Below are 121,896 nucleotides of genomic sequence, written 5' to 3' on the forward strand. Positions count from 1 at the left end.
AATCAATTCCATCAAATGCTTCTTGATGCTGTAGTTAGACTGGTATATTTAGAAATCTAGAAATCTAGAACTCAACCTGATTCATTTCACTGCATTGGATCCTGGCAGACATCCTGTCCAGTCTGAACTCGACAGCGCTGTTTGGGGACCAGGATGCAGTGATGAAAGCCATCCAGGAGGCGAGGAAGATGAGGGAGAGGATGCAGAGGGAGCAGCTGCAGCAGCAACATGGTCTGGATGCAAAGTTCTCCAGCCTCAGCAGCATGAACCTCCATAATGGCAGCCAGGTAGGACATACTCTTTTATATTAGCAGACGCATGAACCTCCATAATGGCAGCCAGGTAGGACATACTCTTTTATAGAAGCAGACGCATGAACCTCCATAATGGCAGCCAGGTAGGACATACTCTTTTATAGAAGCAGACGCATCCCACGTATTCACAAGAGGCTCTGGTTTGAAAGTATAAGAAAGTATAAGTATAAACAATGGAACTTCTTACACAGCCCTAGATGCAAGAGTACTATATCAGTGTAATGGTGTGGTAATGAAATCTTCTTATGAAGTCTTTTCACCTTGTGATAAACATGATAATCATAAAATGTGCTACATGGAATGACAAATGTAGCATTTCAGGAGACTGATGCTGATGTGACAGAAAAGTAAAGTAATATGTTTTGTTAAGGTTTGAGATTGGATTAATAAGAGCCATCGTGTCCAAACAAACATGGAGGCAATACATTTATTATTTTAATTTCATATTTTATGCGCAATGAAAATTAAATATGTATTTTATGCACAAGGAAAATTAATCCATTGTTACAATAGTTATTTTTTTATGATTGAAAAAAAAAATTGCCAGATTATATAGTGTGTGGACCTTGTTTAGCACAAGAACACCATTTGGTGGAAAGTTATGATTAGGCTTTTGTCTTTTGTCTGCAGGGTTGTATCAATTTCTCACACAGTGATTTTAGCTCATATTCAGGTTAACCTTTCTAGGTCTGTGTGGTCTAGTCTTAGCAAACTTACAATTTCCAAAGAAAACTTGTGTCCGTGATTTGGCTCAATGAGAAAAATGCCATTCATAATCCATATGTTATTTTAAATTGAAATGAAATTGGCAGCTGGGATATGAAACTAAATCTATATAGAGACCATTAAAGAGTTCTTCTAACTAGGTCAGCCTGTACATACAAGAGCATATAAATAACCTCCAAATATCAGGTTGAGGTAGGAGCTTGATGTAACGTTAGGAAAGGAAGCCACATTGTTATAAACTTTTCACAATGATACAAACTATGGATTTCATATGGCTTACAGAGCCAGGTCCCTCATTTCCTTAAATAATTGTTCTCCACTGAATGTGACAGGCTGTGTATTTGGTTGTTGGTTGTTAAATGTAACTTCACCACTGGGTCGTGAAAAGAGCTCTTTGCCTTGTGAAGGATTTCATAGATCGTCTGAGAATTTCTAGACAACGAGGAGAGCTGGCAAGTGAAGGGCCTTTTATTTCCACACAAAATCCCATTCAGGACATTGTAGGACATATACGTAATAGAACATTTTCCTAAAGTCTTGTTGAGGAGGACTAGATATAGTCAGTGTTTTAGTATAACACTGGTATCTTAGTCTTGTTGAGGAGGACTAGATATTGTCAGTGTTTTAGTATAACACTGGTATCTTAGTCTTGTTGAGGAGGACTAGATATTGTCAGTGTTTTAGTATAACACTGGTATCTTAGTCTTGTTGAGGAGGACTAGATATAGTCAGTGTTTTAGTATAACACTGGTATCTTAGTCTTGTTGAGGAGGACTAGATATAGTCAGTGTTTTAGTATAACACTGGTATCTTAGTCTTGTTGAGGAGGACTAGATATAGTCAGTGTTTTAGTATAACACTGGTATCTTAGTCTTGTTGAGGAGGACTAGATATTGTCAGTGTTTTAGTATAACACTGGTATCTTAGTCTTGTTGAGGAGGACTAGATATAGTCAGTGTTTTAGTATAACACTGGTATCTTAGTCTTGTTGAGGAGGACTAGATATAGTCAGTGTTTTAGTATAACACTGGTATCTTAGTCTTGTTGAGGAGGACTAGATATAGTCAGTGTTTTAGTATAACACTGGTATCTTAGTCTTGTTGAGGAGGACTAGATATAGTCAGTGTTTTAGTATAACACTGGTATCTTAGTCTTGTTGAGGAGGACTAGATATAGTCAGTGTTTTAGTATAACACTGGTATCTTAGTCTTGTTGAGGAGGACTAGATATAGTCAGTGTTTTAGTATAACACTGGTATCTTTTATTGCAAAGGAAATGGAAATGGTAAGCAACTCTTTCAGAAAGCGTGGTATATAACTGGAATTTCTTTTAGCTGAAACCCCTTTTTGAAATATTGTAATTATCTTAAATAGTTAGTCATACCCCATCCTACTGAGATGAGCAATGGAAATCCTTAGTCTGACTCATCTGTAAGTTTATGTGTATGAGTTCTTTCTTCAGAGAGGGCCATTTTACTATTCTCCAGTTCATCTGATGTAAAAAATTCAGTTTGTGACCTTTCCTTGGTGTTCTCTAATTCTTCCACATCTTATTCTTTCTGCTCTTCTGTAATGCCCTCCCATGTGAGTGATGGCAACATTGGGGGGCCCCTGGAAGCAATTTTCTGCTTCTTTTCCCGCCGCTGTCTAGTAAATTACCAGCTTGGGCCGTTCTCCGGCTGCAGTGTGGATGCTGGCAGGCTGTGGCTGCCTGGCTTCGCTCGTGTCGTCAGAGCCCCCCCAGCACAGATGCTGCCGGCACTCACTGAGCCTGCGAGTGGTATTGTGGAGTATCACTTTACCCTGACTTCCCCTTTCAGAACATCCACTGTTGCCATCTGCCAAAAGGCACAGGAATAGCATCTGTGTGGTGCCTCTCTGGGTTTGGGCTTCGGTGGCCTCTTGTTGGCCCAGAGCCTGTTTTTTGTTGTTGTTGTTGTTGTTTTTTTTCACTTTGTGGTGTTGCGTTGTGATTCAGACTACGCACTTACCATTTCTTCCCTACTTGTGACAATGCTATGGGGAGAATCATGTTTGATCACGTCAGTTTCATTCAGAAAAGGTTATGATCAAGTTTAGTTAAGTAGGCTGGTTATTTCTATATGGTGCCAGGTTTTGGCAGTCCTGTAAAGATTTTCTAGTCAGGTGCTTTATTGAACTCAATATGCCAGTCAAGGGTAATGTGAGAAGTGTATTTGGTCTGTAAATGGTGGTACATTTGAGTCGAGTGTACACTTTTCTTTTTTATTCTTATTCTTATCTTATTCTTTTTTATTCTTTTATTCTTCTTTTATTCTATTTTCTCTTGCCTTTTGGAGTCTGCTCTGGACTGTGACTACTCAGGACTATATGTGTAGTGTGTGTGTGAGGTGTGTTAGACGTCCCTTTGACCAAATAGGAGAGAGATTGAAGTCGCTGCTCATTGTCCTTACAGAAGTAAAGTTGCTCTTGGATAGGGCAGATCAAGCTGTAAAGCACTGGCTCTGGCTGTGGTGTTTATGTGCCATGGCAGTTGATGAGTCAGGCTTAAGAGGAACCCCTGCTTTAGAGGAGGCGATCATCATCATGGCTTTCCAGAAATGGAATACTGCAGATGTAACCAAATACTCTGTCGGCAAGCTCAGTAACTTGTTTTATTGACATATTTTTTACAGCATGTGATGTCTATTATTCCATGCCAATAAAAACCCTACTGAAGTGGCATAGTGCCCACAGTGGCCACCCCCACCCTCTTTCTCTGTCTGTCTGTCTCTCTCTCTCTGTCTATCTCTCTCTTTCTCTCTCTCTCTTTCTATCTCTCCCTCTCTCTCTCTCTCTCCCTCTCGTTGGGTGGGTATGTGTTTGAAATAACAGGTCAAACAACTAGATGTTCTGGATGGAACAATTATTATTCCTTAGAAATGGCATTGGTAGCTTTGGCATTGGTAATGTCAGTAGCTTCTAGACCAACTTGTCTCTGATGGAAACCCTCCTGTTTTACACCCAAGTAAAGGAACTCAGGATTTGGTGCTCACTTTTAATTTTATGAATAATGGAAATACTGGAAACATTTGAAAACATAAATATCATTACCATAGGAAAGAAAGACCCGTATTTACAGTATTAAAAGTCATAACAGTACCAGTGCCCTTTAACTTGGTTTCAATGGCACTGGAAAGGTATCCCTTACATGTATGTTTTATAATGGATTTCTGGGGCTCCTCACACTGACCTGTGTGTTCTGTTGTCGGAGCCGCAGCGCAGCCTTGCTGCTGGCCCTGCAGTGAGCTGCGCTGCGGGCCCTGAGGCGCATGCTGGGCCCTGCTCTGCGGTCGGCCTGATTAAAGCCTGCTCTGCGGCGCTGACATGGGCCCTCAATAAAAACGTCTGCAGGTTCCATGTGCCCTGCCAGCGGCTACCACGCCAATGACTTCACACTGCAACCATTCCCCTGTCAAACAAAATTCCTCTTGCCACCAAATCATAGAGAGAGAGAGACAGAGAGAGAGAGAGAGAGAGAAAGAGAGAGAGAGAGAGAAAGGAAGAAAGAGAGGGAGAGAGATAGAGAGAGAGCGAGACAGAGAGAGAGAGAGGACGTGCGCGAGAGAGAGAGGAGGGAGTGGACCTTTTTGTTGGGCCCTGTTTTTTTCCACTGCTGCCTGGAGTGTGCCATTTATACATTTAGTTGTGGCTTGGTGGAGTACATGTTGAACTCGTTTGAAGCATCAGGCCTTCAGCTAATCAGAGACAGTGGCTGGTACTGGGAGCAGAGCCTCAGAGTTAAACAAGATCCTGCACATTGTCCTCCAGGAGTCTTTTTCCTGCTCTCTTTCAGCTTTCCTTTGGGTTCCTCTGTCCTACTGTCCAGGTTTTATGTCTTTTGTTTTTCATTAATTTCTCCTTAATAATCATTTTATGTTTTTTGCACTTAAGTGAGGTTTTAACCCTTCAGCAGTTGAAAACATATTTTTTTGTAATTTTTGTATTACACTCATGAAAGGTTGTGAGTTGAAGGTAGAGATTATATTTTAGTCATTATGTGAAACAGTTTCCTGGTGGCAGTTGTTTTAGCAAACTGCACTGGAGTTTCCTTTAAATAATACTCAGTGTGGTGTCTGTGAAAAGTATTATTGATGCATTTCTGACAAGCTCAGAGTTCCCCTCTACATATCATCCACACCCCGAACCATATCAAAGAACTAGCGCTGACGAAGGCCGACTGTCGCGTCACCCGTGTCTGGGCCAAGAAGCTGTACTTGAACACGCCGCAAAGACTACAGCTAACGTCCAACTAGCACGTACACTCTGCGCCTGTGAGGAAACCAACCTTAAATAAAGCAGCGTTTTGCTTACCATTTTCACACCACTCGCTCACCACAGACGCTTTCGTCATATAGCTCCTTCTAATCGTGAATATGTCTGATAAGAAGTTACAAACGGCACTGGCGTTGTCAGCCCTTGGTCTTTTGGTTGTGGAAGAAGAAAAGAAACTGCACTAAATTGGGATCCTACAGCGACGGGTTCAAGGGGCTTTCCCGTGTCCAGAGCTGGAGATAAAGGAAAACTCCGATTTGGTGTGTCATGGGCTTTAGTCACAGTGCACTCATTTGGGCTATCATTGTGCTGTGGTCAATGATGCATCTCAGGCAAACAATTAAACTACACTTTGCGAAACCGCTTAAGGGTTACAACCTCGATAAAACATTATGACAGACAAGATGGATCCCGAAGAATTCCCCTAGAAGATGAATACCTCCTGAGCAGGATGGATCCACCCTGACTGGTCAGTCTGTAGCTAACCTCTGACTCATTGTCTTTCAGGCGCGCGCCCACTTTGAGAGTCTGGGGCAGCATCTTGGAAAGCTTGGTGATGATATGAAGATGGGTCACAGGGTCATCGACCTGACCAGACCTGAGGATATGGAGGGTGAGTCGTTAGATTCTTTTTACACTATTTTATCAAGTATCCCCCATACATGACACGAAATTGTATGGGCATTTGCCTGAGCCTCTAAAACGGTTTGACTTTCCTCTCTCTGAACTTTATAAAAGACTTGCTATAAAGTAGGCAGTTTAAAGTATCTCAGATATTTCCATTTGTTGTCCTGCAGTCTCATTTTGAACTGATCAAGCTTAAACAATCTTCTGGTCTTCTTCTTGGTCAATTTACATTGTGCCAAACAGAATACATCAGCAGCTCAAGGCAAACAGACTTAACATTCTTCCCCACCACCTCAAGCACCTGCTTCCCATAAACACCCATGTTTACAGGGGCCCGCTGAATCCATCATGCCTTAGTTTGAAATAGTATCCGTAAACAAGGAGGGCTCAGACACAGATATGTATCTGCCTCTGCACTGTCCACTGGATGTTTCCTCACCACTGAGGAGTCCTCCCCCCCCCCCCCCCCCCCCCCCCCCCCCCCGGCCCCATAACTGTTCCCTCCTCCTCTGCGCTCATCCCTTGCCCCACTCTCAACCCTTCCTCCACTCCACTTTAAGGTTGCATACGCACATTATGAAGCCATTTGTGATGAAGCTTATATATGTTATTAGTTCAATGACTCAGATTTCAAATGCAGATCTAAGTGATAAATGACATGTAATGCATGGCCATCCTGTCACACCATGTTACCCACCTCTACCCATGAAAAGTTTCTTATCTAAACTGTATTATTAAAACCAGGAGTTTTCTTCAGGTGACCACAATGAGGTTGTTTTTTTGTCCAGCAGGGGGCGGTGGCACTGTCGAGGCGCGGGTGTTCCGGGAGGCTCGTGGGAGGCACACTAACGAGCCCCACATCAAGCGGCCCATGAACGCCTTCATGGTCTGGGCCAAGGATGAGCGGCGGAAAATCCTACAGGCCTTCCCTGACATGCACAATTCCAACATCAGCAAGATCCTGGGTAAGATAGAACTCTCAAACAAGCCGCTGTCCTGCTCTCTGTTGTGCGATGGGAGAACACATCTATTATTTACACCCTCTTGTGTTCTGAAGATGTAAATACAATGCATATGTATTGAAGGAAGTACAAGCAAAGATACATATAATCAAACTAAGAATGCAGGCAATAGGCTGAAGAATTGTCTCTACACATTGTTCTATAAAGCTGTGGTCATTTCTGTAATTTCTGTGTCCATTCCCTCTTTTTGATGGTTCTGGACATCAATTTAAACTATATAACACTAGTGTGGAACACTTTCTGTAGCCTTCCCGGTCTTCGGAGCCCACTCAGAGTCCGGCGTTTTATTTGTGTGTGGAGGTGGTGTTGGGTGGGGGAGGGTGGGTGTGTGTGAAAACACATGAAAGCTGGGGCACTGTTTGCTCCGTCCTAAGTGACTGGTGATGTTGGTGTCCAGCCGTGAGGCCTCCAGCCTCCCTTCATGTACAGACCAACTGCTGTGCAGGTCTGTGGCGGGAGTGATGGATGCGTGGAGTTTTAAAAGCTCTCTGTTAATAGGTTCCAGAAACAGGCATTTCATTCATGAAACAGGGAGTTAGGTGGCAGTCTTGGCTAAATCACCATACTGTCTCACCGATTGCAAAGGCAGACCACTGTGCTCGGGCAGTATGGCCCTGAGAGTCAGCAAGGCATGGAGCTGAGGTGGAAAATAACATAAATGTAACAGCGTTTGAACACTTATGCCAACAAAACAACAACACGCATCGGTAATGCGCACACTAACCAACTGCGTCAGGTCCAGTGACCGCTTGTGAACAACGCACGATGTGCCGCAACACCGGTACAGAAGAGATCAACAGAAGACGCTCTGAACAAGAATGAGATAAACTGAGGCTGTGGGCGTTTGACTTGTCTGTATGTTTGAGTGCTTACTGCCCACTACAATAACACAGCTGGAGAGGAGGTTAGTGTGTCAGGCTGTGAAAAATGGGCTCATCATGTCTTGCTTCCTGAAGAGGGCCTTGAGATAAACCTTTGTAAACACCGCCTGGGAGCTCTGGAATCCTCGGTGTGTTCTGTGTGGCCATGTGCAATTCAGTAGACGGACAGCCATTTCATTCCTGGGTTTACTTAGTCTGGGTTAATTGTTGTACATATTGGGGTTGTTACTGCAGATCCACTGTGATGCCTGTAGTGTGCAGCATTATTACAAGCGTTCATTTATTATAAAGATTCTGTAGATTTTTACAGGCTTTATTTTGCCATATGAAATTTGGAAATGGAAAGGAACTATTTTGATAATAATATATTGTTACATATTAATGGAAAACAAAAAAGAAAATATGGTGTTGATGAACATGATGATTGGCCATACCATGAAAACATTGTTACAGATCATGCACACAAAATTGAAACAAAATGACACGCTGACAAAGAAACAATCCGTTCCTGTTCAATCTCCGCTAACTGGAGCTGGTTTGGCTAAGTAGTGAAGAATGAGAAGCAGTCTTTGCTTGAAGCAGTGTCTCGAAAGAAAAACTGATAGATGACATTTACGTAACTGAGAGAAGTGGTGAATGGCTGGCCTACATCAGATAATAGGCACTGCTCCAATGTGTCATAGCCAATCACATTTGAATGATCCAGAACAATCCATCTGATGAAGGACAGTGTGAACGCTGCAGGCATAGTTACTATCCCTCTCTGGCTTATTTTCAGGTTCCCGCTGGAAAGGGATGACCAATCAAGAGAAGCAGCCATTCTACGAGGAGCAGGCTCGACTCAGTAAGATCCACCTGGAAAAATACCCCAATTATAAGTACAAGCCGAGGCCCAAGCGAACCTGTATCATCGACGGGAAGAAGCTGCGCATCAGCGAGTACAAGCAGATGATGCGCTCAAGACGGCAGGAGATGAGGCAGTTCTTCAACATGGGGTAAGAAGAGAGAAAGAAAGAAGTTCTTGAAAGAGTTTTGAACGCTTGACTCTTTTTTTTGCACTAGCTGTTTTTGTTAGTCTAGCTAACTTCAGTGAACAGGCATTTAAATCATAAAATCTTGACCTCTTGTACAGCCTTACATCGCACATCATGTAGTTGTCTTAAGATTTGTGTGCATGTAAAGGTTCCTGTGTGTATACACTGTGGTTATTGATATGATACATATGATATGAATACGTTTTTCAGAAGTAGTTCTGATTTGATTCAGTTCTCTGTTTAAATGCTAGATAAAAACCCTGATCCCAAAAATGGAAGAAACAACTGAATCATGAAAACATTGCTTGTATTAATTTGGTCTATTCCAGCCGTCACAAAGTATTATGAAAGCATTGTTGGGCGTGCTGGATGTTGCTTCCTTCCACTCTGTGCATAAGAGTAAATGATCCATAGTCCATAAAGTACAGGTCAGATGCTGTCCTACCCCATAAAGAATCCTTTCACATTTAAGGAGCAGTAGGAGACGACACGTCCACAACATCTCTGTGGTGATGAATAGAGGCCAGTGGGAGCACAATGCTAATTGGAATAGCATGTTCATTTTGGCTCTTTCTCTGTTTTTCTTTCTTGTCAGGCCACAAACCCATGAGTTACCTGTGAACTCAAGTACAGGTACGATATATCCAGGTAATATCACCATACCAAACACCCCGCCCCCACCTCACATACCGTCAGACTGCTCCAGTGTCTCTGGCAGCCCAGAGCCTGCCATTCCTGTCATCCAGAGTACCTTCGCCGTCAAGATGGAGCCCAGCACCTTGGCACCCAGTGAAACCACCAACGGTGAGGACGACATAGACATGTATGAGGATTTTGAGAACGAGCCCAAATCAGACTACAGCAGTGACACCGAGACACGCCAGCGGGCGAGCGCTAAAAGAGCGTCCTCACACCTCCCTCTGTAAAAGTCTCGCATCAACGATGAGCTTGTTTGGAAAGAGTCCCACAAACAGGTCTGACTGTTCTGGACGGAGCATGGGAGCGGAGCGGAGCGGAGTGGAGTGGAGTGGAAGCGCGCTGGACTCTCCACGATTTTCCAATCGACCGGAGCAGGCAATGAAGCGGCCGCTCCATGTCCCTCAAGTCAGTGGCACGCACCACGCCCAAACCCCTTTGTGCATACGTCACCGTCTAGGCATCAAGTCGTCGCCTAGCCACGGTGTTCAGCTGTATTTCATACAACTGTGGGCTAATACACACCAATGCCAAATAGAGATTTAAAGATGACCAAAACATTGATCTGGAAAGGGAGCATGCCTCCACAAGCAGAGGGAGTATGCTTCCATATAAGCATAGATGTCAGATGTCATGGAAACTCAGTGTTTTGCATGTATGGGCTAAAATAAAGTGCCACGGTGGGTATCAGCAATAATAATTAAAACAATAATAATATCTAACATTGAAAACATTAGAAGTCACTATAACACATTATTCGACCCAAACTGATAACACTTCCATTTCCCCAACTGAAAATCACAGTGTGGGCTGACTACATTTTACTCGTTGTCAAATTATTTATGAACACAAACCGTACACGGATCCATTTTGGTCCTGGTGTTTATTGTTTGGCGCCATGTTTTGTTCTGAGGGAAAAGGATGTTAAGCACTGGAGCTGGAGGACAAACTCCCACTGCATGTGTGTGTGTGTGTGTGTGTGTGTGCGTGCGTGTGTGTGTGTGTGTGTGTGTGTGTGTGTGTGTGTGTGTGTGTGTGTGGTGAGCCTTCCACCCACTCTGCTCTGCTCCGCTCACATGCTCTGGCTCGGACTGTCACCAAACCAACCGATCAAGCTCGTAGTCTTTCTGCCTGTCCTTTTTTTGATTGATTGAGCCAGAATCAGGGACAGGAGACGGTGACACTTTTCAGCTAAATATGTTTTTTTTTTTAAAAGATTGCATGCGTCTAAGGCTATTAGTCTTACTCTGTTTGTTGGTCTTAAGACATTTCTTAATGTGTGAAGTTAGGTTGTTTTTATTTTTATTTAATCGTTTTCATGTATATATTTTCTTTTTCTTGCCTCATGGACACTTTTTATAGTCAAGTCGTAGCCTGTTTAAACATTGTACTGTCAGGACTTGAAACTTAAAATGATAGTATTTAAAATAAATGTATTGCTTTTTCAGTCTAAAATTTGACTCATACTCCCCATTGATACTCATATTAATGTTTGCAATGGGAGTTCCTTTGCTCACTCAGGAATGTTGTGCCAGCTTGTGAATGTGTTTTGAATGAACTATTTAAAGACCCGGGGGAGGGGGGGGAAATTAGGTACTATATTGTTGACATTCAATCCCATTGTTTTCAGTATGTTTGAGATCTACTGGTGCCAAACAGTAAAGTAGTAGTAGTCGTAGTAGTAGTAAATCATTCATTATTTATAATGGCATTGAACAGCACAATCGCATTATGAAATTCCAACCTAATTACTCAGGATGTTGCCAGTCTGTGATCCCCCAGTTGGTAGAGGCCAATGCCTTACAATCCATGGGGTCTTCATGGTGAACATAAGAAGACACTCAAGCCTCTGGAGCTTTGGGTTAGAGGCGCCCACACAGGGGAACAGATCTGAAGACAGATAGGCAGAGGTCTTACAATATCTTGAGCTGACACCATAATGTTTTAAAAATGAGTCTTAAATCTGAATGCCACCATTTAAGAGGAATTCATGTATGTAATGTATCAATACAACATATAGATGTGTGCATTACCAGAACTCCCTTGATATTGCAGGTAAAATCACAGTTGATTTCACCATCACACTTAAACTATACGGTTTACAAAAGTGGGACATATACAAGTGTTACCTCTACTTTCAAAGTGATTGCATTTTTTCCAAAGGTATCATCAGTGATTAGGCAGAATTGAATATGATTTCATCCATACTTATTCATTAAGTAATAGTGATTACAAAGACTGGGTTTTAATCAGGCTAGTCTGCTGCCAAATGTCATAGTGTTGTTATGGCATCAGGTAGCGATATGGAAGAATTCATTTCTGGCCATAGTTTTCATAGTCTTAATTTTTTCTACTTTTTTTGGAGGTGGGGGCGGGGGGGGTATTTTAAATTAAAGTTTGCAGTTTCTTTTTTATTTCAAGTTGAATAATGGTAAGTTATTTGAAATTCTTTACATTTTTCATAGGGCAATGTTTGTAGGCTGGTTTTGTTTGGAATTTGTACATTTTTCTGTGCCAAATAATGTTAAGCTGATTCAAGCTCAAAGGCAAGTCACAAGATGATGTATTGTCATTGGTGTATTGGAAAACAGATAAAACCGAGAAATATACTGAACCTTTGTAGCGATTCTGTTGAATATTTTAAGTGTTATAAGCACTGGATATAAAGTGTATTTTTAACTAATTCTGATGTGAAGATTATACAAAACAACACATAGGTTGTGACTAAGATGCACACAAGTTTGAATTTCTTTCAATTTCTGGCAATTTATCTCATTTTATGTCATTGACACTTTTCATTTCAAAAGAGAATGAATGAATATTGACGCTCCTGCACAGTGCTGCCTGTGGTTGTGACTAGTCAGCCTCCCTCAACTGTAACACACACACACACACGCACACATATACACATATCCCAGACATACACACAGAACACAGATTTGTGTTAAATATTGTATTTTAAGCTATTTAGTGTATAATATAATTTTGTTGTATTTATTAGCCTCTACTGGCTCTAAAACAATGAGATCAAGTGACAATCAGGAAAATAAAGACTTTGCAATTTGAACTTACATTGTCGTTGTTGGTGGTGCTGGTTTTGCATTTGACATTCAGTTAAGATAGTAAAATTGTGCTTATGTGATGGCAACTGATTCTGACTTCCATAACTATGAGTGCCTTTGTTTTCACTCTTATAGATGCTGCCATAATAATTTAATTTATAATTATATTAATGTTTACGCTGCCTTAATAATTGCCATAATTTTGAGCCAGATTTTAAAAAGCAAATCATAACAGACAAAGCACATATTTGTAGCATCAAACCATTAGTGGCATTTAGTGTTTAGCAAAATAAATTGTGTGTTGTGTGTAAATGCTTACAGGTACAGGAAACAGAAGCTGCAGTCTCTCCCAGCAGCCTTACAACAGAGACACTGCTGGGACACAGAGACACTGGTGGGACACAGAGATCTGGTGGGACACAGAGACACTGGTGGGACACAGAGACACTGGTGGGACACAGAGACACTGGTGGGACACAGAGATCTGGTGGGACACAGAGACACTGGTGGGACACAGAGACACTGGTGGGACACAGAGATCTGGTGGGACACAGAGACACTGGTGGGACACAGAGACACTGGTGGGACACAGAGACACTGGTGGGACACAGAGACACTGGTGGGACACAGAGATCTGGTGGGACACAGAGACACTGGTGGGACACAGAGACACTGGTGGGACACAGAGATCTGGTGGGACACAGAGACACTGGTGGGACACAGAGACACTGGTGGGACACAGAGACACTGGTGGGACACAGAGATCTGGTGGGACACAGAGACACTGGTGGGACACAGAGACACTGGTGGGACACAGAGATCTGGTGGGACACAGAGACACTGGTGGGACACAGAGACACTGGTGGGACACAGAGACACTGGTGGGACACAGAGACACTGGTGGGACACAGAGACACTGGTGGGACACAGAGATCTGGTGGGACCATGGCAGACGCCTCACCTCGCAGTTTCTGTGTCTATTTTTCAAGTTTCACGCTCAGACAAACATAAGCAAGAATGGCACTTTAACAAACTGATAACAACTAGATATTCTTTAAGCTTTTGCTTACACTCGCTCACAACTCTCCTGTCCTTTTGAAACTGATGAATCTGATCTGCAGAATTCAGATGTCTAACCTTCTGGGCACAATTAATTTATTTTGTACCAAAAATCAATTTCTAGTTGAAGGGAATTACATATAATTACCATCAATTTAGATACTTCAAACATTTCTGAAATACTGTGCGTTAAAAGCATCAAAGGTAGTGCTCTCTTTGATACTGAGGATGAGTACAGTAGTGATCTGCTGAGTTGTTTGGAGTTTTAAAGGCACCTTGGGCAAAAGATTCAACATTTAAATATAATTATGTTTTTTACAAAGGAGTTCTTGTGATAAGGTTTGTACAGTGTTGCTAAAGTACAGTCCAAATCAACGCAATAACCCCCTCCCCCAATTCTCCATTAGAAATGATGCAGTGAGACCTTGTGGGATTGAAATTTTATTGCACACCCACTTTTTTTTCTCTTACTGACTCAAAGTCCATAGGTAAAAGAAGAACAAATAATACACACATAAACGGGATGTGTTCCATTATCTCTGATAGCTGATTGCTTACTAACTTGGCTCAGTAAAACCTTGGGATGCAGTAGTAAGAAGAGGGCTTTAGTATCACGTTTGCACGTTGGTGTTTTACATTCCAAAGTACTCTTCCTTTTTTTCAAAGTAATGCTTAAATCTGGCACGGGCATATCTGAAAAGAAAAGACAAGACAAAGTACATTGGGTCATGGATGAAGGCATTCATTCATGCTCATAGATAATCATTGTGATAATGTTCATACTACCACTACAGAGAACAGACCAAGCTAAAGACATAACATTAACAAGATAGTAAACCGCATCTTGCATGAAATATATTACAATTTTTAAATAAATATTCGAGGCATACGACAAGAGTTAAATGACTGTAGCAGTGGTTGAAAACAGTGTCTGCGCATTACTCCTTGTGAGCTGCACAGGCTGAGGGAGAATCTCCGAAATCTCATCTTTGGCCTCATCTTGGGTTTCATGTTTCAGAGAGAGTCTGAAAGATTCTACAAGTTAAAGGCAATTCATAAGCTGAAATAATATTGATAGATAAATGACTTACTTGATGAAGTCAAAATCGATAGTTGAATATCTGGCCTGAATAATTGCCCATAAACCCCAGAAGAAGTGTGAAGCCTGGAATCACAAGATGAGATGATAAACTGATGGCTTGCAGAATAAGCTAGTTGTATTACTACAAAAAATACCAGGAACACTTTTCTGCTACATGAAGGCCATGTTGCCATTTCCATGACTCATAATGAAGCTCCAGCTACACAGATTCATTCAATTATAATCCATTAATGTGATGGTGCCACAGAACATGTCCATCCTTCACACTCTGTAGTGAAAGCATAAGGTGATACTGCTTTTATGACACGTCATCTGATGGATACAGATACGATTGGGTGGTGCCAAAAATACGTAAAAATGAACAAGGGAATAAAGTACAGTACAGTACAGTAAGGAAGAAGAGTAATGTTGCACTTTCTGTTTTCAGTTATAAAGAGGAAATTTGATACGGGAATGTTTATTTTGACACGCGCAGCAGTTAATGTTTAAGACACTATAAGTTCAAGGCCTAGATGTCAAACCATTCAGCTGTATGTCCTGTATTCAACACATGTTCTTGGGTTTTATGAAGGAGGCCTCTGCTGGAGTCTGGTTATCACCGTTATTCACTGTTATGCAAGCTGACCTCCAGTCTGGCAAACTGATATATTTTACTTTAATTAGGTAATGAAATAAACGATGGAATGAAATACTCCCAACACTTTTTTTCTTTTCCTTTACTAATCTAAAACATTGCATTGAGTGCATTTCTATGTGATTAATGGCTTTGAGCATCAGTGGTGCCATTAGGCTGATGCTAAGCAGAACCAGTCAACACTGGGAGTCATTGAGATAACTGAAGAAGAAGAAGAAAAAAAAAAACCATACGATACAAAAATATGACAGTCAACAGAGCCCGAGGTGACATCACACAACCCCAGAGTCCTGGCTCCGAGGGCCCCGGCGCAGCCTCGGGAGGCTCCGGGGTCCACGCGTGGGCCCCCGTGTCCTCTGGCTCACTCTCGCTAAACTCTGGGGATGAGGGAAGCTGCCGCTCGTCCTCACCACAGCTATGGCAGCGGTCCACATCACACAGGACAGGCCCAGGGTCCTTCCCCTCCCAGACAGCCACACCACCAGCCCCAGGAAACACTGCCATTGGAATCATGAATATGACCATATGCTGCTCAAAGCTGAAAAGCCAAAAGCTGCGAGTCCATTACAGATGATCCAAAAACTCTACTAAATAAAACTAAACTAAATGGTCCCAAAAGTTCTATTTGCATCCCAACATTTTTTTAATTTTTTTTTTAAAGAATTCAAGGAAGTTGTGACTTGTGTTGAGGAGGGGTCTGTTTGAGTTGGTCAAGTTGTATTTTCTGACAAGCCTCAAATGAAAAACAGCTCCCCCATGTATCAGTTTCAATTGTTTTGATAAACAGGCAAAGCCACGGAGCTGCTTGCCAGGTTAGTAAATAACAGGGGCTGTGTTTGGTGTCAGTGGGAGGGACACTGATGAGGTGATTCATTCCTGATGTGACTTCTCCCAATTTACTCAAGTCAACATTCTAAGTGTCACTACAATCTGATTTCAATTATAGAGATGTTCTCAGCATCTTATTAGTTTTATGTGTGTGGGTGGTTTTTTTATCTTATGGCTTTGGCCAGGCTCAGTTATTCTATCAGCCAAATGCTTTCCCACCATATCGCGTGTGTGGTTGTGCATGTGTGTGTCCGCACGCATGTGGTATGAAGACAATGTCATGCCAATTTTTTAATTGGTTTAGACAATGAAATCTTTTATGTTGATGTTATGTTGATGAAGCAAGCTGTAGGTGAGTCCAGCAGCCCTCAGAATGAGGGCTACCTTGAAATATTAACATCATTTGGAATATTGCATTATGCTATTTATACTTTAGGATAATTCCAGAGATTACGGCTAAAAAGGAGAAGTGAGCCAAGCATAAAGAAGGGAGTAAACTATGTTTTATGTTCTCCACTGACAAGCCAAACAGAACAACAAGTACTTTTACAGAAAGTCTTTTTGAAGAGACTGGTTTGTAGGTTTTCTTAAAATATCCTGGAATTACTATTTCCACAATTTCAGTTTTGATCCTTCTACCTGGAGTTATTTCCTTTGCACAGTTTTCACTCCAATAAATCTCTAAAAGTATGTTTGTTTATTAGTAACCGTTTGATATTTCCATGCTTCCATACATAATGAGTAATGTGAGATATAGGAGGCTACCATCACACATAAATCCTGCAGGTTTAAGGAGAGAAATATTCAACTATGGAGAACATACAGGCTGGTGTAATAATGTCCTTAAAGTAACAATTCAGACGCTTGCTTCTTGATGTGCTTGTATATGTCCAAACTGATGTAAAGAGTAACTGCCTCAATCTTTTGCAACAATCTTTTTTATATTTCATGACTGTTTGCACAAGAAATAGGTGTCTGTTTAAAATGACTGAATACAACTGTTCATCTTAATAAGAGGTTCATTTGGCTTCAGAAATGAGATGTTTGGTTTAGTAACGGAAGTAAACTATTTATACTGGGAAAATAAATACAAATAAACTAATCCCCTGCCTGCATTTTTAGTGTTCTTTATTCCACTGCTGACTGCATCTGAGGGCCAAGCCAAAGACACACAGACAAGGGCTTCATGTGACATACTCATGGCTTAGACGAGGACAGAGTGGTAGCACACAGTGTACTTGGCAGTCTTTTTTGGCTCTAGGTGAACAACGAATCTGTGTTGACCCGTTTTATGTGAGTTTCACACATTTTGTGACTGAATAGTGGGTTAGCCTAGGTTGGAAAGATGAAGGAGTAGTGGGCAGGTTTTGAGCAGTCCCTCACACCGTTCATATCAATGTTGAATTAGCTTTTTGTACATGCGGTTTATTCCACATTTCTTTGGAGCATTTGAAGCTAAGCACTCCCGGTCTTGTTTGTGAATTGTGTGTGAAGCTGAGTGTGGTCTGGATGGTCTGGTTCTGGACTAGGGGACTCACCAGAGAATACTTGCAGACTGTGGTGTACAGGTTCTCCACGTCACGTTCTGAGCCTGAGGTAGCCGTGCCTGTCCTGCTCTTATGGTGCTCCAGGTAAGTGGTCAGCCAGTCCTGCTGAAGCTCCAAACTGGGGTATAGACTGTAATCAATGTCGCCCAGACCTGAAATGTTCATTAAACACCAAATGAATGACCAATTCCAAAAGGACAACATATTTAAATATATAAAGGGTTTGTTTATTTATTCATTCATTTATTTATTTGCCTACCTGCAAATTCATTGAAATGGTTGGCAATATCGAACGCCTGATAGTTAAAATCAGCATATTCATAATCAATGAATTTCACAGAGCCTGAGAAACAGAGGTTGAAACCAGTGAACACATCATGCCTAGTATCATATGGCAAGCCTACCGCAGACTATTATCTACAAAATGTTTCTCCATCTCCTTGTTTCTGTTATTTTGATCTGAATGAAATCTGCCTGAAAATCTCATTTCGAAGGCAGATCATTTTGACAGAAAACACAGAAACACCCATGAAAATATTGAAAACTCCCATGTTCTTAAATTTGGTTTCAAACTGAAATCTGAACTTCATGTTCCATTGAACTCAATCTCATAATCATTCAAATAGTACATCATGGCAATAACTTTACAAGTGCCCGACAGGAAGTGTTCTATTTTGTCAGAAATGTGCTTTTGCCGATTGAGTACACGACAGCCTTTTGTACATCGCATCACAGATGAAAGCTCGCCCTTAGCTGCTCTCACAGGGAAGATTTCCTCATACATCCTCACTCATAGCAATTGCTTTGGCCTGACACTTCAACCCACCTTTTGTGTCATTATAGACGATGTTCTTTGTTAGAAGGTCGTTGTGACACAGCACCGTTGGAGAATATACGTGACCAAGTCGTCTTTTCAGCTCGTTCATTTCACTTTTCAGAGCTTCCACACTGGCAGCCTCTGGCAGACACAAAGAACTGGGGGAGTGGGTAGAGAGTCAGTTTGAACAGGTGCCTGGTGCCATTTTACACAGGAGGCAGTGTCACAGGCTACAAGAGTCATGAGGTTAATATGCTTTAGCTTGTGTGTGTGTGTGATTTCAAACCATGTTATTGCACTTGTGTGTTGAACTCCAATATTCCAAATGGTCTTGTGCCAGTTAAGGATTCATAACAGAACATTGATTATTCAGAGATTGATACAGAAGCAAAACATAACATACCTGTTAAAGAACACTAGTCGATGGAGTAATTACACACAATCATCATTCATCAATCTTTCTGAGGGTTAAAGAACATTAAAAACGAACCCTACACATACTTCAGTTCATGTATCCATTTATTTGTCCCAAAGGAAGAATATTCTATATCAACCGTCAATCTCACGTGCACTTAACACTGTCCTAATTGCTGTTTTGTGTGTATGTTTTATATGTACATATTATTCAAGTCCAGGTGGGGTTATCAAAGGAGCCACAGATTCCGCACCTGATTCCCAGATCAGGCTGAGGAACTACTTGCGTCAGGAAAAAAACACCTTTAAGTGCTTCACAAATATTGTGGCCATTTTAATGATTTTTATGCATCTCTTTCAGTCAAGGGGGGAAGTACAGTCATTTAAACACTACTACCTATTTATGCTTCTGAACAAACAGTTGTCATAGTTTTATACACAGTTGTCTGTGTAATTTAGAGTGTTTTGTGAAAGAGAGCACAATAAAATGAAAACCAAACAGGTTTCCTGTTTATAGAAGACTACGGCTTTCTCACATACTCTACATGTATAGACAAACATTCCTGCAATGTGTTTTCCCTTTAAGACTATGAAGATTTATTTAAGATGTCTGACACTTCTTTGTCTACAATCATACTTGAAACAGGATTATAAGATAGACTGACAGACACGCATACACACACACACACACACACACACACACGCGCGGGCAAAAAAAACACACACACACAAACACACACACACACACACAGAGAGAGAGAGAGAGACATTTAGTAACTGCTGTATGGACTTCTTTTCTACAGGTCTACATCGACCCTCACGACTGAGCACACTCCCCAGCATACATTTCTTCCTCCTCCTTTCCAAAGTGAGTCGGTTCTGAATAATGCTGTTCTTGTTCTTGTTCTCTAATGCAAACAGAAGTTCTCCATCTTGTGAACCACCACTTTTCCACGGACTGCTTGGAGAGCAGAAAACACAGCCCCCTCTATCTCGCTGCACTTTATCTCCCTCACATCATGTTTTGAACATTACTTCATTTAACAGTGAACCTCTAAAAAGAACATTCAGAGGAATATACAGCGTTAAGCCAATGAAACAGACAAGTTGTTAAATTCAAATGAGATTTTGGTCTGTCATTTGATGAATTTCAAACCTAAAATCGACAATGGTAGGTACGTCATTTCATAAACCCCATCTGAACCTAAAGGAAGTCATTTCTGATGTCTGTGTAATATTGAATCAGCCATTGTGTAAACTGATCTCATGCAACTGGGTCATTATAAGGTTTTGTATGAGCATGACTGCAATTGTCAGGGCATTCTTTACAATATAAACCCCTTTCATATCATATCCTTGGTTGAAACATTGAATGAATGAAAAATGTTCTTTATATCCTCCAAAAGTGATACTTTCATCACTGTTTTCAGCGCTGACACCATTTATCTTAGTACATCCTTCTGTCTAAAGAATCCATTCATATTGAGGCGACAACCTTGAGATGAATGTATGTTTCGTTGCCTTTAGATGATCAAATGAAAGCGGAGAGAGCATTTCTCGTGCAGCTCTGCAGCTGTGCTACACACTGTGGCGATCAGCAGGGAGTCGTTTTTATATTCTTTCTGCAGGTGCTGCCTTGTACAGATGCACAAGTTCAGCCAATCACAAAGTTGTTGTTTTTCAAGTCATCAAAGAACTCAGACATTGATAAATATTGCTTTGTGTCGCTGATGACGACATACAAACAGTTTTCGGCACAAATTATGATGCATTGCAGCCCATTGCCATCTATTGGAAAAGCCAATGCACTGCACCTGTAACTCTGCCAGAGACATGCAATGGCTTGGGCAGGGTGGACAATTTACACTCAAAATTTAGGCATTGAAGGTTAAGCGTTTGGTCCTCTCAGAACTGAGCTGAGGGAGAGGAACTGTCTCTAAATCTTTGACTGGTGAGGCCAAGTTATTGACTTTACAGGGAAGAGGTCATTTGGTGTTTGTATGCTGCTAAACAGGGTGGATGTGCTGGGTGTCTGTGTGTTCATCACACGAGATCAAGTTCGCAATTTGTAAAACTGAGCTTTCGACTTCTTACAGTCGGTTTTCAAAGTCTTAAACCTATGTCAATCATATTCAGTTAATTATTCCAGCAGGTGTCAACAAAGTGCATCCTTTAGGTGTTTAAATTACACTACACTACACTACATCATGACAGTATGATAAGTATGATGTAGTATGTATGATGACAGTCAGAGTTGTAGATGCTAAAAAGGCCAAGGACTTGTCAACACTGTCAATATATTTAGAGAGTGTGGAAATGTACAACTGCCTTTGGAACGGGTATTTGTCTGTCCCAGCTGTTTAAATATGAGATGTACCTGCTGCGTCACTGACAAACATCATTCTCCTCTTCAGTCAGTGTCAATGAACTCACTGTCTTCAGGGACTGTGTGTTCACTCCCTTGCCAGAAAGGAACACCAAGTGAGTCCTCTCCATCCGAGAGAGGGAGCAAAAGCAGATGTTGCACTTTACTCCTCCAGTTTGTCTGAACTTCCGCCTCAAAGCTGCTAAAGTAAACAGTTGTAAATGTTTGACCGATAAGCCGATGCGACCCAGGAAGTTGGTTAATGCCTGCCCCTTTGTAGAGTCTAATAGTACACCATCATCTCTGACACAGTAACATCTCTTTGTGACAGTGGACATTGTCCTCACCAAATCCACTGCCCACTGCTTCCAGATGACATTCAATACAATTGTAAGACAGAACACATCTGCATTAGACTGTGTCTCTGCAGAAGCTGAACACACATAATCTCTGATAAATAAATAAATAAATGTTTTGTCATTGTAGAATAATGAGTTTTGATGAGACTTGACTCACCTCAGCATTGGCGTCTTATTCTCAGAATCCCGAACAAGCTGGAGGAACTGAGACATTTTAGTCCAAAGGACAGCCTGAGGGGGAGAGCTGGTCCATGGCTGGATGGTGTGGATCTTTGCCATTTCTTCTGCAATAAGCCTGCATATTAACACAAAGATTGAAAGAAACTTTGTTTCGTGCCCTGAATGACGAAATCTGCAGAGAAACCCAGAGATTCTAAACAGAGCACAGGCCACATACATTATGTCTGCCCTCTGAGAAATGAAGTGTACAGCTTGAGAGCCAGTTTCATTTAGGATATCACTGACCTCTGCTGAAACCTCAAAAGTGAACATCTCTCTCTCTCTCTCTCTGATCAGATTGGTGTGATAAATGCAAAAAGGCCTGTGTCTGATTCTTAACATGAACACTTCCTCTTCACATGGGCCCAAAGAAAGCCTGCAGGGTGACCTCTCTCTCATTTGTTATGTGACCTTAGCTTGAGAACAAGTTCTTCCTGAGAACTAAGTCTTGATATGGCTCTGTTCTCTATCAGGCCCCTGTTGTTCTTAGTGTCTACAAATAGACAAAAAAAAAGGCACAAAGTGCAGCCATGACTCTTTGCACAGAGATGGCTGGCAGTTCCCATGATCCAGAGTCCTCCTTCATTTGGACGTCTGCTTCATTTTTTGGGTAGGAACCAATAGTCGGCCTAAAGTTGGCCTAGTACTTCTGAGTATGACACCACTTTTATGGAGTTTATCTTTGGCAACACAAATGGATGCCCAGAAGATTATCAGATTTACCATGCGATACAGAGTTCTGCTCTGCTCTTAGTCAGTGAGACGTTTACGAGACGTTAGAGTTTAATTACCCCAGTGCTACATCCTACAAACTACAAACTTAGTATTAGGACCAAACCAGCACTGAACCCCCTCATAATTCAACCATAATGCACACATAATATGTGAAAAGACTCTGAACACCTAAGAGAATTCAGGTGAGCATAATGCTGCTCTTAATAACACAACCAATTCAACTGTACCTGTAAATGATAGGCTCTCTCAGTAGTGTGTCATCCAGCACCATGCCCTGCAAAAACTCATAACAGATACCATTTTCAAAGCTGCAGTACAATTTGGGGCCACAGCCATGTTCATGAAGTATCTGAAACATCTCCATCTCTTTGCGCCGGTCGAGATAAAGGTCTGTCATGTTGCCATACACTCGCACCAGCACCACATCCGAGGACCACAGGCACCCCGTGTAACAGCCCATTAACTGGTTGGTGATGCCTTCTGTGAAGACCTACACAAATATGAGTAGACCACAAATTAGAAATGTTTGATAATAAATAAAAATTAAGCAAGACTTGATATTTGAAGCAAATCTATTTTGCAGTACTTTTGCCTGGAGCCTGTCGGGTGTAGATGTTTTTGGATATGCAAACTACAATATACAGACATAAAGAAATAAAATGTAACACCTTATGAGACATTTATTAGACACATGTGTAAATTATAGTCCTAAGAATGTTATCTGAGGTGTTACATTTTTTTATTTCTCATTTTAAGCTCAAGGCAAACTGTTTCCTGAGCTTCTTAGCTGCGTGTGCTGAATTTGTGTGTCTGAGGTTCTTGGCAATATTGGTGTATGGTATCTGATTCATTTGGCTGCTGCCTTATTTTTCACCCCTGCTCTGTCCATCCTGTTGTGAGAGCACCAAAAACAATGTCATACACTTCTGCAAACATGGCCATTTGACCTTTGATTAAGTATTTATGAATGAATTTCTTGAGCCTCATGAAAACAAATACATTGCACTCAGCCCAAGAATTTGTGATCAAGCTGGACAACCCTTTGTAATCAGAGTCAGACCAACAGTGTCAAGAGTTGGAGCAAATCAAGCCCAGAACATGAGGAAAGAAAAAGCTTGCACACGCAGCCAGTAGAGCCTATTACTTTTCAGTGATGTACAGAAAATGTCTATTGGTTTTGTCTGTGAGGATTCCCAAGCTTTGTGTTCACACAAAATGTATTTTTAACTAAGTCTATTTGATCAGCACCACACAGAGTGATAAACCCTGAGTTCATAGAGGTCCATGCCCAGGTCCTTGTACACCACTGATCCCATGTATAAACATTAAGGCTCAGAATCAGCCATGTTTTGATCTTTTTTAAGTAATAATAATAAAAAACGGTTGACCCTACAGTAATATCCACTTTTCATTCTTTCGACATTAATAGGAAAAAACACAGAAACTCTGCACATCTTCACATCTCCAGAATGTCCCCAAAATGTGTGAAAATTATCAATGTTGTGTGTAAAAGGTTTGATAAGTGTCTTTGTCTTTTAGTGCTAATAGCAGTATGAGCAGATCACACTGACCTAAATTGACCTGGTTATGCAACAGCTGAAGCCTCCTGTGTGAATTACCTATATTCCAGTTCATACAGAGGTCTCACTGCTATAATTCAATCTATTATGTGGTCCAATTTATTATTTTCTCATGATTTCAAAGAGATGCTCCCTCAAGCTTATCTTGAATGGAGGGTGTCTAGCACCAGTCAAGTTTATTGTGGTCTCTTACATCTCCCATTTGCCTTAAAGGTATCGCCTAAATACATAACTAAATACATAACTAAATACATTACTTAATGTATTCACATATCAAAAACAGCTGCGCACAAAAGTAATTACATTTATCATTAAAGGAAAAAAATCTGTTTTCTCATCAAAAGACCTATTGCCTAAAACTGACCTTATCTGTGCATTTAACCATACATGGACACGTTCTCTCACCATTTTTATATATAAGTTATGGGTGCCACTGAACGATAAACTTTTGCCATTGTCATGCATTGTGGCCATGGCCTTTCATTGAAGAAAACCCCAAATCTGTGCCCTTCAAATCTGCAGGGGGCATTAAACCATCCAACTTGCCTTCATCTTAATGTCCTCTGTCCTCCACTGAGGCCTAAGAATCTTCAGCAGCTCCATGACACCATTGTGGGGAGCCTCCTCCTTAATGGTTATCTTCAGGTGAAGAAGCCTCTTCGTCTCACTCGTACAGGTGCTCTCCATTCTTTAAAATGACTCTTTAAAGTGACTACAGTGGCTTTTCACCCTATATAGCTATAATACTAGCTGAACTGGTCTGTCCAGTCAAGGTTGACAGCTTATCTAAGTGCAATGTTCCTCTGGGCATCTCCAGTGCTTAACTTGTGACCAAAGATTACATATTAACTTTACGTAAAAAAAAAAGGGGACATAATACCCATTATGGGAGGAGGACCCTACACTCTTCTGTAAGTTTTGTTAGACACAAAACACAACCTTCTTCTTCAAGATGCTTGAAGTACGTATAGAAGATGTACAGGAACGAAGAACCTGCTGAAGAACCTGCTGGACCGGCTGCCTGGATTACATCATTTTACTTTCCTTACTTTCTAAACAGAATATGCAGACCTTTCAGTTCAGGTCAGTTCTGTTCAGTTCACGGCACCTCAGTTCGTGTGTGTGTGTGCGGGGGGGGGGGGGCATGTATAAGTAACATGTATTCCTACCCTGTAAAGTGTAGTGAAGAAAGGTAAACATTGTAAACTATATAAAATTCTAAAACAGAACTTTTGAAATATGACAATTTATCTTTACTACGTTTCAGTCGGTCAACTTTAGTTTTCATCGTTTTATCATTGTTCCTCATCTCACCCCATTTATAAATGAAAAAATACTAGCAGAGGGATTTTGTCTGACATGCTGTGTGTGCCAACCTCTTTCACAAAAACGCCTCGCTAGGTTCCATTATGGAGATCCAGTACACCTAGCCCCGTATCCAGTCTCACAAAATTCAGTGTAATTCCTGGGCATTTTTTTTTGTCCGAAAATGATGCCTTCCCTCTATAATTTTCCATGGGCATTTTGTGTGTAAATGTAGCACTAGACATATTTCTAAAATCACAAGGGATTCCATTTTCATTTCAATCCTGCCACCGTTTGAATGGGCCCTTTCTCCTCTGATGCCAACAACGAGTCGTCTTACCACACAGTGAGTGGTTGGCTTTTTTCCTCAAGTCAGTCAAATTTTTTTCTGTGGCCAATGACTGCCCAAGACAAACAGGGGTGTCAAACAGGGTTGATGCCCAATTTTTCTGTCAGGCAAACATCACTCCCTAATAGAGCTAGGTAAAGTAATTAAACCAGAAGCAAAGTATTTAAACATTGATTAAATGTGTTGTCGTTGCTGCTGCTGCTATTGTTCAAATAAGGGCCATGAATGTGTTAAAATGTTACCAGTCTCGCTTTCTTGGTTGATGCGAAGGTATGGTCTCTTAGTTGTTTTACAATGTATTGGGGTGTTTGCATCATCAAATACATCATTAACTACGTTCACAAGATGTTCACAAGATGGTATGTTGAAGGACATAGTCTATAAGCACAACCTCACTAATACTATACTACCATGTTGTTGAGAGGCATCTTGCTGTCAGTACCATATCTATTGTTTGTTGTAGTGAAAGTATTATTCTAAAGAGAAAATACTGCAGGCCTTCACGGGTATTGATTCCAAAGAATGTGGCTCACTGGTCAGACAGATCACTAGACAGTGAATTCAGTAGGATATGCCTGAACAGTACCAGATGCAAGGTCTATCTGTGTCTGCTCTTCAATGCGGACTGTACCTCCTTTAGTATAATTCAGATAGCCATTTACTGACCTTCAGTTCAGAGAATGATTCACTGGTTTGGCAGGCTCAAGCTTTTTAGTTTATCTGAGGGCAGAAAAATACTTTTTAACTCAAACAATTATGACATCCATGGACCTTGGATGGCAATGCTCATACAGCCAACTATTAGGCATTAAACTCTTTGGTCGATTATCACAATGCACGACAGTAAACTGTCCAGGACAAGAATGCAACCATCTTTTGCATCTTTTGCATGTCCTTTAGAGCTACAGGAGTTCTAATTGGGCAACTTTGAGATAAAGACTGCGTTGAGATAAAGGCTGGTCTAAAAACAGTGATCATATTACTTTAACCCAACATCAAAGCGATACAAGTTCTTTGCGCTGAAAATAAGAGGTTGAATCAGAAAAGTTAACGATTTAGACTGTGAGGGAAAATAGACATTTATCATTTTACTTGCTGTTTTGATACATCATATTTGTCAACACTAATCTTAGTAACCTGTTGTGCTCCCACCAGACTGATAAGAGCCAAGTGAACTACAGTTCAAGGCCAAGACTTTCTTTTGTTTGGTTTATTTTTGCAGGATTCCAGGGTGTTTGCAAAGCCTTGTTGCATGATCCCTTTCTGTGCAGCAATTCTTGCATGGATCGATATAGTGTGAAATTTGCACATTTTGACAACTGGAGCACACTTTCACAATCTACAGAGAGATTTGTGTTAGTGATTTTTTTGTGGTAAAATGTTAGTTGTAATAAATGTGTTTTTTTTTCCTGAGAAATGAAGAAATTCTGTCATGTAATTAAAGTTGCACGGTGTGCAGCTTTTCCACTCTGTGTAAACTCGTTTTTTAAACTTGTTTTTCTTATAATCTGGAAATAGGAGTTTTCATTGAGCCCGTGCCCCATTCAGAGTGTTACTGCTCCTCTTCTTCTTGCCCAAACCCAATCAAGCCCCAGGGAAGAAACACAGAAAGAAAGGGACACAGTCCTCTAATTGAGCTGCTTTTCAGACATTTCATTAAATATGTAGGCATCCGACCTTCGGATTCTAATCATTTCATCTTCAAATAAAAAGAATGTCTGCAAGCGATTCCAGTCAGAGTCTTAATTAGGCATTCACTTTTATTACTGCACTCATAGGGCGGGCAAGGGCAGAGGTGTTTGTCTGACTCACATTGCACATTTGTAAAATCATGAGGAAATATTAACAGGAGGTGTGTTTTCTTTATGTATCTTTAGATCTGCAGTAGATGCAGCTGAAGCAGTTCAACCTTGTAATTCAAGACTTGTCAAAGACTCCCTCCACTGAAAATCAAGTGTGTCCATATGGTGTTTTGCAAACACGTTCACATGGTGTTTTTTATATGATACACGACATATCATGAGTGAAATAAGCAGTCAACGCCATGGTTGAGGATTTCTACCTTGGAACTGCTGTGTACCAAGGACAGTCTGAAAAACATGGAATTAGACAGCCTGGCTTTCAGATGTCAGATACCTAAGGAACCAGTCCCGTCACCCTGCAGTGTGATACTTTACATATTATTAGCATAAGGCTATTTCAAAATGTGAGCCATAAGAAGAGAAACCAGGTGTGGCTCATTTGAATATTCATAGGTTTTCCACATACCATGAAAGGGGGAACAACTTTGAGATGAACAAAAGTGTAAGAAGAGTTTAGAATAACGGCCTATGACATACTAGAAGTAAGTTTGTGGTGACCATGTTAATAAAGACTTTGAACTTCATCATGATTAATGTTCCTGTTACCATGTTTTTGTTTTAACTCCTAAATGTTCTTTTAAACTTGGAGCTCAGTATTAGTAGGATTCTGCGTTGACCATAAGCAGACATCTCACAGGACGATATCAATGCTGTCATCGTAAGGGCATGAAGCCATTATTCAAAAGACAGATGACCCAGTGTCTGGTGGAGAGTCAAGTGACTGTGTTGCAAAAGAACAGCAAGTAGCTCATCACTCATCTAATGGAACTACATCCCATTTAAGTGCAAAGCATAACTTTTAAACTAGAGCTTTTAAATCAAAACAAAACAATATTTTTCCTACTGGCTTTCCTACTTATTGGGCCACTCTGTGATCACACTGATTTTAGGCTATTGATTGTTTGATTGATTTATTCAATAATCTGGGCAACTAATAAGAAGGACAGTGCATCTCTTCACATTCACATCATTTATCATCAAGGTGATTTTTGAAGCAGGCTACTTTTGAGTAAATGCATCTGATGTGCATATACACTTCATTTTAGCTACAGCAAGCTAATGGTAGCCAATAATCTTGATATGGCCAAAGCTACGGTAACAGAAGTTGTGGAGAAACATAATGCTGACTGTGGGTATAACGTGACCTGTGTGTGTAGCTCAGTCACAGTCAGTGGTAGTTTTACATTAGCTCCTACAACCAGCCACCTACCTGACAGCAGCCATTAGCAAAGATAGAAATGTTTGGTCGCTAGATAACTCTGAGGTTGAATTAGTTATTAATTATGAATAAAAGGACAGCCCTTTTCTTATAATCCATTACATTTTTCAAAGAATTCAGTGAAATTCTGCTGGTAGTAAGAAAGTCACAACAATGTGCTCAACAATATGTAAATAAAATGACGTGACTAATTCCGTACACTGTAATAGCTCTTCTATGTGCAATAGATATCAAATGACGAAGGCTGTTATTATATGATCACCACTACTGATGAAGCACGGCCAGACCACTGGGCCTATTCATGACATGAATGTGACTCTAGTCATACCAGGCTAAGTGTTAATATTAATAACAGTAGCCTAACAGACACTCAAAAGATTGTTCTCACAAAATTCCTCGCAAAATTCCAGAGGGGCGCTGCAGAGGAGTATTTTAGTACCTCCACCTAGGAGTTTATGTTTTCGGTTGGGTTTGTCCACTGTTTGTCTGAACTGCCATAGAATTCATATACTGTCTAATATTTAAGAGAACCAAACATGTTTAATCAGACCTCCACATGTTAGTGGAACAATCCACTCATCAATGACTTGTGTATTTCATTTGTATTTGGAAGTTTGACTTGAGTTTGTGTTAGGCAGAATGAAACTGGGTCATGCTACGTTAGCTTTGGTACATGGGGGAATAAATGGAGAGGACATGCTGTGAGTAGGCAGTTAGTCAGTTCTTAGACAGCTGCAAGTACACACATGGAGAACACAGGAGTCCACTCAACATGGAGGAACTCCCAGTAGAATGAATGCATGAGCACAAGGGAGACCAAGGGGAGGTTAGGATGGGCCTATTGACTGTATTGCTTAACTGTCAATCACCACCATGTAGGATATGTGACATACAGTCATCCTGAAAAAAGATGAAATCAAACATTCAAAATAGTTTCATTTAATTAAGTGAACTTAGATCCTAGTTTTGTTTTGTATTTTAGTGGGTCTGTATTTTGACTTTTTCCATTAGTAAAATCAAAAATGTGCTAATTACAATCCTTGCACTGGAAGTTAAGTTGCAGCGAGTGGTTAATCATTTTTTACTGAATTCTCTAAATTCAACTTGAGCAAAGAACTCTTTTCGAATATACAGACTACCAGGAGCTATCTGCAGATTCACTTCTTCCTCCATCCCCTTCCCCCTCTAAGTGCCTGAGTTTCCACTTCTTGTTTCCACTGAATAGACTCAATGAGACTGGTGGTGGCAGCCCACTCAATGATGATCATAATTAGCCATGTGAACGCTAGGCCAAGGTTCACAAACTAATTAGTCGTCATTGCCTTTTACCCCTTCCTCTAATTTTCTCTCCTTTCTGCCAAACTAACCACTGTGACCACTGAAATATTTGTATCATTAGAACCTCAACAGTGTTTGGTTGTATCTTCACAATTAAAATAGCACAGGGCTTGCACACAGATATTACCAGAGTCCAAGATGACAATTTTTAAATAAATGTTTAATTCCTTAATTGGTTGTCAAATAAGAGACGCCACAGTGCAGCGTCCCCACAGAAGTGGCCTAAATAAGTAATCCTGTGATGTTTGTGTATGTGGTAATTAAACAATATATACTTTATCTCTTGAAAACCTTAAAACTAAAGACTGCATTACTAAAACTACAGTTCTCAAGACATACAAACCTGTTGATTTGAGGTATATTCCACGCATGCAGAAAGTGGCTGCGTCAGGGGTGAATTGAAGACTCTAGAATATAACAGATACAACCATAGCAGATAATACATGACCATTTTGTTAGGATCCTCTCTGCTAGCCAAGAGACTCTGGCTGCCATGTGCTTCCTTAGTTTGTTTGTTAATGCCATGTGCTTCCTTGATTATCCTGAGCTCTGCCCCCACCTGCAGTCTACCACACCTGCTCTGTTAATGACCCTGTTTGTTAGCCTGATTAGTTTCTCCTGCCTCTTGATTGTTCCCCTCCAATGATCTGTTTCTCCTCTACTATTTAAGTTCAGTCTGCCAGTCTGTCTGTTGATCTCTGTTGGACAACATTAAGTCTGGTTAGTAACTCTGAGTCCTGTCCAAGCCTGTGAATTTCTGTATCGGTTCTCTGCTTCACTTCTGTGGATACTCTGCCCGTGTGGGATAAGTTTTGGATTTTTGTGCTTTATCTTTTACTCTGCCTGCCAATTTTTTAGATCTTTGTGTTTTACCCTTTTTGGAATCCTTAGACCACATTTACACATAGCCGGGTATTTACAGAAACGAATATTTCTGCCCCTCCGTTTTCAAAAATAACGTCGTACACACAACATCGTTTTCAAAAAAGTTTCTGTTTACATGAACCTGCATAAATACGCTCTTCTATGGAGGGATGCAGTAACTCCGAAAGAGACAGTAGTGATGAGCGCGCCATTCGGAAGTTCTCATGGCATTCGTCCAGGAGGACGACTTCTTTCTCGAAGTTTTCCCACCAGACAGCAGTTCGCCCTGGTCAGATCCAAAACCGTCGGCAGCGACGTTGGCAGGCAATGTAGCCTACATCTTGGGAGTGAAAGCAGTAGAAAGACTGCTGACCTCCGTTCAGTTCTTCGCCTCTGCTCCTCCATATAGAAAAGCAGTTGTGTTTGTAAATACAAACAGGCGTTTGCATTAACATTTAAATGAACACTACCTTAACAGCATCCATGATCAGTAAGCAAACTAACTGTAAACATAGGACGCTCACATGATGTGATGCATTTTTTGTCGCATACTGTGACGTTTGAGAACCTAAAACGCCGTTTGACCTAGTTCACACGCAAACACAAAAACGGAGTTTTCAGAAATCTCCACTTTGGCCGGAGTTTTTAGAAATAATCGTTTTCGGTGATAAAACCTCCGTTTTCGTGTAAATGAAAGGCCAAAACGCATGAAAATATATGCGTTTTCCCATCGTGTAAACGGGGTATTAGTTACCTGGATCTTTTGTGTATTGAATTTTGGACTTAAGTTTAACCTTTTTGTAAAATAAATTCGCATTTGATCTGCACTTGGGTCTTTTACTGTGAAACCTCTCACACTTTTTCACATTGTTACCAAAGGTGTTGAGATATTGTGCCCCATTTCTGATTTTAGCATCAGATTAAATAGCACAAGATAGATGAACCTTAGGCTTTTAAACCCCAGCTGTTCATACATCAGTAAAGGCAATAGTACAAAAAGTACTGTTCAATTTGTATTGGTGGTTAGTAGCCTTTCAAACAACTGACCTGGGTTCAATTGCAGGTTGCTTTGTAAAGGCGCTTCGTGCCCAATTATAATTGATTATGGTCAGTTACTTTTAAGCAATTCATGATATCACAAAGTTACTGACAAAGATACACCCTACAATGACTCAGCCCCATCCTGGAGGCGTGTCAGTAGGGTGAGGTGCCCTGTGAGGTGAGCCCCATGACGAGCGCTAGCCACTGAAGATGCCCGTGCCGAGCAGTGCCCTATTGCCTCCGCCTCAACTGAGTGCCCCTGGGTGGGGCCAGTCCAGTAAAAGGAGCCGTCTAAACTGTACTGACAGCTAGCATTATATATTGAACTGCCAACATTTGTACAATCGGTCCATCCAGTATGCAACATTTCAGTAGCATTCTCTATATTTCAGAACATCCGGGAACACCTTTCACACAATTTCCTGCAGATTGTCAGAAGAAAGTAAACATAGACAAACATAGTGAGGATGGCACTGTATGTATTTCTTGGACGGTATAAGGTATGTATAAATGGTCATTTTTCATCCCATCATAGACTTTAGTAGGCATACTGTGAGACGACCATACTTGTTGTTGGTATTGGGGCGGAAGATGAAGCTAGAGGTAAATTACACAATCATGTCAGGAATTCTCAGGTCGAGTATTACCTGTCCTACCAGTGTCTTTGTAACAACTAAATTGTTTAGACAAAAATATTTTTCATTCTTTTTAAATATTGGCAAAATATTTTGTGGTAACAGAGAGTAAAATTAAAAACACATAATATATCCTTTTTTTTTCTCCATTCTACTATTTTGTGTTCCAGTATTTCATCATTATGATTTAGGTTGGTAATTAAGGTTAAAGTGGTCATGCACATGCAGTATATATAGTCATGCACACACACACATATAGCTGTCATGTAGATTTGCAAGTGTAAAGGCAAAAAGTTGCATTCGAAGAAAGCCCAGGAAAGATCAATAAGCTGAGAAAGCCATGTGAGTTGTGGATAAGGCTATGAGAGCGAGGGAAAGACAAGAAAGAAGGGGGGTTTAGTGGAGGTTTAAATGGCCATAGGCTACATGGTGGAGGACATGCACAACCAGAGAGAGGTTCCAATTGAAGAAACCTCCTTCCCTGCACTCATCTCTGCATATTGCATGAGGGGGTCTGGAGGTGCAAGTCTTCCTTGGTTGCATCCAGTACTGCCTCAGAGCAATGAGCAAAGCGCACATGGCCTCTGCCCTGGACCCTCCACACACACACAAACACACACACAGAGCCTCAACTGTCCTGACGGAGTAGAGTGGCAGAGTAACGAGATCCGGGATTCACCTCTGGTGGAATGAGGGGAGAAGAAAAGAGAGGAGCAGCCCCATGGAGGACGAGAGTGGAGGGGGAGAAACCTGAGAGATCCCTTGCATCAAACTGAAGGCAACATAAAGGATGAATCTGCCACAGCTTCTCCCACCGTGGGGACAAGGAGCAGGACTGCAGAGCATCCCAGTGGTCCTGGGGAATGATTCCTGACCTGCCAGTTCAAAGCCACTGGTGGACTTCTGCACCAGTGTTTCTGTGTTTTTATATCTGGCTTTCTCTTTAAGTCTGTCGTCTTCCTCTCTTCTTCTCTCTGCCCCAGACAAAAGCTTTGTTCATCCACTTGATGCATAAATAAAAGGGAAAGAAATGTAACAATGTTCCTTAGAGATACACAGAGACAGAGACAGACAGTACCACAAGATGCCCTCATGTGAGTTTGCTACCAGGACTACAAATGTCACATTTGTAATCGCTGACGATGATTTATGTCATTAGTAATACTTCAGAAATGCTTTTAGGATTAAAATGCTCAGCGTGTGTTTCTGTAAGTGTTGAATGACTTTGGTGTAGTTGGTTCCTTCTGTTGGAGCTGCAGCCCCTTCCTCTAGAGATCAGATATGTGTTTGAACATGTGTGCTGTTAGTGGCCCCCTTTTCTGTGGCGGTTTCTTATGTGGATAAATTGCATTGAAGAGGAGGGGATCAAAAGCATACCCGAACACAAAAAAGACTGGCATATCAGAGATTACGATGCTGCATAAAATATTGCTTTATTCTGTGCATGCCACGTTGATAATAATCTTTTTAAATAAAAATGACAAATGAACAGCTTATACCACATGTTAAAGCGTGGTTATAATACATTATCATAATATAATAATTTAGTAGCACGTTTCCTTTTGATCAGAGAGCCACTACACCGATAGCAGATATGAGGGGTATGTGAAGTCCGCTGAGGTGGCCCCTCACACAAAGCTTTCCTCCATGTTGGAGCAGAGCAGAAAGGAGTCCACCAGTCTGGGCTTGATGAGCTGCTGGTGGTCTGATGGCTCGATACTGTCAGGGCAGCCAGCTGCTAAACGCCTCAGTGCCGCCTGGGAACACATATTCAACTCATGAACAAAGACACACACACTTAATGTTCACTTTGGTGCAGCGACACACACACACTTAATGTTCACTTTGGTGCAGCGACACACACACACTTAATGTTCACTTTGGTGCAGCGACACACACACACTTAATGTTCACTTTGGTGCAGCGACACACACACACTTAATGTTCACTTTGGTGCAGCGACACACACACACTTAATGTTCACTTTGGTGCAGCGACACACACACACTTAATGTTCACTTTGGTGCAGCGACACACACACACTTAATGTTCACTTTGGTGCAGCGACACACACACACTTAATGTTCATTTTGGTGGAGCGACACACACACACTCATGGAAATTTCACTTCAATTTAGGACACACTTTAGGTCATTCGTGTACTGTGTGTTTATAGGTGTCACAGGCAGGATTGCCTTTAGGGGGGAAATAGTAGGCAGAAATTTGTGACTGAATTGTAAAATGGTTGAAAGCATATGGTCAGTCACCATAAAACACAACGGACATGTCTTTCAGTAGCAACATCTTCACAAGTTGTCATTTAATGTACCAATGTATGCTTTTCATTCACTGCCAGAAACACTGCTTATGTTGTGGATTTCCACATTCTGCCTTTTGCACTTTTAATGAGAACAGAAATACAGATACAATACAGAAGATGAGGGGATTCCTTTGGATAAACGTTTCTATTCCTCCACACGCCTTACACGATCCTGTGCACTCGTTTATTGATCAAAAAAACACATTTTGTTCAGTTCTACAATACGAGAGTTAAGGAACAACCCTACAGGGTGAACCACTAGTTTCTAGTATCTGTCAAAGCCACAGTCCTTATTTCAGCACAGTGTATGTTATACGGCGTACGGTAGGAAGGTGTCTCTCTATATCAAACACAAGCCTACCCTCGCTGTGGTAATCAAGAGTACAGAAAATAGAATATGTATGATGTGTGCCCATTTAATGCAAACCACTTTGAATTTCAAAGCATATATCAAATACATATATAAGTATATATACATTTATGTAGGGGCTGCGATGGAGAAACGGCCCATTGAAGTATCGCCCTGAGGACGTATACTCTAATTAATGAGATTAGGGTCGATCTCATGCACTTTGGGGAGGCTTATATCCACAGGGAGACATGGGTGAATCAAAGGCTAGTTATTATAAAAGAGAACCAGGAGGCTGCACAGTGGCATGCAAGTGGACATGCGGGTGGACACTGATGACCTACCAGACAGGCCACGAGCACTGAGTCGCTGTTGTTCCTCTCAGCCGGGGAGCGGCACAGCTCGATAAGACGGGGGACGGCTGGGGGCACAGAGGGAAAGAATAGTGGCCTCGGCTGTTTTCAAATGGGCACTTCTGCATTTTTATTTAATTACATGACTTAAATCATTTTGAGATATTATAGCTAACTTTCAAAGTTTCCATTGTTCAAGTATCTAGATACAGATCACACATTACGGCTTTGTTAAAGCTAAGCCAAACAGACTAGTGTTGTATTAAATGGTTACTAATGAGCTGCATGCTTTATTGCTAAGCCTGTCTCCGCAACTGTGACAGACAGGAAATAAAGATGCTCGCGCAAATCTCCTGAATGCTCTGTAAGCAAATGAAAGTTTCCATGGCAGAGCCAGAGTCTTCTATTCCCTCTTTTCAAATGCAAATCTCAGATAGGATCATTGTCTCATGACTATCTGTAAAAGTACACGTCTTTTTCAAATGTGCTTGTGGAATGTGTGGCTGTCTCCCGATTCAAGCCACTCAGATCCAGAAGTGGGCTCAGATCACATCTGTTTTTGCCATGCAAAGCAACAAATGGAGTTCACTCCGCTTATGCCAATAGTTCCATTTCTAATAAAGAAGTTATTTCTTGTCTGTGGCTTACTTATATGACAAGCCTATCACAGCATCTTCAAATAGGAGTACCTCTGAATTTTGTACCAAGTACCGTGCAAACTGTAGAGTTTAAGCTGTCTCTACCTCACCTGTGTGGCCTGTGTCTCTGCAAGAGGAGACTTTATAAGAAGGTTGCACTTAACAACTATCCAGTGAAAGGGTGGTGACTGGTGTGCTTGTGACAGTAGCAGCTCCTACCACCCTTATAGTTGTAGGGCCATACGGGGACATTGGGACCTCGTCTCTGACAACACAAGCATGTCCGTGCGAGGAGGGTTGTTGTGGCCAGCCCTGTGACCTTTTAAGCACAGAGGGATATCAGCACTAATTGAGTGCACCCCTTCCACTTCATGTTCGGCTGCCATCCGGAATGCAGAGACTGCTGCTGGGACGGTGCTCCAGCCGGCGGTGCATTTGGCCGTGCTCATCCTTTCCCCGCTCTCGTCTTCGGGGGATGATGCTGCTCATGTGCACAGTACCTGCCATATATACTGCTCCATTGCAACTGCGTGATTTACTTCTGTCACAGTACCTGCCATATACTGCTCCACTGCAACTGTGTGATTCACTTCTGTTGTCAGAAAGGAATCACGTGACCAAATGCCACTAAATCCAACTATGACAACCGTCATACCTCTCAATTACTACAAAGCCATATATAGCCAAGCACCACAATCCCTTTCACATTCCTATGAGCAGACATACCTTGAACGGACACCCTATATGACTACTGTGACTTCAGTGAGAGTGCAAGTTCATACCTTAAGATTGGATTCTGCAAGTAGGGGTTGAGGGGACTGCGTCTAGCCGTATTTCAATTCTAAAAAGGGACCCTGCACTTTTGAGAACCTCAAAAGTTCAACTTTTAGTTTCACCCGAAGCCAGAGTTTGTCAAGGCTGCTCGTGTGCCAAGGTCAACTCGTCTGGGTCACCCCAACCATCCAGCTCAGAGCCAAGTTAGGATACTTCATCATGACAGGACAAAGACACTGGCTCAAAGACAGTAATGCGTGCACTTAATTTCTCAATCTCATTTCTCAGTTGAAGTTAAATGGCTTCCTCTTCAATTTGAAGTGGAATTCAAGATTTGTTTTATTTGTAAACTATTTGTTTTTGAGGTTTTACACAAATTATGTAAAACCTTAAATAGTATGTTGACTACTCTCACTATCTGCAACATTCCACCTTGAGATCTCTTTAATCCTATGTTCCACTGTCTCATTTAAAAGGCAAAGTTTTGGAAGTTTACCATATTTCATACTTCCCTACCAATTGGTTTATTTAAATCCTATGTGAAACCCCATCACTTCTTACTTGCATGGGTTGTCTGTAAGGATCATGGTGTAATGTTCTATCTTGTGCCTTACCTCATTCATGTTTGATTTCATCATTTGTGCAACACTTTGGTCAACTTCTATTGTCTTTCAAAATATTTTACAGCTAAACTTAATTTTAAACGTAATCAGTGATTTTGAATGTGTGTGTCTATTAGTCCCACCCTGTAACTGGATGTGTGTGTCTATTAGTCCTACCCTGTAACTGGATGTGTGTGTCTATTAGTCCTACCCTGTAACTGGATGGCAGTCTGAGCCACCTCCGGGTCCCTGCTGAGTCGGGCGAGTGTCACGGCCGCCTTCTGCTGCACGCGCTCACATGCAGCGCCCTCGGACGGGCTGGACGAGCTGGGCTTCTCCCCCAGCAGCAGCAGCAGACGCTCGATTCCTGCAACAGTGTACACGCAAACACACATCAAACGCTGTAATCACGGATTACACACACACAAGAACATACAGGAGAACGCTCTGATGTTCAGTTGAGTGATTTATATTGTATTGCCCCTATACCTCTGTAATGATGATGTTTTTTTTATTTGAATCAGAAGACTGAATACGTACAAGTTTTTTTTTTTTTAAATACACAGAGCCATGCAATCTTTTCAAACAAACAATTGAAAATGTTTGACACTATTAAAAAAAAAACAGCTTATTGTTGCCATCTTGAGGTGAAAACCAGAACTGCAGACTGCTTACTGTTCGATTCCTTGTAAACATAAGCCGCGGCAGAAAGAAACAGGTGGCTGACAGAGTGGAGTGTGTGGGGGGAGTAGAGTATGCATGAGAGGAGGAAAACAGCTGTGAGTGTGACCTATCAGATGAAACACGGGTAATATACATGTCCTCAATCATGTAATGAATTAGGGTGCAACCAACTAAATGTCAATGTTAAAGCTCATGTGTGTAAGAAATTTACCAAAAAAGTAAACAACTTGTATTGCTACTTGTTAGTGTTTTGTCTAGGTCAGAGAGTGTTCATAGTGGTATATTTTGTCGTTTTGGTGGTTTTCTGTGCTTTTTGCACATCGGTTGGAGAAAATGTATATTGAGACGAGTATGGAACCAATAATACAATGAAAAATAAAAACAGGTATAAGATAAGCAGGGTTCTGTTTATTCAAAAGGAAAAGCTAGTTTGGCTGGTGTTCACACACACTTGCTAACACATACCTTTCTCCTGCAAGACCTCTGTAGCACACTGCTCCAGCACAGACAGATTGGCCAGTATGGTCACAACCTTGACAGACAAACACCAAAGCAATGGTTATTACACTAATGAAGCTTTGCATGTGGAGGCAAGGTCATAGCCAAATTAAAGCACAAAAACTGCTGTAAATGACTTTTTGTTAACCTTAGTAGCATTCACAGTGAAGGGCCTCAAATTAATTGTATTGTACATTTTTTTTTCTATTTTGGAAATTGGAACATAGAGCATCTAGCGTTTGATTCTTTAGCAAACTGAATTTGTAAGAGTGTGTGCGTGTGTGTACGGGAGAGAGAGAGAGAGAGAGACCTGGTCTTTAGAGTAGGGTGTGTGTGTGTGTGTGTGTGTGTGTGTGTATGGGAGAGAGAGAGTGAGACCTGGTCTTTAGAGTAGGGTGTGTGTGTGTGTGTATGGGAGAGAGAGAGAGTGAGACCTGGTCTTTAGAGTAGGGTGTGTGTGTGTGTGTGTGTGTGTGTGTATGGGAGAGAGAGGGAGTGAGACCTGGTCTTTAGAGTAGGGCGTGTCCACCCTCTGGCGGTCGCAGCACGCCTGCAGGAGGATCTGAATGGCATTGAGCTGCAGGAGGATCTCACAGGCCATGCTGTCAAAGAAGGTGATGTTAGCGAGCGCCGCTGAGGCCAGCAGAAACACCTCCCCACAGGAGGCAGTCTCACACAGCTCTGGAGGAGAACACAGAGAAACACACCAGTGCACCAGTCAACACACACATAGAGAGGGACAACAAAACAACACAATAAACAAGCTAACACACAAGACTGTCTACACACAAACTCAACCTACATTACCTAAATCTCTCCCACGAATACTGAGAAATTGAATTTGTAATACAAAGCATGTATTAAAGTATATGCTCTTGCAAAAATAAATGCTCAGATTGGTGTGTAGGTATCATGGTGTGTAGGTATCATTGACTGCGTGTACCCCAGCCTGCCACCCCTCCTGACACACACACACACACTGCTGGGCAGTACTCACTGATGAGGGCCGTGACGATGTCCTGCATGCTCTCCAGGAAGCTGGCCAGGTGCTGAGTGGAGGTGTGGTGGGGGGAGGTGATCTGGGCCACCACTGCTGCCGCCTCAGCCCGCGCCGCCTCGGCACACGACTCGTCTGTCAGGATGTCTGCCAGGCACAGGATCCCGTCCACCTGCTCTCTCACACACACACACACACACACACACACACACACACACACACACACACACACACACACACACACACCAAAGGCTAATTTGAACCAATAGAGAAAGAACATCTACCATATTAAGCTGTGTTTGCCACCCCACCCCTCTCTCTCTCTCTCTCTCTCCGATCTCCCAGCAGGCATTTTGGGTGCAGCTGAAAGGGTTGTGCATCACCTCATGGGCAAACATCCAGTGTCTTTAATTGCCTTGTAATATATTTAAGGAAGACACAAGCCTTCCAATAAAAGCCAATTTTATTGCAGCATTTGCTGTAGGAGGTGCTTTTAAAATGCATTTCTAAACCATTTTTAAAGTCTGACTTTTCTCAGTCCAGCCCTGTAGAACATCATCTTGAAAAAAAACAAAATGTGTGTGTGTGCGTAATTTGCAAGTGTGAATATTTGCAAACTCATCACTTTTAACACTGCCATAGTCTTGGGGTTTCTGCCCCATATCCAGCAGAGGGCATTAACTGTCCACATGAGGGCAATGTAACATAAAATATGAACACCGCAGGCTTGCGCTCCTGCTGTAATTGCAGGTATTCATTGTGTATGATCACGATCTCTGTGGCAATGGTTTGAGAGCTTGTATGTAATTAATCTTACATACATTGTTTATTAACAAAATAGTAGTAGAGTGACTACATTGGGCAAGTGAAAAGATCTACTTGGAATTCACTACCTTCCTTTGATGGTTCTGTATAAACTACAACTGCTATATCACAGGAACATGTTGTAATATGTCACCATTTGTTTCTTAATATTGTAAGCACTACTCCTGTTAGCACCTACTCCTGTTAGCACCTACTCCTGTTAGCATTTCTTACTTCAAAACTGCACCAGGCTCAGGAGAAAGGGTGAGAAGTGTTACTAACACAAGTTGGTAGCCTCTGTGAGGAGGATACTCTGTCTTGTGTGCATTAGATAAATGATCGGTGCTGCAGTTTAATCATAAAAATAAATGACGCAATCATGTAAAACCTTGTTGTCTAACTGAACTATAACTGAACTAAATAACGGCTATCATGGCTATAGAAGTTGAAGAAGAACGTTATTAAGCAAGTCTAAATGATTGTTTTGTCATATCTGCATTCACACATTCCATAACCGCACCTTCATGAGTTTATTTAAAAACGAGTAATGTTCTTTGTGTTACTGAAGGGTATAGTATTCTGAAATGATAAATAACGGTCACACTTGAATGCCTGCGCAAGATGAGTCTCGATAAAGAAGTGGACAGGTCTGGCCTACTCACTGAATTAAATTTGTCAGTGGCTTTCAGTACGTCAGCTGGCTGGCAGATCTGCAAAGATGGAGTTGATCGGTAGTGACGCATGTGAGAGTTTCCACCTCACCCGCCCTCCCTCCCTCTCTCTCCTTTTCTTATGGAAATACACTGAACTTAGATGAACTCCCTGGACATCTTCTTCTAAACTTGTCCACTCTGTGTCCGCTTTTACATTCATTCAGTTTCTATTGCTGATGGCATATACGCATACCACGCCATCAAGCATCACCCTGTGTATTCTTAGGCAGATATGGTGGCAAAAGATGAGAGACAGGCTGAGCTAGCGCCAACATATGAAACCCATACACATCACCTTATAGATAATACAGAATATATAGAATTTATAGGAGAGCTGGTGTCATTTTTGATGACAGTGACGAGTAACTGAAGCTTAGAGCGTGTCTCACTGAAGCTCAGAAGTTTCTGTGCCAGTCCCTCTTGAGGCTCCGTCTCCAAACCGGCACAGATCATTATCCAGCTCTCGTATGTTACACCTGGCTGCTCCTCTCCTGGCACTTGCAGCTGTTGTGCAACAACAACCACTAGTGAGTTGGGAAGAGCTCGTAGTGGTGCGTTGCTTTCTTATGGAATTATTTGTGTGTGAATTGTGGTAAATCTGTTGCTTACCTAGCAAACCTCTGTAAACCATTTCACACATCAGTAATTATCCAATCACTGGAACTATTCTGAGTCATAACAAGTATGATTCAGAATAGTAGTAAGAGAGAGAGAGAGAGAGAGAGAGAGAGAGAGAGAATATGTGTGTGAGTGTGTGTGTGTGTGTGTGTGTGTGTGTGTGTGTGTGTGTGTGCGTGTGCGTGTGCGTGTGTGTGTGTGTGTGTGCGTGTGTGTGTGTGTGTGTGTGTGTGTGTGTGTGTGTGTGTGTGTGCGTGTGTGTGTGTGTGTGTGTGTGTGTGTGTGTGTGTGTGTGTGCGTGTGTGACTGAGAGGACTGAGGAACAATCTTCCTTTGTCCATCAGATCTTTCAGCCCCTAATCCAGTAGTATTTCTCAAACACTGACATTCCAGCCCTTTCCCACCGTTAGCATGTGTTCAGCTGTGAAAATAAACCCCACTGTTGTGTGAGGACCACAGAGGGAGCGCCTTAGTCTGGCTTCACCTGCATCATGGCAGTCCAAACATCTCCCAACAGCAGTGTAAACACTGCTGTCTGGACCAAACAATGGCAGTCTGACCTGTTGTAATTGTGTGTGTGTGTGTGTGTGTGTGTGTGTGTGTGTGTGTGTGTGTGTGTGTGTGTGTGTGTGTGTGTGTGTGTGTGTGTTATACTGCACCTTCTCCAGCTGGTTGATGCCTTCTTCCACACAGCAGATGGAGGCCACTGTGCGGAGCGCTTGAGCATAGAGGCTACTGAAACAGTCCTGCCTGCAGATCTTAAAAAGGACCACCACAGCTCCTTCCTGTCAACACACACACACACACAAACACATTCACACACACACACATACACACACAAACACACACATTCAATACTGTCTTCTGTATTTATGTGAGACAACGGCCTCTGTTTTGCTGTCTAATTTAGTGTAATCTAATCTGATCCAATTCTTGCAAGAAAATATTATTGGATTATTTCAAAGACACAATTATTAGTCATGCCCACGTCATGGATTTATTTGGGTGATCACTTGAGGAAAAACATCAAAACATCAAAACATCAGCGGACAACAAAACACACTGTGGTAGTGCGGGGGAAAAAATGTTTACCAAGATCCTCCGCTCCACATTTGCTGAGCAAATTACGCACGCAAAATAGAGATAAAAATGACCTATGAGACCAGGTAACTATGGCCATTATCCCAATCAGCCCCATTATCCGGGGTGACACTGGTTTCTTTCCTGATAAGGCCACGCACCGCCGCCACGCACCGCCACTCTGGAGAGGCTCATCCGGAGACACTACACCTGACTGCTGCCTACTCTCCACTCCATGAGCATACACACACATCCAGCCCCCTCCTCCCCACACAAACACTCCATGAGCAAACACACACATCCAGCCCCCTCCTCCCCACACAAACACTCCATGAGCAAACACACACATCCAGGCCCCCTCCTCCCCACACACCAGTGCATCCTCCCACCCACACCCTCAGCCTCATTCACTCAGCTTCACACACCAGTTCAATCACTGCTCAAAATGGATTCTTCCCTCTCTCCCTCTCTCTCTCTCTCTCTCTCTCTCTCTCTCTCTCTCTCTCTCTCTCTGTATGTGTTTGTGGGGTTATAGACGGGTTCCCCTCCTTGTGTTGCGCAGTGTGTTATAAATGGAGAGCGTGGCGGGGACCAAGACACATCCACGAGGTAATGAGGTAATGTTTCCCACCCCAGAGAAGGGTCAGAGAAAGGACTCCATTCAGAGGGAAACAAACAGACTGTTCAAACATGAAATAGACACGCAGAATAGGACTGCTCAATCTCTTGTTCCAACAGCCAAAACAAAGAAAACTACAAAAGACAGATTTAGGACGTGCGTGCATGCGTGTTGAAACCGATGTGCTATGTGTAACACTTATAAAACACAAATAGAGAAAGGTGCTGAAGGAAAGAAAGCAAATTAGGAAGAACGAACAAAAGAAAGATAGAAAAGAAAGAAATAATGAGATTCCCAGCTGGTTACAATGCCTCCTTGGACAGAGTTTCAATATGCCAAATAGATGTGGCAGCACCGCCCTCGCTCTCTGCTATATAAAGAATTTTATGAGTCACAAAGACTTCAATTTATTTAACTGAAAAATATTTAGTTTCTTTCAACAAAATTAACTTTTTTGGATACACTACGTCAACGACAATTACCTTGAAAAGAGGCCTGCAGAGCAGATTTACTGTTGGTCATCACGCAAAAATGTGTTTGATTATTTTCTGCATTCAAAAGCAAAGGGGGTCATGTCAGCTGTAGGATTACATACAACACAATATATTTATTTGTTGTGTTCTTCATATGATTAAACAACAGGTCATTTAAAGTGTAGGTTGTAGACTAAAATTTCCACTCAGTTTTTAATTGCATTCATTTAAAAAAAAGTCCAGAGTATACTATCCCCAGTGCCTTTTGGACCCGTTGGAAAACTAAGGCTCTGTACATGCATGATAATGAAACCGTCTGTCAACTATAATCTGGTGCCACACTGCTGTAGCTAGTTTCATGCTAAATCCCTCTTTTCCTTGGTTGAATGATGCATATCCAGAGTGTTCAATTTTCATCTCAACAAATCAATCAAATGAAAAGCTGCTATACCAGAGGGATTACCATAAGGGATCCCCTCAACCTGTCTAGATGCAGTGTTTATGGAAGGGCCTTTTATTTATTGTGTAAATCTGACCAGAGCATAGCCTCTGTGGCAGTGTCATGTAATCTAATTAATGGAGGTGTCAACTTCAAACTTGGTATAAGCTCACCATCTTGGTTGAGCTCTCCATCATGACCTCTACCTGAACTTGGTCCAGCTGAAAGCAGCAGGACAAACTTATCTTTTAAGGCCAGTGGAGAACTTCCTCATTTTGCAGATCTTACAGATAGTTCCACAAAAACATGTATAACTAAACCCACACACAAACATTTGAGACCTTTTAAAGAGGTACAGTATAGAAGTATACCAGCTACTTGTCCATTTTGATGTGAAATCATTAGAGAGAAAATGGCTCCAGATCATTGCATTTAATTCAATTTAAATTGAACCACCTCATTTAAAAGCAGTCATTGTGAGTAAGGTGTATGGATGGATAAGGGAACCAGAGGGGGAAAATGCCTCTGCAACATCCTTTATTATGAGTCAGTATGTGTATAGGATCGCAACCATTTAAAACACATGTGATTACGCAATTCCCAGAGGGACAAAAAGAAAGTGAGAGAGACAGAGGGAGAGAGAGAGCGAGAGAGAGAGAGAGAGAGAGAGAGAGAGAGAGAGAGAGAGAGAGAGAGAGATAGTCCGATAGCGAGAGAGAGAGAGAGAGAAGGGAGAGGGGTAAACCTCAGGAGCTAAATGAATGCAGATGTCAACAGATGTCCACAGCTGTGGAGGCATTCACAGCGGCAGGCACTCCAATGTCTGTCATTCCTTGAGCGGTCAAGACCGCAGGCCGGCCACTGACTGAGCGCAGGCATGCCTGTCACAGTGATCAATACTGCACTCTAATGGGACCGGACAGTATTGATCTGTTCCATTCAGGGGGAAGGGGGAAGGGGAGGAGGAGGGAATAATCGTATACCCAGGAAGAGTCTTATCAAGCCGGCTCCTGGCTGCACGCAGGTCTGCTAATGGCCAGAGGGACATGGAGCCCAGTGCTGGGGTCTCTCTTATCTCCTACGCAGCTAAGAGAAGGGCTATTTATAGCCCGGGTCAGGTAGTTGGGCGGGGGAGCAGTAAAACGTCAGTGGGGAGAGGACTGATGCCAAGAGTGAGAGTGTTAGTCTAGGAATGCGACAAAGGAAGACACTTATGCGGAAGAGTCTGAAGTGCACACGAGTGCCGTTGTATGTGTGTGCATCCGTCCATGTGTGTGTGTGTGTGTGTGTGTGTGTGTGTGTGTGTGCGTGCATGTGTGAGTGTGTGTGGTGTGTGGTGTGTGGCTGGGTTGGCTGGAAACTTCTAATGTATAATCCACAGATTGTGCTGAGTGTAAAGGATCTGGGAGAGGAGTTCTTGGACAGGTCAGTGTGTCTGACAGTGCTACAGCTCCCTTCTTTAACTGGTTGGATTTATCTTTCTCTGAGAGTAAACAGAACATTTCTGGCCTTTGAGATCACACTACACAAATGAAGCACGAGACAAGGATCAGACTAATCACTCACCTTGGCAATGATGCTGCAGAGCTGTGGGCCATCCTGCGTGAGAGACAGCAGGTTGCTGATGGCACTGCCAATGGTGTAAACATTATCTGAAGCCTCGATCTGCCTGATCAGAATCTGACACAAAATAAAACCCAAGGACACTTGCTCAGTGGGAAGTTCAGACATCACAATCTCTGCTTAGTGCTACTGATGGTGTGTACGATTGAGTTTGTTTGTGTTTGTGTCTGTCTGGGGGTGCACATGCCTGGGCCTGCGTAAACAGAGGATTCAGTGGTTGCTTTACTGTCTGGGTCTCTTCACAGTTGAGTAGCAAGTGGCCAACTGACAAATGTAAACACTCGTCAACAGTCCATAGACATATATTCACCTGAATCTCATTGGCCAGGGCCATGTCAATCATTTGGCTGAATGAATCGCTGACATCAGTGAGGATCTCATGAATGGCTTCCTTCATGGACTTGAGAAAGTATTCATCTTCAGTGTGGAGGCACCTAACAGTGTGATTTCACATGGGATGAACACACAACACATATAAACACATTTACCCTGCAAAGAGTACAATTGTTCCTTAATATTATATCAATTTCAATCATTATAAGATCAAATACAAATTGTAATTCTAATTGTTTCTATAGCAAAAATTTTCAATAAACTAATTTGAGACATCATGATGTGCACTGACATTTTGACCTACTAAGTATGAATGTACCTCTCTGTAATGGTGGTCAGCTCCATGCACTTCTCCAGCAAAGACTTCTCATACTGTGAAAAAAGTAAAATATAAGATCAAAGAAAACCCCCCGAACAGCTACATGATTTGTGTTTGTTTTGTTTTTGGATATTCGTGGGGTAAGCCAGGCAATCCTATTGCTCACGTAATACCTTCACTGACGGCACCTCTGGCCCATAACCGCATGAGATCACGCAATTCAGTGACACACACGCCGACACACTTATGTTGACGCACATGAAACACACGCACACAGGAAATCAAATGGATGAAATGCATTATTCCTCTGGTGTCAGTGTAAATGGCCCTTATGAATCCTGACAGGCCTGCACTGCTGTGCTTCTTGGGCATTATGCAGCAGCGGCGGCGGCAGCGACAGCGGCGGTGGATCCTGACCAACTCATTTGGGGTGAAGTAACACACGTTTCCTCTCATCTCGCTGCCACCCTGAGATGGCCCCGAGGCAGAGTCCTCGTGCTTGGACACGATTAGACTCCTCTTCAAAGCTAGGTCATGGGCATTCAGGGCTACAAAATACTGAAAGACATTTATTTCTGTTCCATAGAACATTATGTGGCTATTTCCATAATACAAAATGATCATATTTTTCCCCTCACAAGACTGTCCGGTTAAGACAGGACAAAAAAAAGGAACAGACGTCATCAATTAATCATACATACTGAATTAAAATAAATTTCATTCAATTCATTAATTTATATTGCCTAGCTTTTGCAACAGTGTAACAGCACTATAACATATGAATGCATCAACACTCTCATTGCTTTGGAAATACATAAGGGATATATTCTAGGGTTAAGATTGAAAGTGTCAAGTTATCAGAGTAGCAACATGTTATTTGACACACGGAATCTTTAGGTAGGTTAGGTCTACACGCAAAGATGAACTATCTGCCAATGATCTGCAGATGATGTTTTCATCAGTGTTGACTATGTAACATATAGGAATATATAGGATAAAATAACTAAATAAAGTAAATATTAAAAGTTTCTGTTCTTTAATGCAACGCCCTATTAAGGTGTATTCTAACTACTGCATCGTCAGCAGCTGCTTCACTAGCAAACATAACCCACTACTGTTCGCAACCTTGGCTGTCGCCAGAGACATTCCTACAACTACAGCTACCTAACACCACTACAAGAAGATATGCTTGTTGTAGATCCCTTATTGGGGAGATAGACATTCTACCTCCTGCTCATGTGACCCTTTATTCTCTGTGGTCGGATGGTTGGTCAGATTCAGACTGCTGTTCCATAGAATGCTTTGACAGAATGCTTTCATATGATGACCCCTCATTTTGACCCCCAAATGTGTTTTTTGTTCATCTAGTCAAAAGGGTGCTATATGCTGATATATACATATTGTTGTTGTTGTTGTTACTTTTGTAATTAAGCTTCAGTAGGCTACATGAGCCAATATTTAAGAAGACTATTTGTTTTAAAAATGAAGCATTATTTAAAGCAACAGAGAAGAAAAAAAGAACAAAAGTGATGATTTGACCACTGGTGACAAGTGGTCACTCACCAAGTGTAGGCAGAAGAAAAGAGGTGTTTGTTTCTGCTGCCTATCATGTTTGGGTGTCTAGACAAAGGCACGGAGAATTGAATGGCCGCAACAGCCCCATGCCCTCCCTGCCTTCGGGATCTCTCACCTTCTGCATCTCGGGCGGGGTGGTGCGCGTGGCGCCGTACTCGTGCACGAGCGAGCGCACGTGGCAGTTGGTGCGGACCGCAGTGCTGTGCACGCGCTGCCACCTGCCCTTCTCCAGCCGCTGGAACATCTTGCCCAGCTCCGTGCTCACCACCAGCGCCCGCTTCAGGAGCGTCTGCAGGTTGTTGCGGGTGACGTGGTCTCCTCCGGCGCCCGTGGCCCCGGAGACGATGAGCTCCCCCTGTCCGCCATCCTCCTCTACGCCGATAGGCTTGGACTGGAGCACACACATGCACTCCACCTCGGTCATGTGCCGCAGGTCTTCCATCCAGCGCTGCACGGAGTCCACCTGAATGGCATGCATCCTGCTGTAGGCACACACACACACACACACACACACACACACACACACCCACACAAACACAAGTGTTAGCAAGTGTCTTCCCAAAAAGACAGTGTTTCCAGTGCTTCTGCAAACAATGACATACTATTGACCAAGGTTAATAGCTAAAGTAAAGTAAAAGTTCCTGAGCATATCTCACATTTCTGCTGTGAGAGAAACATTACACAGCGATGCAAAAAGCCATAAGAAAGCCCATCTCCAGATAAATGTCCTAGTATCGCTAATGTGAGGCATGAGAAAGGAGTAAAGATCTTATTATTAAAGAGGAGCCCTCTCAATAAAGGCTCAGGCCAATCGATGAAGCCTTGATCGAAGCCATGGCTGTACATCATGAGAGAGGCATTAGCCACCGATGGAAGGCAGCAAATAAAATTCCTCTGCAATGCCGGAGCTTAATAAGTGGGACTTAAAGGGGGGATTCCCACACCCCCCTGGGAGATCAGAGGGACTAACACACCATTACAGACGCAGGGGAGGAAGATCTATTGCCTCTGAGAACACCCCTAACCCTGAGCAAACGGAAGGACACTCCTCCAATAACGCAGGCTCCCTCTCCTCTCGTCAACTAATAGCCATATGTCATCTTTGCTAACCACCCACACACTGCATCAAATGGGTGCACTTGTCTGACAGTGCCGCTTCACTGATAAGTATGGAGCTTGGCCAGCTTGGTCTCTGTCTGCTAGCATAGTGCAATAACCGGCCGTGGAATTTAAATAGACCTTCATTCTAATTTTCAGAGGTTTAACAGCTTGTTCAGTGTGACACAATAATCGTAATGGTAATAGACAACATCCATGTTATTCTCTTCTGCTCTGCTAAAGTGCAATGTGGCCTTTGAATACATTAATATGACCTTTTGAGGGCATACACCTGACATATACTATTACAGCATGTCGTATATTTCCTGGAAACGTTGAGTCAGAGGGGATATTAAGGCACTTTGGTGTAATATCTTAGAAGTATAATAAAATAAATAAAAAATACATATTTCAACCTACAAATGTAATTACTCTCTTGCAGGTTTGCAAACAAAACTTTAGAAAGATTGTTATTGTGACATTCAGTAGGGTAGTAAATCAGTGGGAAACAAATGTTTTCCCTGGTAACAAATGCGGCATCTCCTTTATGGGGAAACAAGTCCAATATATGTAACCTACCATGTTTACCAATGTACCTAGCATCTCTAATGTCACAACATAATAAAACATGACAAAATAAAATAGAGAACATGAACTGGTAGAACCACACATAACATCATTTGGAGTTAGGCCGCCGGGCTGAGAGGAAGCCACCCAGGTCTGGTGAAAGTGTGAGCCGTGAGAGCGTCAGAAGAACAGAACTGATATTCCTCACAAGTGTGGGGCCCAATTAGCTGTGGAGAGCTCGTCGATCCCTTTAGCGACGTCATTCTAATGGCCTGTCCCCCACAGGTCAGGGACACACACCACGCACTGCAGCAGTGCTGGAGGAGGGGAGGGGGGGGGGCGGGGGAACCACTGGGTTGCCTTTTCCAGCAGCAATCAGAGGGGACCGCCGCCCGCCCGCCCACCCACCCCTCGCTGGATGACGAGTAATGACTGCCGCAGCCCAGCTAAGAGAGAGTGGCAGAGGTCGCATGCCTTAATTGGTCGTCATTTGTTTCCCAAGCCCAGCTGTTGCACCCCCATGGCTTTTTAGCAGGGGAGCCAAATTAAAATGATAAAAACATGTACATTTGTGTCCTCTATTTGTTTTGGTTCTGATGACAGGAAGGGCAATTGACGTAGGTGATAAAGGCTGACCAGTCCAACATTTTTTGGTCTTGCCTGATATATAAATATTATTTCTTCTTCTTTTGTGTTTGCATTTGTCAGTAGTGTGGAAATGTAACTATTTTTAATACCCTTTAATATCTTTGAAAAAGAAGTGTTTATTTGGTGACCCTCTAAACACACAATGATAAACTCTTTTGGAGTTAGTTCTGAAATACTCTCCTGCTCCATATACGCGTGGAAAGAATAACAGCGCTTCAGAAAAACAACATGATAATTGGTTTGTTTCATGGCTGGGTGAAATGGCCTACACTTCATTGCAGGAAATGCTAAATATTTACATATCTGACTGTGGATGGGGTCAGTCTGCATTGGCCTAGTTATTGCAGTGTTGTGAGGACGTGGCCTCCGCACCTCCCTGTGCCACTAAAAACCCTCTAGACCCACGGAGGACAGCAGACACTCCTCCACTCACTGCTGGAGTGGCCATGAGTTCCATTCACACACTGGACTGGTCCGGGGAGAACACAACGGATGGGAGGAGAGAAAGAGGCCCAGGGCATCCAGCTCGCTGCCTCTCACACACACACAAGCATCCTTCATCTGGGAGGTAAGAGCCAACCCAAATTGAGATCATTAACCTTTCACAGAGCCAGGCCCCCAGTCCAATGATTGGCAACGCAATCAGCAGTGGCCACTAACCTCTAAAGATATGTCTACCTCTACCTTTTATCTGGTTATGAGGCTCCTGCTTTAAACTGACCTCACTCGTCAATCTTCCCTTCACACCCTTGACCTTTGCAGCTACCTCACTCATACAGTAGATGAGTGCCCACTTGCTGAAGAAGTGCGGACTGAATGAGCAAAAATGCAGGTTAAGGTTTTAATACGAGAGCTAACTGAAGACTCCAGGTCAGTCGAGTCACTGCCTCGTGGCAAACTAAGAGGGGCTGTAATTACAAAACGGAATGCTCTTCAAGGTGGCGCTTCACAGGTCTTCCATATAAAGACTGAATGGCTTCGCTTTTTGTATTGACATGCAGTGAGAATAAATGGCAAGAATTCCTTTTTGTGTTCCAAGCTCCCAACTCTTTTTCATCCCCTAGGTATCATGGCGACAGTACTGCATCTGCTGGCCAGTGACCTGTTGACTGTGAACCTGGATAGTCTTGTGTTCAGCTCCATCATCCAGCGTGGTCTGAGAGAAGCCCTCCTATCAAAGCTGCCCCCATGACTCACACTTCCCTGGGCTGGCACGGGCAATCTTCATCAGGGGGGCTCACTGTTAATGGGGTATGATGGTGTGGCTGTAAATAAGCACCACGTCTGTGCCCTGCTTCCATTTGCCATGTAATTGATGTTAATGTGTGGAGTATGACATGGTGTGGGCTTCCAAACAGAGAATAGAGTGGCACAATGGAGCCACACTGCCAGGGGTAGAAGCAAAAAGTGTGCGCTGCTCTGAGGGAGTCATCATGTGTAAGCATCAATGGTGTTGGAGGTAGGAGCAGACCTCATCTGAAGAGACAATGCTATCCTATATCTGTAAATAATTCAGGCAAATATATCTAGGTTAAATCAGTTTTAAAAATATCATGAGACGCTTATTATTGAGGTGGTATTCCTGCCTACTCTAAATGTTAGATTTGAAATTAATTCGTTTTAATTCTTGATATGTAGTGCAATGATTATTGATAAAATCAATAAATGAATTGTTGAAAAAACAAATACTGATAGTAATTTTACTCTCTAAATTTGGAATCAGCAGAATGTTGTATTGCTGTTTAAATATATTTTCATTTTAGTAATAGTCCTAAACTATGGCACTACCAACTGTGGGGATTTTTCCACAGTGGTTTTGAACTAGGTGTGTCAGAAAATACGGACTGTAAAGGGAAAAAAGCTCTTGGAATATGAGAAGAATGTATCGTGGTGAAAAACTATATTAATAATTCAGCTGTACTTGTCACTGACTGGCAGTGCACAATATAACATTCTACACCACTTAGATCTTGATGTCAGATCCTTGTGATGTGGAATGTTCCTAGAACAGCTTTTAACACACTTTTTGGGCTGCTCTCTGTGAGAATAGTTTCCTTTAAACTATCTTCGACAAGTTAGAAATAGTTACATATAGACAGTAATTGTGTTTTGTTTTTTCAAAATGACAAGCCAACACAACAAAAAGAAAGAGAATATGGTAAAACATGAAAACTAAACCCAGAGTGATGACATCATCCTCATCTTTATTCTTATTCAAGAAGGAGGAAGCAAACAGCCACGGTTCACTTTTCTCCATACCATTAACATATCACAATGACTACCATTATCACAATGACTACCATTAACATATCACAATGACTGCCATTAACATATCACAATGACTACCATTAACATATCACAATGACTACCATTAACATATCACAATGACTACCATTAACATATCACAATGACTGCCATTAACATATCACAATGACTGCCATTAACATATCACAATGACTACCATCCACATCCACATTCTGCTCCCTGGACTCGTTTTACTGCATGTGGACTGTGGGTCACGGTCACGCCACCCAGATGAGGTAAATATGTAGAATGTGGAAAATAGAGCCTGAAACTGGAAAAGCTATCAGTGGTTCACCACTAATGGCACTAGCAGCAGAAAGTTGTGCAGACGTCACATTGAGCGAGTTAGGCAGCGTGACGGAAAGAAAAGGAAGGTAAACAGATGGAATCGGTGACAGAGCAGGAAGAGGAACACCTGTCGGGACTGAAGTGTGCCACTGAGATGCCTGGGTGGAGAACACTAATTGTTCTTTAGGGGTGTGTGTGTGTGTGTGTGTGTGTGTGTGTGTGTGTGTGTGTGTGTGTGTGTGTGTCTCTGTGTGTGAGATATTGTGTGTCTGTGTGTCTGTGTGTGTATATACATATGCCGTTGTGGGTGGGGTGGGGTGTACTACAGCAAGCGCAGTACCCCCCTGAAGGTGTCTAAGCGTGACTCATCTGAACATTAAAATGAATGAGTGAACGCCGAGCCCATGAGCACATCAGGGCCAGGCTACACACAGGATACAGTGCTTCCACCTGACGCCCAATGGTGCAGTGAGCCGTGCCATCCGCATCTGAGCGCTGGCTTACGTAACATTCAAAAGAAACAATAATGGGTAGTGCACAAAACAGTCTAGAATTACTCTTGTTCTGTGATCAAATTAATATTAACCGTCATTATTCCAGTATTCAAAACTTCAAATCTTCAGGTCTCATCTAATGCGTTTTATATTTTAACCTTTGCCACGTGGCTATATGAAAATATGATTATTCCCAGAACTTATCAAGAAAGTTAAATAAGAAGCTTTTCTGTATAAAAATCTAAAAGTGCACCTTTCCTTTGTGGGTACTGATACTTTCAAAGATACTGACCGAGGAAAGAACTCTGTCATTTTTAACTACTACCAACCAGGTGGTCGGCTTCAAAGCACAAAAAAGCGACTAGTTCTCAGAATGAAGTTACTGTTGACATAGTGGGAGCATTCATGATGAAGGGTGTGGTCCCATCCCTGGCTTTTTAATAAATGGGAGGAGGATATGATTATGGCTGTCACACCCCTAACAGATCAACTTAAAGCAGGATTACACACTGCAGACCGACACTGCTTCAAGGTCCCTCGAAAAAAGAGTAATGTGACCGGGGTCTTATGGAACCAATCAACATCTGACTTCCAGATGTTCGCTATGCCGAGAGCAGACATAATTGGTCTTCTGTGCTTCTACAAAACCCACTCCATACAGATGCATATATATATTTGAACCTCCTTTGCCCCAGTACACACAATGAGAAAGCACACACTGTTCTGTGAATAGTACTAAACCACGACCACAGAGAGCTAATACTGCTCACCAGCCTTATAAAACACAGACTACAAAAACAGACGAGATACATGTCCAAACATTAAGGATGTATAGAGCGCAAATACAGCACTCAGCCAGACACCCACCAACCCCCACATCAACGCTTCACGCTGAAAACGAAAGAAAACAGCAAGCCAGATAAACAAGTGAAGTGAATATCTGGAGTAATTTTCTTTAAGTAGAGCACATTTGCAGTGTGTGTGTGTGTGTATGTGTGTGTGTGTGTGTGTGTGTGTGTGTGTGTGTGTGTGTGTGTGTGTGTGTGTGTGTGTTTGTGTGTGTGTGTGTGTGTGTGTGTGTGTGTGTGTGTGCGCGTGTGCGTGTGCGCGTGTGCGTGTGTGTGTGTGTGTGTGTGTTTGTGTGTTTACACCATCATTACAGTGAAAGCGGCGTTAGGCGTGCTGACACCATATGGCCACCAAAGTGTGGTGCTGGCGTATGATGTGTGACCTCTTCAACACACAGGGACAGACATGGATTTACGTCACAGGACACTGAGCCTCACAACCTCCCCCAACAGCATACTGCTCCATGGCTAAGCTTTACGTCTAAGAAAGAAATGTAGGGCTGGCATGTTTTTTCTACACCCTAACAAAAGAATTAGAGAATTCACATGTACAGTTATTAATTTAGCAGACATTTTCATACAAAGTTGTTTAGTCTAAAGTCCTAATTTGTTTTGTGCTCCTTGGGAGACCATGGTCTTAGTGGTGTTAGGACCTTCCTCTACCAGTTTTGCCACAAGAATACAAATACTAGTCCATCTACAGGTCAAGCATATACCATAACATGAGTCCACAGACATATGCCCCCAAAGCAAAACCGTGGAGAGAAGTAGAGCGAAAGGATGGGAGGATGTCTCTCTGCTTACCTCTTTGGAGTAGAAGAGGACAGACTGCTATGTCTGGAACTCTGAGGCGTTGCCATTCTGTCCAAGCTCAGTCCCCTTCAGCATAGCACCTGGAAGCAAATGTGCTCATTTAATATTTACAGACAGATTTATTTAACTTATTTCGCATTTTACATGACCATTATGACAGCCACCCTTTGCCGGTTTAACAGTGGAGTTCATTTTGGGGCATACAGCACAATGTAATCCACTCTCCTTGCATTGCCATCTTACATTTTCCACTGCTGTCACTGGGGTTTGGAAACTGTCCACTGTTTTCAGTTTGCTGAGATCTTTGCAAATGGGCACAGACTTAAACTCCTGCTCAAAGCTTGCAGATTCTCAGCAGGACCAAGCTTCTTAACCAATGTTGAGATATTTAGACTGCTAAAGTCACAAGTTACCACAAAGGTAGGTCAAGACGAAGATGATACGATTGTCGCCGCTTTCCCCCTCAAATCCAATGAGTATGTAGTTTATGATACACTTCAGAGGCTATTGTATGACAGGAAAAGGTACCACTAAAACCGTACCAATATTCACTGTATCTTCTGTTGACATTAAACAAGCAACACCATTCTATTTATTGCAACCATAGGTTGAGTTGTACAGCACAGGATCCATGAGTTATTTCTCATTATTGATCTGCATCCAAGCCTTCTATTCTTGTCTTGTCTTTTTCTCCAAAGCAATTCAATTATCAATAACCCCCTATTTAAAATAGCTGCAGCTGGAGTGTGCCAATAGAATATTTCTTATCTCTTAATTTATTGGCTTGCTGCCATCCAGTGACTCTACACTTTGAACACAAGCAAGGTCTGCTGCTCTTAAGTGCTCACAACTTTATTCTGCATTCTTTATTGATGTATCCCATTTAGATTTTTCCATTTTTAAACCTGCGAGGCACGAGGGCAGGGCCTTATTCTAATCCATTTAGTTAATGACATCCTGCCGCTGCAGAATGATTTCATGTTTGATGTTTACTGTGGGGCACAATTAGCTAACACATAAGACTCAGTAATCTCTGTGGAGCAGCTTCATGTAACAGGTAGATTACATTAAATGCCTGGAAAGCTTTACAGACCAAATGGATAAAGAAAGAAGGTTCGGTGCAGAGGGACTGACAGGAGTTTTGTGCTGTGGATAGTGTCCATTTTTGAGGGTCACTACATATACATATATTCTCCACATTAATTGATTAATTGTAAGAATGGGTTTAGCAGCCAATACTTACTGATCTCAAAAGGGGCAAACATTCTGTTTCCATTGGGCTAAAACAGGTCAAACCAGATTGCATATTGTCATACTTGTTTTTGCTATGATTATACACTGAAATAAGCATATATGGGAAGTGGTTTAATGGCAATTGGAAGTGGTTTAGATGAGGGCAAAGACGATGCAAAAATGTCAATGTCGTTGTTTCAGTTATGTAGAGAAATTCATGGAAAATGAAATTGAACGTCACACAAGCCTCTACTGATATTCTGGCTCGTCTCGCTATTGGGTTTGGGAAGTTTGATTTACTATCTCGGTTTGCCATGATTCCAATTTTCGTGATCCTGTTCATCCACCCACTTTCAGTGCAATTTTAATTGATGCTCATAACATACGCCCATACGCCCGGTTTGAATCCAATGGAACACTTCCACACCACAATGAGTGAGTGAGTGTGGGCTGGCCAAACCAAAAATCACTGAATGCAAAACCTCATATCTCACATTACAAATTTTGTACAAAGTAAAACTTCTCAGTTTAGCACAAATGAACCAAGCAAAAGAAATAGTTAACATTAGAGGATATAGAGTATTTAGGTCAGCTATAGAATGGTCTACATAAAGTTTTACAATGTCAGCTGTTCTCATGATGTGACATACATGCTGTTGTCATCACTGCTGGGCGCAGTCCTAAATTCCAGAGGAACTAAACCATCAGCTGGACGGAGTGGCCTCCTCAATACACAGATGTGGATACAAAATGAAATGCTGATAATGTCAACAATTTTAAGTAGAAGTAATGTTGGCATACAATATGTGCTGCTATGGATCCATGGACTCATCCATCTGCACTGTGCATTCATTTGGTATGCAGTTTCAATATCCCTGTATGGAAGTACTATACTTGCCTACCAAATGAGGTTCACATATCCTACTATGTTGAAAGTAAATAAATGTCAATTATGTCATTATTTTGTAAACATTTACTTAGTAGATTTAAATTTGCTTTAACTAAAACTATGAAAACATGTAAGGTAACTTCCCTTGATTGATTTCACTCTGTTCCATCTTTGGCCGATACATACACAGAATATAGCCATGACTTGAGTGTGGCCTTGACAATATACTTCACACGTATAAGGGGTCTATCATACTATTTTATCTGTGAAGATGAACACCACTATTAAAAGGAAAGATAAATAATGTTAAAAGATGATAGTAATTATATGATTGAGGCTCAGCATAATATGCAGCGGTGGGGAGGTCAGTTCATCTATGAGGCCAGTATTAACCTTGGTATCACCAGAGAAACCTTGTGGAAAGGAGAGGGGAGGCAGATAAAGGGCATCTATTATTGAGGTATGGCATTACCACACAAATAAAGGTGAGGGAAACTAATGAGCCAAGTCTAGCAAACCTGTTAAGCCCAAGCACACTGTTTGTTTAAAAGGCAAATCAAGTGAAATTAAAACTCAAAATCTGAATTATCATTGATCAATGACCATCCAACATTACTGATTTTGTCTGGAATTATAGTGTTTGGGTATTAGATATTGTACTTGTATTGTATTATAATTGGTTAGTAAATATTGAAGTCTCCACTATGTGGTGAAAGGATGCTAAAAGAGCAGTTCTATACAAAACTGTACTTTTGCAGTTGAGCTGTGAAGTGAGGTCGGCTTTTTTTCAGTGTCTAGCAGAAAAGTATATCACTCCCCTGGCTTCCTGGCTATGTCCCCAAGTGTGGGGTGGGCTAGCCTAGGTGCACGAACAAAGAACACCTCTGTTTTATCCATGTCATTCTCAGGGTAGAATAACAACTTGGCAGTGGTGCATGTGTGTTTTAATTTAAGACCCTGCGAGCAGTTGAGAAGTGCACTGGGCATTGGAAACACCTATGTGCTCATGCGAGTGAGAGAGAGTGTACAAGAGAATTCCACACCATTACACCAGCAAGACACAGAGAACCAGAACCAGAATTCAACCCACACTGCAAACTCATAGTCAAACCCACTCAGCAACAAGTTTTGCATGCAAGAATATGGTTACTCTGCAACAATGAATGCACTGTGGACAGAAGAAAAAGTTGAATTGTTACACATAACACATTTGCATTTTCCTTCTACATCAACATTTTAGGCACATTAGCTTTTACCACACAATGCTGTCATTCAGAGGCAAACAATTTGTTGTCTATGGACTTCATTTTCTGTGGTTTTACAAAAGTGCATTTTTGAGAGAACCTCAACCATGTTTCAGGCTAAAACCACTAACAACACAAGATCTGTCACTTGAGACCAAAACACAAAATGTACTGTACTTCAGCAAAAACTCTTTATCACAAACATACCAAAAGCAATAAAACAATAGCTGTTGAAAATTAAGGAAAGAAAAAGGAAAGGAAAAAGATCCCATACTACTCACCATGGCTTTGAGAATACAGACTTACTCTTATGGCCAAGGATAAGAGAAGTTTCCTTAATAGACAAGAGGAATAAAAGGTTTCCCAGGAATCTGCTGGGCAGGCATCACAGAATAAGGTGAAGTGGTAATAATAATGATGCCTTGATGCTGGCCATGATATTGTTGTATTCCAACCCGAAAGACAGGTCCATCCTTTGGGATGAGACAGTTGAGGATGATAAGGCTGTCCCTATCACAGGCACTGGACCAGTATAAGACACGACTCTGCGTCTGGGAAACTGGCTGCCCTGCTCCCAGTCCCAGTTTGGAGCATTCCTGTCTGGCGCTGAGTGGGCAGGCTCAACGTTGGCCTGGTCTACACATGGGGCAGCCTGACTCCTGGTACATGCATATACAGTATGCTTCAACGTTGACTATTAACCACCACGTCAAAGAGTCTGAGTTTGAGTTTGAGACAGACAAGTAAACCTAAGCCACAGCCCCAGGCCTCTCTAACAAAGATCATCACTCCAGTTTTGAATGCATTCAAAACACAAGACAGCCCCTACATAGTATAGCTCCCTAGATTCAGTATCTGATGTCTCCCAATGTAGACAAACAACGTGACTCCAAAAGCAGCCACATTCCTCTGATAATACTGCTAGAGTTATTTTGGGTTGGCTTTGCCTGCTGGTGACACAGGACAAACCAATTCCAGAGGGGGATTTTCCATAGTATATATTTATCTTTGAATAGCAAATGCAGAAAACAGGGGTTCATTAGGGTCTCATGAAAGTAACTGTGGAGCTTTCCAAAGTCTTACTGGTTGGGAGAACTTAATCAGGCGTTCAAGGGTGTTGCCACAACCATTGCAAGGGACTAGTGGTTATGACTTCTCCAGACACAGATCTGAGACACGTCCCTGTTTTTTTTTTTCATCATGACATATAACAAGCTAAAGAATTTCTTTCCAAAGTTATGAGCTATGTGACAGAAAAATACATTGTATGAAACATTATTCACATTTTAAATAATAACAACAACTAGTTTGGCTAGTTTGTTCATACCTTTCCCATTCCTAAAGCTACCTTATACTTTAATACTTCAAGCCACAGTCACCAAGAGCAGGAAGTGGGTGTGACTTTCCTTAAACCTCCTGTATCTTTCTAGTAGTTGTAGAACTCGAGGAATGAATCATTCTCTGATTCATACACTTGACTTAATCCCACTGAAATTACAGACCCATTTTTTAAAGTTTGTGTTGAAATGTACAAAACTTTTTCCATAGTATATCATGACACTGTAAATTAGTATCCTTGCCTGAGAAAGCGCCGGATGTGTTATATTTTGGTTTGCACGTAAAATGGCATGTCATGATGTAGATATCCATTGGTCTAAATTTGGGTTGAAACTGAAATGGCACCAATGCCATGGTTTATTAACTCCTCTACCACCCACACAAGGGCTCAAACTCGGGCTGTCAGAAAGATGTTTTTCTGAAGAAGGTGGAGCTCAATCATTTCCGACAGTGCAGTAAAAATACCAGGAGCCCATCAGTGGAAGTGACAGCCTCTGCTGTCAGCTCAGGCTTACACAATCAACCTGCATCCACGCTCACACACTCACTCACAATGGCAATCACAAACACACACACAAACACACACACACAAATATTCAGATAGGGAAGAATTTAACAACATTATGTTAAGCTGGCCAACACACACTCATACACACATGTTGTTTTGGTTAATCACCTCTCACAGAGATGGGGGGGGGGGAGTGTTAAGGATACTAGGAATTGAGATGCACCACAGAACATTTTTTAGAAAGAAAGCAAGAGAGAAAAACAAAAACAAACAAAGAGCACAAAAGCTTTGGTGTTACAGAAATACATAAAGAGACAGACATGGTGCAGTGAGATATGGCAGATAAGACAGCTTACAACACTAATACAGTAATGTCCAGCAGTACACAAGTACTTAAGTTTCAGATTAGCCTACTGTAAACAATGAAACTTCCACTTCCAGCCTGTTAGATTTATTAGTGGAGGCCAACCATCAATATTCACAGGTGATGTCCATTAATCATTACTGAAAATTATACCACAATGTATGGTGAGGTATGGAACAGTGCACAGTTTTTATATAAAAAACACAATATTTTATAAATGGGTGTTTTTTTCCATAGTTACAGTACTTAGTTCTTAGTTTCATATCTACTTCTTATTTGGGGGCATTCTATTCCATAACAGCGAACAGGCTTTGTCTCTGTTGATACTGTGTGATGTCATTTACACATTGCAGCCTGTATTCAGTGTGATGCTCCAACCCAGTGCAAAGATTGCCTAGTAGGGGCTCCCCCTGCACAGCTCTGCAGGACACAGCTAGATGGCTGCAGGCCGGGAGTTTTGGGGCTGTTTTCCAGGTAGGCTACCTGTCACACCAAGACAGCATGTTTGGGTGTTGTGGAGAGTTTGGCACTTTAAAGAAGCTTCAATCCTCATTTGCATTTAGCACTAGAGCCTATCAGTGAGGCTTCTCCTCTTGCTGTCAACTGTCATGTGTCATTCTAGCCAGTCTGTTGAAACTCAATCCTAGGTCAGCAGGTTCAGGGTAGGCTGCCTGTCACACTTGGACAGAGCACCTACCGTTGGCTGCACTGGCAGATGCAGAACAAGTGAGACTTCCACCCGTTCCCTCACCTCTTGGTGCTAATCCTAACTGAGCAACCACCAGACAAGTCACTATGAAACATCGTTCAGACCCTATCAATGTATGCCTTATTGAACAGAAACATCGTACAGACCCTATCAATGTATGCCTTATTGAACAGAAACATCGTACAGACCCTATCAATGTGTGCCTTATTGAACAGAAACATCGTACAGATCCTATCAATGTGTGCCTTATTGAACAGAAACATTACTTCCATGTCAGATGTGACAGGTGGATGCTTCTCAGTTTATTTTTCTTTGTATCACTAAACCAATTAAAGTTTTCCTTGGCTGGCAGCGCACATTCCCTGAACATTTTCAGTGTTACAATGTAGCCCAGTGTCTGGAATGCACACACAGACATAACAACAACATAGCAGTGCTTCTGTAAGATTAGTACTATAACGTGCAAGGGGTAGTGACACTTCCATGTGCGTAAGAGACTGTGGGAACTCCCAACATGCTGTGCGTAAAATGGTGTGGATAACTGTTCTGTGTTCTAGGAATTCTGTGTGTATTGCCCTCCTTTTGTGTCCTGCGTAGTATGACTTATTTATTTGTTTGTGTGCTCTTTTGTAATGCTGTTTGTGTTAGGCCCTGTGTTAGTCATCTGTGAGCCTTCAGTAACTTGTTCATGAATAGATTGGACCTCTCTGCCATTCCTGCCCTTCTGTATGTGTGTGTCCTGCCTGGTTTGTGTGTTCAAGTCACCAATAAAGTGGCACTCCTGGGGTCATGCAGTGTACATACAGGGCGCAGAGGCTGCATTCTCTGTCTCGCTAAGCATTCTTCCAGGCTACCTACCATACTGTAGCGAGCAAAGGGGATTGTGCTTCTGTGTGTGTGGCATGTTGTGCATGTGTGCCTGTTAGAATAATTGATGTTTTATTTCTGTGCTTTTTTTCGAATGTTTTTTTTTTTAATGTGTTGCCATGTATTTCTGTTGTCCTTTTTGAGTGTGTGCATTTTGCATAATCGAATGTATGTGATTCTCTGTTGTTACCATTTGCCCACCCCTACCTAGTTGTGTCTGCTTTCCCTTCACCCAATGTCAGTCCTGTAAATGCTCATGTGTGCGTTAATAAACGCCAAAGACCAGCCTGGTTATCCATTCCCTACAGTAGGCCTACTTGGGTGTAGCATTTTTGTAGCAATGCGTTGAAAGGTAGCCTACCCAAACCAGTGGAGAAGTCATGTTGCTTGCTCTGTCTGATTCTTTAGGCTATCTGGGTTTAGTTTTGTATATGTTCATTTAGCCTCTTAAGTGAAACAATGTGACATGAGTTTGAAATGTATTATCTCAGATATTAACTCACCTAGCTGAGTCGGATAATGTCCCAAGCCATTAGGAGCAGCATTCACTCAAATGTATCCATGGGGTGACAATGTAGTTGCCCTATATGGTGTTTTATTTTAGTCATGAAACCTACTTAGATAACAAAATGTCTACAGCAAATGAAATTGCCTAGACCATTTGGCTACCTGTTTCATGATTCTCATGATTATTTACTGTCTGAGATTTCACCACAATGTATGTTACAATGTATAGCAATCAAGAAGGTCGCGCCTGTCCTGGGAAAAGGTGAACGTCAACCTCTGGTGTGAATATGTGGGTAAGTAGCCTTCTTGTCTCGAGCACCAGCTAGTTAGCCATCAATTGCAAGCTAGGTAGGCTAAAACCATAGACAAAAATGTATGACTTGCCTATGGGCTAAGCTATTAACTAAGGATGTTATAGTTAGCTACACCCGATAGCAAAACACAATGTTTCATAATACATGTATAATTTGTATTCATGTAACAAAGGCCTACGTAAAGCATTGTAACATTTCAAACTTGAGGAATACGGACAAAAATGACTAAGGTGATGCTGGCCTATGGTAGATTTTCATCTATTTGAGATGGACACAAACCTATGAGACACTTTTAGGAATGGAACAGGAGCCCGCTAAACAACGACACATTCATGGTGTTTTTGTCATAACCTCCGTAACTGACGAAGTTGATTTTCAGATGAAGCAATTAGGGCGGAGTAGCCCATACCAGGAATCGTTAAAAAAAAGGGCATGTGGACAGTGAAGATCTGGGTCCTAAAAGTGGCGGTGGCCATAGCTGGCCGGGGCTTTTATGATTATTAGTGTAACAACAGGTGTGAGATAACAAACCTCACGTCATAGGTAGACTAATGCATTGCACTTTCATGTCCAAATCATGTACGTTATGTTTTGATTCAATTTTAGATCCATTCCAGTGATGCCAAGTTAACAGTATCAGCTAGAGCAGCTTGTTTTGGTCCATCTTAAAAGAGGTAAAGAGTTGATGTTTTTGCTCAAAACCAGGTAAGGTATGCTTTCATTATTTCATATAAGACACATATTTGGCAAATGCTTATACATTTTAGAGATGAAGGCCTCTAGTGGCAGCATGTTCAAAGGATCACTCCTGATTGATGCCGAAGGTCAAAAAAGGGTCCTCATCTCATCTGAGGAGAGCCTGCTTGACAGGCTTGTTGAGAGCATTGGAGACTGGTTCAAGGATGTGAGCACAGGTGTTCTAATAGCTTCAAAGCAGGGTTCTTCAATAATTGGCCACAGTCAGGAGATGGGGAAAATTCAAATCAAGCTCTCTAAAAGTTGTCGGCAGATATAATCAGTCATTGTTCCACATTCTTAAACGTAAACATTTGATCACATTTGGATTTGGTTATTTTACCGATAATTTTATCCCCTTCCTGAATCCAGACTACTAAACTGAGTCATAAACTAGTTTGATACCATGTCAGTGGACATAATATTTGTGATGTGTTTGTGACATTCTAAGCAGCCTCTGCTATCATGGATGAAATATTGGATGTCCCTTCAACCTTTTATCGTCAGAATGAAATGTAATTTATCAGGTTAGGTCCCTAAATTAATAACTTATTTTGCCCTTTGTTAAAGAAAAAAGTGTAATCACTTGTTTGGTTGCATTTGTGGGTTCAATGCATCGTGTACATATCTGCTGGTTATTCCAACCAGATGGCAGAAACCGAGGACTCAAATCAAGCCGCCCAGTAGATTGACCTCTTTCTCGCTTATTCATCCACATATCATACTGAGGTCCATGCAATGTACAGTAGGGCCTAAAACCATGTTTTAAACCTGTTAACACCGAGAAGCACCAGAGTTCCCTGCCTTGTAACACTGCCTTGTCAATGCTTATCCTAATTGGAGAGATATTCTGAACTGAAACGCAGCCAGCAACAGCAAGCACACTTGTGTGCAAGCTAGCTGAGTAGCATGGGCACCGACGTGAAAAAAGAGGAGTTTGGCATGGCTGGCACATACAGTTCTGAGGTGTTCAGTGTGTTTCTGCCCGTAGACCTTTCACAGCTCTCATCTTTTGGACATATCACACAATGCTGTTGTTGGGGCACAACTTACAAATGTTGTGGACATTAAAAATGGATGGGGGTTAGATTACGGCTTTAGACAGTCCAAGAACAAGGTGTAGGGGTGCAAGCTAAAGGTAGTGTGTGTGTGTGTGTGTGTGTTACATGTAATACGTGATGATATGTTATATTTAAAAGGAAGCACTGTGAATGAGCTTTTAAGTTAATGGTAGAGAGTAAAAGAAATACACAGTGCTGTTTAGTTCATTTTTTCTTATATAAAGTGATAGTAACATGAACTGGAACTTTGGCAGAAAAGCCAGATGGTTAATATTGGATCTTGGTACATTAACACTTCCAGAAGAGGCACATGAGGGGGAAGTAGTTTAAGGATGAGTAATATTTAGCCAGCGCACACTGGAAAAACACACAGCAGCAATATAGCCTGCTTTTACAGCGAGAGGAGAGAATAAGATGCAGAAGAATGCCAGTCAGACAGGCAGGGGAAGATGGCTCTATGACATTTTAAGTGCATTTTTCCTTTGTCTGTGAGCATCCGGTGGATGCTGGGAATGTCTCAAAAAAGCTAATGATGCACTTTTCCCCTCATTCTGCTTCATCACCCCCTTCTCTCTCTATATCTCTTTTACTCTCTCTTTCTGTCTGGGTATGTGTGTCTGTTTCTTTCCTTTCACCCAGTTATAAAGTAATAGTGTAGAAATAGATCGCCTCCACATTACAGTTAGATTTGAACATAACTGAACAAAACTAAACTAAAAAACTGTTCACTGGCAAAAAGGATGCAAAGAGGATGATAGGACATGCTTTCTATTGTAAGTGGATATTGTAATGCTGTTGTAATTGGATAGATAAATGGTGAGCATCTATAATATTTACATCAGAGCTAAGCTGTTATTCTTCCACATGTATGAATACATTCATGTTATTCATTGTGCCTATATGCACTAGCTTTGACATAAATCTTTATATGCATGGCTAAATGTTTAGGCAGTCTGCCGTCTCCTGCTCATTCCTTATGTAACACTCAGTGAATGAGATCATAGCAGGTCATATTACAGAGGGGGGTTAGATGGTCAGATGCTGTGGCCCCACCCAGTACATAGACCTGACCGTGCAGACAAACCACACACACACACACACACACACACACACACACACACACACACACACACACACATTTGTGTACATGTTATTGGCTTATTTGACAAGACCAATCGTATATAAGCCAGGTAAACGGTGACAGGGTTGCTATGTAAACGGCATACCTTTTCTTTGGGTGAGCTGTGATCCCTGGCCCATAAACAGCCAGCTGAGAGCCTGTAGTAGATACTCTAACTTAATGTAAGGATACACATTAGAGATATATAAACTGACTCACCAAATCTGTTCAAAAGTAACATGGCACAATTTAAATCCTTTTGGCAGGGTAACAAAACCATATATCCCCGGATACTGTCATGTTGTTGAATGAAATTAGTGTGTCATGCTCTTGTTGCCATACCTTCATATAAGGTGAACAGCCAAATGAAAAATCCCCATGCATTAGTAGGCCAGAGGAGCTGTCTCTTTGTGCCACAGAGGAGGATTACACAGAGAGTAGTCACAGACTAGTAAAGTCCCTTCAGGAGCCTGTTGTACTGTGAGGATGTGGTTACAACTTTGTCTACTTAGGGCTTGAGATGGGCCCTGAAGTTCTCCTGTCCAATAGGAGTGTATGTGTTGTACCCTTGAGGTTCTCCTGTCCAATGGGAGTGTATGTGTTGTACCCCTGAGGTTCTCCTGTCCAATGGGAGTGTATGTGTTGTACCCAGCACGCCTCAACTTGTGGAGCTCCAGCCCTCTGACACCCAGAGACAGTGTTAATAATGAATGAGCCAGAAAGAGACACCCCATAACACACATGGCCAGGTAAGATGAGCGCTTGGCCTCATATGTGTTGGTGGACCTTCTCAGAGGAGAATAGAACACGGCTCTTGCTAAAGCGTATAAATGACACCATTCTAAACGGTATGTGTAAAGCTGCTCAGAGAGATCTTGATAAATACAAAGGGCCCCAATTTCATTGGGCTATGAGCACCACGAACGGGATTCGCACATCAGCAACCATGCAGGGAGAATAGGCGGGAATACCTATATTTGCTCATTTCATTGTCACAAAGCAGGGTGCAATCAAGCCTAGATGGGTTGGGTTGAGTTATTAGTTGATGTGGCAATGAAGTTATTCATATATCAGCCATCACAATGATTCGACCGTACCGTATTAGATTCACACGGAGCTCGGTAATTGTTCTGTTGTTGTACAGTCTCAAAATTAAATTGCCATCCTGTTGGCCAGGCCTATCGTTTGGGGAACAGGGACAGAAGGTGCATTTGTTTGCCATTGCAATTGATTAGATACCACACAGACCAGCCTCTAGCCTTGTTGACTGTGTCAAGTGTCCCCGTGTCTTATTAAAGCAACATCAGGCAGGTTTTTACCTTTTTCAAGTTGTTTTTAGGTGCCTAGATTTCATAATGCCTTTGATTCATTTGGATTGTATACAGTCATATGAAGGGCAAATGAGTGGTGGTAGTGTTGGCAGTGGCTCAGGAGGCAGAGCAGATGTTCCTGTTTGGGCGCAGCTCCTTTGGGTTGTGTGCTGAAGAACCTTCAGCAAGGCACGTGCCATGTCTGCCCTTTTATATTGGCAACTGTGGGTACAATGGCACAAGGTGTTCTCAACATTGGCATGTTGTTTAGATTTCGGCATATGGTTTTAAAATTTCCGGATAGACACATTTATCATACTAGAATATCTGATAGAAAATTGACCAGTGATCTTAAGACTTCGTTCTCTTTTGTGAAATTCTGTTCACCAAACAGTTCTCGTATTGAGTCAACGTTTGCGACGACCCCCATATGTTTACTACCTACAATTAATCTCTCATACCTGCCATGCAAACAGGTGCTTCTCTCATCATATAAATCTGTTCCACAAGACGGGTAGAGAGCCGGCCCCAGTGAAGTGAAGTGAGTGAAGACCCAGGGTTGGAGCAGAGGCCAATCCTGTTTGAAGGCATGGATGTGAAGAAGGGGGTTTGGAGAATAGGGTAGAGGGAGTTGGAAGCAGTGACTCATGTGCATTCAAAGTCCACAGCTGGTTGGTATTAAAAGGGAGTGTTTGGGGTCTAGATCTTAGATCAGCGTCCAGACCTGGACCCTCACTGCTTGCCAGGGAACCCAGACACTTCAGCTGTGCTGAAGAATGTGCTAGGTGTTTCCATTTAAATATTTTTCTTAGTCTGGGTTAAGATGTAGACTGTAAGGTAAGTCCATGTGTCCCTCAAAATTGCTGGGTTTGTGTGATTTAACGGTGCCTGAGGGTTGAACACACACACTCTTTCAACATTGTTTTCTTGTTGTCCTTTTTTGAGGGTATGCTCAATTGTAATGGGTCTGTAGCCTATTAGTTCATAACTGCATGTGTGAGCCATTTGGATAGATATAAATAGAATCATTACAGCTGTACGACAGGGTAGAGGAGATTTTTTTGCAAACAATTCTCAAGAGAAAGACGGCTTATGAAGGAGGTGGAGATGTGGAGTGAGAGTGAGGGCTTGAGGGTCAAGCAAACAAGGGGCTAGAAGAGTGGGTATGGAGGACTTGGGAGAGTGCGAAGGCTCCCTGAGGAACAGTTCACACTCCACAGCCACGTTTGTATCTGATAATATCACTAGGTAACACGTCTACATCCTGAGTAAGAGACTCCTGATGAGATCATCCTGATTCCCCACTCTATTCAGAAACCCGCGATATTTACTTTCTAATATAGAATACATGCTTTCAGAGACAGCTTTTGGAAAGGGGATCAAAGTCTTCAATATAAATCATTAAAGTTTTGGGTACTTCAATGGAATGTGGAAGCAAAACTCCTATCACTCCTATTTTTAGGACTCAACAATAAATCGCAGAGCATTGTCGGACTAAATTTAGTTCCTAAACAAACAATGAGGTCACTAATCTGTAACACCCGTAGTTTCAAAAATACTCTGCTGTTAGTTGTACATGTTGTACTATAAATCTTTTGATTTAATGATCTCAAGCTCTTTTGGAAGCATTGACACAAACAAAAGGTTATTTGTATGACCAATTGGAACATTGTCATGACATTCATCAAGACAGGCTCACCGGTTAGCTATTGTCCAATCACGCTGGGTAAAGAAAACAACAGGACACATTGTCATATTTAGCAAGAAAGCCTTCCTTTACTCTTGTCAGAAGTCCTTAATAAAGGTTTCAGTAGTTTTGTTTCAGTTAGAATTATTAAGATTAAGATGAGCAGTGCTCATTGGTGGAAGCCAATGGTGACAAATTATGTGATTGTTAACTGTCATTCTAAGAGCTCTGGAACATTTGGGTAATAGGGGAGATCCTGGCCTGGATTATGCCCATTGAACTAGGATATTTGGGTACCCTAATGGGAAGACCCTTAGGCTAATCAGGATGACTTCCTGGTGGAACTCTCTTGAAATTGATACCATGAATGCAGACTGCACAGGCTGATGGCTGTAGTTATTTACTGACTACCAACTTCTAAATGGATTACCAGCCTTCTCCACTTCACTATAATAGTTTAACTTTGTTATCTGAAATAACCCTAACCAACTATTGGAGTCCCCAAGTGGGTAGCCCTAACAAAACAAAGTGAGGGAGCTCCTTCTTTAAACATTAAATCACAAATGTACTTGTCACATCAGAAGCATTATAGTTAACATAAAGTCAAATCAAAGCAAAACATTTACTGGAAAGGTCAGTTGGTTACATGGGCATAAGATCATACAGCCCTTAGTTCTAAACTGCTACAACATCTCTTCACTTCAAATGTCAACAGCTGGAAGTTAGAGGGATGTTGACTGGTGTCTGTTGTCTTGACAAGTCTCTGTTGTCATAACAATAGAGAAAAATATGCCCAGAAAAAAAATTCATCTGCATTTGTTGATGTTGCCATTTTTACTTTGGACTAAAAATCCAAAATGGACTGTTCTCAAGTGCTGCAGCATTGGCAGCAAGCTATCTAAAGTGTCCAAAGACAAAGTTTTTACATGTCTGTTTACTTAAAATAGAACAGTGCGTGCTGGGTCAACACTTGTTTTTTTTTTAAATATTTAGTTTAAAACCATGTTCCTCTGCAATTTGCTGATTCTTAGATGAGCCTCCTTTGTCAGATGGAGGAATTAGTGGTTGCAAAGGACCCCACGACTCGACTTATAATCACAAATGGTTGGATTGGAAGTTAGATTTAGAAGTTGGATAATGAGAGGAAACTCAGCTGACTCTTTTGGTTTCTCCTAGCAGTCATTCTGAGAACTCTTGGTAAATGGTCATAATTTTTATGTATGGTTGTACAGTGGCAGGTAGCAATTAAGTTTATGAACACCACATTTGTCTTTCAAGTCATGTGCATCCAGCACCTTCGGTTAGGTGTGACATTTACTTGTTCTTTAGACTTATCAATAAACAAATCCTAATGTCACCACAGAGGCTGATTATAGAACACAGCTGGAAGGGCCTTGAACATAAGTGTAGGGATGTATTAACATAAATGTAAAATACAAATGACTAGAGATGTATTTAATGGAAGGTTAAAGCTATAGGAGCCTGTTTACTCAAATAAAAAAAACTACTGAATGTGTACAATAGGGCTTAATTTAGCAAACATCTGTGTAGTAGACTACACATTCTTTTCAATTTGTCACACACATTGATCTCTCACAAATCAGAATGCCAGTAACTGCTACACTTAGCTTCAACTCTGTTTCACTATCATGAACTACTGAATAGATTTCCAAAAACATGATGTTGGCCCTTAAGACTGCATGTTAGTTTACTAATCATGTTCCATGATTTCTCAGGACTGTGAAGTATGAATTTAAAAAAGTAGTTATTTTAGATACCCTATCAAGTCAACCATGAGCACATAAACAGCTGTAGAAGAATTGATTTCAGCCTCTGCTGCCATAGAGAAAAACATCAGAGGTTCCAGCTGGAAGCGCAGGGACAGAATGAGCACACTGTCTAAGTGCTGCCTGGACTGTGAGGCGAGAAATAAAGCATGACCTCCCCATGACGTTCACTCTTGAGTTACACCGATACGCAGACACTGGTCTTCCACTTTTGGCTGACCCAGGATATGAAAAACAAACAGCAGGTTAAGGGTAATTTATTGTAGCTGCTTTGGCTTCATTTGAAACCGTAACAGTACATAGGAAGGGAGCTGGATTTGTTTGTTATAAATGATGGCTTAGTGAACATACTTGGTATAGAAGTTAGTTTGAGGTCAGTATTGCCCTATTGCCCATTAGGGCCAGTGGCTTTTCGCTGGTACAGTACCTAACTTGTGTCAATTAGGTCACAAGTTAAGTCAAACTTACCCACTGCCTGAGAAGGAAAATGTTGGTATTATATTCATGATTTATGTTCATAATATGAAACTTTGAAACTTAAAACTGACTTAAAATATAATTCTCTCTTATTCTCCCCTTTCCGCATGATCAGTTCGGGTCTGTTCTGCCAAAAGCGTGTCAGTACAAAGACCGAGTGAGAGGAACCCATCACATTGTAAAAGGAGCCTAATGAAGTGACTTTCTGATTCCAGCGGGGTATTTCCATCTTGTATGGTTCCAGTTAGTGGCATCCTGCCTCAAAGTCGTTTTTCATTGGAGTTAGTTGTCAAGAGTGAATCTTCACATTTACCATACACAAAAGATGCACAGAAATGAATAGATGTGCCTACAACAATAAATCCGCATTATCATTATAATCAGCAACAGCAACAGCTTTTTGGGTTTCGTTTTTCATAGACATACAGCCGCCTCAATTTTATGCACATCTCGAAGAGAAGGCAGGCAAGAAATTGCCTCCGTGGTTAGATGTGCTGACCTGACTGAAAGAAATACAAAGAGTCTTTTCTTCGGGGGCACAACCACATCTCCCTATTTTTCTTTCTATTGAGATGAATTCTGGTTCGAGGATGCGTGCAGTAAGGGCACAGATAGTGAGAAAGGGGAGTCTCCAGTGAAATCGAGGGTCTATCATTAGCGGTGGATCCCCTTCAATCACAGCCTGGCTGAGCTGCTGTCAGTCATTAGCTAACCAAACACAGCCTGAGCACAGATCTATTCTTAGAACAAGATTAAACAAACTGAATCAAACTATGTCTATGTGTCAAAGTGTGAAAAACAAACTGAAAAGATGGCCTTTTACTACGTTTCTAAAAACCTGTTTTTGAGGAATAGTCCATTCTTATTCAGTGAATGAAGTTTGCTACACGACATTCACTAAAATCAGTTTTATGAAGCTGCTTTAAAGTTGTCATGCATAGAAAATTATTTAACATTGATATTATCTTCTTAAGCCTTTTCAGTAGATTCAGCCTGGTTTATTTTAGAATCAGAATGGTTTTGTCCAAATGCCACTGAAGCCCTCATGACTATAGTGACAGCCAGCCTTTTCTCTGGATGCACTGGTGTGGCAGTCAGACGCACCTGACAGCTTACATTGTAAACTTGGTTAAGTTTCCATGCCTGAGCTCTGACTTCAACACTGCAAACCTATGTGACCAGAGGTCTTTCAAGACTCCAGAAACAATCCCAGATGTCTTCCAGACAGTAAATAGCAAGAGTATTTACTTGACCTACCCCAGCTTTTACGAAGCGTCACAATCTTGGAGCATTCCCACGGGTGTTCATCGTCAACAAAGTAACGTCTCCTTTCCCGTGATCACAAATGAAGGCTCTGAAGCTCACTCTAGTTACTGTTCCGAGACTCGAGTGTCCTCAGAATTTTCCTTTTGGAGGTAAAGCACCCAACCCTCTCTCTCTCTCTCTCTCTCTCTCTCTCTCTCTTTCTCTGTCAGACAGGCAGCTGAGCATAGTTTCAGCTGGGCTAGAGTCCAAACAGACATGAAACTATTCTTATTTCTGTCTGCCATTTGAGGAGCAGGGCTGTACTTTTGGAGAGATTCCGTGGTCAAGCATGTAATTACACAGTGACCAGTTATGGTAAAATGTAATTGTAGACCTCATCAGTTCCTAGTCTGACTGCCAGAAGAACTAGGTAGAGAACTTTTTAAAAGTCCCACAAAAGCAAGACAGACCACATAAATAAATAAGGAGCTGGGATCCAGATGTGGGCCAGAGGGGAGGAGAGTGAGGGAGAAAGGGGGGGGGGAGGTACGTGCTCGTGGGGGAACAGAAAGCCATATGTCAGAATCGCCACCGCAGCAGAATGAAATCATATTTCTGACACGGCAAAAGAGTGTGTGTTTACCTTTGCGCAGAAGTCACAGGAGAGCTATGGGAAGGATGTTGTCTGAGTGTATGTTATTCCTGGACCCTGACAGGGAAACTTCCAAAGCTTCTCATTTCACCTCAGTGTTAGGAATGGGTAAGGAATCTCCTTGAGGATCACAGGATTAGAAAAAAAGCAAACGCTAGGTATATTTTTGTATATACAAAGAAAAAAGCACGTGCTATGGGGATTTAAGTTACAGGGACCTAATGTGAGGCCACTGCCAGCCAAATGTTTTGACTTTTTGAAAGAATCCTTAGCTCCTCAATATTTCCAGTGTCAGTATTCACATCACAAAAGTCTTTATTGAGAGTTTCCGTTACACTGATAATTGATATTATTCAAATATTCTTTTCCTTTTTCAGTTTTGTGTCTTGCTATACGTTTTAATACTATCCCATTAAGCCGGTTGCTATCTTGTATGCCTTCATATTTGCAGATTGGGTTACTAAAGGTAAAAGGGTGTAACGGTCGAGAATAAGGGAGTAGGATTCTAGCTCTCCACCATCTTATTTTCAACTGAAATAACCAAATATCTCCCAGCTGTTCACCATTAAGGCTGTTTTTTCCCTTGCTGGCAGAGAGAGGACATTGCAAAGGGAGAGACGCACAAACCAACCAAAACAAGCCCATGACTTCCAGTCTCCCACAATTATCAAAATATGGAGAGATTTTCCATCTTGCCGGAAAAGTTTCCATATGAAATCAAGAGTGTTAAAGGCTCCACGACTGGTTTAGTCCAACACAGGATGGCACACAGATGAAGGAGGAAGTTAGGGTAAAGTTTTGCGTAGAAAGACTGAAAATAAATGATAGATAAAAAGAGAGAAAGAGATTCACAGTAATATCAGCCCTTTGAGGAGGCCTGTGGCGGAAACTACAGTGGTTTTTAATAGCTGCTGATTTCACAGCGATTGAGATCAACCTTATACTGTAGCCTCCTTCGTAGAAAGGCCTGAGAGCTATTCCCCTCTGGATAAGTGAAAACTTGCTTTGATTCAGTAGTGATTGAGTCACATTTCAAGACCATTTTGGCAGCTCTAATTGGAACCATGTCACTTGTGTTGAGAGGGATTTGTGAGCTTTCTTCAGCTTTGATTGTTGTTTTACTGCTTGTCCTCCTGCCTACTCCTCCAGAGTTGACTTGCACATCCATTTTTTAAATACAGACGTGGACAAAATTGTTGGTACCCTTCATTTAAAGAAGGAAAAACCCACAATTGTCACTGAAATAACTTGAAACTGACAAGCTCCAGTTTTGTCCCATCGGTCCAAAGGACATTCTCCCAGAAGCCCTGTGGCTTGTAAATATGCATTTAGGCAAATTCCAGTTTCGCTTTTATATGATTTGCTTTCAACAGTGGTGTCCTCCTCGGTCGACCTTGGCTCAAACAGCGACTGATGGTGCGATCTGGCACTGATGTATCTTGACCTTGGAGTTCACCGCTCATCTCTTTGGAAGTTGTTCTGGGCACTTTGGTTACCATTTGTATTATCCGTCTCTTCAATTTGTCATCAATTTTCCTCTTGCAGCCACGTCCAGGGAGGTTGGCTACAGTCCCCTGGACCTTAAACTTCTGAATAATATGTGCAACTGTTGTCACAGGAATATCAAGCTGCTTGGAGATGGTCTTATAGCCTTTACCGTTAACATGCTTGTCTATAATTTTCTTTCTAATCTCCTGAGACAACTATGTCCTTAGCTTTCTGTGGTCCATGTTCAGTGTGGTACACACCATGATACCAAACACCAGTGACTACTTTTCACCCTTTAAATAGGCAGACTGACTGATTACAAGTTTGAAGAAGCCTGTAATGCTAATTAGAGCAGTGGTCCCCAAACACCGGGCCGCGGCCCGGTACCGGTCCGTGAGGCATTTCCTACCGGGCCGCAAAGAAAGAATAAATCATTTATATAATTTCCGTTGTATTAATTATTAGAGTCTGAAAGGTGTTTTATTTTGAAAAACGATCGGATTTTCCCCGACGTAACATTCGCCTGTGCCTCTTGACACGTCAAGACGCTTGTCTCGGTCACGTGATACGTTACTCAAAAAATAAACCTGCAAACTAGCGAAAATGAGTAAGAAACAAACGTCCTTGGAGAGCTTCTTTGCGAAGGGGAAAGGGCCTGAAGAGATGTGTGCACAATCCACAGACTCCACAGCAACGCGAAATCAACTTCAGACTGATCAAAATCATGTCAAAGCGGACCTAACTTCACCAGTGCAGAGGTGGAGGTATACTGTAATGTAGATGTGTCCATTCTATTCCAATATGGCTATATCCACGCGATTGAGTTTAATGCTTATTTAGTTATTCACTTACATTTGCAGTGTTCGTGTAGTGCTTTTTTATAACATTAGAATCATGAATTTAAATGTGAAACGTAATTGTTAATGATTCAAATATTCTCATATTTTTTTTTTATATAATTATTTAAATCCAAGGATGTCTGTAGAATCGACGTGAACGCAATCGCCAACGGTTTCTCACAAATTAAGCCCTTAAGAACAATCTGGCTGATTCACCACTGCTATTTAGCGTTCTGGTCCAAGAATTAAATTCTGGTCCAAGTTAAAAAGGAATCCCAGATGAGATAACTTTCATGAATGCCAGAATTGTCCCTGCAGTTACTTTTATACACGGAGGCGTAATTGCAACTCGCGTTCAAATGATAATTCCGTTTTAATTTGTGGATCAGGAATGAAACTGTGTATTTGATTTGTTTGTGTCAGTCCAACCCTTTGTATTTCGCCACAGAGGGAGCTTTCACTAAACAGTCATAGGTCCCCGACGTTTTTTTTTTCTCCCTCTGTCACATTGCGCGCCCCCCGCCCCCCACTTTGAGAACCACTGCTTTATAGCATAAAGTACAAGTCAGTACAATGGTGAGTTGTATTTTTCATGCACTTTAAACATTCGTTTTTATGCCGGTCGCGTTATTTTATTTTTGCTGTATTTATCTGCCGGTCCGTGAAAATAATGCCTACATTAAACCGGTCCGTGGTGCAAAAAAGGTTGGGGACCCCTGAATTAGAGGACACACCTTAGTTTAACATGTCTCTATGGTCAAATTATTTTAAATCTTTTCTAGGGGTACCATCATTTTTGTCCAGGCCAGTTTAATTCGTTTTTTTTTTTATTATTATTGTGTTGAACCACAATTCAAAAGCAATGTCTGATTTTCATTAGTTCACTTTCAGTATTTTTTTATTTATTATTATTTTTGTCAGTTTCAAGTTATTTCAGTGACCATTGTGGCTTTTTCTTCCTTTAACGGAAGGGTACCAACAATTTCATTTATAAAAGAGGCGTTACAGTGTTACAGTGACATCTAGTACCCAGGATTATGCAAACAAGCTTTTCTCTACAGGTCCTGAGATAAGTGTTTTGAGGAGTTCCAGGCCAAGGTACAATGCCTTAAAATGGGCTGAATGTATTCCTTGTAAACCTTTGCTCAGAGGGCTTCACCCAAAAGCATTTGACATTTCTCAGGACAAGAAAAGCTTTGAAGCTATAGAGATCATGACCTCAGGGTTCGGTGACTGTGGACAAGCGACCCATGGAGTGTTCCATCCATCTTCCGTCTTTTTTGTTTACCCAGGAGCACGACCTTTTCTAACATTGGCTGGACTCTGAGACTGTTCTCATATATTTACACCTTGTATGATAACAACAGAGCACAGACCTGTGTGCTTTGACTGCGCATGAAAGTTTTAAAGAGAAAAAAAAATCCACTCATGCTAACAGACGCTTTTGTCCAAAGTGACTTACAAAACGTTGATGAAATGAGAGTTTTGTCCTTCGGCGTGATTACCTGATTACCAGCAACAGTATTTTAAGGTATGGAGCTACCGCTATTTAGGTAGAGGAGTAAGCGATCATGAAGAGGCAGAGAAAAACGTAGACTTATTAAAAACTTTTCTGTAGATTTGCACCATGTAGAGAGATATTATATCAAACACTGTGTCTGAGTTATTGAGCTTGTGCGCTGGGAGAAGTGTCCGCACCAGCAAAACTAGTAGGCTACTTTGGATGCTTCCATACGCACGAAGCAACTAGATATCATTTTTGTTGTCATTGTTTTTGTATTCTCTCAATTGCCTATGTAGCCTTTCTGATGAGACTTTTTTTTTTTTAAGTTCTGTGATCAAATCAGGGATTTGCACGTCGTGTAAGTCATACCCCTTCAGAGCCGTGCAAGGAAGAAAACTCAGCTTCTATCACTAAACGTTTGAACAACAACAGATTTCAGACCTCAAGAAAGGCCATTCTGATCCAAGTTGCAGTCGGCCAAGTCATACCCCTTCAGAGCTGTGCAAGGAAGAAAACTCAGCTTCTATCACTAAACGTTTGAACAACAACAGATTTCAGACATCAAGAAAGGCCCTTCTGATCCAAGTTGCAGTCGGCTTCTAGGCTGTAGCAGGGGGACCACTGTGACAAGAAGTGGTCATCCCAGAAAGCATTGGGATGTATTGGAATGGTCAGGCAGCGTTTCTTCCTTTCTCTCGCCAGTCAAATATGTTTTATAATCATTCTTTTTTTGTTGTTTTTTGTTTATTTAATCTTAGGATGTTGGAGAACTATTCTACAAACTGTAATCAACAGCACAGTGGGTTGATAATTTGTTTTACAATGATGATCACTGTAGCTGCACTGTAAAAAAAACAAAATGGCAGGAAATCTCTATTTCCAAATGAATTGAATTCATTGATTCAAATATGTTGGATGAGCGGTTTATGTTCAAAACTGTATTGCAAAATAGAAAGCACAAAGCCACTTCCTGAATGGTCAATATGAATCGAAATTCAGATTTGTGTTCAGATGATGCCTCGCACCTCATGAATTGCTCAAAAGATCATAAGAGATCCCAAATCTGTTCATAATGCACCTCACGTATTGTTCTCTCTCACTGTATGAGCAGGAACATCAAAGACATTAGCATTAGCTTGTAGGTCAGGTTAATATTGGAGAGTGTGCCCCTACTTTTGTGTGTCTCTTAGATAGTCACGTATGTGGCTAGTGGGAAATATGTCTTATGATACATCCCCTACTTTTCTGAGAGCTATCATTATTCTCAGTGGTGGCTTTGGTCACTGCCATAATCAGTTTCACCCTTCAAATACCAATATCTTTTCTTTTTTTTTGGTGTCACAGATCTACTTTTCCCATCTCACGGTTATAGTGACCTACTACTGGTAATGTTAGCTATTGTCATCCTGCTTGCTTAGCCACAGGGTACTTTCACAGGATGTTGGACAGTAGGCAAAGATGAATCTAAAATCTTTAGATGAATCTAAAATATGAACTTTAAGTTCATAAAGTAGGTTCATAGGTTGATAATGATTGTTATCCAGCCAATGGGCTCTGAAATAATTGTAATCAATATATAGGGAATGGAAAAAGGCCAATCTCAAAATCTCAGAAATTGTGCAACAGGAGCTCCAGCCAAGCATCATAACTCACGATAACCTGAGGTAATCAACATATAATTAATGCACAGCAATGTTTTGTGCCCCTTTATAGTTGTTCATGAATTTACGTCCTTCAGATTATTCAGTATAACATCTGACAATAGCATGGCAACACACAAGAGCATGAGGCTTGATACCCTCTACCAAATGCTGTGATGTTGTTCATATTTGTGTGTAAAATATTGTATCATACATAGGCTATACATTTGGGAAATAATTTGAAAATAAGATTATGAGTGGCAATAAGACTTACCACTGAATGCCTTTGCCAGTTAGTTCTGTGAACAATCACAAGTACTTTGGACTGCAAATGGGACTTTGATTACAAACATTAAGAATGCCCCCTGTTGGAGACTGACTGTATGACAGCTAACACATTTTTCCACAGCAAAGCAGTAAAAGTTATCTTGGCTCTATTAGGCGTTATCCCATCTCAGTTTGTCACTGGGATTCGATCTGAAAACACAGAGTGCAGTCCCTGAGTGAGACAAATGGGACATTTTATCACATACGAAAAATCGAGCTAATTAGTGTGGATAATACAAATGCAACTAATTAGTCTGTATGACAAAAATCGAACTAATTAGTGTGGATAATAAAAGGAATGTTTCTGCTCCCTGGATTAATTTTATTCTGTTTATTCAATTCAATAATTGGTATAAAATGTGTGGTCTTGTCTTTGGGTGTAAATTTAGATTAGTCAAAGTTGCTCATTTATGTTAAACTCAATTGCCTCATAATCATAATAAGAATTATGCCCTCTTAAACTTATCAAAGTTCTCATAACTTTTTCTAGAATGTATTTATTTCAATCTGAGTATATGTATCGTTTAGCATTTCTTTTGCTGAATGCTAAATAAATGCTAAATGCTTCATCAAAAATTATATACTTTAAATTAGATTTCTTTAAATTCTAAATTCTTTCCATGAAGATCAACATATTTTCTTAACACCTTCCTCACTGCATGCAGTTGACTGCATGCTAAGGTGTGAGCAATTGCACATAACAACCAAACTATAGAAATAAATACACTTTACAATAAAGAGTAATCTCTTGTGTTAATTCTGAAGAACAACACATGTACCCAGACCCAAATGTATCTAAAATACGTTTTAATCTTGCTGAAATTCACAGTCATTACAATATTAATATCTTGAATGTCTTGTCTTCTGTCTTCTTCAAAGTACAGGAACAGACTGTACAATCATGTCATGTAAATGTTTTACATCAAGGCACAAGACACAGCCATGGAGAGGGAGCCATGGATAGGCTGAACTTTAATGTTGTCCCCGAGGTATGGCAGAGCACTGCTGGGACATGGACAGAGGGGTGGGGTGCGGTACGGTGCGGTGCGGTGCGGTGCCATGATACATATGTACTCTATGTCAAAGAAAGGAAATAAACACTAGGGTTTCTTTATTTTATTTCATATCAAAAAATAAGATATATTTCCCTCTATATTTTTGTGGGGAGGGGGGTTGGGAAGTCGTGTGATGTACATAGCAAAAGTAATATTTTTCGTCTTTTTTGTCATGATTGCCCAAAGCAAAATGGAAGGGTTATAACATCAAAAGAGCCTGTGGGAGTCCGTGTTGTGTCCTGGAAGCAGCTCTTCTGTTGACAGGGACGATGAATGTGGTGGCTGTCAGTTTGTTTCTGCCTAGATTGGATATGATGTCATCTTGTTGAGAAGGGTCAACCTCTGCAGTAGAAGAGCAAGGGGAATAAAGTGGTTAATGTTGAGCCACCTGAATGAAGAGGGCTGTAGTGACTTCAAGAGACATTGCTCATCTGTGCTGAGTAGGTATCATAGTGCCTACAGTTTTGCTAATACAACTCTCTAAACTCCCAACTGAGAGTTAGATGATAGCCAACAGTCCATTGTACTAGATCGCAAACATGCAAACCTAAAAGTATAGGGAGACCTATTCACCATTTCCCTGAAGGCAGGTGGAATCACATCTGGGTGTTTCTCCTCCGCCGTCCGAATGCATGGGCACCTACATTAGTGGGCACAAAACTGCTGCTGCCGATGCCCCCCGACCTGCTTAGGAAGTCAGCCAGGCGATGAGTCACGCAGGTGGCTGTGTTGCATGCTCGCTTCTGTGCTGTAACGCTGCTTCAAGAGAGACAGTGACATGTTAAACAAGTGCCATTCACATGTCGCCGAACTTAATCACATACATACATAACACACACACACTCTCACACACACACACGCACACACACACACACACACACACACACACACACACACTGACACAGACACTGTCCCATGCCTTGGGTGTTTCTTTCACTCCCGCAACACATCCACATACATTACATAAACATGCTTGAAATTACGGTGTGAAGTATAAGAACATCTTAAGAGGATCTTACCTGTGGCGATGACATTACAGAGGTGTTATTGCTCATGACATGCAGGTTGTGTATTTCAGAATAACCTTTTGATTTAAATAAGCTACTTTCAGTTTTTGCTATGTATAGGAAAAAATGAAAAAGCTTCCTGATATAAAAATAAGTTTATTAAACAAATAAAAAACAGTAACACATGAAAGAACCATAGCTTTTTGTTTAATTGGACTGGATTTGACTGCTGCATTTAATTGATGCCGTCTTTAACCACGGCATCCAAGGAGGGAACGTAATATTCACATTCACAATCACACAAAATGAATTACGTCTAAACAAAAACATACGATTCTCTGAAATTTTGCACATTTTTCTCTGTCATAACTGAAAAAAAATCAAAGGGATAAGTAGAAGATGTCTTTGATTTGAAGACATGGTTCAGGAGGAGGGGGGTTTTCTCTGAAGTCAGTCAAGCAGGCAGTATCCACATGCACCAAGACCACTGAGTAAAGAACAAACACACTGGGGGGACAGGCATGAGAGGGGGGGGGGGGGAGAGAGGCGTTAGATGGCATCAACAAGCTCCAGGTTGCTGGTGTAATGGCTGTTGACAGGTAGGCTGCGTTTCCTGCCGGGTGTGCCGGCTCCCACGTCCGTGCGGAACGTTTGTAATTTGTGCATCTCCTGGGACAGTTTGCCCAGTGCGCAGGTGCTGAGATTGGAGCAGCGCTTGGACAAGGGTCTGTCCCAGCTGTGAGGAGAGACAACATGCAGAGATAGGCTCACAGACCTGAGGAAGCATGCAGGGATCATGCCACCCACACTCCCCCCTCATTAAACCCCTGCCCCCATCCCATCATACCACTAGCATCATCATCCCTTGCTTGCATGCATTCCAAACAGGAACAGAAATGCATTCTTTGTCTTCCCAACTTTTTTTTTAACATTTTTGAACAGCTGAATCTATTATTCATGCTTGTCAGCAAATTATGCTATAATCGCATGCTCTTGCATTCCACCTTCGTTTACCATTCGCAAATACTAATTTCCCTTCTACCATGCAAGTCATAACATGATATAGAAAAAGGAAATCATGCTTTGTTAGATCATCTGAGGTTTGGTATGTCCTTAGGCAGGCAAGCAGGCTCTTGCAAATTGGTCTTGGATTAACAAAACATTCTTCATCATGCAAAGCACAAAAGAAAATGACAAAGAATTTGTGTCATTAATTTAAACTCTTTTCAGAAGAAAAGAAAAGAAGTCGCTGACTACTTTACAGAGCACGTACCTCTAGTTTCAAAATGTAACTGGAACAGTAAATACTGCTCAACAGTCTGAAAGAGGACTGTATTATTGATCCAATTCACTTAAAGTCACTGATCTGGTTGCTTATCAAATTTCACATGAAAATATACATGATCTCGCAGGAGGAGCAAAAGGCAAAAAGATATTAAGTAAATATGTACCTATTTCCTTCATTCACTTGCTGTTCCAGCTCCTCGGCTGTCATCTGCACAAACTCCTTGACAATGGCGTTTAGTAACCGCCGGGCTTCATAGTCTGTCAGCGTGACCCGGTCTGTCATAGACTCTAAACCAGGTCTGCAGAGAGGAAGCCACAGTAGTCAGAGACCAGAGCAGACCAATGACAAAATGGCCACCCATGAGTTCTTGAAACAGTTTGAGGCTGTCTGATGGCACACCGGCTAGAAGGCAATCACAGCTGCACTGGGGAAGGGATGCTTGCCAAGACTATGCTATAGCCAAGACTGTGCTATGCTATGAATATGCTATGGGTACTCACCCTAAAAGGCTGGGAGGGGTTTGAGTAGATCGTATAGATTGAGTATAGACTTTATGGGTATGCATGTGCATATGACATTTTTTCAATGCTTTCCATGAGAGTACCTCTACTGAAATGGACTTCTCAATGATAGGGATTTTATTTAACAGATTGTTGTTTGTTTGTAGCTATCTGATTCAATTATTATAGGCATTGTTTTGTGAATCGAAAATGCTATAGGGTTTAGTGAATGAATTCACTGGATCAACATAGGTCATATTCTGTGCCACGATCTTCTGAGTTGTACTAATTCTGTCTGGCTACAGCACTGCAGGTGTGCCTCACCTGGTAGGAGCTGCGTGGGAGCTGTACATCTGGCAAATAACCAGGGCATAAGCAACAAGAAAGGCAGAGATCTTCAACATGAACATGGTTTCCTACAGCAAAGAAAATGTCAGAAAATATTGTCAGTTTCTAAAATATTAGCCAACACAGAGCTTGCATACACAGTCAAGACTTAAAACTCCGGGTGAACCCTATAGAATAACAGTAAAACTTAGGCAATCCAACAAAATTTGTAAGAAAATAGTAAACCTGACTTGTAAAAGGGAGCCAAAGAGAACTGATCAATTTATTGCACTCTGAAAGGAAATAAACCCCAGCAGGTCAGCTATCATATGCCCCCTAGTGCAGATATCTCTCCCGCACACACACACACACACACGAGCACACACACACACACACACACACACACGAGCACACACACCACAGTATCCTTTAGACTGTTGGAGTCTCCACACCAGCTGCAGTCCATATTTAATATCAAGGATGGAATTTGTAGACGGGATAGTCCATGAGAGCCCCAGGGCTGAATAGATTGGTGGTCCAGCGAGCGCCACCATCCCACTGATAACACCAGCCCCCCCCTCCCCCCTCCCCCCAGAGACCAAGTGCATTAGTGTAATGAGCTGCCACCACACTCCCATGGACAACCAAAGGGGAAAAATCACTCTACGTCTCCTTCAGAGAGCCTCCACATGCAAACTCCTCTCACTCTCCCACTCTCATGTTCATGCCAGCCACACAGCGCAAACCAACTGACAGCCCTGACCCCTCCGTCCACTCCTCAATCCAATTAAAGCCATCTCATCATCACCACTCCTGTCCCGAGTGCAAGTCCCAGCTCCCCTCTGAGTCGGAGCTAACAGACGCTGTCAGAACAGACCTCACGCTTTCCCAGTCACACTCTGAGTGCACCCTGTCAACAACAACAACAAAAAAACAAACTCTCAACTTACCTTAAAATTGCTGGGTCTTCCGGCACAAAAATATACACCGTAGGTAAATGGATAAATTTGTATGAAACACTGAGTGGACTTCTCTCAACTTGGTGACCAACTCTTGACTCTGTTGCATGCAGCTACAATGCACAAGCCTATATATCCACCACTAGGATTTGTGTATTGACTGTGTAGGTGTTTAATTATGTGCCACCAGCCAATCATCCTGCACAGATACTCCAGCCAGCCAATGTGAAGCTATCCTTGGTTTCTGGCACACTAATAAGTCCTACGGCTTCGCAATGACGTCATGTTTGAGCCACTAAGTGCTCCATTCACAAAATCCACCCCTCCTTTGGAGCATTTGATACCCAAATTTACATTAATGTCATCAATTAAATGGAAGCAAATCAAATGAATGGCCACCATATCTATTCCAGACAATTTATATTTCATGGGCTTCCAAAAACAAGATACATTTTGAAATGACAAATCATGAAGGCTGCGGACTTGCTGGCAGAGCCATCTACTGGTCAAATAATCACACTTCATGCCATTTGTCTACGTCCACAAGTGACACAAGCGTGCTTGTGTGTCATTTATTGCAGTGCTTAACTCAATAGAGAGTGTAAGTGCTATATACATTTAGGATAAATATAAGGCTGCTGCCTAAAGCTGAAATGCTTCTAAAATTGCAAGTTATCTGGAAACTTTGCTGGCAAAGAAGGCCGTTTTGGTCGTTTTTGTCTGCATCAGGAAAATGAAACAAATATAGTGACTTAGATGGTGATTCTGTTTTCATTTTAAAATGAAGAGAGCTAATTGTTCATGCTACACACACTCATACCTGATGGAAGGAGCTGAGATGTTCTTCACTATCTGCATCTCCCATGCCAACACATTTATGTACAGTACATGTGGAACAGAATGGCCAGAACTGTAAGCGTAAGTCAATGATTCGATTACCCTGGGGGCTAGCATAAGACAATATCCATCAGCATTTCAAGGCTTCTACTAGATGTGTTTTTTGTTTTTACAGTATTTAAACCTATTTCTTTAAAATAGAAATAAATGTATTTATTTGTTTATGTTAATTTACTGTGTCTGTACAAATGTTATTTAGGTTCACAAGACGTCTCTCTCTCTTTCTTTCTCTCTCTCTCTCGCTCTCTAAATATATATATATACTGTATATATATATATATATATATATATATATATATATATATATATATATATATATAAAGCTGAGGCCTGAGTCCTGCAGCACACACAGAGGAGCCCTATTAGATAGGATGAGCTTTTTTAGTGCTATTGAGCAGCGAGCCCCATGGATGACAGAGGAGCTAAATCACTGTAAAATGGACCTCTGCAAGGTCCCAGCGACTACTTAGGACCCTGGGGAGGTGATACGCGTTTCTCTGTGTGTTTTAGCCAAAAATACCAATTCTTGATGTTTGTGTATAACATCCGGTTGAAATGTAAAGTGATATATGCCTTGGTGTACATGTGAAAAACTCCCCAGTCACGGTCACCAGTGGTTGGATCCATTAGGAGTTGTGCTCCCTCATGACCAAACTTTTAGGATCAATGAGTTAACCTTTTAGCTCGTATTTGGCTTGGTACACCTGGCTCGTCCATTGTACTGTAAGTTATTGTAGTAGACACTTAATGATTTTGTTTTCTGAGCAAAGTGAAGACTGACATTTTAAGTAACGTGAATCTGTGTTCAATGCACTGGTCCCAATGTTCTTTTTTAATATTCTCTTTTATACTGTGAATATAGCTAGCATTCATTTTTAAATGAGGTATATTTATCAGCTTCCATTGAAGTTTTATAGGTAAACCTCAAGGTCACTGTTTAACTGCCCTTATTCTTAAGCGTAAAGAATAAATACAGCACACAGCAAATGAGGTTGTGTTTGGTTAAGTGGTTTCCTAAAGGCTTCTGTTTAAGAATTGAATTAAAAACAGTAGAAGAGAGAGGTTCATTGAATTTAGATGCATACAAAGAGTGCATCTCAGACGCCATCATGTCCTGTCAATGAGGATTGTTTGTTCACCTGCACAGGGTGTCCCCTTTTAGGTCCAGTCCAGTACCTTGATTTCTTTAAACAAGGCAACACACACAAACCACACACAAACCACATATACACCCAAAGGGAAAAAAGGGATGAGAAAGACTGCCGTACCAACACTGGACGACAGGCAATCATTTAAAAAACTGAATGCAACATCGTTTAACTTGTTAGTTCAAACCGCGCAGCCCGCTCGGTGCATCCTCAGACATTAAGGAAATTAGATTTAATCATTTGAGTGTTTGGGCATCAATCAGACGCCCACAGAGCAGGGTGGGGATCTTTAGTTTCCCGTGACATCATCTGTTTTAAGGAATAAGAGCTATGAATGTCTGTTTCTTTGGTATTTCCACTGAAATCATTTAGACAGAGAAGGAGAGACTGTGCACTTCCTGTGCCTTCCTATGGCTTGACACTGCATTCAACTTAATCAGTAGTGGTGCAGCTTTTTCAAAGGAGGGGAGAAGAGAGTGATCAAGCCTCTGATATCTTAAAGAAAACTTGGCTCTTTGGATTGGAACTGGATCAGGATCAATCCCAGAACTTGGACTGGGTCCCACAGTATTTATAGAAAGTCAAATATTATGCCATGATGAAATGTGGCCAAGGTCCAGACCTCACTGCAATTTCTGCCACTACAGCAAAGCTGTGAATTAAAGACATTTTTTGTGAGAGCTTTTTGTGGGCTATTTTTATTTGCAGAAAATGTAGCACTTCTTAAAAACCAAGTACACCTAATATTTTAGATATATCATACATACTTGGGTTTCTTGAGAATGCTGAAAAAGTGTCAATCCCCACTGCGTTTACTGTTGGAATTGTCAGCGCACAAATCCAGCTGTAGCCCAGTACAACTCTGATTTCAAAAGTGCTTGATTAATGGTGTTTGCACAAAAGAGCTCCTTATTATGTGCTATCGAAACGAACCTTCCAGAGCCTAGGGGATATATGGTTGCAAGATTTAAATCGAAACCTAAATCCAACATTCATGTTGTCCCTATTTGTGTTATAAAAATGTTGTTTATGCCAGATATACAAATCAGCAGGAAACACTGTATTTCAATACAGTCATCAGCAAGGAGTGACTCCACATTGCATTAAAGCATTGAAATCTCAAAACAGCAAGCCAGCACAAATCAGCAAAATGACATGTTCGTCTGGACTTCACTGTGGCCTTCAAAGTCATCTTCAAAATACCCAGGCAAAGGATATTAAATATTTATTTACATTTAGATTAAGATGATAAGTAGGGCTCTGTAAGGTGAAGTGTTTGCATGTTTGTGTGTGAGGAGGTGAATTTCTGGGATTTGTTGTCTTGTGGGATTAGTATGGCTACTGTGAAATGGACCCTAATGACACACCATAAGAACTTGTTTGACCAATGACAAGCAACTGGCTCCAATTCAAATGTGACAGAGTGTCATGTGTGATGTGGTTGTGTTGTGTCGCTGGCACTTGGCCCTTGTAGTTGTCATTTTGTGATTGAATATATAAACATGGCCCAAGGCAGCCTTTGGCGGACGCATCTTACGTTGGCAGTCAACAGATCTATGAGCTTTTTTCTATCGCTATTCTTGTTCTGTCTAGCTAACTAACTGTGCATATTTTCAAATGAGGAGGGAGGGGACAACTTTCCAATTAACAGCAGTTTTATACTAAAGGGCACAAAATGACAAAATACACATTCAAAAACTTTTCAGTTGGTGGCTCAAGCTGGATAGTTACAGGGAAGAGTTGTGTTGATTATGTTTCAGTGTCAATAGACCATTATCATCTATGAGAGGGTAAATTAAATAATTCAAGCATTTTGAACATGTGGCTGTTTGGGTGTGTGAGGTTTGCTGCAGTTATTTTATTTGCCTTGGCAGTTAACAAGTCTGTTATTGATGGGACTTGACAGTCTGTGATCTTCTGAGCTGACCGAAACCATAGGGTGCTGCCTGATCTTGGAGAGAGAAGAGGCAAAGGGGATTCAGCCCGTGACGTAGAAAATGTTGAAGGTGTAGGTCAAAGCTGACTGTATCCACAACAATTTATGGGAGCATATATTTCACAGAAGAAGGATGTTACTGTATTCCTCAGATGTACGCTATCTCTTCATGGTTCATGCGTCATGGGTCATGGTTCGAGCCTAAGCAGTATGTTTGATACCATCTGCATGTAACATGAGCTGGCAGTTATTTAAACTTTTCACATTATCATCTGTGAGAACAACCAACATTAGCATGATCAGCATGACCAGAGATGCAAAGGGAATCCACAGAAAAGGTCAGAACGCCCCTGTGATGTTCCACTGATCCAGAGTTCTGTCCAAAACTCATGTGGAAGCTGACAGTATTCAGACAGATGATATTTAAATGCTGTTTTCATGAAAAAAAAAACATCTACGGGTGTGGACACAGCACAAACCAGCCCAGAGACAGAATGTAGACCATAGGATGCTTCTCTCCATAGCTAGACGAAGCTGCTTCCCTCTACTCTAATCAGAGACCACACCTTGCTACGGGCGACCCAGAGTAAGGGGTGTGGAGGGAGGGGGAGGTGGAACCCATTGGGAATAATCATGAGGGTAAAGGTTGTCATTGGATACGAACCCTGAATCCTTCTTGGCTCCAAAAGGGAATAACACAAACCATGTTTGATGACACCTGAAGCAAGATATACCATGTCCTCCAGCACAGAGAGAGTTTCCCCACAACAGACATTGATGGTATGACAAAGACAATTATGCTATGATATCTCCAGTCTAAATGAACCACCCTCATTCTCCATAGTCAAAGTTAGTTTATTGTGGCACAAACGACACACAGCAACACACACGTGCATTTTAGGTGGCGACACAGGACACACACACACACACACACGCAGGCCGAGGTCGCAGTGAATTTTTCCTCTGCATTTTTCCCATCCGGGACTGTCCTTCCTCCAGGACCCCAGGAGCAGTGGGCAGCCTTTAGGCGCCCAGGGACCAAGTCAAGTGATCCGTCCGTCTTGGTCAGGGACGGACAGGAGAGTGTTCTGTTCTTCTGCATGTTTTTCTGTTGGGGATCTTAGTGGAGGAAACCCCTTGTGAACACGGGGAGAACATGCAAACTCCACAAAGAAAGGCCCAGGAGATAGCCCACCTGAGTACTGAAGGCCTGGGGAGAACCTGCCCCCAGTACCAACAGGGTGCCAAAGCACACTTCCATCACTTACGTCACTCATGGTTCCTATCGTGCTGGGAGAGTATCTACCTTGAAGCAGAAGCTACAAAAGGCCCTCAAAATGGCGTTTGAAGAACTATGATCGTTCTCACTTCCTGCAGAAGTTTTTCATTAAAAAGACAGTGTGCAACAATTTGCCACTTTTTCAAACATGTATGTATAAGCAATTAGTACTGGTAAAGAGTACTATCATCAATTAGTACTATCATCTTCAAATACATTTTCATGGTATATGGTATATGGTTATGTCAACCAACTGAAAAGGGCACACGTCACCCCGCTACTCATTGAGCTCCACTGGCTGCCGGTAGCTGCTCGCATTAAGTTCAAGTCACTTATGCTTGCCTACAGAGTGCTTGCTGGTTCTGCTCCCACCTACCTAAATGCTCTTGTAAGGGCAAATGTTACACACAGGACGCTGCGCTCGTCTAGTGAGCGTCGTTTGGCACTGCCGTCTGTGCAAGCACGGCAATCCAGACTATTCTCATGTGTAGTTCCACGTTGGTGGAACGAACTGCCTAGTACTACCAGAGCAGGGGCGTCCCTCTCTACCTTCAAGAAGCTTTTGAAGACCCAACTCTTCAGAGAGCACCTCCCTTCCTAACTGGCACCTTGACTAGCGCTTAACTCGCACTTCAGCAGTTACATTCCTGCACTTCTTTTTCCTTTCTAGGTCGTTTTTCTAATTCTTATGTAAAGTAGTATTTATTGTCACACCATGTTTTTTATTGCTCTTAGCTTGACTGTTCTCTCCCTTGTACGTCGCTTTGGACAAAAGCATCTGCTAAATGACTAAATGTAAATGTAAATGTAAATGTAAATGTCAAGGACAATTAAAACACCTGCTATTCCAACTGCACTGCACAGCAGTTGTGTGGTCTAGGTCAGAACACCCCACGGAAATGTTTAAAAAAAAAGCTTTCACAGCTTTCAACATCAGCAACTAGCACCAAGCGACAAGAGGCTTTTTCAGAAATGAGATTACTAGTTTTCAATCCAAAACTCCTTACTGCTGCTTTAAGGCCCACAATGCCTTGAGAGTGGTTAACAGTTGTAGCTGGCATTGTAGTCCCAACCCCTCCATACTTGCAGTGGTTTAAGGCACAGGTCCCAAAGTGAGTTTGCTTCACCTCGACCACAGCCACTAGCTTGCGTCTCAGCATCCTCTGATAACGCTGACCTACCTTGAAAACTAAAATCCATAAGACGTGATAGGTTTACTATTTCAACGGGACTGCCAACCTCACTGCCTTATTTCAGCTACCAGTTAAAGCAACAGCGTGCCGTTTTTTAAACATACGTGCTTTAAACATACTCTTGTTAATTCCATTCAAATGCTTATTGAATTGTGACCTCAAATGGAGTCAACTCTTTGATCCCACTCAGAGTACAACACCATGTCTGGTCGCACAGCGGTCAGTACTGTGCCATGGGATTTGAGGTTTTCCATTATCAGCTTACAATTTCCAATCCTGTGCTTTACCCTATTTGCCAGTCCTGTCTTGAGTGCTTGGTCTCCACCCCTCTGCTGGGAAGTTATCTTGTTCTTGTCAATAACTGGCAAATTTGGTAACTTCAGCTTGTTTGTTCTCAAACAAACATGACAATGTTTTATGTAAAAGCACAAATACGATAGATCTGCTAATGTCTGGAGCAGGCTTTGTGTGTGACTTAAGTCAATTGGTTAATGAATAGTTTATGTCCAGGTCACGAGAGAGCATTCATTATTTTGTATAGCGGTCGAATAATCAATCGTGTCTACCTCCATTTGCCTTTCCACATGAGAATGTCAAGTGAGACTGACCTGGAATGCGATTTTAACTATTAATTTAACCACCATTTGAACGCTCTCTCTCTCTAGGGTTACCATGGTGGTTGGTCAACGAGGCTTTTTGTCAAATCCAGTCCTGTAATGGAAGGGTAACTATGACTTAACCGTCACATCAACAAATCCCCATACACACCACCACACAGACACAAGTATGTTTTGCCTATCTGGCTCTAATAAAGATCCAGAATAAAAACAAGAGAGTGCCGTTGTCTAACTAAATAAACCGTAAAGACATACTCTCAAATATACACAAAGACTCTAGGGCACCACAAACTGCTGTCTGCAAATGCTTGTGGAAAATTCCCTTTTACAGACTTGTTCCTCTATCAGCAGTGGCAAACTGTCAAAAGGTTTCTTCCATATATTTATTCTTTCTTCCTGCCTACCACCCTAACTGGAATATCATTAAATAACCATTTCCCCTTAGTTTGGGCCCTAGCATTGTTATTTCATACATTCATTCCGAGACAACTGGCATTAAAGCAAAAAACAAGAGTGAGATGTATATTTTTAACAAATTGGAAGGGATTTCCCCTTTTTTATTCAATGCCCTGTATAATATGTCAGTCTGGCTTGGCACGGGAACAGTCTATCAGTTACTGAGGTTGTTCTGCAGATTCGGTTAACCTTTGTATGGAGGGAAAGACACAGTCTTCTGCCGGAGTTTGATGATGGGTTGAGATAAATGATTAATGTGGGGAAAAAAGAAAACTGGTAAAGGAAAAGATTCCCACCACAATGACCAAAACTCAACCCCAATAAACATTTTTGGAAAAATGTGAAACATATTGTGAGCATTCTCTGCATTCTATTTGGTATTTTCTGAAAGAGTTGGGATAATGTTAAAATTCTGTAAAATCCTGCTGAACCTTTCAAATAACATTTAAATGATGGTTAGAGCAGCAGTGAGGAGTTCTGGTCGAAAGGAATACCAAAAGCTTGCACAGTTGCCACTGATAAAAGCTTGCTAACATGCTAACTGGTGTCTTTTGGCTATACAGCCTTACATTTTCACAGGACGGGCCACTCCAGACCACTAAACTACACTGTGGATAGCCTAGGCAGCTAGTGCGTAAGGTGTGTGTTTATCTGTCTTTAACGTGTCCATATATCCATCTGAATTTTGAGGGTGATACTAAAACCATTTACCTCCAAAACACATACATCAAAAAGTGGTAAATTGGCAAATAAAATATGATTTAAGGCAGTTGTTCGTACAATGGTGATATGATTTTTGAGAGTAACATTTTGCTGATGCTTATGAACAAAGTGTTCCACGTTTGGTTGATATATTAATTAAAAAAAAGATGTAATAATAGTTTTTGGGTTAATGGTCAGACTCAGACTTTGAGACCTGTCTGTATCTTGGGTCCCACCAACCCCTGTGCTCAACACCAACCATTCTGTCTGCCATAGCTGAGAGTTCCGCTGTGTCATCTTGTTGACTACACCCACCTGCTGCAGTGCTATTACACGCACTTATGACACTCCTTCATGCTACCATCCTTTAAAGGCGCCCGTTCCAATAACGGCTTCACCACCCCACCCCTCCCTCTGTCTGGCTGCGGCTGCAAGAGAGCGGGCGAAGCTGGAGTAGCCCTGCGCAGTGACTCAGGCTCCTCTCCATTTGAAAAATTAAAAAGCAGGCCGTTTGGCAGACTCAAATGAAGCCGGCCAAAGTGCTGAGCTCAGCAAAACCCCCGTGATCTCAATCACAAAGGAGGTGCATTGATGTAATGCCCAACGCCGACGCCACCGCAGCCACTGCCTTGGCAGAGGTGCAGGTTCCGTCATCAGCAAAGCACTTTGATTCATCCCTCCCCCACACTCTTTACCAACCATCCCCTCCTCATACACACACCCTCCCACACACACACACACACACACTCACACACACTCCCACCCCTGACCATGGGCACATCAAATATCATTAACAGTGAGGCCACTCAATATTCCTCCTTTTTTAAACCCCCAAACTGCACTGCTGTGGTGGGGGTGCTATGAATAGCAACATCATTCCCTGGAAGGGTTTGCGGCACATCTTATGACAAACACTTCCTTGGTTTAATCTATGTGCTCTGCTTCACTCCACTAATTAAACAGCAGGAGTGTCTCCTCATGCGCAAGTGTCTCACCATTTAGGAGCCTATATAGTACAGTAGATCAAACAATATAGGATTGCAGATATAGTACATAGTTTAGTACATATATATATAATCATTCAATCTAGAAGCATGGCAAAATGCCACAATAAACATTTCTTTCCACACAAAATGAAATACTCCTTGTGTGTTTTATTCTGAAAACACACAAGCCATTGTGTGGAATGTCCCTCTGAGTTCTGTCAGACCCTGACAATTTTGTCATTCTTTTGCATCAAGATGTATTTCAGCAGACCATCTAAGGAGATGTAAGCAGCACTTGAGTCTCTAAAGTCAAGGTTGTGTATTATATTTGGGTTAATACTGCTCTCTAGTGGTTATTTTGATAAATAACACCAACCCATGATGAACCTGTCTTCAAATATTTGACAGCCCCCCCTTAGAGTAGTCCTATATGGCCTGTACATTTAGCATTGTTTTCAAACGTTACCTTCCACTAATAATCCATAATTTTATATGTATATAGGCCTACATACATATTTTTCTAAACTTTTAAATAAATACCATGTATAGTTATATACAATGAGTCTCATATTGTTGCTTATACAGTGGGGAAAATAAGTATTTGACCCCCTGCCGATTTCGCAAGTTTGCCCACTTGCAAAGAAATGCGTGATCTATAATTGTAATGGTAGGTCTATTTTAACAGTGAGAGACAGAATATCAACAAAAACATCCAGAAAACTGCATTTTATAACAGTTATATAACAGTTTATAACACGGCTGCAGTTGGCCTTATTAACAAGGCCCGGGACCCCCACCTGACCTGGACTCTTATCCCACCCCCACACCCCAAGTCTGTGTTACATTAACACACATTACACTGCACATTACACATTGCTCATTCACATTGCACTCCTGTTTTGCATTTTGCATTCTACTTTCCACTTAATTTTTTTATATTCATTGTTTATATATTTGTATCGTATATATTGTGTTTTTTGGTTCTTATGTGTAGTACTTTTCTTATGTGTAGTACTTATTTGTGTTTTTATGTTTTATGTTATGTGTAGTACTTATTGTGTTTGTATGTTTTTATGTTTACTGTATGCACCTATACACCAGAAAAAATGCAATAAATCCAATTATGATTATGATTATGATTATGAATTTATTTGCATTTGTTGCGGCAAATAAGTATTTGAACCCCTATCAAACAACAAGAATTCTGGCTCCCACAGACCAGTTATGGGCCCACGAGGCACACAGATTAGTCCTCATTAGGCCTAACCAGGTACACTTGATCTCAACTGGTGACGTGTATAAAAGAAACCTGTCCAAAGAATCATACTACACACCTTCAACCTCACCACCATGGGCAAGACCAAAGAGTTGTCCAAGGACGTCAGAGATAAGATTGTAGACCTGCACAAGGCTGGAATGGGCTACAAAACCAGCAAGCAGCTGGGTGAGAAGCAGACAACTGTTGGTGCGATTATTAGCAAATGGAAGCCACTTTAAACAACTGTCAATCGCCCTCGATCTGGGGCTCCATGCAAGATCTCGCCTTGTGCAGTATCGGTGATCATCCGAAACGTGCGGGATAATCCCAGAACTACACTGGGGGAGCTTGTAAATGATCTCAAGGCAGCTGGGACCCCAGTCACCAAGAAAACCATTGGAAACACACCACACCGTAATGGATTGAAGTCCTGCAGCGCTCGCAAGGTCCCCCTCCTCAAGGAAGCACATGTACAGGGCCGTCTGAAGTTTGCCAATGAAGACTTGAATGATTCTAAGGAGGATTGGGAGAACGTGATGTGGTCAGATGAGACCAAAATCGAGCTCTTTGGCATCAACTCGACTTGCCGCGTTTGGAGGGGGAAGAATGCTGAATATGACCCCAAGAACACCATCCCCACCGTCAAGCATGGAGGTGGAAACATTATGCTTTGGGGCTGTTTCTCTGCCAAGGGTACAGGATGACTCCACCGCATCGAGGGGACTATGGATGGGGCCATGTACCGTGGAATATTGGGCGTGAACCTCATTCCCTCCCATTGAAAACGCAACCTTAAGGATTTGGAGAGGATCTGCAAAGAGGAGTGGACCAAAATCCCTCCTGAGATGTGTGTAAACCTGGTGACCAACTAGAAGAACAGTCTGATGTCTGTGCTTGCCAACAAGGGTTACTCCACCAAGTACTAAGTCATGTTTGGCTAGGGGTTCAAATACTTATTTGCCGCGATGAAAATCAATTCATAACTGTTATAAAATGCAGTTTTCTGGATGTTTTTGTTGATATTCTGTCTCTCACTGTTAAAATAGACCTACCATTACAATTATAGATCACGCATTTCTTTGCAAGTGGGCAAACTTGCGGAATCGGCAGGGGTTCAAATACTTATTTTCCCCACTGTATATACATATATATCTGTTAAAAAGTCACATTCATCCTTATGTTCAATAGACAGGTCGTAAATTGCAGAACTCACAGGTAGGCTACTGCTTCACACCCTTTCAACTGCCCATCCACAAACTAGTTCCTTTAATTTTCACTCAGAATAAGACTTTTAGTCTATTGTTGTCAAAAACATAATCATTTGGAACAGAACAGAATCTTGAAACACAAAATATCTTTATTTCACTTCATTCTTCCTGTTTAGCTCACCCATAACAGATAGCTTTTTTTATTCAAGCAATATTGTGACGTTTGTTTTGTCTTTGTATGTATCTCAGTTAATGGGTGATTAGTGAATTTTCTTCTACCTCCCCATGATAAATGCTGAAAACAGCAAGACACTGTTGTGAAACCTACATTGTGAGAAAGCCATGCCGTCCCACACTGGACTCAAACCCACAAAACGTTTTTTTTTGGTATTTGTTTTGAAAATGAAAAACGAATGACCAAATTGACCCTTCACAAGCCAAGATTTCTAAAAACCCATTCAGATTTTTTTTTTAAATCTGGGATGTCTATTCTGCTGCAAGGTGGAGCTCAGTCCTGAGCATGGGGTCAACTGTGAGCCTGACAGAATGTTGCGATGGGATTGGGGACATTGTAGGCCTGATTCGGCTGACACTTAGCACGTGTAACCTACAAACACCATAATAAATGCAATTTAGAAGATTAGGCCTGTATAGATGCTAGGTCTAAAAAAAAATTTTAAGCTTTGATGTATGTTATCGTAGTTGAAGTTAGCTACTCCGAAAAGTACTGCCAAAGTTAGGTTAGATCTAGGCCCTTACTCCATGAGCCGTTGCGAGATCACTTATGGTGTCCTTTTTATTTTATTTATTTCGTGCGAGTAAAGTGAGATCTTGTGAGGTCTCACAAATGCGACGGCATTAATATTTCCCGGTGTCTTACAGCAACTGTTATCAAACCTGTTTCGCATCAATCTACTGCTTTGCGCGGCTATCGATGCACATGTCTGCTCGGAGATCCATTGTGTTTCCTGTACTTCAAGGAAAAGAAATAGATTGCTAACGTCGTTGTTCTGGATAGGCGGCTGATTCAGAGGCAAACATGGTGAGGATGAATGGATGCTGTTTTAATCATTGTACCATTTCACATGTTATTGGGAATGGGATTATGTTTGATATTTAAGTGCTGTAGTAACACCTTAGTGGAGCTCTGTATGATTAATCTGTTGGTCATAGACAATACAAAATATGTGGCTAAAAGTAACGTTAGCCAATGCTAGCTTGATACCGTGAGTAAGCGTAAAACCAACTCACACAAACTGACTGGCTAGTCAGTGGCAGTATCACTCCTACGTTCAATTCTGGTCCAAACTAGTGCACATCACCTGTTGTGTTTTTGATTTGATTATCTTTTCTGAAGTTATTTGGGATGAAAACGTTTCCGCAGTCCCAACTAATTGGATGGTTACATTTTGCGGCCGCGCTAGTTGGTTTAGCCTGCATGTCCAATGACGTTAGGCTATTGTTAGCTAGCTAGCTGTCGTTAACTTTAGCTGTTTCAGTGCTTGAAGAACTTGATGCGAACGTCTGCTATTTAGGTATTGCAGACATACTAAGTTGAATGAAACAGTTTCAATGAGTAGATGGACACATCTGAGATCAGAAAGACGTGTATTGGAAAGAAAGGGGGAATTAGCTTGTAGGTAAGTAGATAGGTAACTAGCGAGCTAATCCGCTAATGTCAGTATTGTGTGGACACTTACTTTCGATTTACAAAACGGTGTATTCGCTGACTGACATGCTGACAGTCAATGTCTATAACAACGCAAAAAAAAAAAACTCTTAACACCCGGCAGTGGTTGAGGCCAGACAAGTGAGGTTAGGTAACCATATCACAAAGTTAAGTAGGTGATATTTAACTCTTTGCTAGTTCATTATATTTCATTTTTCATTTTAGTTATGATCGTATTAATATTCCACTATCACTAAACTATAATTGTATGCATTACAAAGAGTGAACTGTTTCCTGTGTTATAAGTTATAGTGGAAGCCTATTTTGAAATGATGGATATTGTGTTAGACGATCTTTTTCTGAGAGGTATTTTTTCCTCCCTCAGTTCCGCAACCAGTACGATAATGATGTCACTGTATGGAGTCCTCAGGTAAAGTTAAATTAAATAAGCAGTTTTTTGCCAATATTCTCTTGTGACTAGGTCACTAAACGTAATATGATGTATGTTGATGTCTTTCCTTAGGGACGCATTCATCAGATTGAATATGCCATGGAGGCAGTAAAGCAAGGATCTGCCACAGTAGGACTCAAATCACGCACCCATGCAGTTCTGGTTGCTTTGAAGGTACACAGTATTCTAAAAATATTTTCTTCTGTGTTTACTGAAATTCTTTATTATGCTAAGATTACTATACTAGCAATTACATCAATTAATATGTAGTGTTGTCTTCAACATTTCTTTTAAGATTTTATATTTACATGACTTCAGATTCTTTGGATAAAAGCATCTGCCAAAATAGCGAACATATATTTGTATGAAGTGTATGGCACATGCAGCCATTGAAATCTGTTTGTATACTGCATTCATAGAGAGCTCAGTCGGAGCTTGCTGCCCATCAGAAGAAGATTCTTCATGTTGATAACCATGTGGGTATCTCCATCGCTGGACTGACAGCAGATGCCAGGCTTCTCTGGTAGGAATTGTTTCTCTCCTTAACTTGTAGGCCAACCAGTAGAGATTGCCACAGGGGATTTTGAGACAATGGGTCTAATTACCATTTAAGTACCAGTGAATATAAGTGCGTGCTCAACTTTAGTGTTGTTTCACTTAGAAGTTGTTTTGATACGGGAGCTCAGTCATTGCCTTTTTTTCTCCTTCATCACAGTAACTTCATGCGACAAGAGTGCTTGGATTCTCGGTTTGTGTTTGACCGACCCCTTCCTGTGTCCCGCCTTGTTACACTTATTGGAAGCAGTATCCTTTTCATCCTGTAAAGAGTTTCTTGTTCTGCATCTGTGTCTGAGTGCTTTGTCAGCCAGCATCCTCTCTCACTAGACAGATCTATGATCTTTAACCCTCCCTCCAGAAACTCAGATTCCCACACAAAGATACGGGAGGAGGCCCTATGGAGTGGGACTTCTTATCGCAGGCTATGATGTAAGGGCTACATGCTGTAGAGGTCGATATGCAGAAACTAAATTGGCTGAATCATAATCACAGAGCAGAAAGGTTTAATTTTCATTTTTCATTTTTAGGACATGGGGCCCCATATTTTCCAGACCTGTCCCTCAGCAAACTACTTTGACTGCAAAGCCATGTCCATTGGAGCCCGCTCTCAGTCAGCTCGCACTTACCTAGAGAGACACATGGAAACCTTCTTGGACTGTGAGCGATGCATCCAAACACACTTTTGAACGGGGAAATGTAATGTGATGGTGTGTTATGTGAATTGTGCATGTTCCAGTAGGACTAAGAGTTGCTCGCTCTTTATTGTTTCTAGGTGAGCTGAATGATCTTGTGCAGCATGGCCTTCGCGCGCTGCGGGAAACCCTGCCTGCAGAACAGGATCTCACCACCAAGGTTCGAATTTCAGTTAGATTACCGTTTCACCCTTCTAGTGTTTCAAGTTCTCTGTGTGAGTTGCTGAGTAAATGTTCTCGCCTTATTCACCTTTCTAGAATGTCTCCATCGGCATTGTGGGGAAAGAGAGGGAGTTCGCCATTTTTGATGACGATGTCGTTGCACCCTTCCTTGAGGGTCTGGAGGAGAGGCCACAGAGAAAGGTGATGTTTTTCTGCAGTTTGAATAAGCATTCAGCATCTTTTGCAGATTCTGGAAAACAGTTGTGAAATGTAATGCCATACATCCCATTGTCTGGCGTCAGTAGTATTTTTGCCAGTCTTCTCCCAGTGTTTTTTTATTAATCTGTTGATTGATTTGAGGCATAGGTAGTAAAACCTGGATTAATATGAGAGTTATGGTTCAGGATCAATGAAGCCTACTCACAGCTAATTGCAAGACTTGTACTGCACATGATTCTCTGTCACAGAAACTTTGTCTAAAGGCAAAATAGCATCCACAAAGAAAATATGACCGGTCACCTCCGTACAGTATGGTCACAGTTAGGACTGTCACATGGAGATTATTACAACCAATGAGGGCCCCCGTGCAGCTAAGCACTTGATTAGCTTAAGAAGCATTTGAGCAGCTAGTGGTTTCATATTGCTGCCCAACAGTCCAGCACCCTGACTCCCAACAAGTGTGAACAGCTTCCCCAAGGGAGTCCAGTCCTGGTTTACTCCTCAGTTTCGCTTAGCTGCTCATCAAATAACAAGTTACAGACCAGGTCTGTATCAGTTTGATCCAACTCTTGGAACACTTCCTGACTGGAATCATCTTGCCAGTAGAGTTAGACTTCCGTGGACTCAAGGCTATAAAGATTACAGTAGAGTTCTCTGGTAGGGAAGTGCAAGCATCCTACTCAACCTTGTCCTTTCACAAAGCCTGTCAGTCATCTCTATTCTGTGCGTTTGATTTTGGTTTTCCTGATCACCACCTTCAGTTTGCACATTGACCATATCCAGCACAGTTCAGAACAAAAGCAAAACACTGACTCAGGGACTCTGTACAGCAGTAAATTGCAATGCGTGTTTATATTTTCCGTGTTTATAAGTTGCAGTCAAAATGAAGGCCATGAGTTGCTTTTTTTTGTCTAACCAGTGCACCTTTTGTGTGATGCAGGTAGCTCAACCAGCCGACGAGCCCATGGTGTACTGAGGTGGCCAATCAGCAGCCAGGATTCTGTCGAGCTGCTGAGCAACAATCAGCAGCCCTGTATTCGGTTCAGTTACCAAACCACAGCAGCTGCTGCTCTATGGAGTCACTGCAAGCAAACAGCTGTAATGTAATACCATATATAAAACATTTACATCTGTGCTCTATGCACACTGACCGTAGGATGTCTGTTTTCTATCTTCATGGGGTTTCAAAACCAATTAAAAGTTTTTGTTTTCTGATTCATGTTTATTGTGTGGCTCAGCTCGTATTACATCACGGCCTGTAGTCTTGCTACCTTTTTCAAAGACAATGTTTACACAACAGACAAAAAACTCTTAGGACGTATTGGTACACTATAGTACACCTATTGCATTGATGTTTACTAAAGTGGATGACCATTCATAAGACAAATGAGCCGTAACACAAGCGCTCTGGCAGTGTCAGGGATTTACACGCACTTCCAGAAGTTGTTAGTTGTTTAAAGAGTTGGTTTATGGTTTTGTCATGAAAAAGTGCACTATGACAGTTCTGCTGGTGAGAGGGTAGAAAGCTGCCTATTGCAGTTTTATACAAAAGGAGAACTTGACTGCAACACAACAAGCAAGAAGAGATTAAGGTATTAAGATTTATTTCAGTAATGTTATAGAATTCGCTGTGCTTGGAAAGGAAATGCACATCTCATTAGTTGATGTATGGGTGATTATGTGGGAAAAGAAAAAATAATTCACATCACATTAAATATAGACCTGAATTCCTACTTTACATATGTAGGAAGACTGAGAAATTGCCAAAAGCTAATATTACCTGTATTATGGTTGAGAACAACACAAAGATGCAGTTAAACACAATTATATATGTACAGTGTTTAATGAGAGGTATTAATTCAGTAATCATTCTTTGTGCATGAGTAGTTTTAAAGTTGTGGGTCAACCTATTTTTAAGAATGCAGAAGGAAAAGAACTGTTGATTAATGACTTCAGGAAGCATTATGTCAAAACAAGCCCTGAGTTGGTGTCCCTTGGTGAAATGGTCTCTTCATGAACAACAGTAAACCCATACTCTTTTCAGGGCAGCATAATGAATGAAATAACAAACATGACCAAAAAATATTTTAAAGCTTGATATTACCACCAAAACAAGGGCACATACCTTAGCATGAGAAAACACTACATTCTGTCCTATGTGTTCACAAGCATGCCGTGAATGTGAATCAAGATAAGGAAGGGACAGTGAAAGTGGAAAGCATTAAAGGTATATGCATGATGAAAGGTCTGTTAAAAAAAACTTAAATCAGTCAATTGATCCTCTTTGGTTACTTCTTGTTCCTCTTCCTGAGCTGAGTGGAGTTCTTTTCTGAGTGGACTGACGTCCAGACTGAGCAGTCCTCATCCGTTCTGACTTGCTTGATCTCCAGCACCTCATTGTCACCGTTAAATTCCTCATCTTCCATCAACTCTTCCCTCTCCTCCTCCCCATTTACAGCACAGTCACGATAATCATCCGTTCTGACTTGCTTGATCTCCAGCACCTCATTGTCACCGTTAAATTCCTCATCTTCCATCAACTCTTCCCTCTCCTCCCCATTTACAGCACAGTCATGATAATCTCCCATGTTCGCCCTGAGCATGTCATCAGCATCAGCCATTCCATGTGTGCCATCTTCAGTAAACCCAGGACTTATGTCTTCAACTCCGCCCATCCTCTCAGCCTCATCCTCCTTCAGTGGGTCTGTCATCCCCCCATCCTCTGGCCTCTCGGTCCACTCATCTGCCATGTGCTGGTAGCCATGGCAGTGCCCATGATGGCAGCACCCACCCTCCGACTCTGGTTGTGTATCTTCTTGATACTCTGGTTCTGTGATAAACCCATTGAAAAGAGAAAATCTATTGCAAATACACTCAATTCCAGTTTCCAATCCATGGCCCTTTTTTGTGGTACACCAAAAATGCCAATACAGAGCTTTTTATATGTGCTTATGACTGGTGAGTATGTGAAATGTTCAGTGCTACATTTCTGGGAGTAGTAGATTCCAAATTCAAACAGAAACCCAATTTGATTTTGATTTTAACAGACTATCCTTTACATTTACATTTAGCAGACGCTTTTATCCAAAGCGACTTACATATGTGCGACTTACAATGTATACACATTTTACATTTACACTGATGGCACACTGCACATCAGGAGCAATTAGGGGTTCAGTGTCTTGCTCAAGGACACTTCGACAGGGAATCGAACTAGCAACCTTCTGATTACCAAACGACTTCACTGCCTACTGTACCACTGTCGCCCCTTTAAGAGGTCCTGACTACTGACAATATACTAAGTATGTATGTAAGTATATCTGTTGCAATAAAAAAGGTGCGGTACCTTCCCAGTGCTGTGAACATGAGCTCTCTGTTTTTCTCTCAGGAGTAATACCCTCCAGCAGGCTGCCCTTGTTCATCATGAGGGTGATTTCCTTAAGCTGAAGCAGCAGCTCCACCTCCTGAACTGTGCTCACTCCTTTTATTGTCCTGAGAGAGGCAGAGAAGAGAGCATCCGGTTAGTGTGTGAGCCAGTGGATCATTGGATAAAAAGAGAGAAAACCCAGAACAAACCTTTCTGGACTGTCGCTAGCCTTGGAAACAATCTCCTCCATCACCTCCTCAGTCTCTTTCAGTTTGTCCTGGAGCTGAGCCAGCTCAAAGTCAGCTGGAGAGGAGTGAAAGAAGAACGAGAAAAGAATAGTGGAAGTAGATTCAAGTGTCACAAGTTGCACACTATGACTGACTGATTACTACTGCTATAAACCTAAGTGAACACACCACAGACAGACAGAGAAATACTGTGATCCTAAAAAGATGATAGGATCTCAGCAGAACTTCAAGTTAAACTACAAAGCTTTTGAGACTTCAGAATACAATAGGCTACTGTGCCTAGCAGGTAAAAACAATCTGGTAACCAATGGATAATCAAGACAGTTATACAGTCAACAATTATTTTCTTGCAGGTTTTCCCTCACATCGGGTCATGCATGTTTCCCCAAATAAGACAGTGGATTATGCTGTCTCCACAGGACTTTCAATGACTCAATATTGTATTTGACTAGTGCAGCAGTCAAACAGTGTACATGAAACAGATATGGTTGGACTAAATCAGCACAGCCACTTTCAGAGGACTGCTATTCAAAATGTTAAGGGCCCCTAAAAGAAAAGGTGATCATTTAAAGTCTCATCTCACAAGATCATCTTACGATACTAAGAAAACAGCCATGTTTTATATATACACTAAATAAACTCCTCCTGACAGTACATAACTTAACCCTCTAATTTACTAAGTATGAACGTAATGCAGATTAAACAGGAGCTACTATGTTCAAGCCTCTTAACTTAGGAGATCTAGATTCTTTTATCAAAGCAGCAAGCCAAACACATCCAGTTTTAAGTAACTACATTGTGCCTTCAAGGTCAAAGCAGAGCAATAACTATCACGTTATCACATTTATACTTAACACTTCAATCAATTTTCTTGGGGCCTTTTCACCAGAATTGATAATAAGAAGTGATTATAAGAAGGAATATGTTAAAAAATCAAATACACAGTTTGGTCCACCAACAGATAATAAATGCAGAAGAAAAAAAATAACTTACAAATTTTTCTCTTCATATTCTCTGATCTTATTGTAGAAAATCTACTTTCAGGCGGTTTAGACGTTTTCCCTTTTGATGTTATCTTAAAAAAAGACAAAGACAAAAAATACAAAATATCACAATATGCTTTGTATTGGAATATCTTATCCTTATAATGGCAACATTGCAATGATCTGCTCTATTTCTGACACCTTTATTAAAAACTGTCACAATAAGACGCCATTCAACTCTTAACCTATGTCAAAATATTATTTTCCTATTTAACATTTTGTTGAGATTTGTCAAAAAGTTTCCCCATTTGAACAATACTTGCATGCCATTGTGTCTTACCTTAAAGAGGATGTAAAGAATGTAAAGAAGAATCCCAAACCCATAGATGGGGATGATCTGTCCTGCGAGACCCGACTTGCCACCTAGTCCGGCCCCTGTGCCTCCACCTTTGGCACGGGCAACAGCTTCAGAGTTGTGTGAGCGAGAGGATTGTGCCCCGCTACCTCTCTGGGCCTCAGGTGCCACCTGACTTCGTGCCATGGGTGGGAATTGTCCACCTGACATGCAACATTCGAATGTTGAGCAATGAGCACAGGTTCGTGAACACGATTAAAGAAACCAATCATCAAGAAACTGGACAAACAGAATCTAAAACCACTAGAATACAAATCATTCAGCCTGAAGTGGTAGGACGGCATGTCCAACTGAACATCCTTTTGGTTAACTGAAACCTAACGCACGGAGGAGTTGCCTATGCGAGGTATTTAATATCCTGCCATTCCTCGTTAGCGCAGGTATACTGAACATGTCAAGCCACAGTAAATATGCCACAATGAAAAAAGGTCCCCGCTGGATGAACTGGGCACCGACAGAGGCTAGGCTAATCATGTATGCTATAGACTACATTGTTAAAAACAAGTACAGTGTAAGGTCACTGATTAAGGCATCTTATTGAAAATCTTACCCTCCGATTGTTGTTTTTTGCCTCCCGACAGAAGCATTTTGGGAAGAAGCAGTGCAACGCAGAGCACTAGGCACGATACAAGGGTAACCTTCTGAAATGTTGACATCGACATTTTCGTTTTCAGAATATAAAAAATGTTATATACTTAATCTTAACTAATTAATTGAATATTCCTCTCCTTTTTTTACATGACTAAGGCTATATTACACATCTACTGCAAATGCATCTGCGCACCGTTTCCTACATAGGCGCATCAATAGCCTAGATATGCCTATGTGGGACAGTGTAGCCTGTCATAGGATAGAAGACAGTTCAGTCTTGACCAACCGAATGCAGAATTTGAACGTCGAAACGGAGCGCCAACAACGTCCTCGACATAAATGCTGTGTAGTGAGCACCGCCTCTGAAAATGAAGCCCACTTCGGTAGGCCATGTTGGTGGGACCAACAATGACCTAAATGAGACTACATTTGTTGTTCAAGAAAAGAAAAAAACACTTGAACAGAAACATTTCATTACCACCATCGACATTTACAAAGCATTTTGTTTTACCACAAATCCAGGCCTATGCATTTTATTATTGTTACCACTTCATTTGCTGCCTATTAATAGGGAACTATTGCATGCGCCCTCTAGCAACTTTGTATGTGTATTGCAGATATCTTTCAGTAGAACAGGATGAATACATAGAATTGGGTCCCAGAAACATGTCCATACATACCTTCAAAAATTCTCAGCAGTTACGAGTGTATTGCAGACAGAAGAAAGCTGAACTGCACAAGGTTCATCCAGACATTTATTACAATGCAGGCTTGTGCATGTGGCCTTTAGCTCAGAATAATGACATCTAACCCAGTTATTTCTCCAGCAATATGGTTGACTCCAGACATAAAATAGAGACGAGACAGACAATATAATAATAATTTTATAGTGCTCTGAATCCAACACAAATATTAATATTTAATCTATTTTCTTCCTACTTCCTTTTTAAAAGAATTAAAATACAGAATCATTATTCAGAAGAACTATTAAGAAGTTAACTACATCTCAGTTACTGCATCAGGTAGGATATGCTGTGCAAATACACTGGCATGAAAGCAGCTGCTGAATTACAGAATTAAAGATGCAGTCTGTAATTCTGGCAAAAGGATGTTGGATGTTGGATGTAGGATGTATTTAATCCAGAGCATCTCTGATTTAATCTAAACAGCCTATGACATTACACCCCTCCCCTCTATGATCCTGAAGCAATGAGTTGATTGGCTGGAATTGTTTATGGCTTGGTTCAAGCCATTATGTTTGTTTCCCATTTACAGAGCCAAAACTGTGTACGAACACTAGAGTTTTTTGGACAAAAAATGTATATGTTTAGAATCATGGACTGCACCTTTATCAAAGGCTTTAACGAAGATTATTTTAGTTATTAATGCGTTATCTCAGCGCAGTGCATTGAAACAAATTAACTTTGTGCGTAGGCTACAACAAGATTAAATATACATTTGTATGAATTTGTTTCTAAAGATGGTCAACATTTATACAGACTTTCTCCTCTTGCCAAAGACATTGTTGATGAGTTTGGCCATGGACTTTGAGCCACTGTACCGCCGGCGGTCTGATCTATACTTCAGATGCTCCATCACCTGGCGGATAAGCCAGGTAAAAAGGTTGGCGATCTCCTGGTATCCCTCTGAGGCAGAGACCTCTTGGAAGTGGCATTTGTTCTCCAGCGCCAGGGAGCGGCCCTCCTCTGCCTCCACCTGACGGGCATGACACAAGTCCTGCTTGTTTCCAACTAGACAGATTGGCACCTCTGTCTCCCTACAAAAGACAAACAATCAACCAGTTCTATTACAGTTCATCATCTGTTTCTTTGGGCTTCGCATGTGAAATACCTCACTCCCCTGGGAAATATTTAGAAGAAACTCTGTGAAAGGTGTATAATTGTTTTATGCATAGAATCATAAACACAAAAATGATGTAGGTGTACATTAATATACACTGTAAAGTTGTCTTTTTAAAGGGTGTGACTGGTCAGGTAGTTCATTTAGTAATTAGACATTTTATGAGACCATAAAAATATGCAATTCATTTTGACCTTGATTCAAAATTTGATTGGCAAATTGAAATCAAGTATTGAACAAAAAATCAATCTGTTAATTAACAGTAACATCTTAACTAACGGTAAAGGAAGCTCACCCTTTGTATGGTTCCACCCTTGCCTCTTTGATCTGCTGCAGGATGCCTATGGCATGGAGGAAGGAGGGCCGGTCACTGATGTTGTACACCACCACAAACCCATCAGCCCAGTCTACAGGTTCCTCGGTAATACAGCGGCTCCCTGCACTCTGAGAAACACAACGCTGTCTGCATTATATTTGTAATGGCACTGATAAATCATACATTTTATCCATAACTTCATAATACATAATTCATAACTGGAAAGGCACTCTGAGAGTGCAGACCTCAGCCAAGGCTAATATGCCCTGTGTCGCAATGTTAAAGGAAGTGAAAAGTAATTCCTGGATCCGCCGCTTGATGTGGATCCACTCCAAAATGTTATGACAATTGCTTCGTTTTTACATGACCCTGCTGACAGCCAAAAAAACAGAGAGAACCAAAAACATAACCTCCTTAGTGGAGATAATGGAACTGATTTTGGATTTGGGTTGTTTCTATTATGAAAGACTTAAGTGCAGGTAAAAGTCTGTTTTTACTGCAGAGTCTTCATGTACAGTTAGCTCAACCTACACAGATACACCTTACACAACCACTTTCCTCGAAGCCTCAGGGCTTTTCAATAAAAGCACTGCTCTGTAGTTAAAACCCTGTAAGGGCACCCGCTTCAGTGGTTGAGCACAGTGCTGGTTACGTGGTTTTTCTTCAAAGACCCGTTTGCTAGCGGGCGGCTCTACAGGGGTCTTCAGTAAATCTCATCCAAGTCATATTCACTCATTCAGCTCTAAACCCTTCAGTAAAAACAAACCTCTGTTAGGAACAGAAGCAGAAGAGGTCACAAGAATGTGTTGTTGATGGTTATCAGTACAGCTACACTTACTGGGCTATGGATTCAGATGAACATATTGATGTATATATATATATATATATATATGATGCACTGAACTGATGGCAAACCTCACCTCTGAGCAGGGGTCAAACACATCCAGGTTCAACTGCCTGCCATCAATTGAGAGCCTCTTGTGGTATAGAGAGTCTGTAATGAGGAAACGGAAGTGCACACGTTACTGATGTATGGTCCAGTGATGACCATCTTACCTATGTATGGTGAGATATATGAGGCTCATTTGAGAAGCAATTATTGCTTTAAGCCATTGCAAGTCTCAGGTATTTGCTGGAAGTGCTCAGCTTATTGCTGGAAGTGCAAGGGAAATCGGAAGAAGACTTTCACGTGTTTAACACTCAAAGAGTTGTTGTAAAATTCATGTGCCAGTGATTTAACTGCAAGCTCACAGCAATCACAAGATCAATGTTCATATCATCCCCTGAGGTAAGACAGGAATGTAAACCAAAGCTCAAAATCATCCAGTCATTCTTGCATGATTTCATGGGATCTGTCTCATTTGTCATATTTAGCCAATAAACATCCAAACATGCTTTAAATCATGTGTTCCTCAAACTTGACCAGTGATCATAGATGGACAGTAACAACAAAAATGTTTTAAAACATTTGTGAGGATGGTTTTACTCTGTTAAACCAAGTCTTTTACCAGGGTGCATGCCAATAAAATATGCTATGTAGATCATGGCTAAGAACATCTGAGATAAATATAACAGCTCAAGGGCTGTTTTATACAAGTTGCATATACACATGCTAATTATATTATATTACATACAGAGCTAAATATATTGTATTACAGTGCTGTCTTAAAATGGTCTCCGATGTAGTTGAAATGAAATAACTACTCACTAGCATTGGAAGCGTACTCTCCAATGAAGCGTTTGGTCAGGAATCTCACCAGCACGGCTAGAGAAGGAAAGAAAAATATTTGAAGATCCAAAGTGTTGGTGAAAAACGTAACCGTGAATAGCACCTGTGGTGACTGATGGACGGAAAATAGTTTTATTTATATCCCATTATTGTATTTAATTATCCCATGCTTCAAAAAGGCACAAGACCGCCCTCATGGTAAAGTTGTCTAGAATAGGGCATCCAAACTGGTGCATATTTTGGCAATGTAAAAGTTTTCCTTTCCATGGCACCTTGGCACTTGTCCTCCACTGTATGATTATTGGCACCAGACTACCACACCAGGCCAGGCAGGGAGGCATGGTGTTTGCATAGTTTCTTCCATCACACATTCACTGTATTCAATGTGCTCTGAAACTATCCCAGTAGATTCAAATTAGTCTTGGGGCATAAACAATGAGAGTCCCTCCAAAGACCATGATAGTACAAAACTAAATAGTTACAGTTGGTAAATCTAAATTATTGAACCTAGTTGAGACATAAACTACCTAAAAGTATCTCCTTATCTGTTTCCAAAATTGATGTCTACTAACAAAAATGTTCTCTCTCCCTTATAGCATGTTCCAATTGCTGATGGATGTGGAAACATTGCTCCTCACCCCCACTACTCCTCATCTACGCATATGGACAGCCAAACTCTTTTTTTCTTTCTCTCCTAATCTAGACTGTCTTCGCTATGGGACGCTGCTGTAAAAACCCATAGTCCCATAGTGCATCACCACAGAAACTAAGAGTTAGTTGGACAAATGGGACAAGTGGTCTTCTGTGAAACTCCGAACCCCATTGCCAGTTGCTCTCTGAAACGCTCTGGCTCATTTTCTAAGCAATGCTGTGAACTGCATTCTGATATTTAATGTCTTCCACAGCTGAAGCACTTTAACACTGACATGAGACCACCCTCTGGTTTACCTAAGATGTGTCATCAGATGGATCTCATCTCACTTACAGAAGTAGAGAAACAAACATTTCAGTTGAAATACAAATTCTGTTGGCTTTTAAAAACCATTCACTATCATGAGAAGATTATTTTGCCTTTGAAAGCTTTACAGTTCACACGAAACAGAGACAGAGACAGATAGAAAATAAGAGAGAATCAGAAAGATTTCCTGACCTGACTTTCCCGTCCCCTCGCTGCCCAGCAGGGCCAGTTTGATGTCATTCATGACTGCATGTGGGTGACCCTGATTTCACTAGTTTGCTGTGTGGCCTCACTGGGCTTCTGGGCTTGCCCCTCCTCTGGATGCTTGCTTGTGGCTCTGGCTAGCTACTTCAGCTTCACAAAGAAAGGAGAGAGGAAAGCAGAGCCACTCACATACAACACACACACACACACACACACTCTCTCCCTCCCTCCCTCTCTCTTCCTCCCTCTCGCTCTCTCTCTCTCTCTTTCCCTCCCTCCCTACCTCTCTCCCCATCTCTTTTCCCCCTCCCATTGCTTTGTTGATGTCAGGTCACAGCAGATGGGAATTACTGTACTCTCACCCACTGATCTTGGCTCATTGTGAAACGTATTCAACTCAGTGAACAAAGTCACACTCGACTTTGTTAAACCTATATGCCATTTTGTTGTTCTTTTGACAAAGCTGAGTCTTTGGTTACCTTGTACAGCGTTGCTAGGAAACTTTAGAAAGGTTGAGCCCCTGTCATGAACTACAGGTCAGAATGAGCCTTACACAGTGTTCAATATCTCTATATGTTTACCAGAAGCCATGTAAAAAAAACAGGAACAAAAAATGACTTGCTCATTAAAATTCCAGTGATGAAAAGCTTCATGTTCGTCAAGGGTAAGTTTAGAACACATCAGAATGCATACAAGGCATCCATTACAACTAATTTGTACCACTAGACAGACAGGTTGAAATGCAGTACACCATAAACCAATCTCTCCATAAACACAGTAGACAGAATGGTTCTTTACGATCATTTGCTCCTTTAGTTTCAACAATAACATCCCTTACTAAAGTACAAATAGAACTAAGTATTTCACTGGCACGTCATGCCCACATTTTATTTCATACTTATCAGACACATTTATAACTGACTAACAGTGTGATACGGTCGGGTATACATTTTCTCAATACGTATGCTCCCTGGATATTGAGTATATAAGCTTGGTGTTTGGTACAGGAACGCTGTACCAAATAATAATATCTGTCCAAATAGTAATGTTGATTAATGTCAAAATCTTCTACTGTATACCAAAGTGAGAGTAAAGCACCAACGTGCTGTCTGATATTACCTTGCAGTACACAGCTGCTGGTTTGGGTGGATGACATTGTGGGGGTACACAGATGTCATAAATTGAAGTGTCAACTGAAATCCAACCAAAATAAAGTATAAATAATAAGTAATAATTAGTTTGCTAAAGCAGTACTATTGAAGAAAGGGGGAAATTATTAGCCATCCTGCTGTTGTGCAGTGTAGGACTTAGGATAGACTTTAGATATTTATTTTAAAAGGTTTAGGCGATCTGGGGAACAGTTTAGGCTTTAGTCATTTTCATGTTGTCTCCTAGGATTATCATCATTAATTTAGATCTACACACACAAAGCCACAAGGTCACATTAAAAAGTCCAAAGTCCCTAAGAATACTGCAAGGAAATATTTCTATAATTATTTAGAAGCTTTTTCACATTTCTAAAGGCCATAGTAGGTCATCATCCTGGCAAAGGAAACCATCTCCGCCTAAGAAAACATTCCTTTTAGCCAAAAAAAAAATGCCTACTGGACTGATATAAGTTTTAAATGATTGACTTCAATACAAAGATACAGGTTATCTTAAAAAACTTTAAGGTAAAAAAGGTAGGAAAAGCCTCTGGAACAACGTTTTGTTCGGCATTTCCTACAAATAGACATTTCACCTCCGATACAGCAGATGGGAGCACGTTCTTGTACATTGGCCTGTGGACCGACAGAAATCCCCTAGAGAAGACCACGACGAAACGTACCGGTAGGAGTCAATCAGCGTCAACACACGCCCCTCGTTCCTGAAACTTAGGGTAAGTTGTTTAGGAAACGTAGCGGCTGGAATGCTGAAATATTGGTTAAGTAAATACCTCATGTTTTGTTTGTGTCTTAAACAGAAAAGAACGTATTTCACACAGCACAGCATTACTTAACTGGCTAGCTAGTTGTGCTAGCTCGTTTCGCACTAAGCTACGCAAAAAGCTAGCAAGCTGACTGACTGGCTAACGTTGCATATCTGCAATCGTCTAACACATTGTGGTATTTGTCTTGAACTCTTTGACGTTAGTGAATCCACTTGTATGAATGATTTTAGCAAACCATATCCTTCATGCATGTCATGCAAAGTTGGAACGGAGTGACCTTAATATCAAATCATTCGCTAACACTTTGGCTAACTCACTATTTGCATTAACATAATTTAAACAGGACAAGAAGCACTGTTGACAGGGGTACCGTTAATGTGGGACAAGTATTTAAGGTAAGTTCTTGTTTTTTAATTTAGCTACCTATCATTACTTATTTGTTTTTTTTCCTCCCCAACCTATCGGTGTGCATTCAAAGTATGTACCCCACCGATCGAACAGTCTTCCTGTAGGGTGCTCACATAGGCCGTCGGATCCGTTTCCTGGTGAAGTGTGTTTTTCCATTCTTTTGACTAACACGTTGTTTTCCTTTAGGGAGGAGGCAGTGTGATTAAGCACATGACCAACATGTGGATAGTATAAGAAGGCATAAATCATATGCCATTGATTGCGTTTTTTATTTTATTTAGTAGCTCCATAGTTAACAGTAGTCTGTGAAGTAGTTTATGGTCTGTCATCCTGATTAAATAATGAAAAGAGAAATCATGACCGAAATTCACAGGACCAGAGTTTTGAAAAGTCACCTCAGGATGTAGCCTTCAGACAGACTGGTAGACTCAATGACAGGTAGGCAGGAATGAGTTTCCTGTTGGCACAATATAAGTGACTGAATTATTGTGTTCCGTATATTATATGGCACAGGTCATGGTTCATCATGTCCTCCTCCCTCTTTCACCATCTTACAGTGCCTGAGGTAAAGCTGCACCTTTTTGGAAGAGTTTTGATAGTTTTAGAGCTAATTGGATCAGGTTCAGGTACAGTGCTGTGACTATATTATTTCGGGGGGTAGTAGAGGAAGTTGTTCCATAGTTTTATGATATTGGTCATAAAAATAGTGACATTGTTACCAGAAATATACAACTTCTTGTTTTCTGAATTGGGTTTCGTTCCTAGAGATAACAGATGTTTTTGTGGATGTTAGCTTGTTTATCATTAACTAAATGTACCACTCCTTAAGACGTATCCTGCTATTTTCTACTTTTAATGAAAGAAAGAATGGGTATAGCTTGTGTGCGCATAACGTTCCCGCCCTAGCTGTGTAATCATGGTGAATAATGCTAGGCTACTTATGAAGCCGGAGCTCCAAATGTCAACTGTACATTGTGGTTAACAATCAACACAATCATTATCTCTCCAGGTTATGTTCAAATGCTCCAAAGTAGGCTGACACAATCACAACAGTCTTTGACTGTACTTCTGTACTTCCCCGAAGAGAAAACCTGTTGTAAATTACTTTGTGCTTACAACATAGCAAGCATCAAGTGGCTGTCTCCATTTTTCACAATCTCTAGCTGAGCAAAGATGTATGTGTATATACATTTTTTACTTACCGAAGCCCTTCACTCAAAATCGTTCTTTCTTAAACAGCTTATATGTTTAAATCAGGGGTAAAAATGTGGAGAGGGAAAAAACAGAATCTATTGATGAGCAAAGCTAGTTAAGACACATTGACTGAGAATATCTTACCTGTCAGTTTTGGCTCCACAGTGCAGTTTTCAAACACACAGGTAGGTGGAGCAAATGAGTAAGAATTGATGTGAGCAAGTGTTACTAAAAATGCACCCTATATGTCAAATTGGCAGGATACTCTGTTTTAAAGGAGTTGTTATGTACTAGATTATGCGAACATCATACTGATGAATTCAACAACTACATGCACCACAGTGTAGTAGTACAATGCATCTCTTTTATGTTACAGAATAAAAAGTCTACAGGTTGGTCTACCTGTCTACTGTCTCTCAGAATCTGTAATGTTGGGTCATGTCAATGACAAGCTTTGGAAAGTTTAAAAATGTAATAATAATGACCCCAATATGTAGTCTTTCCTGTATCAGAAGAGCCTAACCTGTAAGATCACACAAACGTGTTCTCCCTTGTGTCCTGTAGATGTCCCTCCTGTGATGGTGATGATCCTCATCCCCCCCAGGTTCTGGAACCCCACCATGAGCCTCCACCCTCTCATCACCCTCTCCCCTGTCCTGGGGCTCCTCATCCTGCAGTTGTTCTCCGTTGGCAGCACCACAGTCACTGTAGTGGCCAATCAAACAGTTCAAGGCCTAGATAACTGTACTAAAGATCTGTGTAAGTCTATATATTTCATATAATAACAGACATGATAATGAGACATAACATTTGTGGAATCTGTCTCAAGAGTGGGACTTGTCTTGAACTTGTATTTTGAATAGACTGGTGAAAGAAAGAATTAGCTAAAAATTTGACTTAATCCTATTTAGCTGGCCTGTAATTTTCTATATGTGGTTACTGGTAGAGTACTGTGCTGAGTAAGTTTTCAGTACTGACATTTTTCATGACTAACAATGCATCCAATGTAATCATATATTTTGTCTGGAGTATATATATTCACTGTTTGGTCATGCTGTTTATAGAGCTGCAATTACACCCCTTCTATCTCAAATATTAAACTAACCAAAGGGTTGTTTTGATCTCTCATCCAATCTCAAATCCTGTCTGGATGTTCTTGAAATGCATCTCAGTGGCTACCTCTGGAGATAAAACTGAAAAATCAGGAGTCTGTAAAATATCATATTTTGGAGAGAAAAAAACTAAAGCCATATGTTTTTTTTTTTTTTTTTCTTAAATCCCATATTTTGACTTGAAGGACATGTAATTTCAAAGGGGCCATGTGTTTTAGATTTAAGATGAAAGGGATGCTTGGGCCTTGCTGTGTTGTTTATGAGCCTGGCGCTGCTTTGGCGAGCCATGCGCTTCAAGTCTTTGTCATGACACGTTCTGTCTTTCTCTTTTTTTTCTTTCAATTAAATCGCACAATGCCCTTAAAAAAAGGAAAAGTAACACACCACACATGTGGACCTACCTGAGCTTCAGCACGTGTGTGCACAGAACATGGACGATATGATGCCTGGGGCTATCTTTTTGTTTTGTTGAAGATTTCCCAGGTTTTTTTTGTTTAGTTTTTTTTTTTTGTCTCTGTCACTCAGACATGCACATACTCAAATATTACAGCACCCAAACCTGCTCTGTCAGGCTTCTAGTGCAGGAGTAGGGTTATAAGTAGCTACGAAATGAAAGCTTGGACTCACCATCTGGAAATGTGAAATGCCTGGTATGCGGGTGAGCTATAAATATATAATCATTCAGCATTCCAGCTCTCAGACCTATACACACAGTCTGTGTGTTCAGGCCACATTATTCTTATAGCTTACTATGAGGTGACCCCTAGTGATGTTAGAGGGAAAGTGAATAAGGACATGTCCTCTTCAATTTCAGTGTGCCCCCCCCCCCCCACACACACACCACAGCCCACCATCATCTTGCCTGCCCCTCCTCACATTGTACTCCAGTCCCATTTGGAACAGCTGGAGAATCATTCGAAACAAGAAAGCAGATGGCCTTCCAATTAGTTTGCTTCCACTCCGACTTAAAAGACAGCACCACAGTGATTTTGAAAGCTGCTTAAATTGACCATCAATTACGTAACTCTGGTTAGTTTTTGTAACTCCAACCTTTTTTACTAATTTCCATTCCATTAGCAGCATGGATGGAAAAGTGACTGAGGTGCCACTGCTTGCCAGCACTGTCATTATGCTTTCCTCAGTCGGGGGCCCTTGCTCTCATTCTCAATTTCTTGGTGAACTTTTGTTTTGTTTATTGGCTGAAATCATCACATTGAGAGATGTTGCACATATTGGAGTGGGGACCTGATTAGTTTGACCTCTGTCAGTTTTGCCAGTTTTGAGATGTTTCAAATGTGGTATTTCCTAAGCATGATAATCAGTAATCACCTCTGCCGCTAATGTGAAGTTGTATGAAGGGTCTCATGTGGAAAGAGGAATGCTAAGACATAACAGAGCCCACCTCCATCTCACAGCAAAGGATCAGGTTACTGGTTTCCTCCTTAAAAGCAAGAAAGGGAGGCTAGTGGTTTGCTTGATGTCCCACTATTTTTAAAACATTCTGTATGATGATGATTAAGAAATGTGTGATCCTGTGCTTCACTGAACAATAACTCACACGTGCTGTGGCTGACTTCTCTTTGCGTTTTATTCCAGGTATTAATGACTCTTGTAACTGGACTCTCTATTGGGCAGATAAATCAGTATGTTATCTTTTGAAATGTCCCAGCCTTGAAGTTTGCGAAAACATCACCGTTCAAGACCTGATGTTCGACAAAGGTACATTTTCAGTTTGCATGCTGCAAATAAATGATCAAAAAAAGGTGGAAAATGGCGTCTTAGGAACGGAAGGAATTTTGATTGGTTCGAAGCAGCAGTGAGGAGTCTGACTAGTGATAGAATTCAAATTAGTTTGAAGATGATGCCATAACTAGTTTCCTATAAAAACATGCCTCAGAAAGTGGCAAATTGCTGCATAGTGTTTTGAAGTGTGTGCTTAAATCCTCAACCTCTCATTCCCCTTATTCTCTCATAATTGGAACATTAAGGATCTCTCATCCATTTTTCACTGAAAAATATTTCAGATGCAAATTAGCAACACAAATCAGTGCTAAACTACTATAAGCGAATACCACAGGTGCGCTGGTAGAAGATGGCTAATTCAACAATCCCTCTCCAACACCGGTGGGTTTTGTGTGCAAGCTTGTGTGCGAGCTAGAGTTTGATGAAGGTGTGGAAGATAATGTATCATAATAATAACAGGAAAGACAGAAAATGACACATTCTAAAGTACAAAAAAGGCAGTGACCATGTTATTAGTAAGGATGCCAAAAAGGAGCTGCCTTGGCTCTTTAGTTTCTCTTGCATGTGACATAATTAAGGAGCAGGAATTAGGGTTTACCAAACCCAAAATGTACTTCCTTAGTCTTGGTAATGTGGGTGTTTTACACATTATAATGTGTTTCCATATAATATAATATAATATAATCACATGGAGGTCAGTTCTATTTCAAAGCATATGCCCACCGTTCTGCTTCATACCTCAAAAAAGCTGATAATGTGGCGTTACATTTATATATCAGCTTTCTTAATAATCACTGCAAAAGACATCTCACATTTTGCGATTTTTGTTTTGTTTCAGGTGTTGGTAGTGGACCTCCATCTCCTGTCATCATCAACTCCACCCCAGCCAACCCAGCCGATACTATAGCCCTGAAGACTACACACAGCACTTTACATTCTGAAGCCTCTTTGGTCCAAAAACCGAATTCATCAGCAGGAGCCAACCAGATATCTAATCAGACTGTTGACAGTGAACTTCACACCAGCAGACATAACTTAACCTCTACTTATGAACAGCCCAAGGCCACCACTACCACAACTATCACCACATTCAAACCAAAAGTCTCCATAGCCATATCACCAAAAACCAACTCGACTACACCCCCTTCCCCAATTGTCAACACGCCACCACCCCCTAAGAGCACTGCAAGGATAGCACAATCAACAACACCTACTACAAAAACTGTTGCAGTAACATTATCTCCAACTCCCAATACACCTCTACCTGCAACCACCGCCACCACCACGACCACCACCACTCTGACACCACCTCTACCTGCAACCACCGCCACCACCACGACCACCACCACTCTGACACCACCTCTACCTGCAACCACCGCCACCACCACCGCCACCGCCACCACTCTGACACCACCTCTGCCTACAACCACCACCACTGCACTACCACCTGTAGCTCCGACTACAAAATTGCCACAAACAACCAGCTCAACACCACCCCCTTCTGAAGAGAGGCCATCGCCAACCACTCTGAAGATCCTAAATCCACCTACTCCGTCTGAGAACCCCATAGCCCTGGCCGGTTCTCCAGAGTCTACGACCAAAGGGCCCGTTAGCAGTACCAAGAAACCCACCACCTCTGGTGTACCTCTCACCCGTCGGCTGGTGGACACCAGCTCTCTGCTGGCAGTGCTTCTGTTTGGTCTCTTGTTCTTTGTGGTGACTGTAGTCTTGTTCCTCACACAGGCGTATGAGAGCTACAGAAGGAAAGACTACACCCAGGTGGATTACCTGATCAATGGAATGTACTCTGACTCAGGGGTCTGATGTAAGGAATACGTTCACACCGCATCATGGTTCTAATTGGTCTCAGTTATGAACAGGGTTCTCAAAGGGGAAATTGACGGAGCTTTGCAACCTCTTCAGCCACAGATCAACTTGTTCTTTTCGGGGTACTAACTTGGCAAGATACATGAAGAGATCGCATACTGATTTGTAGTGGGATAACATTGTAATCATTTCAGCCTCTGAAGGCTTAACACAGGATTGTGGGCCAATGTGTAATTACATGATGTATATGTTTATTTTTTATAATATGCATTTTTTTCTATGCAGAGGATGCTTCCACTTTGTACTCATGGCACATAGGACTTAAGCCTTAGTATTGACTTAATATTTTCTTGATTGAATGTCATTTCATGAGGTTCTGTAGTGCAATATGTGGAGATGTTTGTCATGTTATATTAAGGTCCGGTGTTTTCATTTCATAGCAAATAATTTTGTTTTGCACTATTTGTCTTTTTTTTTTTTTTTTTTTTTAAGTGTATTCATTCCGTTGACTACTCAAGGAGAATATTGATAATGGATGCCTTTTGACTCTGGTCGACGCCAGGTTATTTTCGTTGTTTACCATTCCATTCCTTGGATTAAGATTGGATGCCAAAACGGTCACTGTGGAACTGAAGCACATCATTGTTAAGCTAAGGGAATTGTGTAGCCATTATGAACCACGTTTCCAGGAGCCAGAGAGTTTAGTTTGCTATCCAGATCAAACGCTGGTGATTGGAAAATGTTATGAGGAGGAAAGATACAGGTGTGGTAGCCTGTTTATGTGCCAAGTTTTTCAAGTCTTAACTAAATGCACTTCTGCAAATGAAATGTACTTTACAACAAAATAATAAAGACTAAATGGACAGATATTTCATATTGTTTTTTTACAGAGACAAATATTCTTCCAGATGTTTCCCTCGATTGTGATTCATGACTATGAATAACCAAGTGAGAGTCTAGCTGCATGAGTCAATCCCCCCCCCCATTCCTCTTGGAACCAATAAGCTATGCTTTGTGTGGATTCAAAGTGTTTTATTAGAGGGGCTTATCAATCAGTCTTTGGTGTAAACAAGACAGTATACATAAACAACCCACATCTGTAGCATCATAATTGCTCCCTGGAAATATGTGATGCACATGCAGTGTCTGTTTGGGAAAGTTTGAAGGTCTGGAAACATAATTGGCACAGTGGACACTAATGAGCGAGCCCATGGGGGAGGTGATCCAACACCTTTACAACATTCTCACTCAACAGGGAATTTTTAGCTTTCAGAGAAAACAAAGGCAAAATGGAGAAACGTGGATTCCATTAAAGATGGAATTCTGAGGAGTGTTTTCTTAAATAGACAATAGTACTTTATACATCATTCTGCACACTGTATAGTGGTTTACACATCATTCTGCATTCTACACTCTATGCCCATTTCAGTGATTTTAAAATGAACAGTTTTAATTTGCTTTCATTATCACCATTCTGCCTTCTATTTCTGACCATGAGTTTGGTTATCCTGAGATGATCTGAACCCCTCTTTTTACCTCAACACTTCACCAAAAGTAGTTCCCTGAAATGGAGTATGCTGATGAGTGATTTCCCTTAGTTGGTAAATATTGCCTATTATATATCATTGCTGCAAGTGTCATGGATCACACCAGTGTTTTCTTTGGTATTTGGCTTTGATAGTTAACTGTCCTTAATGCCTAATGTCAACTGTTGGGGAGAGCAGAGGTTGTGTGTTAAAATGGTGGAAGTGTTGCAGTGGGGAATCATATCCTCCAGGACATGCAACCTGAGTATCAATGTTATGAGCCTCTGGTGAGAAGTAAGTAGCAAAGGGTTTAGCATTAAGCTGGTGGACATGATGCTTGCCTGCACGTTTGTTTTGATAAGGTCCGTCCCAGATGGACTTTATTACTGTCTGAGAAGGTATTCCTGACAGTGAGGCCTAGGAATTTTCTTCCAAAGCAATAAGCAACAGAGTCCACCAGAACGTTGGATTTTTTTATTATTTGTGTATGTGGACTGCTGGATCAAAGGAAGCGCTCAAGGCTATATTGCACAGGTGACTGTAAAGGCAGGTTTCATTACAGATTTTTTTTGCTTTTTTGTGTGGAGAATTACTGCCTGCTTTGCTCACACGCACCAAACAGGACATATGCTTCTACTTTACCACGTCAACTTGGGGCCAGTTGGAGAACCTTAACGTTCAACCCAAGGAGTAGCCTCTCTCTGCCAGGACTTTGTCTTAAGCCTCAAGTTTCATGAAAAACTGCTACATGAACGTTCCTTATTGTATTACCCCTTTTTCGTGATTTTAAAATGAAAGGAGATTAAAAATAACTATCCACTGACACGTTGCAATTGTTCTGTATTTTGTGAGACATGGAATATTTACCTTGTAGCACTACTTTTTTACTTACTTTCAACTTTTGAGAAACTTGGAGGATTCTGTAACATCAAACATATTACTGCATTTGGATGTCTGTGGATACAGCTCCACAAGAGGATATTATGGCTCCATCTCCCATAGCTCACTCCAAGAGTGTCTATGGGAGTCACCCCTAAATGACCCACCGCACTGTGTTGTGAATCATTCACGTGACTTCTGATTGGTCACTTTGCTGCACTTGTGGCTGCAGCTGTCCATGCCTTGCCCAATGACCCACATTGCAAATATAGTTGATACTGTAGTGTCCTCTTGCTGTGTGTAGTATGCCTCACCTCTGGGTCTAAAACCAATACATGGGGCCAATCTGGCCTCTAACCTTCCACAAACTAATCCTTGATATGTAGCTCAGGATGCG

The 121,896-nt window shown here is 41.4% G+C and overlaps 8 protein-coding genes across 18 annotated transcripts in view; 3 read left to right on the top strand and 5 right to left on the bottom strand.

Moving 5' to 3' along the window:
* LOC105911293 (transcription factor Sox-6-like) overlaps nt 1-12,663 on the top strand; it is a 68,407-nt gene extending 55,744 nt beyond the window's left edge. For 4 of the 5 annotated variants that reach the window (XM_031564295.2, XM_012840085.2, XM_031564296.1 and 1 more), the window contains 5 exons: nt 109-287; nt 5,840-5,945; nt 6,748-6,924; nt 8,641-8,857; nt 9,492-12,663. In XM_031564295.2, the coding sequence (XP_031420155.1) occupies nt 109-287; nt 5,840-5,945; nt 6,748-6,924; nt 8,641-8,857; nt 9,492-9,822 (1,010 nt within the window). In that variant the 3' untranslated portion in view covers nt 9,823-12,663. The remainder of the gene's footprint in view (nt 1-108; nt 288-5,839; nt 5,946-6,747; nt 6,925-8,640; nt 8,858-9,491) is intronic. The other variant, XM_012840086.2, reaches the window with a different exon arrangement.
* A 1,475-nt stretch (nt 12,664-14,138) lies between these two features.
* On the bottom strand, nt 14,139-25,171 carry LOC105911294 (ethanolamine kinase 1-like). Of its 2 annotated transcripts, XM_012840087.3 has the most exons (8): nt 24,860-25,168; nt 22,961-23,223; nt 21,937-22,074; nt 18,651-18,799; nt 18,084-18,167; nt 17,816-17,976; nt 14,805-14,878; nt 14,139-14,406 (listed from the first exon to the last, which is right to left on the bottom strand). In XM_012840087.3, the coding sequence occupies exons 1-8, from the start codon at nt 24,998-25,000 to the stop codon at nt 14,346-14,348; spliced, it is 1,071 nt and encodes a 356-aa protein (XP_012695541.2). In that variant the 5' UTR covers nt 25,001-25,168; the 3' UTR covers nt 14,139-14,345. The 2 variants fall into 2 exon arrangements, with proteins under 2 accessions (XP_012695541.2, XP_031420157.1); XM_031564297.2 differs by lacking the exon at nt 18,084-18,167 and having other exon boundaries at nt 24,860-25,171.
* Nucleotides 25,172-34,334: 9,163 nt separating this feature from the next.
* LOC105911282 (INSC spindle orientation adaptor protein) lies at nt 34,335-74,019 on the bottom strand. 3 transcript variants are annotated; one of them, XM_031564300.2, is made up of 13 exons: nt 73,205-74,019; nt 55,789-55,877; nt 48,853-49,219; nt 47,163-47,215; nt 46,821-46,944; nt 46,454-46,567; nt 42,936-43,061; nt 40,142-40,316; nt 39,647-39,825; nt 39,112-39,178; nt 38,174-38,329; nt 35,940-36,016; nt 34,335-34,683 (listed from the first exon to the last, which is right to left on the bottom strand). In XM_031564300.2, the coding sequence occupies exons 2-13, from the start codon at nt 55,842-55,844 to the stop codon at nt 34,555-34,557; spliced, it is 1,623 nt and encodes a 540-aa protein (XP_031420160.1). In that variant the 5' UTR covers nt 55,845-55,877; nt 73,205-74,019; the 3' UTR covers nt 34,335-34,554. The 3 variants fall into 3 exon arrangements, with proteins under 3 accessions (XP_031420160.1, XP_012695522.2, XP_031420158.1); XM_012840068.2 differs by lacking the exon at nt 73,205-74,019 and adding an exon at nt 63,453-63,533 and having other exon boundaries at nt 40,142-40,313; XM_031564298.1 differs by lacking the exon at nt 73,205-74,019 and adding an exon at nt 63,453-63,533.
* Nucleotides 74,020-80,462: 6,443 nt separating this feature from the next.
* On the bottom strand, nt 80,463-84,944 carry LOC105911277 (calcitonin gene-related peptide-like). 4 transcript variants are annotated; one of them, XM_031562742.1, is made up of 5 exons: nt 84,770-84,944; nt 83,817-83,908; nt 83,156-83,290; nt 81,271-81,453; nt 80,463-81,039 (listed from the first exon to the last, which is right to left on the bottom strand). In XM_031562742.1, exons 2-4 carry the CDS (start codon nt 83,900-83,902, stop codon nt 81,294-81,296), a joined length of 381 nt encoding a protein of 126 aa, XP_031418602.1. In that variant the 5' UTR covers nt 83,903-83,908; nt 84,770-84,944; the 3' UTR covers nt 80,463-81,039; nt 81,271-81,293. The 4 variants fall into 4 exon arrangements, with proteins under 4 accessions (XP_031418602.1, XP_031418594.1, XP_012695516.1 ...); XM_031562734.1 differs by having other exon boundaries at nt 81,271-81,456; XM_012840062.2 differs by lacking the exons at nt 80,463-81,039; nt 81,271-81,453 and adding an exon at nt 81,776-82,440.
* A 12,475-nt stretch (nt 84,945-97,419) lies between these two features.
* psma1 (proteasome 20S subunit alpha 1) lies at nt 97,420-101,424 on the top strand. The gene is made up of 10 exons (XM_012840091.3): nt 97,420-97,500; nt 98,513-98,557; nt 98,651-98,752; nt 98,998-99,101; nt 99,294-99,382; nt 99,495-99,565; nt 99,664-99,793; nt 99,909-99,988; nt 100,087-100,191; nt 101,150-101,424. Exons 1-10 carry the CDS (start codon nt 97,498-97,500, stop codon nt 101,183-101,185), a joined length of 765 nt encoding a protein of 254 aa, XP_012695545.1. The 5' UTR covers nt 97,420-97,497; the 3' UTR covers nt 101,186-101,424.
* A 372-nt stretch (nt 101,425-101,796) lies between these two features.
* Nucleotides 101,797-106,117, bottom strand: ric3b (RIC3 acetylcholine receptor chaperone b). Its single transcript, XM_012840060.3, has 7 exons — nt 105,773-106,117; nt 105,148-105,365; nt 104,818-104,899; nt 103,786-103,879; nt 103,556-103,701; nt 102,770-103,039; nt 101,797-102,661 (listed from the first exon to the last, which is right to left on the bottom strand). The coding sequence occupies exons 1-7, from the start codon at nt 105,882-105,884 to the stop codon at nt 102,498-102,500; spliced, it is 1,086 nt and encodes a 361-aa protein (XP_012695514.2). The 5' UTR covers nt 105,885-106,117; the 3' UTR covers nt 101,797-102,497.
* A 433-nt stretch (nt 106,118-106,550) lies between these two features.
* LOC105911285 (ras-related and estrogen-regulated growth inhibitor-like protein) lies at nt 106,551-111,149 on the bottom strand. The gene is made up of 5 exons (XM_012840071.3): nt 110,869-111,149; nt 109,698-109,754; nt 108,910-108,983; nt 107,969-108,117; nt 106,551-107,590 (listed from the first exon to the last, which is right to left on the bottom strand). The coding sequence occupies exons 1-5, from the start codon at nt 110,918-110,920 to the stop codon at nt 107,305-107,307; spliced, it is 618 nt and encodes a 205-aa protein (XP_012695525.1). The 5' UTR covers nt 110,921-111,149; the 3' UTR covers nt 106,551-107,304.
* A 79-nt stretch (nt 111,150-111,228) lies between these two features.
* wu:fa25f02 (uncharacterized protein C11orf24) lies at nt 111,229-119,091 on the top strand. Its single transcript, XM_012840101.3, has 5 exons — nt 111,229-112,759; nt 113,154-113,205; nt 114,977-115,171; nt 117,121-117,243; nt 118,106-119,091. Exons 3-5 carry the CDS (start codon nt 114,991-114,993, stop codon nt 119,089-119,091), a joined length of 1,290 nt encoding a protein of 429 aa, XP_012695555.2. The 5' UTR covers nt 111,229-112,759; nt 113,154-113,205; nt 114,977-114,990.
* Nucleotides 119,092-121,896: the final 2,805 nt, after the last annotated feature.

This window comes from Clupea harengus, chromosome 3, assembly GCF_900700415.2.
Source record: "Clupea harengus chromosome 3, Ch_v2.0.2, whole genome shotgun sequence".
NCBI lineage: Eukaryota > Metazoa > Chordata > Actinopteri > Clupeiformes > Clupeidae > Clupea > Clupea harengus.

What these genes read in the sequence shown, in the direction of transcription:
- LOC105911285 (XM_012840071.3), bottom strand. Translation starts at nt 110,920, where the DNA reads ATGAATGACATCAAACTGGCCCTGCTGGGCAGCGAGGGGACGGGAAAG. An exon ending in CGAGGGGACGGGAAAGTCAG is followed by an intron (nt 109,755 to 110,868) that starts GTCAGGAAATCT and finishes TTCCTTCTCTAG; the next exon opens with CCGTGCTGGTGAGATTCCTG. An exon ending in TGTTTGACCCCTGCTCAGAG is followed by an intron (nt 108,118 to 108,909) that starts GTGAGGTTTGCC and finishes TGTGTTTCTCAG; the next exon opens with AGTGCAGGGAGCCGCTGTAT.
- LOC105911277 (XM_012840062.2), bottom strand. Translation starts at nt 83,902, where the DNA reads ATGTTCATGTTGAAGATCTCTGCCTTTCTTGTTGCTTATGCCCTGGTT. An exon ending in TCCCACGCAGCTCCTACCAG is followed by an intron (nt 83,291 to 83,816) that starts GTGAGGCACACC and finishes TCCTCTCTGCAG; the next exon opens with ACCTGGTTTAGAGTCTATGA. An exon ending in CAAGTGAATGAAGGAAATAG is followed by an intron (nt 82,441 to 83,155) that starts GTACATATTTAC and finishes CTCTCCTCACAG; the next exon opens with CTGGGACAGACCCTTGTCCA.
- LOC105911282 (XM_031564300.2), bottom strand. Translation starts at nt 55,844, where the DNA reads ATGGCAACGCCTCAGAGTTCCAGACATAGCAGTCTGTCCTCTTCTACT. An exon ending in GCATCAACCAGCTGGAGAAG is followed by an intron (nt 40,317 to 42,935) that starts GTGCAGTATAAC and finishes TGTGTGAGAGAG; the next exon opens with CAGGTGGACGGGATCCTGTG. An exon ending in CATCGTCACGGCCCTCATCA is followed by an intron (nt 39,826 to 40,141) that starts GTGAGTACTGCC and finishes GTTCTCCTCCAG; the next exon opens with AGCTGTGTGAGACTGCCTCC.
- psma1 (XM_012840091.3), top strand. An exon ending in TCACTGTATGGAGTCCTCAG is followed by an intron (nt 98,558 to 98,650) that starts GTAAAGTTAAAT and finishes GTCTTTCCTTAG; the next exon opens with GGACGCATTCATCAGATTGA. An exon ending in GCAGATGCCAGGCTTCTCTG is followed by an intron (nt 99,102 to 99,293) that starts GTAGGAATTGTT and finishes CCTTCATCACAG; the next exon opens with TAACTTCATGCGACAAGAGT.
- LOC105911294 (XM_012840087.3), bottom strand. Translation starts at nt 25,000, where the DNA reads ATGGAGAGCACCTGTACGAGTGAGACGAAGAGGCTTCTTCACCTGAAG. An exon ending in CAGAGGACATTAAGATGAAG is followed by an intron (nt 23,224 to 24,859) that starts GCAAGTTGGATG and finishes ATATTTGTGTAG; the next exon opens with GTCTTCACAGAAGGCATCAC. An exon ending in CCATTTCAATGAATTTGCAG is followed by an intron (nt 17,977 to 18,083) that starts GTAGGCAAATAA and finishes TGAACATTTCAG; the next exon opens with GTCTGGGCGACATTGATTAC.
- wu:fa25f02 (XM_012840101.3), top strand. Translation starts at nt 114,991, where the DNA reads ATGGTGATGATCCTCATCCCCCCCAGGTTCTGGAACCCCACCATGAGC. An exon ending in TAACTGTACTAAAGATCTGT is followed by an intron (nt 115,172 to 117,120) that starts GTAAGTCTATAT and finishes GTTTTATTCCAG; the next exon opens with GTATTAATGACTCTTGTAAC. An exon ending in AGACCTGATGTTCGACAAAG is followed by an intron (nt 117,244 to 118,105) that starts GTACATTTTCAG and finishes GTTTTGTTTCAG; the next exon opens with GTGTTGGTAGTGGACCTCCA.
- ric3b (XM_012840060.3), bottom strand. Translation starts at nt 105,884, where the DNA reads ATGTCGATGTCAACATTTCAGAAGGTTACCCTTGTATCGTGCCTAGTG. An exon ending in TTCTTTACATCCTCTTTAAG is followed by an intron (nt 104,900 to 105,147) that starts GTAAGACACAAT and finishes TCTTTTTTTAAG; the next exon opens with ATAACATCAAAAGGGAAAAC. An exon ending in TTATCATGACTGTGCTGTAA is followed by an intron (nt 102,662 to 102,769) that starts ATGGGGAGGAGA and finishes ACTGTGCTGTAA; the next exon opens with ATGGGGAGGAGGAGAGGGAA.